The sequence below is a fragment of the Salvelinus alpinus genome, chromosome 32, assembly GCF_045679555.1.
Source record: "Salvelinus alpinus chromosome 32, SLU_Salpinus.1, whole genome shotgun sequence".
NCBI lineage: Eukaryota > Metazoa > Chordata > Actinopteri > Salmoniformes > Salmonidae > Salvelinus > Salvelinus alpinus.
The window spans coordinates 5,098,801-5,242,979 of NC_092117.1; the positions used below are offsets into that span (position 1 = coordinate 5,098,801).

Consider the following 144,179-nt stretch of genomic DNA (forward strand, 5'->3'; position numbering starts at 1 on the left):
TTGAGTAGCCTGGATAAAATGTGCCCAATTTAAACGGCCTCGTACTCAATTCTTGCTCGTACAATATGCATATTATTATTACTATTGGATAGAAAACACTCTCTAGTTTCTAAAACCGTTTGAATTTTGTCTGTGGGTAAAACACAACTTCTCTTCCTGGGGTCCAGCAAAATCAAGTGAATATGCAAGTGAGGTGAAAAATCCTGTGAAATTACTATTAAAACTATTGTTTGCTTTTACACTTTTTACAACCAGGACAAGACAAAAGGGGGTAGACATGAGACAGCAATATACAATACTAAGAGGCAGCAGAAGAGGGCCGAGAAGTGAGACAGCAATAGACAACACAGAGAAAGTGATGGAGAGAGGTTGGAGAATGCCCCAGACTCCCCTACTGGCTTTGGGCTGAACCCCCAATGTCAAGTAAGCAGGTTGTTGGGCGGCTGGACATCACTAGTCGCAGGATTTCATCTGCAGAGAGAAAGGGAAAAGAGGTCAAGGCGTAGGGTAGTTCTGTGTGACTGGGATCAGTGGGCTCAGTAGCCTGAATGAATGAGGAGCAGATGTTGTCAACCTTTTTTTCAAAGTCGTCTGCAGAGAGGGAGGAGCGAGGTGGAGGAGGTGGATTAAGGAGGGAGGACAAAGTAGAAAAGAGTTTCCCAGGGTTGAAGGCAGAAGCTTGAAATTTAGAGTGATAGAAAGCGGATTTAGCGGCAGACACAGAGAAAGAGACGGTAGAGAGGATGAAGTGGAAGAATCCTCCGGTAGTTTAGTTTTCCTCCATTTCCGCTCAGATGCCCGCAGCCAAGTTCTGTTAGCACTCAGTGAGCCACTCAGCCATGGAGCGTGATGGGAAGGTCGAGACGGCTGGGAGGGAAAGGGACAGTGAGAGTGAAAGGATAAAGAAAGGGAGGAGAGAAGGGTCGAAGAGGCAGTCAGGAGACAGGAGGGAGATGGATTTAGCAGAAAGGAGAGAGGATAGCATAGAACAGGAGAGAGCAGTGGGAGAGAGAGAGCGAAAATTGCGGCGGCACATCTGAGAATGGGCTGAGTGGTATAGGGTTGGAGGAGAGATGGAGAGAAAAGGAAACAATATAGTGATCAGAAGCATGGAGGGGGTTACACTGAGATTAGTAGGCGAACAGCCTCTAGTGAAGATGAGGTCAAGCATATTGCCTTGTGATTGGGAGGTGAGGTCAAAAGAGGAATGGAGAATATAGAAAGAGGTGGAAAGAAATGAATTGAAGTCAGGCGTCTGGAGGTTAAAGTCACCCACTACAATGAGTAGTGAGCCATCGTCTGAAAATGAGCTTATCAAGGAGTCAAGCTCATTACGGAACTCTAACGGCACCTGGTAGGCGATTGATGACAACAATGTTAAACTTGACTGGAAAAGTGAGTGACTGCATTCAAATAATGAGATAGACAGGTGAGAGAGTGGACAGAGAAAATGTCCACTTCGGAGAAATGAGTAGCCCTGTGCCACCACCGCGACAACACACAGTGTGAGATCCCGTTTGAAAATGTCTCATTTCACTCATCCAATGACCTCATCCCTACCTGTCAGGTGGTTGACAGAGATTGGTGAGAGTGATGTCATATCATGTAACGTCATGGAAACGGATGACATACTTGGCTGTCATGTCAACAGGTTTCAATTTGGCCTCATGATCTAACCCCTCCGTCTCTCTGTTTCACCAGTTATACTACTGGCTGTGACGTTTAAAGTCACAGTCAGGTAGACTGTTCACTGAGTGGGTCTGACTGTAGCCTACTGTTCTCTATAAGAACGTTTGGAAGTAGGCAGCCATTCGATTGATTTCAAAACGACTAACTGTAATGTCTTTCTGTCTCTCCCCCCTCTCTTTCCCTTGGCTCTCTTTAAAATGGGGTCAGATTCTGTTCTTACCACCACCTCCAGTCTCTCTCCCTCGCTAGTAGAACCAGCTATATTGCATCATGGTTGTAGTTCAAAGCAGTAGCAGTCTCCTTGGTCTATAACCTCAGCGAGTCAAATACTAGCTAAACAAACACACGGACAGCTATGTGTGTGTGTGTGTTTGCATCACATCAAATGTATGTGTCACATACAGAGTTCAGAGCTGGTATAAAAGGTGCAGTGAAATGCTTGTGTGCTAGCTCCCTCAACAATGCAGTATATCAGTCGATCAATATCAATCAAGAATAATTAAAGACTAAAGTAAAAATGAAAATAAAGGCAATAGGAGAGGTAGGACGCATAGTAAAAGTGGACTGTATTCACACTGTATTACACTGTACAAATATAAAGTGGGTAGTGACTAGGTCATGCAGTAGAATTAAAAGTATATACAGTGCCTTTGGAAAGTATTCAGACCCCTTGACTCTTTCCACATTTGGTTAGGTTACAGCCTTATTTAAAAAAATAAAATAAAATAAAATATGTTTTTAGTTTTTTCCCCCTCATCAATCTACACACAATAATACCTCATAATGACAAAGCAAAAACAGTTTGTAGAATTTTTTGCAAATGTATTAAAAATAAAAAACTGAAATGTTACATTTACATAAGTATTCCGACCCTTTAATCAGTACTTTGTTGAATTATCTTTGGCAGCGATTACAGCCTCGAGTCTTCTTGCGTATGACGCTACATCCTTGGCACTCCTGTATTTGGGGAGTTTCTCCCATTCTTCTCTGCAGATCCTCTCAAGCTCTGTCAGGTTGGATGGGGAGCGTTGCTGCACAGCTATTTTCAGGTCACACACACACACACACAACAGTTGACTGTGTGTGTGTGTTTATGGGTTTTTGTGTGTGTGTGTGTGTGTGTTTGTGTGTAGGTTTGTGTGTAAGGTTTGGATGTGTATGTAGTTATAATCACTAAATTGTAGATAATCTCTGAGGTGCAAATAGTCTCTAAGGTGCAGGTCTGTGCAGGGAGACAGCTGGGTCATTCCGATTGTTCGGTGCCTTTTGGACCTCATAACTTTTTTGGGGGAAAAGTATATATATATACAGTACCAGTCAAAAGTTTGGACACACCTACTCATTCAAGGGTTTTTCTTAATTTTTACTATTTTCCAAATTGCAGAATAATAGTGGAGACATCAAAACTAAGAAATAACATATATGGAATCATGTAGTAACCTATTTATTTAAAAAAAATCTAAATGCATTTTATATTGAGATTCTTCAAAGTAGCCACCCTTTGCCTTGATGACAGCTTTGCACACTCTTGGCATTCTCTCAACCAGCTTCATGAGGTAGTCACCTGGAATGCATTTCAATTAACAGGTGTGCCTTGTTAAAAGTTCATTTGTGGAATTTCTTTCCTTCTTAATGCATTTGAGCCAATCAGTTGTGTTGTGACAAGGTAAGCGTGGTATACAGAACATATCACCTATTTGGTAAAAGACCAAGTCCATATTATGGCAAGAACAGCTAAAATAAGTAAAGGGAAATGCCAGTCCATCATTACTTTAAGACATGAAGGTCAGTGAATCCGGAACATTTCAAGAACTTTGAAAGATCTTCAAGTGCAGTCGCAAAATCCATCAAGCGCTATGATGGAACTGGCTCTCATGAGGACCGCCACAGGAAAGGAAGATCCAGAGTTACCTCTGCTGCAGAGGATAAGTTCATTAGAGCTAACTGCACCTCAGATTGCAGCCCAAATATATGCTTCACAGAGTTCAAGTAACAGACACATCTCAACATCAACTGAATCAGGCCTTCATGGTCAAATTGCTGCAACGAAACCACTACTAAAGGACACCAATAATAATACAAAAATAATAATAATAACTTCTTGGGCCAAAAAACACAAGCAATGGACATTAGACCGGTGGAAATCTGTCCTTTGGTCTGATGAGTCCAAATTTGTGATTTTTGGTTCCAACCGCCGTGTCTTTGTGAGACGCAGAGTAGGTGAACGGATGATCTCCGCATGTGTGGTTTGAAAAATGGAAGAGGAGGTGTGAGGGTGTGAGGGTGCTTTGCTGGTGACACTGTTGGTGATTTAATTAGAATTCAAGGCACACTTAACCAGCATGGCTACCACAGCGTTCTGCAGTGATACGCCATCCCATCTGGTTTGCACTTAGTTGGACTATCATCTGTTTTTCAACAGGACAATGACCCAACACACCTCCAGGCTGTGTAAGGGCTATTTAAAACCCTTGTATGAGTATGTGTGTCCAAACATTTGACTTGTACTGCATATACATATATATTACTTTTTTTTTTAAATTCTTTCAGAAAAATAACATGTTTGACATGTAAGCTCATTCACTTAAATCCCCATTTCCACCCCTGTTAGGTGCATAGTCCTATAGGGTGGAACCCAAAGAAGTAGATTAGCCATAGCTCTGTAGGTGATTGAGATTGAGCTAGCATAACTGTAAACACTTGAAGATGATTTTAACTTCTATATCAAACATTTAAATTTAAATATAACATAATATATAATGAAGCTTAACAGGGTGGAAATGTATGAGTGAGGCAGGCAGACTAACATCATTAAACATATTTATTTAGCTTTGCACCGTTGTTTTCCCACGCAAAACATTGTGGGAAGGGGTGGCTTTCTTAAAAGATAATTACTACAAACTAACACAGTGGGAAGTGATTTCAGGGACACAGAAAATGTTAAATACAATAATAATAAATACATCCTCCCCCTGTTTCCTGTAGGCTTAGTCCACGATCAGCTCCTTGGTTTTGCTGATGTTGAGGGAAAGGCTGTTTTCCTGGCACCATTTTGCCAGGGCTCTAACCTCCTCTTGAACTGCCTCATCGCCACTGGTGATCAGGCCCACCACCGCCGTGTCGTCTGCAAACGTAATGATCGCGTTGGAGTCATGCGTGGCCACGCAGTTCTGGGTGTACAGGGAGTACAGGAGGGGGCTGAGCACACACCCCTGGGTGGCCCCCTTGTTGAGGGTCAGCGTGGCAGAGGTGTTGTTGCCTAACCTCACCATCTGAGGTCTGCTGGTCAGGAAGTCCTGGATCTAGTTGCAGAGGGAGGTGTTCTTTCCCAGGGCCTTAAGTTTAGTGTCGAACTTAGAGGGGACTATGGTGTAGTTGATTCTCACATAGGTGTTTCTCTTGTATAGGTGGGATAGGGCAGTGTGTAGAGCAATAGCAATTGCATCAACCGTGGAGCTGTTGGGGCGGTATTCAAATTGGAGTAGCTCCAGGGTGTCAGGTAAGGTGGAGCTGATGTGGTCACTTGAGTGTGTGCTTATTTGTGTGTGCCCCAGATACAGGGCTCCTTCAGAAAGCTTCAGATCAAACACCTGTAGAGCAAAACTTAGCAAAAGCACAGTTGTTTTTCTTTACTCTCCTTGTATTTAATGTCATAACATAATTCATGTATAACTACCCACTGTTTGTCTTAGTCCAAGACAAGCACAAACTAGCAATTAATTGTGTGTGTGTGTGTGTGTGTGTGGTGTGTGTGTGTTTGTGCGGTGCGAAGGTGTAGGAATAAACTAGATGTCGAGGAAAGCCCTATGAGGTGTCTGCACACATGGAATCCCCCTACAACTGCTGCCAACTCGTTAGATTTTCCAGCGGTGTAAAATAAACACTGTTTTTGCTCGAGTCTGTACAAAACTGTCAGCGGGATTTAAAATAGATGGCAGCCTGTGTCTAAGGGACTACAGTAGAGATACTGAAATCAGAGGAAAAAAATGGCAACTTCATCAATCATAAATGAGAGAGAACGAGAGAGCGAGAGAGCGAGACAAACAGAAGTGCACAGACAATAGGTCAGAGGTGAATCCCTCCATGAGGAATGAAGAGAATTCAGAGACTCTGAAAGCTCCAATGTGACTGAGAGTAAATGAAAGACCCCTGCGCGTTCTTTACTGCTCCTTTATAAGGTAACAGGGCCTGTGTGTTTTATAAGGCGCTATGGTCAAGGCTGAGTTACGATTCGTGTGTCACGGTTGAGTTCTCCCCCCTCCTCACAAAGAGTAAGTCACGTTTGTGAGACCCAGAGACTGAGGTCTATGTTCTCCTAGATTGAATAACCTGGGGTTGAATGAGTAATATCAAACAATATAGGTGATAGGAATGCTTTAGGTCAGTGGTTCTGAACTTTGTACTTGGCCTACCCTCAGGGGGTACTCGGGAAGACTCATAAGCACATACAGTAAATGTCACATTTCAGCGTTGTCGTGCTGCTGTGCTGTTTGTTGCAACTTGACTACCTGCCAAACTTTTCGTTTTTTACTTTGAATAACTCTGCATTTTACACATTTACCAACATCTTAGTTTTTTCCTCGCTTAACTTTTTTCATTCAACTTTTTCACCCCGGAAGCTTCAGTACCTGTATATCGACAACCGAGCCAGGCTACAAAGTGCTCAACTCATACAACACTCTCTATAGAACTACTAAAGACACTGGGGACACACCCAACACAGCTCTGAGAGGCTACACCAAACGCTAACACACAGCTGGGCCGGTGCGTAGCAAGGAACAGCCGGCAACCTGCCACTGACAACCGACCCAGCCATCACCAACCGGCCATGTGCTTCTCTCTCGCTCTTCACATTCAACTAGAGGCAGACAACAACACAGTTGTGCAGGGCTTCAGCGGACATGGATGGAGCATCTAAGGGAAATGTTTGTTCCCTTGGACTGTCAGCGTTCAACAGTGAAAACTGCTTCGAATCTGCTGGGGACTCGCCTGCTATTAAGTGTATAATATGAGATATGTTCCTAGTTGTCACGGAGAAAGGTACGATGGATACCTTCATTTGTGAAAAATGTATTGAGCTTGATGAGGCTAAAGAAAGGATTATTACTCTTGATGAAGAAATAAAAAATTTGACCAGGCGCCTTGAACTGAATAAGGATTAAATGCTTCCTATCAAAAGATCCAAGAGGATTATAATGGGACCTTCCTGGACTATGATCAATTTCCACCACTGCACCCCTCTATTAGTGGAACCAGAAAATGACTGCTCATTGTTCGACTCCAGATGAGCGTAAATTAACGCGTGTAGGAACCAGAAAGAAAGAGAAGAATCGTACTTTCTTCCCCCGAGTCCGGACTTAAGACGTTCAAATTGCTTGGAGACCATTTACCAGCTGTCTTCTGCGGGGGACTTGGGTGTTCCCTCCATTGCTGTGGATGCCCCTCCAGCTACCTCTCTCTGTCCTAGTCAATCAACTGCCTGGACCACCGCGGCCCCAGTCCGCTGGGCCGTGCTCTCTGGATCAGAGCTCTGTCTGTGGCCTGCACGCAGCCAGCATCTCAGCACCCCTCTTCTCAGGTGAGTTCTGTGGATCTGGCCTCGCAATCTGCTTCGAGACACGGCAGAGACCGGATCATTGAGGCGATTGTGATAGGGAGTTCGATGGTGAGGCATATATCTGTACCTGGGGCAAAGACTTTGTGTTTTTCTGAGGCAAAAGTTCAGGATATCAACAGGTTGCTTCCCGAGGCTGTGCGTCAGTCACCGGGGGCTGATAATGTCGTGGTTCATTTGGGCTCGAATGACATGAAGGGCAGCTCAGAAAAGCTGAAGATGGATTTTAAAGAACTGATTGGGTCACTACTTGACACCAACAAACACCCCATAATATCTGTCCCTCTGCCCTCCCTAAATCGTGGTAGACTTGTAGCCCTCCATAACTGGCTACGAGACTATTGCAGCTCTGTGGGTGTAAATTTTTTTGACAATTTTGATATCTTCTGGGAAAAAAAGCTTGAATTATAAGGAGGATGGGATCCACCCAAATCATTTATGTTCCTGGATCCTTTTACAGCATTATACGGCTGTGTTGAGACAATGACTTATCAATGACCCAAGTCCAGCTCATTTAATCCCTACCATTGTGACGCTGAGTTGTCATAATGCTTCAGCAAATGTACATTATCACAGGGGCATTGGTAGACACAATGCAAGTCATCTAATTTACTGCCCTGAATGCCTTTGCTGATCCTACAACTATTCTATGCAGTAATCATATGCCAATGAACCAGAGTTATACTGTTAGCACTGAGGTAGTGTGCCCTAGCAGGAAGTCCACTGTGTGAAGGTCACCCAGCACTAACATAAATAACCTGAGCATGTCTACATCTGCTAAGCTTCCCAATAAAGCAAGAAAAACAATCAAGCATCCCAGAAAAGGCTTAAAAATAGCCCACATTAACATTTGTAGTTTCAGAAACAAGGTTCATGAAATCAATCATTTGCTAGTAACAGATGACATTCAAATTCTGGCAATCTCTGAAACTCACTTAGATAATACCTTTGGTGATACAGTGGAAGCAATACATTGTCTACAGAAAATACAGAAACGCCAAAGGTGGAGGTGTGGCAGTTTATATTCAGAACCACATTCCTCTTAACCTTTTGTCAATAGGGGGCGCTGTTAGCACTTTTATTTTTTTGACATTGCCAAATTAAACTGCCTAGTAGTCAATTCTTGCTCGTACAATATGCATATTATTGTTATTATTGGATAGAAAACACTCTCTAGTTTCTATAACCGTTGGAATTATGTCTCTGAGTGGAACAGAACTCTATCTACAGCACTTTTCCTGACAGGGAGTGAGATTTCAGAAATCTTGGCCTCTGGTCCCAGGTCAGTTTTAATGTCCCTGTGAATGCTATGAGGATACAAACACTGCCTACACCTTCCTCTAGATGTCAGTAAGTGGTGACAATTTGAATGGAGTCGAATCAGGGCCCGTATAAAACACAAAAGACCGGAAGTAGCTTTCTTTTGGATCCTGCGCTGGACGCATGAAGGGCGTCGGACCGACCCCTTTCCAAGCCTTGGTTTAGCCAGTAATATATCGCCGGTCATGTTTTTACTTGTTATAGGTGTTAAAAACATCATAAGGTAGTTAATTTAAACCGTTTTATAGCAATTTATATCCGTTTAGTGCGATTTTGAGGCATTTATTTGTGACGCCCTTCCATGAGCTGGGCACGTTTCCTGTACATACCGAACGTTATTGGCCATTTCGACGGGACAAGAGGACATCTTTCGACCAAAAGACGATTAGACCGGAGAAAGGATACATTGCCCAAGATTCTGATGGAAGAACAGCTCATAGTAAGAACTATTTATGATGATAAATCGCTGTTCTGTTGAAAAATTTTAAACGCATATATCGCCATTTTGTTATGTGTAGCTTCGCTTTGGCGGACCCGGTATTGCACAGTAAGGATAATTTTAGAAATGTAAGTCAGCGATTGCATTAAGAACTAATTTGTCTTTCGATTCCTGTCAACCCTGTATTTTTTTGTCAAGTTTATGATTAGCTATCGATTAGACTAGATCACTCTCAAAGATAGCGCCCGACATTTTCAGGCCAGTTTTGCTACTATTCTCATTGTATAACCACGTTTTTTTGTGGCTAAATATGCACATTTTCGAACAAACTCTATATGTATGTTGTAATATGATGTTACAGGAGTGTCATCGGAAGAATTCTGAGAAGGTTAGTGAAAAAATTAATATATTTTGGTGATCATAACGTTATCGCTCCCGTTGCCTTGAATTCATGCTGGGGTAACGTTTGCACATGTGGTATGCTAATATAACGATTTATTGTGTTTTCGCTGTAAAACGCTTAGAAAATCTGAAATATTGTCTGAATTCACAAGATCTGTGTCTTTCCATTGCTATGCTTTGTCTATTTTTATGAAATGTTTTATGATGAGTAAATTGGTAATACACGTTGCTCTCTGTATTTATTCTAGTCGAGTTGTGATGGTGGGTGCAATTGTAAACTATGATTTCTACCTGAAATATGCACATTTTTCTAACAAAAACTATCCTATACAATAAATATGTTATCAGACTGTCATCTGATGAGGTTTTTTCTTGGTTAGTGCCTATCAATATCTTTATTTGGCCGAATTGGTGATAGCTACTGGTGGAGAGAAAGAATGGTGGACAAAGAAAAATGGTGTCTTATGCTAACGTGGTTAGCTAATAGATTTACATATTGTGTCTTCCCTGTAAAACATTTTAAAAATCAGAAATGATTGCTGGATTCACAAGAAGTGGATCTTTCATCTGGTATCTTGGACTTGTGATTGAATGATATTTAGATGCTACTATTTACTTGTGACGCTATGCTAGCTATGCTATTCAGCTTTTTTACTGGTGAGGGGGTGGGGGGTGCTCCCGGATCCGGGTTTCTGACGCGGTAGAAGTCTTAAGCCTGGAGAGAAGTTCCTGTTAAATACTGTTGAAGTAATATGGTTAGTTTCATCTGCCTCACCTGAAGCCCATTCTGGTGGGAAACTGCTATAGACCACCAAGTGCTAACAGTCAGTATCTGGATAACATGTGAAATGCTTGATCATGTATGTGATATCAACAGAGGTGTATTTTCTGGGTGATTTAAGTATTGCCTGGCTTTCATCAGGCTGCCCACTCAAGAAAAAGTTTCAAACTGTAACTAGTGCCTGCAACCTGGTTTAGGTTATCAATCAACCTACCAGAGTAGTTACAAACAGCATGGCAATGAAATCATCAACATGTGTAGATAACATCTTTACTAATGCTGCAGAATTCTTTTGAAAGCAGTATCCAAATCCATCAGATGTAGTGATCACATACAGTACCAGTCAAAAGTTTTGACACACCTACTCAATCCATTTTTTTTTTTACTATTTTCTACATTGTATAATAATAGTGAAGACATCCAAACTATGAAATAACACATATGGATTCATGTAGTAACCAAAAAAGTGTTAAACAAATCAATATTTTATATTTGAGATTCTTCAAAGTAGCCACCCTTTGCCTTGATGACACCTTTGCACACTCTTGGCATTCTCTCAACCAGCTTCATGAGATAGTCACCTGGAATGCATTTCAATTAACAGGTGTGCCTTGTTAAAAGTTAATTTGTGGAATTTCTTTCCTTCTTAATGCGTTTGAGCCAATCAGTTGTGTTGTGACAAGGTAGGGGGGGGGGGGGGGGGAAGACCAAGTCCAAAGAGAAATGCCAGTCCATCATTACTTTAAGACATGAAGATCAGTCAATCTGGAAAATTTCAAGAACTTTTCAAGTTTTCAAACTTTTCAAGTTCAAGAACTTTCCATCAAGCTCTATAATAAAACTGTCTCTCATGAGGACCACCACAGGAAAAGAAGACCCAGAGTTACCTCTGCTGCATATGTTCCTTAGATTTAACTGCACCTCAGATTGCAACCCAAATAAATGCTAAGTAACACATTTTAACATCAACTGTTCAGAGGAGACTGCGTGCATCAGGCCTTCATGGTCAAATTGCTGCAAAGAAACCACTACTAAAGGACACCAATAATAAGAAGAGACTTGCTTGGGCCAAGAAACTTTTACCATCCCAGTGTCAGAATTTATTTTGTGTGTTTTCCCAAACCCAAGCTATACTCGCTGAACACTCCATTGCATGCTGTTAGGCTGTCAGGGAATTGACAAGGACTTTGGTGGACCTCGCATATTGGGATTTCAGTTGGTTAATCTTGTTTGTTCTCACCTCTGTGTTCAGGGGATACATCTGATCGAAAGTACTATGCCTGGTGTCATAATGGCGCTTAACATTGGCAGTTTTCACGAGAGCTACAGACTCGCTGCATATCAGGCACCTTGGTTTTGTGCTAGTTGCGAGGAGAATGAATAAACTGTTCGGTCCACTCGTCTTTGAATATACGGCTTTTAGAGTCAACTTTTCTTATTTTTTGAACAAGCCATATTAACAAAGATACTGGCAACTAAAGTCTTTCTATGTGTGATATTAACAGTTGATCCGCGGTCAAATATTTCTGTTTCTTTCTGCCTGTTGTCCCAAGGTTCCGCAGAAGATATTGACATCGATGTGATTGGGTAAGACGTGGCCCCTTCATTTGCATATAACCACGTGATTGGATTAGATGGGGCACTAGCAGAGTTGGGCGTTGCTTCGAGAGAGAGCGAGAAAGAGAGGTTGCTGAGTTAAGGAGGCCGCTGCGCCTGGTTGATTTCTTAAAGCTGTCTAAAAATTATTGATGGCCTTTTATATAACAAAATGCGATGTTGTCCGGTCCGGATTGACCCTTCTCTGGGTCCGGACCAGGACCGCGGTCCACCAGCTGAGTTTGGCTGGCTTAGACTCTTATGGGTTAAAATCAACATGGAAAAGTATCTGCCTTTGATCCCACCACAACAAATCCGAAATTAGCCCCTGGAAGTAATGACTAGACTGACTGCTGGTGAGAACAGCCTCTGTGATAAGGTCACATGGTGGTACACACAGACATATGTGCGTAGATATTTGGACTAAACAAAAGCAGACTTTAGTAGAGAAAAACAACCAGAAAGTTGAGACAAAAACACTTCTGGCAGTGACTGAACTGCGCTTCATCAAGACTTCCCCAAAAGTGCTTTAGGAGTGACTGTAGGCAGGTTTCCATTGACCCAGGTTTATTCAAGGCAATGTCGCAACAAAAAAAACATTACGACTTGTAATGGAAAGCGCAGGAGAAATGTTCTCAAGATCGACAACATTTTTATCCGTTTGACAGGGGTGGATTTTTGTTTCGTCTTACTTTCTCTACTAAGAAAACTTATCATGGAAACACTGTTTTTCGAATAATTTTGAAGGTATGCAGGGCATGTGATGTCATCACGCAACTATAAAGCTCCACTACATATTTTATTCTAAATGCCTACTTGCAGGATAAGGATTGTCTTGACTTTCAAGAAATGTAAGAATTGCTTCCCCTTGCTTTTCTGGTTGGCTGGATGCAAGTTTCACCATCCAATTATTTCAGATTTACAGGAGTGCAAGTCTCACCATGGCACGGACCGTGGCGATAGGGTTGCAAAATATTTGTCAATTCTTGCATTCTATCCATGCTTGCTTTTGCAGGCTGAGACATGAAACAGATAGGTGGGAGGGCATACAGGCCGTCGCCAATTTGTTAATGCGCAACTTGCCTAAATGGATCATGGAAACACTTCAACCATTTCATTTATATTGGACACTAGGTTTTTGCGAAAAATAAATAAATGTTTTGTAGGTATTACGTCCAGCTGTTTTTATCGACACAAGAAGTTAAATGGAAACACACCGTAGCAGTCGCATCTATTTTCCAATGCAAACTTTCTAAACTTTCTAAATAAAAAAATCACTGGACAAGTTAACGGAAACATAGCTTACGATAAGGATGATGGGCGCCACAACAATGGCTGTCCCTCTCCCTGCCGTGTCCTCCAGAAGCCTAAACTACTAATGGACTCCTGATGTATACTCTGCATTAGTTGCATGCACACACACACAGCCAGGGCCTATAGAGAGGGCATTCGTCACAGTGTCAGCCCTGGCTGTCGATTGGTAGGCAATGGAGGAGTAAGGGCAGAGACTCAAGGTCTAAATTCCCTTTCAGTAACAATACATGTCAGAAAGCTCTATTTGGGGCCATTCTCCAGGGGGTTGGACACATTGTTGAAAGAACAAAGTGGTCAAATAGAGAGATGGTGCTTGAGACTGGTAAGGATAGAGACACGAATGGGTTTGGTGTAACACTAAGCTCTGTGTGTGTTTGTTATGTGTGTGGGGTGTAACATTGGGTTAGGAGTCCTTTGAAGCTCATTCTATTGGGGTGGATGGGGCTAGAGTATGATGGCTAAAGACAGACGATATAATAGCATTATCGGTCATGTTTGTATTGTCAATACGGAAATGAAATATATAGAAATTGAACCGGGAAGTTGTTGGGTGTCCGCAGAGCTAAAAGCAGAGGGGGACAAAGGCCTCATCTTCACACTTCCACTGACAGCTAGCTAAACATCTTCATTCTCGTACTAGGGATGATTTGGCTATGTGCGGTAATGAATTACCATCTTGTTATCTGCTTTTAAATAATTGCAGTAAACGATTGTTATTGCCTATTTAAAGCGTCATTAACCAGATTCACGTGATGTCTAAACCATTGAGGGAGGGAGTGAGGGAGTGAAGGGAGGGAGGGAGCGAAGCGAGGGAGCGAAGGAGGGCAGTATAAGAGGAGAGAAAGGTAGTTATGAAAGGTCTGCATCAATGTGATCTACAGTAAGTGGTTGAGTTAGGGCTAAGCAATTAATGCTTTTTAAGGTCTATTCAATTATATATAAAAACAAATGTATTTGACATGAAATGCACTATACATTATGTGGGTTGAGGGCTGTAACAACTTATTAACCATCATTTATTCACAATACTTTACTTTAATAACATTTTTCAGTTGTTGTGTAGCTACATTACATTTATTTTAGGCCCATTTGATAACTTTATTATTTAATTGCAAGTCATCATCTCATCTCTATAGAGCTGCTGCCTATGCTGTCTGACAAAATCGCTATTTTAGTAGTTCTTCAAAGTAAATCAGGCATATTTTTTATGACTGCTGAATACCAACTCTCAATCACTTAGATCGTGTATTTTCAGGTAGAGATACCTCACTAAGCAACTGCTCTCTATCCCCCTCAATCGTGCATTCTTCTGTCTCTTCTCTCCGTCTCAGTGTCTGCACCACACAGACTGGACAAGGAGGCGCACAATAGATTATGGTAATTGTAGTTAATTACCACATTTTCTGCGCTAAATTACGCTTTCCAACCCTGTTCCTGGAGCGCTACCGTCCAGTAGGTTTTTGCTCCAACCCTAATTTAGTACACACAATTCTATTATTTAGCTGATTGATAAGCTGAATCAGGTTATAACTGGGGTTGAAGTGGGTAGAGTAGCTCTCCAGGAACAGGGTTGAAGTGCCCTGATGTAGAATATTGGCCTGTTGGAAATTACAACTCCCAACAGTTCGGGCTTGATCTGATTTACAGTATATATACACAAGTATGTGGACACCCCTTTAAATTAGTGGATTCATCTATTTCAGCCACAGCCGTTGCTGACAGGTGTATAAAATTGAGCACACAGCCATGCGTTCTCCACAGAGATACATTGGCAGTAGAATGGCCTTACCGAAGAGCTCAGTAACTTTCTATGTGGCACCGTCATAGGATGCCACCTTTCCAACAAGTCAGTTGGTCAAATTTCTGACCTTCTAGAGCTGCTCAGCACTGTAAGTGCTGTTATTGTAAGTGCTGCTAAGTGGAAACATCTAGGAGCAACAACGGCTCAGCCACGAAGTTGTAGGCCACACAAGCTCACAGAACGGGACTGCCGAGGGCTGAAATGCATAGCGCATAGAAAATTGCCTGTCCTCGGTTGCAACACTTACTACCAAGTTCCAAACTGCCTCTGGAAGCAAAGCCAACACAATACCTGTTCGTCGGGAGCTTCATCAAATGGGTTTACATGGCCGAGTAGCCGCACACAAGCCTAAGATCACCATGCGCAATGCGAAGCGTCGGCTGGAGTGGTGTAAAGCTCCCAGCCATTGGACACCGGAGCAGTGGAAACACTTTCTCCGGAGTGATGAATCATGCGTCACCATCTGGACGAGTCTGGGTTTGGCGGATGCCAGGAGAACACTACAACCCCAATGCATAGTGCCAACCGTAAAGTTTGGCGGCGGAGGAATAATGGTTTGGGGCTGTGTTTCATGGTTCGGGCTAGGCCCCTTAGTTCCAGTAAAGGGAAATCTTAATGCTACAGCATACAATGACAATCTAGACGATTCTGTGCTTCCAACTTTGTGGCAACAGTTTGGGTAAGGCCCGTTCCTGTTTCAGCATGACAATGCCCCCGTGGCCAAAGCAGGGTCCATACAGAAATGGTTTGTCGAGATTGGTGTGGAAGAACGTAAATAACATGCGCAGAGCCCTTAGCTCAACCCCATCAAACACCTTTGAGATGAATTGGAACACCGACTGCGAGCCAGGCCTAATCGCACAACATTAGTTCCCGATCTCATTAATGCTCTTGTGGCTGAATGGAAACAGGTCCCTGCAGCAATGTTCCAACATCTAGTGGAAAGCCTTCCCAGAAGAGTGGAGGCTGTTATAGCAGCAAGGGAGGACCAACTCCATATTAATGCCCATGATTTTTTTTTGAGATGTTCGATGAGCAGGTGACCACATACTTTTGGTCATGTATTGTATCTAGAAAACAGAAAACTTTCAAATAGTTTAACCAGCGTTTAAAAAATGAAAAATAACTGACATTTCCCCAAATAACTGACATTTTGCTCATCACTAGGTTGTGTGTGTGTGACTACGTGAGAAGTTGTTACGAAAGGTGTAAAAATACCTCGCTGCTCCAAGATAAACCCTGGAACGGACATTTACACTGGCCTGGAGAGGTGTATGGGCGAGAGGGTTGTCCTGTGTGTGTGTGTGTGTGTGTGTGTACACAGGGAGTTGCCCTCTACCTAGGAGAAAGTCCCATTGATGTTGGCCGCTGGTCTCCTGTTTGAAGAAGCTAGCAGCAGGTCAGAAGGAAATTATGGGATTTTCCACAGTTGACCGAACATAGGCGTGCGAGTGTGTGCCCACGCACGTGTTTGTGTGTTCATGTGTGTGTATGGTTACGCGCATCTGTGTGTGTGCCCGCATGTGTGTGTGTGTGTGTGTGAGAGAGGGGCTACACATGTTTGCTCAGGGATGTGTGAAGTTTAAAGTGTGCGATTCATACGTAATTGAGAGGGGAACTCTGTTTTTAAATGCGGAGGTGGAGGGTGGAGGTGGAGTGTTGACCTAGGGAATGCACACAGAGCCTGTGTAACCTAGAGGTAATAGAGCATGTGTTAGCATAGTTGCTGTAGGCAGTTAATGCAGAGGCCTTTTTAAAAAGCGATTCACCAAAAGATTCAAGGAGAACGATAGAAACCAAAATGTTAAAAAGAGGTTACAATTTGTTTTTCTTTCTCCAAAGTGCATTGTTGTAGGCTATTATAGCATACAGTAAAACAAAGGAGTCTCATGTATTTGGAAGATCAAACCAAGACAATATGAAAAGTTGGAGTGCAGTCACAATTCAAATACATCTAGAAGCCACTGGGGTAGAGCTCTGTATCTGAACCATAGAGAATGATAGAGGCCTCTAGTGGCCAAAAGGCGCATCGCCTTTTGAGGGCTTCCACCATTTTAATGTAGTCAAATGGGTGGGACTTCCAACTTCATTGGCTGATCCTTGCTGGTGATCCTGTTGGAGTTACGTCCAACCGGGTCCATCAGGAGGGATCAGCCAATCGTGAAGAAGAACATTGACTACTTCAAGATGGAGATTGCCTCAATGGTGTTGCCAATGCTGTCACAGACGCTATAATGGCACAGATACAAAGATGAGTCCTCTATCTCTTTGATCTGAACCAACAGTCTTGCTCTTCTGCCAAAGGTAGTTGATAGTAGATGTTGACCCAGCAGATACATGTGCTTTAGAGAAGTTTACTCTGGGAAAAAGCTGTTACTTGACATTAGAGATGGTGATATCAGTCAGGGCTTTTAGGACTATCTATTGGTTGGCTCCACTGACTGGCTCATGGTCCCTCAGTATCCCTCCACGTCCCCAATCTACACACCGTCTCCCCTCACAACCCTGTACGTCGCTCTACCCCCCCTCTTATCTTTGTCTCTCCCTGCACAACAACCACTGACTCACCACCACAGGCCTTCCCCTCCTTCCTTGCCTATTCACACCCTCTCTCTCCCCCTTTACTCCCACCTACCCCCTCATCCCTCTACTTGGGCCCTATAAAATCTGCAATACGGAGAACGCAGACATTAAAGCGGAACTCAACAGTATAAAAACATTTATTGAACTTACATGCTGACCAGACCGCTCACGTCGCGTGCGTGAGCGTTAGCAAAATAAATGTACACATACATGTTATTCAATCATTGCACCCACACTGCTCACGGGCGTCAGCGAGCATCTGCGTGGCCAGGCGCTAAAATAGAAATTTGTTCTATTTGTGATGCTCAACACACTGCAAGTCCGGGCCTCTCCCATCTCCTCATTTGTTTTTAAGAGCATATACCCACGTGCCTTCTCCTCATTGGTTTTTAGGAGCATATACCCACGTGCGTTCTCCTCATTGGTTTTTAGGAGCATATACCCACGTGGTTGAAAGATGAACTTAGGTCCACACTCCGATAGGTTGTAGTAATGCTGTAAGGTTGGTTGCCAACCGCCATATAAAGTCCAAAGAAGAAAAAGAAGCCTTAAGGAAGGAGGAGAGATGACGAGAAGCAAATTCGGTTTACCATTTTATCTGTGGATTAATTGTCGGACCTTGTGCATTTCAGGTAAAATAACAACCCAAAGTTTATATACCAGGACAAATTAGCTAGCAACAGCAAGCTAGCAAGTTAAATTGCCATAAAGGTTTAATGCTTTTTGACCTGTCCCCAAATTAATATAATTGGTTCAGAGTTTTTTGGGGTAATTCAACCTGCGTGTCCTGATCGCTTCTGGTGTGGGTGAACAAAATCAAAGTGTGCGCGATGGTGCACGCGGACGCACGCAGACGCACGTGCGCGTCCAGTTTGGTCCGAATGTTAGTGGTGAATTAATTGAAAATGTATTCATTTGTCCAAGTTCATTATAATAAATTAACAGAATGAATCAGTAATTCATATTTCCTGCAACTTTCTGAAGAGGCAACGTGAATTCCTCCATCTGTGTTTGTGCGGTGCGCACATCTACCACTTTGTGTAGCCGTTAGCGACTCTACCATCCTATGTGCCCTAAAAAAGCATAGCTAAACAGCCTCTCACTAGGTGCACATTGGAATTAAAGGGTAACTACACCAAAAAAAAAATCGACATTTCAAAAAAAGATCCACGACCTCAAAGGTGGTCTCCTGATCTGGTTGAACCTTTTCACGTGTGAATTCTAAACATGTCTAACAAACCCCCAGTGTGAGTTTTTTTGTGCACGATGTCAGAATGAACTCACTGTTCCAAAATGTGCTTTTTATGCAACAGGACAGTTAATCTTTAAGAGTCTTTTGATGCACCTGTGCGTTAATCTACAGTGCATTCGGAGAGTATTCAGACCCTTTGACTTTTTCCACATTTTGTTACGTTACAGCCTTATTCAAAAGAAGTACTCATCAGTCTACTCACAATACCCCATAATGGCAAAGCAAAAACTGTTTTTAGCAAAATGTTAGTAAATGTATAAAAATGTAAAACTGAAATATCACATTTACATAGGTTTTCAGACCTTTTACTCAGTACTTTGTTGAAGTACCTTTGGCAGCAATTACAGCCTCGAGTCTTCTTGGGTATAATGCTACAAGCTTGGCACACCTGTATTTGGGGAGTTTCTCCCATTCTTAACTGCAGATCCTCTCAAGCAGTCAGGTTGGATGGGGAGCATCGCTGCACAGCTATTTTCAGATCTCTCCAGAAATGTTAAATGTGGTTCAAATCCGGGCTCTGGCAGTGCCACTCAAGAACTTTCATAGACTTGTCTAGAAGCCACTCCTGCGTTGTCTTGGCTATGTGCTTAGGGTTATTGTCCGGTTGGAATGTGAACCTTCGCCCCAGTCCGAGGTCCTGAGCACTCTGGAGCTGGTTTTCCTCAATGATCTCTCTGTACTTTGCTAATGTTCATCTTTCCTTCGATCCTGACTAGTCTCCCAGTCCCTGCCACTGAAAAGGTCAAGTCGCAGTTGCTAGGTCGCAGTTGTAAATCAGAACTTGTTCTCATGCACTGTCAACTGTGGGACCTTATATAGACTGATGCGTGCCTTTTACATACACCTTAGCCAAATACATTTAAACTCAGTTTATCACAATTCCTAACATTTAGTCCGAGTAAAAATGCCCTGTTTTAGGTCAGTTAGGATCACCACTTTATTTTATGAATGTGAAATGTCAGAATAATAGCAGAGAGAATGATTTATTTCAGCTTTTATTCCTTTCATCACATTCCCAGTGGGTCAGAAGTTTACATACATTTGATTAGTATTTGGTAGCATTGCATTTAAATTGTTTAACTTGGGTCAAACGTTTTGGGTAGCCTTCCACAAGCTTCCCACAATGAATTGTGTGAATTTTGGCCCATTCCTCCTGACAGAGCTGGTGCAACTGAGTCAGGTTTGTAGGCCTCCTTGCTCGCACACGCTTTCAGTTCTGCCCACAAATTTTCTTTAGGATTGAGGTCAGGGCTTTGTGATGGCCACTCCGATACCTTGACTTTGTCCTTAAGCCATTTTGCCACAACTTTGGAAGTATGCTTGGGGTCATTGTCCATTTGGAAGACCCATTTGCGACCAAGCTTTAACTTCCTGACTGATGTCTTGACATGTTGCTTCAATATATCCACATAATTTTCCATCCTCTTGATGCCATCTATTTTGTGAAGTGCAGTCCTTCCTGCAGCAAAGCACCACCACAACATGATGCTGCCACCCTCGTGCTTCACGGTTGGGATGGTGTTCTTCGGGTTGCAAGCCTCCCCCTTTTTCCTCCAAACATTACGATGGTCATTATGGCCAAACAGTTTTTTTGTTTCATCAGACCAGAGGACATTTCTCCAAAAAGTACGATCTTTGTCCCCATATGCAGTTGCAAACCGAAGTCTGGCTTTTTTATGGCGGTTATGAAGAAGTGGTTTCTTCCTTGATGAGCGGCCTTTCAGGTTATGTCGATATAGGACTCGTTTTACTGTGGATATAGATATTTTTATACCTGTTTCCTCCAGCATCTTCACAAGGTCCTTTGATGTTGTTCTGGGATTGATTTGCACTTTTCGCACTCATCTCTAGGAGACAGAACGCGTCTCCTTCCTGAGCGGTATGACGGCTGCGTTGTCCCATGGTGTTTATACTTGCATACTATTGTTTGTACAGATGAACGTGGTACTTTCAGGCGTTTGAAAATTGCTCCCAAGGATGAACCAGACTCTTGAAGGTCTACCATTTTTTTTCTGAGGTCTTGGCTGATTTCCTTTGATTTTCCCATTATGTCAAGCATAGAGGCACTGAGTTTGAAGGTAGGCATTGAAATACATCCACAGGTACACCTCTAATTGACTCAAATGATGTCAATTAGCCTTTCAGAAGCTTCTAAAGCCATGACATTTTCTGGAATTGTCCAAGCTGTTTAAAGGCGTAGTCAACTTAGTGTATGTAAACCCACTGGAATTGTGATACAGTGAATTATAAGTGAAATAATCTGTCTGTAAACAATTGTTGGAAAAATTACTTGTGTCATGCACAAAGTAGATGTCCTAACCGACTTGTCAAAACTATAGTTTGTTAACAAGAAATTTGTGGAGTGGTTGAAAAACTAGTTTTAATGACTCCAACCTAAGTGTATGTAAACTTCCGACTTCAACTGTAGTAGGTTGGGTTAATTAACGTGGCAGATTATGAGAATGAATGCTGCAGGTTAGGTGAAATAACGTAAATAAGAGAATGAGGTTAAGTTTAGTCAAAAGGTTAGTGTTAGGCCTAGCTACAGTTGTCAACAACAGTTGCCCCGATCGTGACTACTAAACTCAGCAAAAAAAGAAACGTCCTCTCTCTGTCAACTGCATTTATTTTCTGCAAACATAACAAGATTCAACAACTGAGACAAACTGAACAAGTTCCACAGACATGTGACTAACAGAAATGGAATAATGTGTCCCTGAACAAAGGGGGGTCCAAATCAAAAGTAATAGTCAGTATCTGGTATGGCCACTAACGGTTTTCCTCCTCCTCTTCATCCGAAGAGGAGGAGCAGGGATTGAACCAAGATGCAGCGTTGTGATAAGACATGATAATTTATTAAACAAAACAGACGAAGACGAAAACGAACTATACTTGATATAACTAACAAAACAACAAACGATGTAGACAGACCTGGATGTAAGAACTTACATGTAACACGAAGAACGCACGAACAGGGAAATGACTACATAAAAACCGAACGAACAAAATGAACAAACAAACCGAAACAGTCCCGTATGGTGCAACATAGACAGACACTGACACAGGAGACAACCACCCACAAACAAACACTGTGAAACTACCTACCTTAATATGATTCTCAATCAGAGGAGATGAAAACCACCTGCCTTCTAATTGAGAACCATATTAGGTACCCATTCACCAACATAGAAACAGAAAACATAGACTGCCCACCCAAACTCACGTCCTGACCAACTAACACATACAAAACTAACAGAAAACAGGTCAGGAACGTGACAGCCACCAGCTGCATTTGATTTGGATCTCTTTTAGTCCTCATTTGGACTAATCTTCCAAGAGTCCTTAAACATTAAAATACAATTTATAATACAAACACATTTTCACATATAACACACTGTTACAAACAGACATAATACACTAACATATAAAATATATGTTGATTCTTCATCTACCATAGTCAAGCAGAACCTTCCTATGTATTATATTTAAATGGTTTTAAAGTATTTTAAACATTTATTTATTGAAAGGTTTCTGGTTTGCTCAGTTAAATTATTACATTTCTTTATTGCTCTAAATCGAAATGTTATTTTGCCTATTTCTCTTTTCTATCTGGATAACACATCTGGACAATCTATTCCTAGTATTTACTGAATGTCTGTCTCTTACCAACTGAATACCATTGTGAATAGAGTTTGGCCATTTTAAATTATGTATATTATGAAATAAAATAAGCATGTTTTTTTCAATTATCTTGTTGATTGATGACCAACCAAGATCTTGCGTATGACTACAACAGAATAACCATATCTTAAAACAATCCTTAATGCTTTGTTCTGTGAAATCTGCAACCTCCTAATTTCACTTGTATTAAGTACTGCAGTGCATCTTCCTCATGGACTGCACCAGATTTGCCAGTTCTTGCTGTGAGATGTTACCCCACTCCACTCTTCCACCAAGGCACCTGCAAGTTCCCGGACATTTCTATGGGGAATGGCCCTCACCCTCACCCTCTGATCCAACAGGTCTCAGATGTGCTCAATGTGATTGAGATCCAGGCTCTTCCATGGCCATGGCAGAACACTGACATTCCTGTCTTGCAGGAAATCACCCACAGAATGAGCAGTATGGCTGGTGGCATTGTCATGCTGGAGGGTCATGTCAGGATGAGCCTGCAGGAAGAGTACCACATGAGGGAGGAGGGTGTCTTCCCTGTAACGCACAGCGTTGAGATTGCCTGCAATGACAACAAGCTCAGTCCAATGATGCTGTGACACACCGCCCCAGATAATGACGGACCATCCTCCTCTGAACCGATCCCACTCCAGAGTACAGGCCTCGGTGTAACACTCATTCCTTTGACGATAAATGCGAATCCGACCATCACCCCTGGTGAGACAAAACCACGACTCGTCAGTGAAGAGCACTTTTTGCCAGTCCTGTCTGGTCCAGCGACGGTGGATTTGTGCCCATAGGTGACATTGTTGCCAGTGATGTCTGGTGAGGACCTGCCTTACAACAGGCCTACAAGCCCTCAGTCCAGCCTCTCTCAGCCTATTGCTGACAGTCTGAGCACTGATGGAGGGATTGTGCGTTCCTGGTGTAACTCGGGAAGTTGTTATTGCCATCCTGTACCTGTCCCACAGGTGTGATGTTCGGATGTACTGATCCTGTGCAGGTGTTGTTACACGTGGTCTGCCACTGCGAGGATGATCAGCTGTCCGTGCTGTCTCCCTGTAGCGCTGTCTTAGGTGTCTCACAGTACAGACATTGCAATTTATTGCCCTGGCCACATCTGCAGTCCTCATGCCTCCTTGCATCATGCCTAAGGCACGTTCACACAGATGAGTAGGGACCCTGGGCATCTTTCTTTTGGTGTTTTTCAGAGTCAGTAGAAATGCCTCTTTAGTGTCCTAAGTTTTCATAACTGTGACCTTAATTGCCTACCATCTGTAAGCTGTTTGTGTCTTAACGACCGTTCCACAGGTGCATGCTCATTAATTGTTTATGATTCATTGAACAAGCATGGGAATCAGTGTTTAAACCCTTTACAATGAGGATCTGTGAGGTTATATGGATTTTTACGAATTATCTTTGAAAGACAGGGTCCTGAAAAAAAAAATCTTTTTTTTGCTGAGTTTAGATGGAGTAGCTAGGCTACAACAGCTCTATCTAGCCACAACAGTAGAAACGTAAACAAACCTTCTGTGGTGACAAAACGTAAACGTTTTCTCACCACATAAAGATAAAGATGTTATAGCAAAACAAGGTGAAGGGATGGTTCACTCATCTTTCCAGTAAACTTCCGGAAGTGAAGGGTGGGAAATGAATGGTGGTAGACAACACCCTTTTGCCTTCAACATGCATACTGCAAACAGACCCAAGTCATCTTGACAGCGAAACATACCTGGCGGTGAGCACAAACGGATTTCTTTCGACTTTTAGAAAGTGTTTACTTAATTATTTCTATCACCCGTGATGTGATAAATTGTAAATAGTAGTTGCTATTACCCAATTCATATTATGCTTTCTATCAGTCGAGAGTTAGCTAAATATGACCGCTTGTGTTAGCTCACTATTTACTCAGTTAGCGCTAGGACTAATGTAGGCTTCATTTTCCGATTTGGATGAAAATATTGTTATGCTGTTGCTACTTTTGTGAATGTCTGAACATGGCGTCCAAATATAAACTACTCACATTGGAGACCTAACGTTGTAAAGACTGTGTTTGTGCAAAATGTTTCTGTGAAAAAAACGTTGCGGCCAGCTCAAACGCTAACTGTTGCGTCAATCGTAACTAGACGTACTAATGAAGTTTTCTAATCACACCGGTTTGAGTGTACGCTGCAGGGACAATTGTAGAATGAGCACACCTGTGTGTTCGTACACATCCAGATGTTAAGCATGGTTGTGGACTAAGATAAACAACTCAATTGGATGTTCTATGAAAAATGTTAGATTTTGAGAGCGAAAACCTGAAAAAAACTGGGGAAACCGTAAACCAGGAGAAAAACAAAACAAAAACAGAATCAGGCAACAAAAAAAAGATTTTATAGGTCCCTACTCTACCCTCCCCTATTTCCCATAACCTTCTACCCGCCCCTTCCCCCCCCCTCCCTCCCGCCTCACATCGTAGTCCACACAGACAGGGACCTGTCTGTCGCATATCAGTCCGGTGACAGATGACCTTTGGCATGGCACATTTAATAAAGTTCCTCTCCCACCCACCGTGACAGGGCGCTGCGTTATTCCGTAGCGACAGCATGCATTAGCAGTAACCTACGGCGCTCCGCCACTCCCTAACGGAGCACTCAATAAGCCGTTCTGCCTACCCATTTAGTGACAGGCTGCCAAGTGGAGGAGCGGTACAGCCAGTGACACGCCGTGTCTGATGTGTATCACTGTGACCTACTTATTGTCCCCTCCACTGGGATGTCAAACACGTCACAGTGTCAGCACGTCTGGGGATGGACGGTGCTTGGTCATCGTTATCTGCACACGCTTATTTAAAGGGGAACTGTAGGAGCTGATTTTGGCCTCATTTTTTGGCTTGCTCCTCAAGAAATGTTGGCGGCCATGACAGAAGCCAACTGTGAGTTGGCTTGGGGGTGTGGTTTGATGTTGGCTTGGGGGTGTGGTTTCCCCTCACTCAATCACAACAAACACACCTCCTGCAGGTTGACTTCAATAACTACAGGGAGATGTATGGTGAGATGCCGGAGGAAGCAGTAGGTCAGTAGCATACAGAGTAATATGAGAAGAATGCAATTGCTGAATATATGTAAATATGCCAAACTAAGTTTTTTGATAACTTTCAAATGTAATAACAGGTCCATGTAGTATAATCAACAATTTACATAATACCATAGAAGCAGCGTTCTGTTAATATAACAATGTGCATCTTTCATTGTCATTCCCAGCCGATACGGATACTTTGCCTATCGGCATTTTGCCTGGTGGTAATGGGGTTACCTTGGCAAACATGTCAGAGTAGTCATACCTTTCTGTGTGGTATTTAGTATTTATTTAGTATTTATTGGGATCCCCAATTAGCCGATGCCTCCTGGGGTCCAAACAGGAAACACAACAAATCAAATACATAATATACATAAATATACAGTACATAAGACTACATTTACATTACAATTTAGCCATTGAGCAGACACTCCAATCCAACCTACAGCTAGTGCATTCATATTAAGATAGCCAGGCGAGACAACCACATATCACAGTCGTATCACACACATAATGCAAAGCAAAATATAATGAAAATGTCTGTGTCTCTTCACAGTCCCCCGTCGTGCCGTAAACTGTTCTTTTATCATTTTTTTGTATATATTTTTATTTCTAGCTTGAGGTAATTGGGATGGCAGAGAGTTAGTCATGGCTCTATTTAATACTGTGTGTTTCCCAGCCTCTGTTCTGGACCTGGGGACTGTGAAGAGACCTTTGGTTGCATGTCTTGTGTGAAACCGATGAGTGTCCGAATTGTACCAACTGCTTGAATAGGCAGTGATATCAACAGAGAGGTATCTAATATTGACTGGCTTTCATCAAGCTGTCCACTCAAGAAAAAGCATCAAACTGTAACCAGTGCCTGCAAACTGGTTCAGGTTATCAATCAACCTACCAGGGTATTTACAAACAGAACAGGAATTAAATCATTCACTTGCACAGAGACGAGAGTGCTCTGAAATTGGAGTAGATAGCCAGAGCGAATTTAACAGCTATGTCTATCGACAGTTGTCGCAGTGACATCATGAACATTCAATTGAAATGGTTACTTGCATAGTAGTGGAGTCATTTGCTTGGACATGTAGCTAGCTAGCTAAACAATGAACCATAATCCCAACTCACACATTTACTACACTGCATGAATCTGCAGGTAGCTAACCAACCAGTTTCAATGTTAGCTAGCTAACATTAGGCTATAACTAGCAATGCAAATGACTCAGATACGAATAATATAACTACACACAGATCATACACGTAGCTAGCGAGCCAGCCAGCTAACAGTGCACTAACTTGAAATGAAAACGACTTTCTGACTTTTCCCATCCAGTCAAAGATTGGGCATGTCCGGTTAGAACTCTCGTGCCTGTCTGTTGTATACGGTGTCCCGTATACAACAGGAGTTTCCTGATCCTAGTGCAGAATACACAGGGTTTCTCCCTCCCGATATTGACTGATACCACTCAATTCAATAATAAAAAAGACAATACAAGTAAAAGTTGTGTCTAGTAAAAATGTTATACTGAGTTCCAGGTCTCTCTCCATTCCCGAGACATCAGTATCAAGGCTGTCTGTCAGTCATCTTGCAAGTCTCCATCTGCTGGCTCCATACATGTTTTTGTGAACACATAGTCACTGTTCTATTATCAATGGCAGTTAGGGATGGATCGAAAGGTATATAATGAGTACCTGGAGGAAAATGTGGGACAGTCATGCTTTTTCAATTTCAGTGAATGCTCAGATTCCTAATGACTTCTCAGATTTATTGTAATTATTTGCAAACTGGGATAGTTTCATTGCAAACAAGACACACTGATTTGGATAAATATGATAAAATGAACACATAGGCATATCTCTTTGACCATTCTTACCCTGTAATTTTGGTAATTTGTGTGGTAATAAAAAATATTATGCTAATATGTAAAATGGGCCCTATTTCTATGCTTCCAATTCTTAAGTTTTGTTTAGGTTTTGTACACCGGTTTCAAACAGGTGAAAACACAATATTTTTGGTTTCATTCAAATATAGTACCAGTCAAAGGTTTGGACTCATTCAAGAGTTTTTCTTTATTTTTACTATTTTTCTACAATGTAGAATATTAATGAAGACATCAAAACCACCTGGAAGGCATTTCAATTAATAGTTGTGCCTTGTTAAAAGTTAATTTGTAGAATTTCTTTCCTTCTTAATGTATTTCAGCCAATCAGTTGTGTTGAGACAAGGTAGGGGTGGTATACAGAAGATGTGGTAAAAGACCAAGTCCATATTATGGCAAGAAAAGCTCAAATAAGCAAAGAGAAACAACAGTTCATCATTACTTTAAGACATGAAGGTCAGTCAATGTGGAAAATTTCAATTGCAGTCGCAAAAACCATCAAGCGCAATGATGAAACTGGCTCTCATGAGGACCGCCACAGGAAAGGAAGACCCAGAGTTCATTAGAGTTACCAGCCTCAGAAATTGCTGCCCAAATAAATGCTTCACAGAGTTCAAGTAACAGACACATCTCAACATCAACTGTTCAGAGGACTGTGTGATCAGGCCTTCATGGTCGAATTGCTGCAAAGAAATCACTACTAAAGGACACCAATAAGAAGAGACTTGCTTGTGCCAAGAAACACAAGCAATGGATTTTAGAACTGTGGAAATCTGTCCTTTGGTCTGATGAGTCCAAATTTGAGATTTTTGGTTTCAACCGCAGTGTCTTTGTGAGATGCAGAGTAGGTGAACGGATTATCTCTGCATGTGTGGTTCCCACCGAGAAGCATGGAGGTGGTCTGGGGGTGCTCTGCTGGTGACACTTTCTGTGATTTATTTAGAATTCAAGGCACACTTAACCAGCATGGCTAACACAGTGTTCTGCAGCGATAGTGGGAGTATATATATTTTTTCAACAGGATAATGACCCAATACACCTCCAGGTTGTGTAAGGGCTATTTGACCAAATGAGAGTAATGGAGTGCTGCATCAGATGACCTGGCCTCCACAATCACCCCGACCTCAACCCAATTGAGATGGTTTGGGATGAGTTGGACCGCAGAGTGAAGAAAAAGCAGCCAACAAGTCCTCAGTGTATGTGGGAACTCCTTCAAGACTATTGGAAAAGCATTCCAGGTGAAGCTGGTTGAGATAATGCCAAGAGTGTGCAAAGCTGTCATCAAGGCAAAGAGTGACTACTATGAAGAATCTCAAATATAAAACATTGATTTGTTTAACACTTTTTTGGTTAGTACATGATTCCATGTGTTACTTCATAGTTTTGATGTCTTCACTATTATTCTACAATGTAGAAAATAGGAAATATTATGAAAAACCCTTTAATGAGTAGGTGTGTCCAAACTTGACTGGTACTGTATATTTTCACAGTGGTTAAGATGGTACAATGATTCTCTACACTATCCATTTCTTTTTTTGTCACATAAACTCAACTATTAGAATTTTAGCAACCAGGAAATGGCGCAGCGATTTCTATATATTGTATGTTTAAGATAGAGATATGTTTTTTTTGCATGGGTGGCATCTCAATCCACTGCCGAGCTACAGCAGTGTTGGTCAGACCACGAAAAATCAGTCTTCTCACAAAAACATCTGTAGCGTCTGAACGGTTTGGCCTACATAAACTAATATGACCACTGTATGTAAAGTAAAATGAATGAAAATATATTATAGAAGTAGTTTGGTGAAAAAAAGGGGTTAAATATGTGTACAAATAAATGAGTTTCCTGATCTTTCCTATATCTCTCAGATATAGGACAGACACCTCAAAACAAACTTCCTTTAGATTTTTTGGGAACCATCTTTTTTTCCCATGTATGAATCTGTTATTCATTACGTGTCTATGGGCTAATAGCAGTAAGGCCAGCATTTTTTACATATTTTTGGGATACCTAAAGGGGTCTCAAAATTCAAAATCAAACAGCTAAATGATCCTTGGTATGATCATCTTAAAATGAGTAGGCAACACTCACCAATAAGCCACCCATCTTCAACAGCTCCCTCCTGTAGGCGTATAGGTCAACATTGCTGTTCTGCAGAATGAACAAGTCTTACGTTCCACCGGACCACCTTGCCACCACATTCAGCAGCGTGTTTTGTGCATTACATAACCTATCACCTGCACATTAAGAGTGAAAGCCTTTTCTGTTCACATAGTCGAAATAATTTTTATGGTGATGTGGGTGCCGTCTATTGCTCCGTTCGTACTTTGGAACCCATTGATGGCATCGTGGCAAAGAAACCCCTTTTGACTTCATCCTGTTGTGCGATTGTGTATGGAAATTGTATGTGTTACTGTTCATTTTGCTGATGATTGTATCCAAAACATTGGCTCATCTAGGGCTGTGAGATGTCGATCGACAAGCTCCCGCTGAAAAGTGCCTGTTTCCAAAAACCCGGGGGTGGATAGCAGTTGGACGTGCACCGGAATGGCATGCGTTTGTCTTAATTAAACCTCGCAAGGCATTCTGTACTTTCTGCAGAAAAAAGTCCCACCTGTCTCTAAAAACGGTCTTTCTGCAAAATGTAGCATTGGTCAAATCTTCAAACAGAGCAAGATTAGCCATCTCTCATTCAATTTCCCATTATCTCAGTCGTTTATAGTATTTCAAAAATGGTATCACTTTCACACGTATCTCTCATTTAACAATTACTGTACTTTATATAGATTATTATAGTAACAAATGCACTGAATTGTAAAACAAACAATTAACACTTTTGTCCTCTGAAGAGGGGTGGTGGTGGATGGACCAATAAAAATAAAAGATATGTTGCTTTAATTCACAGTGGAAATACAACGAAATAATGTTATTATTTAATTATGAATTACATTTTCAACATATATTTCACACATTTCCAACATATATCTTCCCCATTCTATACTTGACAAGAAGTTCCCTTATTAAACTACTTGGCACTGTGCTTACGCATGGTCATGGCTGTGTGTAAATTTAACCACACTCAAGCAAACATTCATATTGATAAATCTCACACTGCGCGTGGAAATGATCCCCCTGTATGGTTTACACAAAGATTTGTGATATACAAGGTTGAGAATGAGGCCCCAGGTCTCTGCATCTGTGGACACATACACACAGTCACTCAGAGTATGCGCGGACTAGCTGGCTGGTGTGTTTACGGCCATATTCAATCTTTCCCTAACCCAGTCTGCTGTCCCCACATGCTTCAAGATGGCCACCATTGTTCTTGTACTTAAAAGGCAAAGGTACCTGAACTAACTGACTATTGCCCTGTAGCACTCACTTCTGTCATCATGAAGTGCTTTGAGAGACTAGTCAAGGATCATATCACCTCCACCTTAGCCATCACCCTAGACCCACTTCAGTTTGCTTATCGCCCCAATAGGTCCACAGACGATGCAATCGCCATCACACTGCACACTGCTCTATCCCATCTGGACATAAGGAATATCGATGTAAGAATGCTGTTCATGAAGAAATTTGGCTTGTCACCTAAAACCCTCACAAACTTTTACAGATGCACAATTGAGAGCATCCTGCCGGGCTGTATCACTGCCTGGTACGGCAACTGCACCGCCCACAACCGTAAAGGCTCTCCAGAGGGTTGTGCGGTCTGCACAATACATCACCGGGGGTTAACTACCTGCCCTCCAGGACACCTACAGCACCCGATCCCACAGCAAGGTCAAAAAGATCCTCAAAGACAACAACCACCCGAGCCACTGCATGTTCACCCCGCTACCATCCAGAAGGCGAGGTCAGTACAGGTGCATCAAAGCTGGGACCGAGAGACTGAAAACCAGCTTCTATCTCAAGGCCATCAGACTGTTAAACAGCCATCACTAACACAGAGGCTGCTGCCTACATACAGACTTGAAATCATTGGCCACTTTAATAAATGGATCACTTGTCACTTTAAGCCATATCTTTTTCTTTGCAACTCTCCCGAGAAGACTTGCAATAAAAAATAAAATATTAAGATGGGCAAAAGAACACAGACACTGGACAGAGAAACTCTGCCTCGAAGGCCAGCATCCCGGAACAGGTGAAATCTGACAAACAAATATATACTTTGGTGAAGTCAGTCTATACGTCCTAATTCTGTTCTCCCCATTGACGACCGTTGAAGAGCAGGCAAGAGGTGAGGCTGGAGGTGAGGTCTTTACCAGAACCCCATTGATGGACATAGCAGCATAGATCAGCTCCTGGACCCTCATAAAAGATACTGGTTGGTCACACACAAACACACAAGATTACTTGCCAACATGTGTCTGACTGTTCCATTAATTGGAATGCTCACAGCGAGTGCATGTCTGCATGATGCCGATGAGAGCCCCCTTGCTAGGTCTGTGAAGTGTGAATTTTTGGGCCCACGTTTAAAAAATGGCCACTCTAAAATGTGCAGTTTTGTCACACAAAACAACACCACAGATGTCTGAAGTTTTGAGGGAGCATGCAATTGGCATGTTGACTGCAGGATTGTCCACCAGAGCTGTTGTCAGAGAATTTCATGTTAATTTCTCTACCATAAGCCACCCCCAACGTTATTTTAGAGAATTTGGCAGTACGTCCAACCGGCCTCACAACTACAGACCACGTGTAACCACGCCAGCCCAGGACCTCCACATCCGACTTCTTCACCTGTGGGATCATCTGAGACCAGCCACCTGGACAGCTGATGAAACTGCAGACTATTTCTCTGTAATAAAGCCCTTTTGTGGGGGAAAACTCATTCTGATTGGCTGGGCCTGGCTTCCCTGTGGGTGAGCCTGGCTTCCAAGTGGGTGGGCCTATGTCCTCCCATGACTGCGCCCCTGCCCAGTCATGTGAAATCCATAGATCAGGGCCTAATACATTTTTTTTCAGTTAACCGATTTCCATATATGAACAGTAAACTGAGTAAAATTGTTGAAATTGTTGCATTTATATTTTTGTCCAGTATATATGCTGCATGTTCGGCTGCAAACTGGACATCTCTTAAAACAACTGCAGCAGGCAATCTTATGTGTTGGTGTAGACTGGAAGGGCATGTGACAGGGTGATATAATAGACAGCCAAGTGGTAAATTGCATTTTGTTCTAAAAATGACTCGAGTTGTATCTGCTTGGCTGGGGAATTAGCCTGTTAGTTTATCAAGCCAGGTATTTTTTAATACAACTATTCACATTGCCTGTCGTTGTTGATGAAGCCGTCTGTGTCATCAGGACAGTAGCTCGGGTCACTATCAGAGGCCTCATGATGGGGTGTCCTTTTCATAGGAGTCGAGGGAGACTGGCAACAATGGAGGAGGTGTCACAAGGGTACTTGTGTAGCATTACAATTTTATTCTGAGGTCTTACCTGACAAGCTGTGAAAATAGCAGGTGAAGAGTACATTAAATAATTGTGGGAGGTCGTTAAACCATTGCAATCACATTGCTGGACATGTTATAATACCCACCTTTGCTCCTTCTGGTAGGTCGTCCATTCATAACCAGGGGATACGTCTGGCAGCCAACTGTGCACTTTGTCTTACAGAAAAACAGGGTCAACGATTGTCGTCTTCCCTGAATAATGAACATTGCTTTAGAAATAACGTAATCTTGTTTGGAAGCTAATTATATGCTTTACAATGTAGACTGACTGGCTTCAGATTGGATTAGATACAGGCCGGTGATGACATGTTTTGCTATGGCCCTGGATTGGTTTGACTTTATTGCTGCTAGTTAGTACATGGTTGTAGTCAGACATGAGTTAGCTAGTAACACCATAGCTGCAGCCAATGTTTATTTGTGCCCTAGACATGGGTTGCACCTCAGAGGCTAATGTGACTGTTTAGTCTAAATTACACTCATTTATAGTGGCATAGAAATACAATGACAATGCTAAAGTATGCAAATAATTTGTAGCAAACAACTTTGCCATATTATGACGTCGTCAAATCTACTTGAAATATACTTTAGAGAGATGGGACTGTTGCCATTACTGTTACTAGCAAGTTTGTCAAAAATAGCAAGCAATGCTAATGTTAGCTAGCTAAAACACAGCGGTCCCCTCAATCGTAATTAGCTGGATAAAGTTATAATGCATCTAAAGTCAATCTGGCAACATCACAATCATGACAAAAGGTTTTCCTACTAATTATTTTCATTCTTCTTAAATGTTATCGTGTTTCCAAGCCAAATCCAAGTTGTATTGAGGTAGGTTAATGTTAGCGAGTTAGCTAGCTGGCTAATGTCAGCTATACTAGCGATGATAGTTGATCATGATTATCAAAATAAACATAACCAGATACAGTACATACCCAGAAGTTTATGGTCTAGCTACCGGTATATTCACCAACACTGGGGACCAACAAACTCCAACCACCTATTCCGCAGGGTCCTTTGGCAGAACATGCAACCATAGTTGTTGGCTGTGCACCCTGCTGGATGGATTGCATGGTCAATCGGTATAGGGCTTTTCAGTGTTAAATGGCCATGAAACAACAGAGCCCTCAATAAAGGGAAGCAAAGTGGGCGGGGGGCGATTTGCAGGTGGAGCTTGGCAAAAGGGTTCATGATTTGATGACATAATTCTAATCCAAACCCAACCTTAATTTCCTCGTTGTGACGCACTGAAGTTCCAAACTCTGTTTTAGACGAGATTGACTTTATAATTAAAATGAACCTATTTACACCTTGTGGTAAATTTGTCACTGGAATAAATGTTTGACTCGTATTGATGCCGCATGGTTTTTAGGTGCAGTCGCTCTTTAATTAATGGATTAATAAGACTACTCTTCAATGTATAACTATCAGGAAAGAGACTGGTATTATTATTAGTGCGAAGTGAAGATGATTTCTAACTAGTCTTTTGGAACGTTGCACAGTGACTTTTATTAAGTATGTTTTGTCTCTCCCGGAATGTGTGTATGTGTGCTCATGTGCACATGCATGTAGGTATATTGGCCAATGACACGTGTAGGCATGCATGTGGTTATTTAATTGCTTACCCGGAGCACTCTCCCTATCTCTCCTTTACGCAAATGCAGTGTCCATCAGAGCGGATGTCTCAACTGGAAGTAGACACAGATTGATGGCGCTAGCCGGCAGTGAGGACTGTCGTCCTCCTCATCCATGGCACTACTGGTTAAGGGCAAATCTCTGAGCCAGTGACCCGAACCAGAGGTCTCATCAGCGGCTGTCTCCGCACCCGGCACCCCGCTGCCTGTTACAGTCACATTTTAATCACAAACCCTAATTAGAATTTACACTAATGAATACAAACGACTCCCAGGACTCCACAAGCTGAGAGTCATCAATTATCATCGCCGCTAAATAACATGGATTCGAAGCTCCGAAGCTGTTTTTCAATTACTTGCTCCTGCCGGAGCCGCTCAAGGATGGTCTGCCATAGATGAAGATAAACGACGTTCCTAACCATGGAGTGTGTGTGTGCAATATCGTTTTCTCATTTGGGGAACATCTTCGATGTGGCGAGCCGCAGTTATTTTTTTCAAACAACAGCTTGTCGAAGAGGGTTGGCTAATTGGCAGCAGGTGTTAATCACGATATTCTGACGCGGCTGTTGAGGGGTGGGGGAGTTCGGGAGGTGCGTGTGTGTGTGTGACAGAGAGAAGACTGTCCTTGACACTCACGTGACGTGTTGTAGTTGTGAGAACAGAAAGTCCTTGAAGTCTCTGTAAGAGAGTAAAGAAAGTGGATAAAAGCCGTCTAAAAAGGCTGCTAAATCTCAGACGATCATGACCCAACTGATTTTGGATAAATGTCTTTCTGATATGATTTATGATACATCTTTTAATTCGTGACCTATAGGAGTTTAAAGGGACATTACACCGCAAAATCTAAGTTTGACAGATGTTTTCATACCTTAAAATTGGTCTTCTGTTGATATACGTTCACATTACAGGCCATTGAATGGAAAAGATAAGCACCATGTAATATCCAGATTTGCAGTGCTGATGATTTCCATTCATTTGGGTCGGGACGTGTAGCTGGATCTACACCACCGACGGCATGGAATGTTGACTCATCTTGATATAAGAATACTTTGAGGTCTGAAAACAGCTGACAAAATTTGATTTTTTGAAGTGTAATGTCCCTTTACCGAGGGACATTTTACTCAGTAAAGTTGTTTCCATTCCCAGAGTTGTGGTGGTGAAACCCTCAGTACTGTTGGTGACCGATGCCCATTCACATGTAGTCTGCTTCTCTCCCTGCAGGGAGAGGTAATTACAGAAATGGAGTGGAAACAGTGCGTGTGTGTGTGCTTGCGTGCGTGTCAGTGTTTCCAGAGCTCTGAAGATGGGCCCTGTCCAGGCTCTGTCCCCAAACACCTTTTGATTTACTCTCTCCAGACCAAACCTCTTTACAATGCTTCCCACTTTTGAAGAAAGAGCTGTGTGTGTGTGTGTAATTATAACGGCCTTGTGTATGTAACAGGAGGATCATAGGATGTGATGTGACTGAGGAGCACTGGAAGTGGAGGTGTGTGTCTATTTGATTGATGTGTGTTGTGGTTTGTGGTTTGGGAGAGGCTTGTTGTGCTGGAGGGGGGTGCATCTCTCCCTCTCTCTCTCTTGATCGGATGTTGGCAATCGGATCGAATTCATTCTTAGAATTTTTGTATTTCAAAATGTATAATGAGATTCTCATCATTCGGATTGGGATTCAGATTTGGTAATCCAATCCAATTTTTAATCAGGATTATATGTTCTTGAATGACTGATTTAATTATGGGATTGGGATTGTGTTGGTGCTGAAAATCTGGATGATCTGGATGATCTGGATTCAGGGTGGATTCCGAGAGTTGAAAAGCACCACAACCAATACATTTCAATGTAACTAAAATGGGAAGGTTTAAAACGTGTTTAATCTTACGTCTGAAAACCAAAGGTTCAATACTTTAAATTGACTGCGGTAAAGGTATGTGGTCAGTTGTTATAAGAGATGTGTGTACTTATTTAAAAGTGGAATGCAGGATATATTCTTTTTAATCATAGTTACCTTTATTCATGTATGTACATAGTTTACCCATCTCTGTTTCACTATGACAGTGTAGACGTTGTAACATAACCTGTCCAGTAGATGGCAAGGTGTAGGCCTAGTCAAAGCACTGGAAATCTGTATTGTGTGATCTTGATATTGTGATATCTGGATCAGAATGATCCTATGCAATTATTTTCAGAAAGACTGGCTAAGAATCAGCCAGATTGATCTGATCCTGGATTGCAGAAAAGTTTTTGAAAAACTGGGCCCAGAGCTGGCATCAGTAGGCTAATCTGAATTCATTGAGCTCGAGTCAAGAGAAAGAGCGAGTTTCCTGTAGAAGACAGACAAAGTCATATCAAATCAAATCAAATGTTATTCATCACAAACACCTGATTAGCAGATGTTATTGCGGATGTAGCAAAATGCTTGTGCTTCTAGCTCCGGCGGTGCAGTAATAGCTAACATATGGACGAGCGATGTCAGAGCGGAACGAACTAAGATACCATAGAATATTATAGAATACAGTATATACATATGAGATGAGCAATGCCAAATATGTAAACATTATTAAAGGGACTAGTGTTCCATTCCTTAAAGAGGCCAGTGATTTCTAGTCTATGCCTATAGGCAACAACCTCTAATGTGCTGCTGATGGCTGTTTAACATTCTGATGGCATTGAGATAGAAGCTGTTTTTCAGTCTCTCGGTCCCAGATTTGATGCACCTGTACTGACCTCGCTTCTGGATGATAGCGGGGTGAACAGGTAGTGGATCAGGTGGTTGATGGCCTTCCTGTGACATCGGGTGCTGTAGGTGTCCTGGAGGGCGGGTAGTTTGCTCCCGGTAATGCGTTGGGTAAACCGCATGACCCGCTGGAGAGCCTTGCGGTTGCGGGCGGTGCAGTTGCCGTACCAGGCGGTGATATAGCCCGGCAGAATGCTCTCAATTGTGCATCTGTAAAAGTTTGTGAGGGTTTTAGGTGATAAGCCTAATTTCTTCAGCCTCCTGAGGTTGAAGAGGCTCTGTTGCGCCTTCTTCACCACACTGTTTGTGTGGGTGGTCCATTTCAGTTGGGCAGTGATGTGTATGCCAAGGAACTTGAAGCTTTCCACCTTCTTCACTGCAGTCCCGTCAATGTAGATAGGTGGGTGACCCTCTGGTGTTTCCTGAAGTCCATGATCATCTCTTTTGTTTTGTTGACGTTGAGTGAGAGGTTGTTTTCCAGGCACCACACTCCACGTGCCCTCACCTCCTCCTTGTAGGCTGTCTCATCATCGTCGGTAATCAAGTCTACCACTGTTGTGTCGTCTGCAAACTTGATGATTGAGTTGGAGGTGTGCTCGGCCACACAGTCATGAGTGGGGGCTGAGCACGCACCCTTGTGGGGCTCCAGTGTTGAGGATCAGCGGACTGGAGGTGATGTTTCCTACCTTCACCACCTTGGGGCGGCCCATCAGGAAGTCCAGGACCCAGTAGCACAGGGTGGGGTTCAGGCCCAGGGCCTCGAGCTTAATGATGAGCTTGGAGGGTACTATGGTGTTGAATGCTGAGCTATAGTCAATAAACAGCATTCTTACATCGGTATTCCTCTTGTCCAGATGGGATAGGGCAGTGGGCAGAGTGATGGCGATTGCATCGTCTGTTGATCTATTGGGGCGGTAAGCAAATTGAAGTGGGTCTAGGGTGGCAGGCAAGGTAGAGGTGCTATGATCCTTAACTAGTCTCTCCAAGCACTTCATAATGACAGAAGTGAGTGCTAAGGGGTGATAGTCATTCAGTTCAGTTACCTTTGCCTTCTTCGGTACAGGAACAATGGTCGCCATCTAGAAGCATGTGAGGACAGCAGACTGGGATAGGGAGAGATTGAATATGCCCATAAACACACCAGCCAGCTGGTCTGCGCATGCTCTGAGGACGCGGCTAGGCCGTCTGGGCCTTGCGAGGGTTAACACGTTTAAATGTTTTACTCATGCCGGCCACGGTCCTTGGTAGCGGGCTACGTCAGTGGCACAGTTCTGTCAGGCAGAAATACTAAACAGAAAACACGATCCCACAACCTAATGGTGGGAAAAAGGGCTGCCTAAGTATGATCCCCAATCAGAGACAACGATAGACAGCTGCCTCCGATTGGGAACCACAATCGGCCAAAAACAAAGAAACAGAAAACATAGAATGCCCACCCAAATCACACCCTGACCTAACCAAATAGAGAAATAAAAAGGCTCTCTAAGGTCAGGGCGTGACAGGAAGTTTGAATAGCAATGGTCGAGAGTCTTACTAGCATGAGTAGTGCAGTCGATATGTTGATAGAACTTCGCCAGCCTTGTCCTCAGATTTTCTTTGTTGAAATCTCCAGCTACAATAAATGCAGCCTCAGGATGTGTGGTTTCCAGTTTGCATAAAGTCCAATGAAGTTCTTTTGAGGGCCGTTGAGGGTTCGGCTTGAGGTGGGATGTAAACGGCTGTGGAGATGACGGAGGAGAATTATTTTGGGATATAATGTTTGGCATTAAATTGTGAGGTATTCTAGGTCGGTTGAACAAAAGGACTTGAGTTCCTGTATATTCCTAGAATTACACCATGAGTCGTTAATCATGAAACACACCCCTCCGCCCCTTCTGTTTCCCGGAGAGATATTTATTCCTATCTGCGCGATGTACTCAGAATCCTGCTGGCTTTATCGACTCTGACGGAGTATCCCGAGAGAGCCATGTTTCCGTGAAACAAAGTATGTTACAGGCCCCGATGTCTCTCTGGAAAGAAGTCCTTGCTCTAACCTCATCAACTTTCTTATCCAAAGACTGAACATTAGTGAGTAATACACTCGGAAGCTGTGGGTGGTGTGGGCGCCTCCTAAGTCGAACCAGCAGGCCACCTCAAGTGCCTCTCCTCCACCGGCGATGTTTTGAGTTGGCCTCTGGAATAAGTTAAATTGCTCTGGGGAGAGTGAACAAAGGATCTGCTCCAGGGAAGTCATATTCTTGTTCGTAATGCTGGTAGTTCTGGTGAGTTACCGCCGCTCTAATATCCAATAGTTCTTCCCGGCTGTATGTATTGACACAAAACATTTCCTGAGCTAATAATGTAAAAAATAGTACATAAAAAAACAAAATACTGCAACGTTTCCTAAGAGCTAGTTGCGACGCTGCCATCTCCGTCGGCGCCATCTTGGGAAGTAGTATGGTTATCCCATCTATTTAACTGAGATGGGACCTCTGAGATCCGTAATAGAACTAGCAGTCTAATTGAACAGAGACTGACATAGAGTTTACAGTAAAGTTAACCCATCCATGGAGATACTCAGTGCTCCTTAATTAGGACACATCGAAGACCTGGAGGACAGATGTTGGATTCAGTCTGCTGTGCAATTACACACACACAGATGCACATGCATGCGCGCACGCTCACACACACACACACACACACACACACACACACACACACACACACACACACACACACACACACACACACACACACACACACACACACACACACACACACACACACACACACACACACACACACACACACACACACACACACACACACACACACACAAATGTCTAGACCATCCTTATACCACCCCTGTCATTACACGGATAGATGGTCTCTGTGCGTTAGGGTTACTGGAAGAAGACTGACTGATGAGGGGAATAGCCAGATTCATGGGAAATATAATTCTTATTCTACGGAGGAATAGGGATTGATGATCATGAATAACCCTATGGGCGGGAAGATATTAGATGAATCAGTGTCTGTGAAGAGACCGTGGTAAGGAGAGGTGCATTGCGGAGAATGAGATGAAATTGAATAGTGAACGAGCTCAATTGATCTTTTCATCGGCTCAATATTAAGAGTGCAGACCTTTCTCTACATTTTCTCATCATTGACTAGTATTTTATTGCAGGGTCAATGCACCACATGTTAACCCAATGAGTGTTTCTACCTCATCAGTGTCCGTCATCATCAGTATCCCTGTCCGCTTCAGATATCAGCTATCTAATTATAATCAAGCAGATAGAGAAGAGCCAATCAGTGGGGCTGGGAAAGCTGAGTCCTGCCTAGACCCAGTATGGTTTGTGTAGAAGCATTTCAGGAGCATGTAGCAATGCTAGTGGAAATGAATTGCTAGTGGTGTATTTAACCCAGCTAGTGGTGTATTCAGATCCAGTATCTTTAGTGTAGATGTAAGCAGATCCTACCTGTATGCCTGACCCGGGATTATATCCCTAGGAAAATAGCAGCTTTGGTAGACAGGAAATGACACACTACTTCAAGTTCCAGGGGAAATGACGTCACAGCATGATGGGCTAGCCAACCCTACCCTAGCTACTTCACATCTGCTTCTTAGACCTTTCCTTCAAAAGACCCAGGGCTGCATCTCAATAGTCTACTTGTTTCATCTCCTTTATCTGCACTGATCTGGAAACATAATATAGGTGAAAGCAATTGAGTGAAGGCCCACTGGTGTAATGCTTTCACCTGTCCATTTCTTTCAACGTTGTCTTTTTGAAGAATTTATTCACTTACATCAATCTCACAGTAGATCTCAAAGACAGCAATTGTCCTTTGCTAATATAGAAACTCCTGCTTTCACCACTCAATGAGAAAATGCTCTTGCGAAAAACACCAACTGACAGCCTCAAAACACTCACCAACTCAAACATAGAGGAGCATGCACAGAGAGCAGGAGAGAATGGCGCTGGGATGTATTGCAGCCGCTGATCAATTTAGCTATTGTGTGTTTTTTTTGCGCTGATGTTAACTTTCGTTGTACATAATGCCATTGTTTCCTATGACCGAAAACGGCTTCTGGACATCAGAACAGCGATTACTAACCTCGATTTGGATGAAGAATTCTACTTCAATGACTCGGCTGCGCAGGTTCCAAACCAGGCTCTAATCCCCGACACTCGGAAGAGGAAAAGACGGCATTATAGAGGCCGACGTGGGGCACCCTGATGAAACGGCGGCGGCGAGTAAATAAACTGCCACTACCTTCTGTTTTATTGGCACATGTATAATCGCTGGTGAAGAAACTAGACAAGCTCCGTTCGAGATGATCCTATCAACGGGACCTGAAGAACTGTAATATCCTATACTTCCTGGAGTCGTGGCTGAACGAGGACATGGTTAATTTAAATCGAGCTGTTTTTTCTATGCATCGGAAGGACAGAACGGCAGTGTGTCATAAACCCAAGTGCAGGGGTGTGTGTCACTTTGTTAACAACAGCTGGTGCGCAATCTCTAATATTAAGGAAGTCTCAAGGTTGTGCTCGCCTGAGTTAGAATATCTCGTGATAAGCTGTAAACCATGCCATTTACCAACTGAGTTTTCATCTATATTTTTCGTAGCTGTCTATTTACCACCACACACCAATGCTGGCACTAAGACCACGCTCAACGAGCTATATAGGGCCATAAGCCAATAAGAAAATGCTCAGCAAGAGGCAGCACTCATAGGTGATTTTAATGCAGGATATCTGCAACTAGAGGGATAAAAACTTCTTTACTCCAGACACAGACAAATACAAAGCTCTCCCTCATCCCTCCATTTGGCAAATCTGACCAAAACTCTATCCTCCTGATTGCAAGCAAAAACTCACAGGAAGCACCAGTGATGTGCTCAATACTGAGATGCTAAGTGGATGCTAAGCTACTTGATTGTTCCGCTAGCACCGACAGGAACATGTTCCGGGATTCATCCGATGGCATTGAGAAGTTTACCACATCAGTCACCGGTATCGACGACGTTGTCCCCACAATGACCGTACGTACATATCCTAACCAGAATCCATGGATTACAGGCAACATCCGCACCGAGCTAAAGGCTAGAGCTGCCGCTGTCAAGGATTGGGACACTACCCTTGATGCTTATAAGAAATCCCACTACTCCTTCCCGATGAACTATCAAACAGGCAAAGCATCAATACAGGACCAAGATCAAATCCTACTACACCGGTTCTGATGCTCATCTGATGTGGCAAGGGCTTGCAAATTATCACAGATTACAAATTGAAACCCAGCCACTAGCTGCCCAGTGACACGAGCCAAACAGATGAGCTAAAGGCCTTCTATGCTCGATTCGAGGCAAGCAACACTGAACCATGCTTGAGAGGACGACTGTGTGATCATGCTCTCCGTAGCGATGTGAGTAAGACCCTCAAGGAGTATAATGTTCACAAGGCCAGATGGTAGCCAGATGCAAGTGTCTTCACTGACATTTTCAACCTCTCCCTGACCCAGGCTGTAATACCTACATGTTTCAAACAGACCACCATAGTCCCTGTGCCCAAGAACGCCAATGTAACCTATCTAAATTACTACCGCCCGTAGTACTCACATCTGTAGTCATGAAATGCTTGAAAGGCTGGTCATGGCTCACATCAACACCACCATCACCCACTCCAATTTGCATACCGCCCCAACAGATCCACAGATGACGGAATCTCTATTGACTCCACACTAGCCTTTCCCACTTGGACAAAAGGAACACCTACGTGAAGATGCTGTTCATTGACTACAGCTCAGCGTTCAACGCCATAGTGCCCTTGAAGCTCCTCACTAAGCCAAGGACCCTGGGACTAAACACCTCCCTTTGTAACTGGATCCTGGACTACTTGACGGGCTGCCCCCAGGTGGAGAGGGTAGGCAAAAACACATCCGCCATGCTGACCCTCAACACGGGGGCCCGTCAGGGATGCGTGCTTAGTCCAATCCTGTTCTCTTTGTTCACCCATGGCTGAGTGGCCGCGCACAACTCCAACACCATCATTAAGTTTGCCAACGACACGACGGTGGTAGGCCTCATCACTGACGACGATGAGACAACCTATAGGAAGGAGGTCAGAGACTTGGCAGTGTGGCGCCAGGACAACAATCTCTCCCTCAACATCGGTAAGACAAAGGAGCAGATCGTAGACTACAGGAAACAGAATGCAGAGCACGCCCCCATTCACATCGACAGGGCTGTAGTGGAGCGGGTCGAGAGCTTCAAGTTCCTCATTGTCCACATCACTAAGGAGCTATCATGGTCCAAACATCACAAGACAGTCGTGAAGAGGGCACGACAACTCCTCTCCCCCCCAGGAGGCTGAAAAGATTTGGCATGGTCCCTCAGATCCTCAAAAAGTTCTACAGCTGCACTATCTAGAGCATCTTGACTGGCTGCATCACAGCTTGGTATGGCAACTGCTTGGCATCTGACCACAAGGTGCTACAGAGGGTAGTGCGTACACCCCAGTACATCACAGGGCCGAACTCCCAGCCATCCAGGACCTCTATACCAAGCCCCAAAATTTGTCAAAGACTCCATCCACCCAAGCCACAGACTGTTCTCTCTGTTACTGCACGGCAAGCGGTACCGATGCACCAAGTCTGGACGCAACAAGACCCTGAACAGCCATAAGACTTCTAATCAAATGGCTAGTAAATAACCTGCATTGACCCTTTTTTGCACTAACACACACACACACACACACACACACACACACACACACACACACACACACACACACACACACACACACACACACACACACACACACACACACACACACACACACACACACACACACACACAAGCTGCTGCTACTGTCTACTATCTATCCTGTTACCTAGTCACTTTACCCCTACCTATATGTACAGTACATAGCTACCTCAATTACCTCGTACCCCTGCACATTGACTCAGTACTGGTACTCCCTGTATATAGCCACGTTATTTTCTACTCCCTATATATAGCCATGATATTTTTACTCTATATTTGTATTCGTAATTCACCCTGTATTTATTCCTCGGGTCACTATTTGGACCTGTAAGTAAGCATTTCACTGTCAGTCTACACCTGTTGTCTACGAAGCATGTGACAAATAAAATGGTGTTTTATTTACTTCTGGCAGTAACTCAAAACCCCACAACATGACAGCAGCTACTCCCCCTTAAGTCAGTCCGAAGATAATTATAAGTCGACCTACAAGAGGGACTTCTCATAACTGGTTTTCCTTGACTTCCTTGTTCCTTTGAGTGTGTCTGTAAAACAAGTGGTTTTATTCAGTGTTGTCATGAATGGTTGTTCTCTGAGTGTCACTTTGTCACTCCAGAGATGACAAGGGGGTCTACACACACAAACACACGCACAAGGGATGTGAATAACACACACAAACACACATATGCCTGCACATCCACTTATGCGTGCATACACAAAAACAAATATGTGCACACACACACAGCCACCAACTACTTTGCTAAGTTGTGGTGGTGACAGTGAGGTATGTACTGACTCGTACTGTATGCTCCAAGACGATTGAGCCCCTATCATCACTAACCTTCGGCCCCCATTCAACAACAGGCTGGTGCCGACAACACACCTCCACCGAGACAAAAATACCCCCCCCCACGCTCCCCCTAATTGAAAATCCAGCTGCTTGCCTTCGAACCTCTAGCACCTTCTCTGTGTGTGTGTCAGTTACAGCTCTCTGGCCACCCAGGATATGTGGACGATGTGTTCTATCCTCCCTGAGTGTTTATGTTTGTCTGTTCTTCATATCACTCATTTAACTGTCCATGAGGAGTCCACAGTAGTCATGGGAAAATTCAAATTCCCAGTGTCCCCCAGGTGACGAATCCCAGACCAACCTTCCCATGGAACAGTTAGACACTCTTTAAAGCCCAACAAGATGTGTGCGCGACGAGTAATGCAGCAGCTCATGTGTGTGTTATAAAAAAAAAATAGATATATCTACTGAACAGAAAACATGGCGGCGTGTGTGTGCCAACCCAACATGGAGAGTGAGGATTTACTGGAAGTCGGTGAGTTCATTTCTACACATTCCCGCGTGGTCTATAAATTACTGTTCTCTCACTGAACACTCCACAACTAATTACTTCACCACCTCCCCATGTCCTCCACACTCCATCTCTATCCCCCCTGTACGTCCTCTCCTCCGCTCCATCACCACCGTCTGTCCTCTCCTCCACTCCTTCTCGTTCACCTCCGTCTGTCCTCTCCTCCCCTCCTTCTCTCTTCTCCTTACAGCTAAAGCAGTGTTTATCCTCTCCCGTGTGTCATATGGTTAGAAAAGAGAGTGCAGTATGCACAGTGGTGCTTTAGAATGGTGCCTGGTGACGGATAAGGAGGATGTGAGACTTGATCAGGGGGGGGGGATCACCTTAATTGAATTTCCTAAATTCCTTGCATCCTCTCTCCTTGTCTCCTTCTCAAAACCCATTTGAGGTCAGAGGTCGTGAGGAATCAAGGCAACACAATTGAGATTCTCCCAGAGAGGTTCCAGCTCTCACTCAGACCCTGCCCAGGGATTACAATCATTTATTCATTCACTCATTTCTTTATTCATTCATTCCAGCCAAGACTCCTGCAATCACCTTTTATAAAAAAGGAGATAACTATTTATACAAAACTATAAAAGGCTATTAGGATTTATATAACTCTATAAACCTAAAAGTGACTGGACCCTGAATAACCCATGCCATGCCTAGTATACAATAACGCACAGCTATAACAACATCTGAGGTAGAGAGTGAAGGAGGGAGAGAGTGTGAGAGAGGGGATGAGGAAGGGACTTAGTGAAGGAGTGAGGTATGGAGTCCTGACAGTGGGGGAGGGAGACATTGCTGCAGGGCTTTCCCCAGTCTCAGGTTTTAAGAAGTGTGTGTGTGTGTGTGGAAACAACGTTGATCCAACCAGTGTGTACCCAGTGGGGTTTCCATGCCGTCACAAAGGCCCGTGTGAGACACACTTATTTATCATGTAGTAAACCTGGAGAGAGAATTTACTCTGTACAAGAAAAGGGCTCCGTGTAGTCACAGTTAAGGTTCTGTCTCGTTCTTTCTTTTCCATGTTCTGTCAGTTAGCCCTGTAGGTAGACCTCTCTCTTTTCTTCTCTCCTTCTTTCTCTCTTTTCCATATTCTGTCAGTTTGTAAATAGTACTTGTCATATACAATACCTGTGACCTACCAAATGAAGAAAATCTGTTTCTAATCCTGATCCTGTCTCTTACCACGATGTGAAACAAATACGTATTTGAGAACAGCGTTTATATGACAGTCAGAGGTAATACATAGTGACCAGACCAAGGTTACACTGTACTGGTAGTGTATGTTACAGCGAGGTATATTATCATGCTACTGAAACTGCAGCTACAATAGTGATGTTACTGTACAATGATGAGAAATGCTTTCAGAAATACAATACGTTTTTTTGTGTGCATTTGACTGCCATTACATTTCAAACACTTAAGCACTTGTTCAGTGGTTGTAGACAGACTGCAAAATGAAGATAGTTTCACCACTAATTCACATACAGTGAATCCGAGCTGTGGGACAACACAACATGAACAACAAACGGTGAAAGTATCGGACAGAGATTCCTTACAGAATCACGTGTTCTCAGGGTCCTGTTCAATCAAACCTGGTTTTCAGGTTTCCGAAGGTGAAACAAAGTCTTTCCAAGGCACTTGATTCTATTCACTTCTGGTTTCAGTCATTGACAAAACTCATACAAGATTTACATGCACTTATTTCACAATATTTAAACACAATATTTCATTAACTCTATATATTAGCTACATATTTAAAGATATTCTAATATACATTTTGGTATAATACACCTCACCCTGTGCATTGCAATGAGCAGTGACATCGTTGATTAGTGATGTGCTGTGGTGCAATTAAATGTATTTAGGTTATAATTGATCATATGCAAAATATACACATTAACTTTTAAATAAAATGTGGAATGATTAAATAGAACAATTTAAATAGTAACACCCTTTAAAAGTCGCACAACCAAAACACTCCTAACTTAACACAGAAGACAAAGTCACTAAACCCCTAAAGGCTGTCAAATAATTGATCTAACTCAAACCAATACTGCAATCCCAGTATCTCTCCTTTCAATTAAGTGTTTAATCAGTCACTGCCATCTCGGGAAAAAAACACAAAAGAACCAACAGTAAAAATTTCTACCTCCATCAATAAATTCAGAACCCAAATATCAAAACCATGCAGAAACATATTGTGGCCTGGTCGTCCCATCTATATGTGCTTTAGCCAACTCTGAATAGTCATGTTTTGGCATGACATCAAACGAACAGAGGAATTGGCTAAAACACATACATATACAGTGTTCATAACAAAATCAACTAGCGGGCGGGGGCAAGAAACCTGGTCAAACAAATTGATTATCTTCATGGGGGCTCTCCGGTTGCCATCGGTTACTGTGTGTGCGAGGGCTCGCATTAAGTTCGCGGGGGCTCTCTGGTTGCCAATGCTTACCATGCAGCTGCAGGATGCGATGTAGAACCTCCAACCATACCTTGTAGCAGAACAGGTACTGCTCCTATAACCAGAGACAAAACAGAGATGTTACTACACACACACCCAAACGCTCATGCACTGTCGCACGTACACACACACACACACACGCACACACAGTGCAGTAAAGAGCTAACTGTAGTCAGATAATTATAGGATGTTATAATGACTTATGATGTGGTACATTAGTGGTTAGGGGGAACCAGCTTCTGGGTGGCAGCCTCTCTCTCTCTAGCTCTCTGGGGGTCCACTAACTCTATGAAGGCTTTGGGAAACCCACCCCAGGATAGTAGGACCAAAGAACCACTCAAACTGGGTGTGTGGAATATTTCATTTAATATTTGATTATGTAGGAAACAATAGTGGATAGGATTATGGAAGCCATAGACAAATAATCAATGGTAGCCTGATTGATGGTAGCCTGTTCAATCAAAAGTTTGACCTGTGACTCCTGACACTAACCTCATACAGGTGGGCCTACTGTACTGACCTTAGTCTGAATCATGCCATATCGCTGCAGTCTCATCTCCCTCACAATGTTACTGACGTTGATCTGTGGACAGAGAAGGACAAGGAGTTAGGTTCATGGAGGTTAGTACAGGTATCTCTCTGACATATATAAGGACTTTTAAGAACACCAAGTGAAGAGCATAGTTTGTATCCTTATTTGAGGTAAGGAGTGTGTGTAAGCGTGTGCATGCATGTGTTTGTGTCTTGGTGTGCACCAATTATGTATATAAACACTAGATAACTGACCAGAGGCACTGTTTCGAAAGCCATTGTGAAAAAAGTTTATTAACCTCTACGGGATCCGTGTCCCCCCCTGCAGGACTGTTGAGCTAACGTGAGCTAATGTGATTAGCATGACGTTGCAAGTAACAAGAACATTTCCTAGGACACAGAAATGTCTTATATGGGCAGAAAGCTTAAATTCTTGTTAATCTAACTGCACTGTCCAATTTACAGTAGCTATTACAGTGAGAAAATACCATGCTTTTTGTCTGAGGATAGTGCACAACAACAAAAAACGTTTATCACGGCAACTGATTTGATACATTCACCTCTGAAGGTAAATAATGTACTTACATTCAGTAATCTTGCTCTGATTTGTTATCCTGAGGGTCCCAGAAATAAAACGTAGCATAGTTTTGTTTGATAAAATCCATTTTGATATTAAAATGTGGGAACTGGGTTCTACAGTTTAAACCCCTGTTGTGCCCCCCCCCCCCCCCCCCCATCTAGATGTGTGACGGTTAGTGTCTTTTCTGCAAGGGAAGCCAATTATCCATAATTTATAACATTCCTGGAAGTGTGTAAACTTACAAAAAATTATATGGTAATAAAAAATGTATGTTCTCCATAGTTATGTACTTGATTGGGATTCTCTGCCTCTAACCCTATTACAGGGGCTGAGTCACTGGCTTACTTGTGCTCTTCCATGCCGTCCCTAGGAGGGGTGCGTCACTTGAGTGGGTTGAGTCGCTGACGTGGTCTTCCTGTCTGGGTTGGCGCCCCCCCTTTGGGTTGTGCCGTGGCGGAGATCTTTATGGGCTATACTCGGCCTTGTCTCAGGATGGTAAGTTGGTGTTTGAAGATATCCCTCTAGTGGTGTGGGGGCTGTGCTTTGGCAAAGTGGGTGGGGTTATATCCTTCCTGTTTGGCCCTGTCCGGTGGTATCATCGGATGGGGCCACAATGTCTCCTGACCCCTCCTGTCTCAGCCTCCAGTATTTATGCTGCAGTAGTTTGTGTCGGCGGGCTAGGGTCAGTTTGTTATATCTGGAGTATTTCTTCTGTCTTATCCGGTGTCCTGTGTGAATTTAAGTATGCGCTCTCTAATTCTATCTCTCTCTCTATCTCTCTCTCTATCTATCTCTCTCTCTCTCTCAGAGGACCTGAGCCCTAGGACCATGCCTCAGGCCTCAGGACTACCTGGCATGATGACTCCTTGCTGTCCCCAGTCCACCTAGCCGTGCTGCTGCTCCAGTTTCAACTGTTCTGCCTGCGGCTATGGAACCCTGACCTGTTCACCGGACGTGCTACCTGTCCCAGACCTGCTGTTTTTAACTCTCTAGAGACAGCAGGAGCGGTAGAGATACTCTCAATGATTGGGTATGAAAAGTCAACTGACATTTACTCCTGAGGTGCTGACTTGTTGCACCCTCGACAACTACTGTGATTATTATTATTTGACCATGCTGGTCATTTATGAACATTTGAACATCTTGGCCATGTTCTGTTATAATCTTCACCCGGCACAGACAGAAGAGGACTGGCCACCCCTCATAGCCTGGTTCCTCTCTAGGTTTCTTCCTAGGTTTTGGCGTTCTAGGGAGTTTTTCCTAGCCACCGTGCTTCTACACCTGCATTGCTTGCTGTTTGGGTTTTAGGCTGGGTTTCTGTACAGCACTTTGATATATCAGCTAATTGTAAGAAGGGATATATAAATACATTTGATTTTGATTTGAAAATGTATCAATTGACCATTTCGGCACATTTGGGCAGACTTGATACAACATTTTGAACAGTAATGCAATGGTTCATTGGATCAGTCTAAAACTGTGCAGATACACTGCTGCCATCTAGCGGCCAAAATATAAATTGCACCTAGACTCCTAAGCGATATAATGGCCTTTCTATTGCATTTCAAAGATGATAAAATAAAATAAAAAAACGCATGTTCTTTGTATTATCTTTTACCAGATCTAATGTGTTATAGTCTCCTACATTAATTTCACATTTCCACAAACTTCAAAGTGTTTCCTTTCAAATGGTATCAATAATATGCATATCCTTGCTCCAGGTCCTGAGCTACAGGCAGTTAGATTTGGGTATGCCATTTTAGGAGAGAAAAAAAAAAAGGGTCCGATCCTGTGACTACATAAATGTTTGCTAATATATTATATTACAGACATCTTAATGCATACTTTTAACGTCTCCACTACAACAAAGAAATACTTAAATATATTAAATTAAATTGAAACATTAAATTGAAATACTGTAGAATTCTATTAATTCCAATGGAGGACTGGCTCCTTCTGAGGAGTACCAATATGGTGGCTTCAAAGCCTCTCATTGGCCAATACATAGTATCAGCAATCTAGTGTTTATACATCATTAGTGCGCACCTGTGTGTTCGAACTCACCGGGAGATCGTTCTCTATGAGACTCAGGATGACATCGGTGCAGATCAGTACTCCTGTTCGTCCTATCCCAGCACTACAGTGTACAGTGACAGGTCCTTTATGGTGGACTGCTCGGAGGTAGCGGATAAATCTGACCAGCTGCTCTGAACACCGCGGCACACCGTGGTCAGGCCAACGCATAAACTTCAGGTGACGGACAAAGTGGGTCTCACCAGACTGGAACAGGAGGAGGGAACACATATCAATCAACTGATCAACCAATCAAATTCCAAATTGTACAATTTTACAAATGTGTTTTGTCATAAACGAGACCAGTGCCTAAACCCTCTAAGAGACAGCAGAGATGACAGTGGCTGACGACAAATGTAATTGATATGAGAGATAGTGTATCCTTCAAAATGACTTTCGCTGGATTTAGTAGACACGAAAAAACAGACACATTGTACTCATGCTAATTCATGCTTTACATTTTTCATTTCTCTTTTTAGTATCCTCTCCGTCACATCTATGAGTGGATTGTGTTTGAGCTGTCCCCTCTATCGTCCCTCCTTCCCCCCCACCTCTTTCTCCACCATGCGGATGATCTTGATGTGGAAGTATTCCTTGATCTGCTGGTTCTCCAGGCTGAGCTGGAAGCGCCCCGTGTCTAGGGGGCAGCTCACCCTCTCTGGCCAGTAGCGGTGACACTTCACCCGGCCTCGCTCCACCTCCTGGGTCATCATGGCTATCACATCAGACCTGGGGAGCGGGGAAGGAGGGTTGTTAACAATGTTGTACTATTCATGCCATAAGACTTTAGTTACAGGTCAGCACTGACACACCGGGCTCGTGTTCATTCGGCACCAAACGGAAGAACACGGACGGAAACAGGGAGGGACCACATGGGACAATAAGAATTTCTCATTTCCCCCTGCAAAACGTCTTCTGTCGAAACGATGCCTGGCAACGATTGTGTATACACTGACGTCATGCACTGTATGTGAACTTCACAACACAGTAATCAGCACAGACCTGTTCTCCCAGACCATCTGCCAGAAGTCGGGCACGGTGGAGGGCAGAGGACCCTGGCAGGAGATATAGATGAACTCCTCACTGCCAACCTCCATATGGATATAACTGGCATTAATATAGTCCTGGTTATCACCCACTGGAACACGCGTCTTATCATCTAGAGAGCAGGAGCAGAGAGAATCAAATCAAATCTTATTGGTCACATACACATGGTGAGCAGATGCTATTGCAAGTGTAGCGAAATGCTTGTGCTTCTGGTTTCCGACAGTACAGCAATATCTAACATGTAATCTAACAATTCCACAACAACTACCTAATACACACACATCTAAGAATTGGAATAAGAATATGTACATATAAATATATGGATGAGCAATGACAGAGAGGCATGAGCAAGATGCAATAGATGGTTTAAAATACAGTGTATACATATGAGATGAGTAATGCAAGATATGTGAACATTATTAAAGTGGCATTAATACAGTGATTAGTGATTACTTTAATAATGACAGAAAGGGTGTGAGGACAGACGCTGGAAAACGAGAAGCAAGTACAGGGTGAGACGCCTCCTGAGCGTTCGACCACGGGGCAGGGGTTTCCAGTACCTGATTGACTTATGGGTTATGGCCCGGACGATTTGGTGCTGGGTCCCCGCTAAAGACATCCTAGACCCGGCCCTCATCGCCGACTTTCACCTGCCGACACCCCTATCTGCACCCACCTGCGCTGTCTAGACTGCCTAATGAATTACTGTCGTTGAATTACGCAAGAGAACGTGACAACAACTATGTCAAGAGAATGACGCCCACAGATTTAAAATCTAAACACTTGGCTATAGACTACACTTATCTATACATACTTGACATTGTTTGTGAGATCAAACATAATATCACTGTAATCCAAGTGTGGATGCTTTCATTTCAGCACATCTAATTTGTAAACATTTCGACTGTATTAAATCATTACTTTTTCCAATTGCACAAAATAATCCACACCCACTAAAATAAAAGTTAACTTTCTTCTCTTTCTTGTGATGTAAGTGTCGAGACACTGAGTTAAATCCACAACGGAGGGTTGTTGAGAGGTCATTACGAACGTTTCCACGGTCGTTTCGTTGACAAGAAAGCAAATGGCACAAGCTAGAGTGGATAAGAGTCACCAGAGTAAATTACCACGGAAATCGGAGTGTGTGAGAGGAAAGAAATACACTAAATATGGGAACTCCTAAAATAAGTGATAAGACTTGAGTGACCACTGCCCAGCTAGCAAAACTGGTTGAAATGACAAAATTATGTCGTTATGTTCAGAGGTATATACTACAAAGCAGCATAAATTAGTTAACCAGCTAACTTGACAAAATATTCTGAAATACATTTACATTTTTTGGAAAGAAGGCCTTGAGCTTGAAATGGGCATGGTCTAATTGACTCAAAAACCCTAAACTCCTACATTTAGCTTTCTCATTGAAACAGAAAATAAATAGTTATTTCTGGTTGTTTATCAAATTTAAAGGAAAATTCCACCCCAAAACAATATTTAGGTATTTGTTTCATTAGTCCATTGTTGATATAGTCCCAAAATGATATAGTCCCAAACTATCTTTTGGTATTTGTTTCATTAGTCCATTGTTGATATAGTCCCGAAATGTTTTGCATGTCAGCAATAAAGTTTTCAAGATATATATCTTAAAAATACAGAAATAATGGCTAACTCATTGAATCTGCTTTGTAGTATACCCTTTAGGTTGTATACCGGTTGTATAAGGACGTCTTTTAGCCACCATAAAAATATGTCTTTATCTTTATTAACTATTATATGACCAGATAACAAACAAAATATGACGTTTTGATACCGTCATGAAAAATACGTCATTATCTGGCTGCAACAGGGACCATTAGGTTGTAATCTAACCGGAAAATTACGTAATTAACACGTCTTGTGTCAATTTTCCCGCAGCTGTCCTCTCCAGCCCAGATTAGATTAGGTTCCAGTGCAGACTACACAGAAGCATGAAAGGGACTGTAGTTCAACCGGTTTAACAGGGACTTACAGGGCAGGATGTCCCGGTAGCGGTTCTTCTCCCGGTTCTCCGGAGCTTTCCCCACTAGACAGTTATCAGACGGCTTTAGATGCTCCAAGGCCTGAAACGAACAACACCAACTGAAAATGTTTCCTGCTGCTATTGAAAAGGCAGACCAAGTTACATGACATGGTTAACATACTTCATAAGTGTGTGTGTTTGCATGCGTGTGTGTGTGTGTGTGTGTGTGTGTGTGTGTGCGCATGTGTATGAATGAGGAACACACAGTGTATACCCACCATGAACTCTCGGACCAGTTCTTGCTGGTCTAGTTGATGTTGTAGTATCTGTATGAGGGCTTTCACTCTGGACCCAGCGTATTGACTGGTCTTAGCTGGACTGATCATGGCTAGGCTGGCCAACTCTTCTTCTGATACTATAGGTGGACCTGGAAAGAGGAGAGGGAATAAGTTCTTCATGATTATAAATATGGGACCTATGCACTGTAGTTATAAGTGCTATAAAAAATAATAGCCCATGGTGCAGAGCTCTGGAGCAGTTTAGGGGTAAGTGCCTTGCTCAAAGGCACAACGGAAACACATTTTCCTGTCAGAGTAGGATTTGAACCGGCCACCCTCCCCTGACCCTGTACCTGGGAAGGGTGACATGGTCTCCTGACCTTTAGCTTCAAATGTCTCATCATCCTCATCCTCGCTGCTCCAGCCGTCTGATTGGCTGTTCTTGCTGCCCATCATGGTTTTGTCCAATGGCATCACAGGGATTTGGTTCCTGGGGGGGGGATCAGGGGATAGGGATGAGACCATTTCTACTCTTCTGTAGGGAGGCAGACCAGACCATTTATAGTGTTTCGTAGGGGGTTGAAATCATGCTGAGCCTATTTTCCATGCACGTTTTGCACCTAAGATACAATAGCAGCTTTTCTATACTGTATCTGATATCAAATTATTTATCAATAATTATATTATGATATATCATCACTGATATACTAACTATCAAGTCAACCTCTATTCAACCAGGAGATCCCATTATGATATGGTTATACAGTATCATCATAGGCAGCACAAGTTTGTGTTTCATCAGTGACTCTTTGCTGCCTCCTTGTGGTCAAAGTTAGTCTACACTCCCAAAAACATTGAGTAACAGTCTGTGGTATGACACTACAGATGTACACAGTGTACTCCGAGGACAACTGAGACACGACTTCAAGATGAACACACTGTGCTTACAGTGCAGTTACCGTATCATGGAAACATCTTCTATTTTGAGTCTATGGATGTACTGCTCATTCTGGACCAGGCCCTAATCCCTGGGGTTTGAAAGCGACGGTACAAGAGAGGCAAACGAGAGGGTTCCCTGACGAGTCTACGTCTGCGAGTAAATAAATCGCCTCGATCCTCCGTTCTAATGGTGAAAGTACACTAAACTTGACGAGCTTCGAACGAAGACGATCCAATCAATGGCACCTGAAGAACTGTAATATCCTATGTTTTTCAGAGTCGTGGCTGAACAACGACATGGATTATATACATCGCGCTGGTTTTCTATGCATCGTCAAGACCGAACGGCAGCTTCAGGTAAGGTTAAGGGGGAGGTGTGTGTCTCTTTTTTAAACAACAGCTAGTTCGCAATCTTTAATGTTAAGGAAGTATTTTGTCTTGCCTAAATTGGAATGCCTCATGATAAGCTGCAGACCAAACTATTTACCAAGGGCTTTCATCTATATTATTCTTAGCTTTCTATTTACCACCACAAACCGATGCTGGCACTAAGATCACACTCAGCGAACTGTATAGGGCCATAAACAAACAAGAAAATGCACATCCAGAGGTGGCGCTCCTAGTGGCCGGTGGTTTTAATGCAGGGAAACTGAAATCCGTTTGACCTAATTTTAACCAGCATTTCACTTGTGCAACTAAATGCAAAAAAACTCTAGACCACCTTTACTCCACACATAGAAATGCATACAAAGCTCTCCCTCGCCCTCCATTTGGCAAATCTGACCATTACTCTATCCACCGGATTCCTGCTTACAAGCAAAAACTCAAATAGGAAGTATCAGTCATTTTGATCGAGCTGTTGATGGGGCAGCATTGTTTTTAGCTAGCTGTCCCATAATGTATACTTTTGGTGGCAGTACTGTTTTCCTCCGGAATCACTATGTAAATTAACTCTAAGTACTTTTGCGGTTCCTCCATCGTTTTATTTGATAGAGGTAAGGTTTTTCAGTTTAGCCTTCTGGTCTACTCTACGCGACACACTCACACCTGTAGCAATGAAACGCAGGCTGGTTATGGCTCACATCAACATCATCATCCCGGACGCCCTAGACCCACTCCAATTCGCATACCGCCCCAACAGATCCACAGATGACGCAATCTCTATTGCACTCCACACTGCCCTCTCCAACCTGGACAAGAGGAACACCTACATGAGAATGCTGTTCATTGACGATATAACTCAGTGTTCAACACCATAGTGCCCTCCAAGCTCATCACTAAACTCCCTTTGCAACTGGATCCTGGACTTCCTGACAGGCCGCCCCCAGGGGGTGTGGGTAGGCAACAACACATCCGCCACACTGATCATCAACACGGGGGCCCCTCAGGGGTGCGTGCTTAGTCCCTTTCTGTACTCCCTTGTTCACCCACAACTGACACCATCATTAAGTTTTCTGACGACACAACGGTGGTTGGCCTGACCACTGACGACTTTGAGACAGTCTATAGGGAGGACCTGGCAGTGTGGTGCCAGGACAACCTCCTCTCAATCAACGTCAGCAAGACAAAGGAGCTGATCGTGGAGTGCAGCAAACGGAGGGCTGAGCATGTCCCCATCCACATTGACGGGGCTGTAGTGGAACAGGTCGAGAGCTTCAAATTCCTCAGTGGCCACATAACAAAGGAATTATCATGGTCCACACACACTAACACAGTCGTGAAGAAGGCACAACAATACCTCTTCCCCCTTAAGAGGCTGAAAAGATTTGACATGGGCCCTAAGATCCTCAAAACGTTTTACAGCTGCAACATTGGGAGCATCTTGACTGGCTGATTCACCGTTTGGTATGGCAACTGCTTGGCATCCGACCGCAAGGCGCTACAGAGGGTAGTGTGCATGGCCCAGTACATCCCTGGGTCTGAGCTCCCTGACATCCAGGACCTCTATACCAAGTGTCAGAGGAATGCCCTAAAAATTGTCAAAGCCACCCATGTCATGGACTATTCTCTGTGCTACTGCACAGCAAGCCATACAAATGCACCAAGTCTGGAACATTTTACATTACATTTTAGTAATTCAACAGACGTATCTATCCAGAGAGATTTACAAGAACAATTACGATTAAGTGCTTTGCTCAAGGTCACAGACATATTTTTCACCTAGTCGGCACAGGGATTCGAACCAGCAACCTTTTGGTTACTGGCCCAACACTCTTAAATGCTAGGCTACCTGCCGCCCAACAGGACCCTGAACATCTTCTACACCAAGCCGTAAGACTGCTATGTACACTGAACAAAAAATATAAACACAACATGCAACAATTTCTAAGATTTCACTAAGTTGCAGTTCATATAAGGAAATCAGTCAATTGAAATATACAGTATTCATTAGGCCCTACTGTACATTTTGAAAAAAATAATGGATGTGCATCAGAAAACCAGTCAGTATCTGGTGTGACCACCATTTCCCTCACTTAGAGTTGATCAGGCTGTTGATTGTGGCATGTGGAATGTTCCGACATGTCTTTGATGGCTGTGCAAAGCTGCTGGATATTGCTGGGAACTGGAACACACTGTCGTACACGTTGAACCAGAGCATCCCAAGCATCTCAATTCTCTGGCAACAGCTGAGGTGGGCATTCCTGTAATCAGCATGCCAATTGCACGCTCCCTCAAAACTTGAGACATCTGTGGCATTGTGCTGTGTGACAAAACTGCTGATTTTAGAGTGGCCTTTTATTTTCCCCAGCACAAGTTGCACCTGTGTAATGACCATGCTATTTTAATCAGCTTCTTGATATGCCACACCTATAAAATGGATGGATTACCTTGACAAAGCAGAAATGCTCACAAACCGGGATGTAAACACATTTGTGCACAAAATGTGTGAGAAATAAGCTTTTTGTGAGCATGGAACATTTCTGGGATCTTTTATTTCAGCTCATGAAACATGGGACAACACTTTACATGTTGCATTTATATACAGTATTTTATCAATATAGTTAGTCTGTGTAGCTATTGGTTAACTATTTAACTATCTGCATTGGCCCTTTTGCACTAACTCTGTTGACTCATCACATACAGTTGTCAAGTGCCTCGAACTGTTACGCTGATTTATTTAGAAGAAATGTTACGTAGCACCCAAACACACATGCTGTAATGTGATTTGTCAAATATGAGATGTTTCTGCTTCAAACCCAGTCATGCACGCAGTAAACAAGAGCCGGGTGTAAAATGAATGTTGTCCACCTGTTTAAAGGCACAGTCAACTTAGTGTATGTAAACTTCTGACCCACTGGAATTGTGATGCAGTGAATTATACGTGAAATAATCTGTCTGTAAACAATTGTTGGAAAAATGTCTTGTGTCATGCACAAAGTAGATGTCCTAACCGACTTGCCAAAGCTATAGTTTGTTAACAAGAAATTTGTGGAGTGGTTGAAAAACTAGTATAATTACTCCAACCTAAGTGTATTTAAACTTCCGACATCAACTGTACAGTTCATTCGGAAACTATTCAGACTCCTTGAAATTCCATTTTTACATAAGTATTCAGACCATTTTCTATGAGAATCCTTGAGATGTTTCTACATCTTGATTGGATTCCACCTGTTGTAAATTCAATTTATTGTACATGATTTTGGAAAGGGACACACCTGTCTGTATAAGGTCCCACAGTTGACACCGCATGTCAGAGCAAAAACCAAGCCACGAGGTCGAAGGAATTGTCCGTAGAGTTCAGAGACAAGATTGTGTCGAGGCACAGATCTGGGGAAGGGACTAAAACATGTCTGCAGCATTGAAGGTCCTCAAGAACACAGTGGACTCCATCAGTGGCCTCCATCAGTGGCCTCCATCAGTGGCCTCCATCAGTGGCCTCCATCGGACCCTTTTTTTCAATTTATGTCGCCTAAAATGACATACCCAAATCTAACTGCCTGTAGCTCAGGACCTGAAGCAAGGACATGCATATTCTTGATACCATCTGAAAGGAAACACTTTGCAGTTTGTGGAAATGTAAAAGTAATGTTGGATAATATTACACATTAGATCTGGTAAAAGACAATACAAAGAAAAAACATGCACCGATCTGTAGAGGTTAAATGGAAGAAGTTTGGAACCACCAAGACTCTTCCCAGAGCTGACTGCCCAGCCAAACTGAGCATTCGGGTCAGAAGGGCCTTGGTCAGGGAGGTGACCAAGAACCCAATAGTCACTGACAGGGCTCCAGAAATCGCCTGTGGAGAAGGTAGAACATTCCAGACGAACAACCATCTCTGCAGCACTCCACCAATCAGGCCTTTATGGTAGAGTGGCCAGACAGAAGCCACTCCACAGTAAAAGGCACATGACAGCCCACTTGGAGTTTGCCAAAAGGCACTTAAAAGACTCCCAGGCCACGAGTAACAAGATTCTCTGGTCTGATGAAACCACGATTGAACTCTTTGGCCTGAATGCCAAGTGTCACATCTGGAGAAAAACCTGGCACCATCCCTGCGGTAAAGCATGGTCATTGGGGTATGGGGTAAGTTGAGTTTCCTTGGGGTACGTGGGCGATGCTGTCCAGTGACAGTTCGTGAAGGTGCATGGAATGGGGGTGTGGTATATGGACACCTGCTCGCCGAACATCTCATTCCAAAATCATGGGCATTAATATGGAGTTGGTCCCCTCTTTGCTACTATAACAGCCTCCACTAGATGTAGAAACATTGCTGCGGGGACTTGCTTCCATTCAGCCACAAGAGCATTAGTTAGGTCGGGCACTGATATTGGGCGATTAAGCCTGGCTCGCAGTCGGCGTTCCAAGTCATCCCAAAGGTTTTCGATGGGTTTGAGGTCAGGGCTCTGTGCAGGCCAGTCAAGTTCTTCCACACAGATCTCAACAAACCATTTCTGTATGGACCTCGCTTTGTGGAGGGGGGCATTGTCATTTTGAAACAGGAAAGGGCCTTCCCCAAAATGTTGCCACAAAGTTGGAAGCACAAAATCGTCTAGAATGTCATTGTGTGCTGTAGTGTTAAGATTTCCCTTCACTAGGGCGCCTAGCCTAAACCATGAAAAACAGCCCCAGACAATTATTCCTCCTCCACCAAACTTTACAATTGTCACTATGCATTTGGGAAGGTAGCGTTCTCCTGGAATCCGCCGAACCCAGATTCGTTCGTCGGACTGCCAGATGGTAAAGTGTGATTCATCACTCCAGAGGACTTGTTTCCACTGCTCCAGAGTCCAAACGCGGCGAGCTTAACACCACACCAGCCGATGCATGGCATTGCGCTTGGTGATCTTAGGCTTGTGTGCGGCTGCTCGGCCATGGAAACCAATTTCATGAAGCTCCCAAAGAACAGTTTTTATGCTGACGTTGCTTCCAGAGGCAGTTTGGAAATCAATAGTGAGTGTTGCAACCGAGAACAGACGATTTATAAGTGCTACGCGCTTCAGCAGTTAGCGGTCCCTGTGAGCTTGTGTGGCCTACCTCTTCGTGGCTGAGCTGTTGTTTCCACGTCACAATAACAACACTTACAGTTGACCGGGGCAGCTCTCATTACGGGGTATTGAGTGTAGATTGATGATGGGAACAAACTATTGAATCTGGTTAAGAATAAGGTTGTAACGTAACAAAATGTGGAAAAAGTCAAGGGTTATGAATACTTTCCGAAGGCACTGTATATATATATATTTTTTATTTATTTATTTTGGCTCCACTTACCCCGCTCTCCCCTACTGGCAACAATGTGTGATTGTTAATGAGAGACAAATGGAGAGGAGGAAGAGAGGAGAGGAGGATAAGATCAGTCTTACCTGTTCGAGGCTTCATGGAGCAAGTTAGTCATACTCTTGCTGGACAGGCAGCAAGCCGGATGAGAGGGTTTACTGTTACAGCTCTCCTACACACGCACACACACCAGAGAGAGAATGGGACAGAAAGAGAGAGGTGACAGGTGAGTGTGGGGGCTCCTATTTTCATGATAGACTGCAATGCTACAGTGTTGTGTGTATGTGTGTTACCTGTCCAGCCATGTCCTCTTCTGTGAGGGCCCGCAGGCGGAGTGAGGGGTGATAGGAGGGGTCGGGGGGTAAACGGGGGGTAATGTCCTCCTCTACATCAGGTACTGGATCTGAAGTCCCCTCTGTAATCAAATACACAGGCAATATTACATACAGTATGACTCAATTATTTAGAAGGCCCAGTGCAGTCAAAACATTTATTTTCCTGGGTTTTATACATATATTTCCACAGTATGAGGTTGGAATAATACTGTGAAATTGTGCAAATGTAATGCCCTTCTTTCTTTTTTTCTTTTTTTACATGAAAATTAATTTTGTGAAGCCAGCATATAAATACAAATACAAAATATAATACACTATAATACATTCAATATGGAAAACACTGGAAAGATAATTATTCCGTCTCTGCAGTGTACTGCCTGACCATGTATTGGGCCTACATCTGTCCTATGTTCCACTGTTCAACATCCTACATCTGTCCTATGTTCCACTGTTCAACATCCTACATCTGTCCTATGTTCCACTGTTCAACATCCTACATTTGTCCTATGTCCCACTGTTCAACATCCTACATCTGTCCTATGTCCCACTGTTCAACATCCTACATCTGTCCTATGTTCCACTGTTCAACATCCTACATCTGTCCTATGTTCCACTGTTCAACATCCTACATCTGTCCTATGTTCCACTGTTCAACATCCTACATATGTCCTATGTCCCACTGTTCAACATCCTACATCTGTCCTATGTCCCACTGTTCAACATCCTACATCTGTCCTATGTTCCACTGTTCAACATCCTACATCTGTCCTATGTTCCACTGTTCAACATCCTACATCTGTCCTATGTTCCACTGTTCAACATCCTACATTTGTCCTATGTCCCACTGTTCAACATCCTACATCTGTCCTATGTCCCACTGTTCAACATCCTACATCTGTCCTATGTTCCACTGTTCAACATCCTACATCTGTCCTATGTTCCACTGTTCAACATCCTACATCTGTCCTATGTTCCACTGTTCAACATCCTACATATGTCCTATGTCCCACTGTTCAACATCCTACATCTGTCCTATGTCCCACTGTTCAACATCCTACATCTGTCCTATGTTCCACTGTTCAACATCCTACATCTGTCCTATGTTCCACTGTTCAACATCCTACATCTGTCCTATGTCCCACTGTTCAACATCCTACATCTGTCCTATGTTCCACTGTTCAACATCCTACATCTGTCCTATGTTCCACTGTTCAACATCCTACATCTGTCCTATGTTCCACTGTTCAACATCCTACATCTGTCCTATGTTCCACTGTTCAACATCCTACATCTGTCCTATGTCCCACTGTTCAACATCCTACATCTGTCCTATGTTCCACTGTTCAGCATCCTACATCTGTCCTATGTCCCACTGTTCAACATCCTACATCTGTCCTATGTTCCACTGTTCAGCAGCCTAAAGGCCATTGGAATAAAATTTACCCTGCTCATATTCTTTATTTATTAAAAAATAATAATAATTAACCCACCCACCACCACCCCTCTTCGGAGGACACATATCTTTATAGTTTTTTAATGCCCTTTTAGTGTAAGAGCCGTTTGAAAAGACAGAAATTTCAGCCTGAAATTTCAGCCTGAAATTTCAGCCTGTTTTGGTGGGATAGAGTTTTGGCCTGCCTGGTGACATCAGCAGACGGTAAATTCGTTAATATATTAGAGGCCGCTGCCCTATATACATAGACTTGAAATTAATGGCCACTTTAATCATTTGTAACACTAGTCACTTTAATAATGTTTACATATTTTGCACTACTCATACTGTATTCTACTGTATTTTAGTCTATGCCGCTCCGACATTGCTCGACCAAATATTTGTATTTTCTTAATTCCATTCCTTTACATTTTTGTGTATTGTTGTGAAATCGTTAGATATTACTTGTTAGATATTACTGCACTGTTGAAGCTAGAAACACAAGCATTTCGCTACACGTGCAATAATATCCGCTAAACATGTGTATGTGACCAATAAGATTTGATTTAATAAGAAAGAGTTACAAACCTATCTGCCAACAACTAGTTTCCAGTTTTCCCCTCCCCACTCAGACCCTGAAAGTCCGAGCAATTTTAGCTTGAGAAATTGTTCTTGTTAAGAAGCTATTTTTGTTTGTTTTCAATTAAAATGGTCAAAAAGAATCATAGTAAGGTACTTAATTGTTACCCAGAAATGATTTGATATTGAGATAAAAAAACGGCTGCATTGGGCCTTTAAGTACATTCTGTTTAGGATTTAGGCCCGCGGATTGAAATATTTACTTCGCTAAAAATAGCTAAAAGTAACACTTTTTAAGTATGAAACCCCACAACAGATATTACTTTTGGATTAACTATCCCTTTGATCTCACCAGGGGGAAGGTCCTCCTGCTGGACATCAGGTGAGGAACATGCAGAAGGGTTGGAGTATGGTTCGGCTTCGATGAAGACTGACACATTTGATCCAGTGCAGGATGCCATGTTGGATCCGTTGCTGGTAGCCATGTTGACTTCAGGGCAGGAGGCCATGTTTGATCCAGGATAAGAGGACATATTTGATCCAGGATAAGAGGCCATATTTGATCCAGGATAAGAGGCCATATTTGATCCAGGACAGGAAGTCATATTGGATGCTGATCCAGGACAGGAGGCCATATTGGATCCAGGACAGACGGCCATGCTGTCTCCAGGGAAGCCCATAGAGAAGAATGCATCAGTGCAGGGTGCTGTGCTGGCCCGTGGTATGTCTCTACAGATTGTGAGTTGGATGTTTCCCTCAGCCTGACGGAGGATATCCACCACCTTACAGTGGCTCAGACCTGATACTATTATACCATTCACCTAGAACACATTTGAATACAACAATGACACATATTTAGTACAAATATAGAGTTGAAGTCGGAAGTTTACATACATTTAGGTTGGAGTCATTAAAACTCGTTTTTCAACCACTCCAAAAATGTCTTGTTAAAACAAACTATAGTTTTGGCAAGTCGGTTATGACATCTACTTTGTGCATGACACAAGTCATTTTTCCAAGAATTGTTTACAGAGAGATTATTTCACTTATAATTCACTGTATCACAATTCCAGTGGGTCAGAATCTTGCATACACTAAGTTGACTGTGCCTTTAAACAGCTTGGAAAATTCCAGAAAATGATGTCATGGCTTTAGAAGCTTCTGATAGGCTAATTGACATAATTTGAGTCAATTGGAGGTGTACCTGTGGATGTATTTCAAGGCCTTCCTTCAAACTCAGTGCCTCTTTGCTTAACATCATGGGAAAATCAAAAGAAATCAGCCAAGACCTCAGGAAAAAAATTGTAGACCTCCACAAGTCTGGTTAACCCTTGGGAGCAATTTCCAAATGCCTGAAGGTTCCATGTTCATCTGTACAAACAACAGCACGCAAGTATAAACACCATGGGACTACGCAGCCGTCATACCGCTCGGGAAGGAGACGCGTTCTGTCTCCTAGAGATGAACGTACTTTGGTGCGAAAAGTGCAAATCATTCACAGAACAACAGTAAAGGACCTTGTGAAGATGCTGGAGGAGACGGGTACAAAAGTATCCATATCCACAGTAAAACGAGTCCTATATCGACATAACCTGAAAGGCCGCTCAGCAAGGAAGAAGCCACTGCTCCAAAACTGCCATAAAAAAGCCAGACTATGGTTTGCAACTACACATGGGGACAAAGTTCGTATTTTCTGGAGAAATACCCTCTGGTCTGATGAACAAAAATAGAACTGATTGGCCATAATGACCATCGTTATGTTTGGAGGAAAAAGGGGGAGGCTTGCAAGCCGAAGAACACATCCCAACCGTGAAGCACGGGGGTGGCAGCATCATGTTGTGGGGGTGGACAACGACCCCAAGCATTCTTCCAAAGTTGTGGCAAAACGGCTTAAGGACAACAAAGTCAAGGTATTTGAGTGGCCATCACAAAGCCCTGACCTCAATCCTATAGAAAATGTGTGGGCAAGGCTGCCTACAAACCTAACTCAGATACACCAGCTCTGTCAGGGGAATGGGCCAAAATTCACCCAACTTATTGTGGGAAGCTTGTGGAAGGCTACCCGGAACGTTTGACCCAAGTTAAACAATTTAAAGGCAATGCTACCAAATACTAATTGAGTGTATGTAAACTTCTGACCCACTGGGAGTGTGATGAAAGAAATAAAAGCTGAAATAAATCATTCTCTCTACTCATTCTCTCTATGGTCCCGTGTGGCTCAGTTGGTAGAGCATGGCACTTGCAACGCCAGGGTTGTGGGTTCAATTCCCACGGGGGGACCAGGATGAATATGTATGAACTTTCCAATGTGTAATGTGTAAGTCGCTCTGGATAAGAGCGTCTGCTAAATGACTTAAATGTAAATGTATTATTCTGACATTTCACATTCTTCAAATTAAGTGGTGATCCTAACTGACCTAAGACAGGGAATTTTACTAGGATTAAATATCAGGAATTGTGAAAAACTGAGTTTAAATGTATTTGGCTAAGGTTTATGTAAAACTTCTGACTTCAACTGTATTAAAAGTCATGTTTGGACGCATCATCAGTCATGGACGGATCAGTCCTTGATAAGTCACATGTGTGCGTTAGAGCTCTGCTCACCCGACCCGAGCCCGACGGGCCCCAACATTATACATCAGGATAGGGTCAGGTAGGGCCTGTTTTCCCATGAATAACTAGGGTACAGGCAGCGCTCGTGTATCACTAATATTTTGAAGCTGAACCTCTTGTTTGTGCTCTGCTGCACAATACAGTCATATCTGACTAAGATCATAACGAAGTGCTTCAACCTCGTCAAATATAAGACGGGAGAGATTATTTCACAGAAAATGTTTAGAGTGACAAAAAAGAGCTTAACAGCTAAATGTTCTCTTGTGTCTCTTCATTGAGCAGGGCAGCCCAGGTGGAGCCGTTGCTATGGATACTCACAGACTCAAAGCAGCCATGAGTAGAGCGCATGCAGAGCGAGCTGTGCGCAGGGCGCGAGTGACAGACAGAGAGGAGCAACTCATGGATTCACTGTACTAACGGAGGAAGTTATTTCTGATTTAGAGTTTCTGAATGTCGCAGGCATGGGTAGACCTTAGCGTGTGCATACCTCAAGCAGTATGTCTCCCACTCTGAGCTGTCCATCCTGCTGCGCCACGCCTCCAGCGCAGATCTCCTTCACTCTGAGCGTGCTTCCGTTGCATCCACCAATCAGAGCAAAGCCCAGACCCCCTCTCTCTGGCTTACACACATATATTTGCAAGATACAGCTCTGAGAGAGGGAGAGGTAGAAGTTACAAATCCAGTCTTAGGGGTGAATGCTAACTTCCACTTGAGTCAAATTACTGTGACAATTCTAGTTAGGAAGCCCTTATCCCGCGATACTTGCAATTACAATTTATCCACTAAGTAGACACTTTTATCCAGACTGCTATAAGAGCATTCCCAATTCTCTGCCACAGGCTGAGGTAAGCAGTGTTTGAGCAGTAAAATATTAATGCATGAATCAGGTGAGAATGCCCACACAGGCCCCAAGCCGAGAGAACAGATGACTCTAGTTTCAACCTGTGTCATCAGAGAGAGAGAGAGAGAAATAGATAGAGAAAGAAAAGTTGGAGAAAGAGACAGAGAGGAAAGATAGAGAAAGAGAGACAGCAAAAGAGAGAGAGGGATAGGTAGATAGAGAGACGGAGAGAGTGAGAGCTAACACTTACGTCTTGATCGGAGGTGACAGAGAGAAGTGGTCTGAATTTCCCAGTGGCCTCGGGCATGGCTTTAGCTACAGAACAAACAGAGAGACAGAACAAAATAGTTCCATTTCAATGGACAAGAAAGTTTGCTATATTATGTAAGTCCTATGGTCAACCCAAAGGCCAGTGTGGCAGGTAAGGTAAATGATAGCACCTGCTCAATGTTCCTGAATCGTGCTCAATGTAACTTAATCTACTGAGAGATAAAAACAACTTGCAAGTATTAGAAACATACATCATCGATAATTCATAAGCGAAGGTACCACAACCAATACAGGCGTATGATCAAACAAGATCAATCGGACACATATTCATTCCCGTTTTGACCTCGGATAACGTTCCATCCCTCCAGTCACAAAACAAAGCCTCTGCAGAAGCTGTCCACGTCAAACAAAAGTAAAACATTCCCCTGGCGATGATATATTCCCGAAGAGGACAGAAACTCACGTTGACCTCCCTCCTCTGTGGCCATTTTGGTGCGCAGGTGTCCTCTCGAACAGGTAGACAACACTGGCCTTTTAGACTGCCCCTCTCTTGTCCCTCTACCTCACCCCTCACTGTCAACAAACAACTAGTGTGTGTGTGTGTGTGTGTGTGGTCTAATACCCCAGTGGAGGTTTAGATGCTCTGTAATAATTAATCCTGCAGTGGCAGCACAGGCCCTGTCTGTCAACAAACACACACACACTGTCTGTCAGCACCGGGCTACGGCTACAAACACAGACAAAGAGATGACAGAGGAGAGAGACCAATAAAAAAAATGTAGCGAGAGAAAGGTCCCACTGAAATAGTCCATTTCCTTCTCCTTCTTCCACTCTCTCAGGTCACTGAGACCTGGACACAGACAGACAGGACACAGGATCACACACCGTAATGTTGAAAGACCAAACCATGAAGCTTCTGTCTCAGGTAATGTGGTTATCTACCCTGGTAATGATTGATCTGAGAATAGCATCTACTTCGTCAATGAGGCATCAACCTGCCTGGTTACAAACGACTCATGACATCAACTTAACCCATTGCAACACTTAGCCAGCATTCCAGTGTTTCAGTTCGTGTCTGTTTCTATGGGAACCAGCGGTCATATACACCGAGATGAGTCCTGAACGGAACATAGTGGTCACCGGGAGGTTAAAGCATCTCCCTATGTAACGGATGTGAAATGGCTAGCTAGTTAGCGGGTACGCGCTAGTAGCATTTCAATCAGTTACGTCACTTGCTCTGAGACTTTAAGTAGGGTTTCCCCTTGCTGTGCAAGGGCCGCGGCTTTTGTGGAGCAATGGGTAACGACGCTTCGTGGGTGTCAGTTGTTGATGTGTGCAGAGGGTCCCTGGTTCGCGCCCGTGTTGGGGCGAGGGGACGGTTTAAAGTTATACTGTTACATTGGTGCCGTGACCCGGATCACTGGTTGCTGCGGAAAAGGAGGAGGTTGAAAGGGGGGTGAGTGTAACGGATGTGAAATGGCTAGCTAGTTAGCGGGTACGCGCTAGTAGCATTTCAATCAGTTACGTCACTTGCTCTGAGACTTTAAGTAGGGTTTCCCCTTCCTGTGCAAGGGCCGCGGCTTTTGTGGAGCAATGGGTAACGACGCTTCGTGGGTGTCAGTTGTTGATGTGTGCAGAGGGTCCCTGGTTCGCGCCCGTGTTGGGGCGAGGGGACGGTTTAAAGTTATACTGTTACACCTACATGATCTTATACGCACCATTACTCTTGGCTTTGGGAGTCACGGGCTGGTCATCTCTACAACAAGAAAGAAAAGAAACAGACGGATCATTTAACAAAAGAAACGCATGCGTGCCAACAAAACACACACACACACACACACTCAGGCAACCCCACACACCTGGTGGCCTTGAGTTTCACTCTGCGCGGAGCGTTCTCGCAGGCCTTGACAGCGTCCTCCAGAGTCATTCCCATGGTGCATCGGCCACAGATGTACAGGATCCTGTCGTTTGGTTGGACACTGCCCTCCTCACAGGCAGGTGAACCAGGAACCACCTCCAGACAGTAGATCCCCTGCCATTTGCTGCCTATACCACCCGTCAGCTTGATACCTGAGAGATGTGTTCATTAGGAACAAAACAGAAGAAAAAAGAGTGACACGAGGATATACGACCTAAACAACTGAATGTTTTCCGTTGCAAAGTGTTTTGCTATGGTGTGCCCTAATGAACACCATCCAGATATTAGAAATACATACAGACAGAAAGGTTGGAATTGTAACAGAGCACCTTTGTCCTGCATCTGTGACGCACAGCAGGTGTGTCTTCTTAGGTACGTGCCTCCTTACTGAGATTGTACAGCACTGACGAAGGCATAGAAGCCGAAACGTATGCTCCTTTTTTTGTTCAGCACTTTTTAGCACTCTGCACGAGGACCTTTTAATATCCTTTTGAGCATGGACTAAATTAAGTATATTTTTGCATCTCGACCTCCTTGTTTTTTTCCCTTTTCATGGTTTGAGTGCCTACGTAGTTCTACAAATATTTTTTCTCCCACGCACCGGCCGCCATACATTGCAGCCTGAGCGCAGACCCTCACACCGGCTTTCTATAATAGAGTTCCCCTATCTGATAAATACTAATAGTCACGCTCCCATTCAGTGTTTTACCAAGCTGTCCAGTTGGTGTCTTGTGCAGGATGATGTCTTGCAGGTGGTCTGGAAAAGGTGGAGCGATCAGGTTGGTCACCGCCCTCCCCAGGATCAAACTCAGTCTCCTAGGAGACGACCTCAGGATCGACATGGCAACCTCATCTGTTACATTCGTCATATCCTGGCCGTTGACCTGGGAGTGGGGAATATCGGGGAGACGGGTAAAGATAATGTGTGCCTATGTGTATGTGTGTGTTCCTGTGTGTGTGTCCATGTGTGTGTGCATACCGTGACTAGTCTGTCCCCTGGTCTGAGCCGTCCGTCAGTCTTAGCAGGGTTGTCCAGTATGTCCTGAATGTAGTAGCAGGCATCCAGTTTGCTGCGTGTGATGGTGAACCCAAAACTACCGCTCCACGACTTGGTCAGAACCACACACATCTCAAATTCCTTCATCATGCCCTGGATGGAAAACACAAAGACAGAAAATAGAACAAAGGCCTGGACACTATCTCTGCTGTTTTCTTCAGGGTTTAGACTTGGGTTTTTGTGAACGCACTTGTGAAAAGTGCTACTTAACTTTTTTGGTAATTGCTTTTATATATTTTTTTATTAAAATGAAACTTTATTTAACTAGTTAATAGTTAAATAAAGTCAATAAAAAAGTATTATTTACAATGACGGCCTACAATGGCGACGCTGGGCCAATTGTGATTCCCTATGGGACACCTAATCACAGCCAGCTGTGATGCAACCTGGTTTAGAACCAAGGGCTGTAGTGACGTCTCTACAGCCCCTGGTTCAAGATTCAGTTCCTTAGACCGCTGCGCCACTCGGGATCCCTATGAATAAAGTTCAATCAAATGTCATTAGAACAAAAAATTTATCTGCACACTGGTATATCCTCCCAAAGTGTTGTTTAATAGGACAACATTTCAACCCCAAACTATGGCTGCATCAGGAAAATAATACTGACAGATGTATTTTTTGTTCTACATTATCCTCTTTAATCCAGCACCTAGGAAAGTGATTTTATGGATGTGATACAAAAAAAAAAATATATAATTAAATGTAATGTCATAGACATTAAGTCTCACTTTTCTGGGATCCTCCTCATTCTCATCCTCATCTTCGTCCTCCTCCCCTTCTGTCTCCTGTCTCCAGGTAGGGTGTGTATGTGGGAGAGGTGCAGCCTGAATGGGGGGAGAGAGTGAGGACAAGGGAGGCTGGGGAGAGGGGTGGCGTGCGGGGGGTTGCGAGGGGGGCAATGTGTCAGGGGGCTGGGGATTGTATTGGATGACTGAACGAGTGATGTTGGAGGCATTGGTAGTCTTGAATGTGATGCTGTGTTTACGATCGGAGGTGATGCTGTATTTACGATCGGAGGGGATGCTGTGTTTACGATCGGAGGTGATGCTGTGTTTACGATCGGAGGTGATGCTTTGTTTGCGATCAGAGGTCCTGGATTTGGGGTTGGAGGTATGGGAAGAGAGGCTGAGAACAGGAGGTGTAGCATGCTGGGGCTGAAAAGGATGCACCGAGTGGCTGATGTTGAGGTCAGACATCCTAGAGGAAAGGCTGGATGTAGGCCTAGAGGAGGGCTGAGATGGTGTCTGCTGGACAGAGGTTGTTTGCGATGACAAATTGGGGTTTGTTGAGCTTGTGGTTTGCGAGAACAAGCTGTGGGGGATGGAAGTACTTTTGGGGGTGGTGGATCGGACCCTAGTAGGGGGGGTGGATCTGGTCCTGGGGGTATGAGAGGTAGTGTGTGGAGCCACACTGGGGGTACATGAGGTGTTTAAGGTGAGGCTAGAGGGACTGTCCGAAGTCGAACTGATGGTCAAGTATTCTTTATCAGCCAGAATGGTTATTCCATCACCCATAAGGCAGTATGTTAAACTGCCGTCCGCCTCTTCTCTGATGCCACTGGAAGTACATACAGGGTTCATTCACAGTTGTGTGTGTGTGTGTGTGTGTGTTTGTCTGTGTATTTATTTTCATTTAATTGATCCTTTAATTACACAGGTAAATCGCATTGAAAATAAAAATGTATTTTACAAGAGCGACCTGTTTCCAAAAGGCAGCAATCAATCATTTGTTCTGTACTTAAAATGTTACATCAACGTTACCTGGTGTACACAGGACTAGTACTGGTCTTGGCCCTGACAGATGCCGAGCTCATTTCTTCGGAAACTTCCTCGTCCTCGTCCACAACCGACAACTCTTCACTGTCTCCTGCGTCACTTCTGCTGGCGAGGGAGATGGGGGAAGGGGGTGAGGGAGGGGTGGGAGAGGGTGAGGAGGGCTGGTTCTCGGCTGCGTCCATCTCACGGTCTTGACTATCCCGACTCTGTTGAGTCTTCGGACCTCCAGAGGGCTCAGGGTATTTGTCTGTTTGGCTGGCCTGCATGGAAGCCTGGTCCTGGGCTTGTGATGTCTGCATTGGCTCCTTCTGGGCCTGGTTTTCTTGGTTGTACTGATGGTTCTGGTATGCCTGTAGCTTGAGCAGCTGGCTATAATCTTCCTCTAGCCTGATGTCTAGAGACTTGGACCTCACCCCACGGGTTGGAAACAAGAAAGGAACCTATTTAAAGAGAGAGATACAACTCAGTGCTCAATGTGTGTGTGTGTGTGTGTGTCTATTTATCTGTGAGCCTGTTTTTCTCTGTGTGTGTCAGTGTGTGTGTGTGTGTGTGTGTGTGTGTGTGTGTGTGTGTGTGTGTGTGTGTGTGTGTGTGTGTGTGTGTGTGTGTGTGTGTGTACTCACCAGTGTGTCAGCATCCAGTTGAGACAGTACTCCAAGAGCAGGTCTGCAGAGAGTCAGGTGGACCTCAGACGGAGGCCCACGGAGCAGGAACAACACCCTCTGTGGATGAGAGGTCAAGGGTCAGTACAAGGAATTTTTTGGTATGTGTGTGGGTCAGTCTGCTGGGGAGGGCTGGGGCATATAGGTCAGGAGTGCTCTGTATCTGCTGCATTTATTTGCCACTGTACTTTGTGCACTAATGTAAAAATGTATGGTTATTTTGGTGGGCCACAGATACATGCAGTACCCCTTTGCCACCAAGCAAACAACTCATTTGCATGTCAACTACACTGCCGTCTCAGTCCGACCGCTGTGTAATCCATAGTTCAGAGCCATAGGTGAGACATACAGAGTTAATTTCTGTTAGATCAGATTAGGGGATTAACTGTGATGTGGCACAGAGAGCAAAGGAGGTAGAGAGAGAGGGCTTAATAAAGCACAGAGCTGACATACAGAGAGATGCACTGCATTCGAACACTAAATTAAACCTCTTTCCAGAAACTAGAACCAAATATTGCATGCACTAGCTAGCTAGCTAGATGACACTAATAGAACTACCTAAACTTTCTGGTTAAAATCTTCGCCTCCTCTTAAGCACCACCTCCAGAAAATCATCACTCGTCAAAATAATCTGTGATGCTGACGCACCAAATCATGATTCGCTAAAAGAACATACAAAAAGACAAAGAACGTCATTAGTGACGCTCTTGCGCCTCATCGGTAGACCACCCCCCTCCCCCCTCTCAGATTCAGCAAGGTACGCCAACATATGAAAATATTTAACGCCGAACCCTAACATACCCTAACATACTATTCTTAACACAACGCTAACTCTAACCACCTCATTCACACTCACCGACAGGACACAATTCTTCATATCTGGCTTGAGGGACCATGAGAAAGAGATTTGTACAAGAAAGACATTGTGTACCTGGTAGCTGAGGCCTTTAACCCATTGTCCATTAACAGCCAATATGACGTCTCCTTCTCTGATCTGTCCTGACTCCTGGGCTGGTTGACCCTGGAAAAGGGTTTTGATCCGCACCACACTGCTGCCCTGGTCACAACCACTGTTCAGCTCACTGATGTAGAAGCTGAAGCCCAAACCGCACAGGCTCTTCTTCAACAGCACCTTCAGAGTGTTGTCTGAGAAGAGCGCAAACAGTCATCATTATTTTAGGAGTGTTTGAGAGAGGGGGAGGGCGATTCCGCTTCACATCATTATTTACATGCACCAACAAGCATTTTCTGCTGTTAAACTCATTTCATTTCATTGTACCCCTCCACCAGACTGGAATGTGTGTAAACAGTAAAACCAAGACCAAGACCGAGTTCTGTACATATGTACGGACGCATGCACACGCACACGCTGACACACACGCACGTGCAGGCACACATTGAGCTATAAGGCTGCTCTCAGGGGACTGGGGGTGTGTCGGGGCTGTCTGTGTCTGTGACAGCCAACACAATGTAGCTGTCAGATAAGTCACAGCCACCTCGGGGGAGTCTGAGTGTGTGTCTGCCTGGTTGTGTGCCTATATGTTTGTGTGTGTGTGAGAGTGTGTGTATGTGTGCCCTCTCCTCTCACCATCAGTGACAAAGCTGTAGTCCTTGGTCTTGCCACTCAAGGTCATCTCCATGGAGCTGTCTCTCCTGAGACTTCCTGATTGGCTCTGTGAAGCTGAGCGGGGGCGATTCGCTCCCGCCTCCAACACCACCTGGGGCTCCCTCTCTAAAAGCAGACTCACCACCTAACACACACACACACACACACACACACACACACACACACACACACACACACACACACACACACACACACACACACACACACACACACACACACACACACACACACACACACACACACACACACACACACACACGCAGGCAGACACACACACACACAGACACACAGTGAACATACACACAGCGTCCACACACACACAACGATCATGCACACAGAAAAAACAAAACAGCTAAAATCACAGAATTATGTCCGACAATAGGGAAACAGTGCTGTTTAGAGACTCATTATGCTAGTGAAGTCATGTGAGAAAATAGCTAGATTTGTTATGTTATTTGTTTTTGACCTGGAATCATGGGATTTACATAACCCAGTGATTGGACAGGGGGTGACTGGGCTAAGCTAAGCTGTCTGTTAACACTATGTTAGAGATGTGGCCCGGGTGTCAGCATGCTAACGTCAGCAAGCCTAAAGGCCGAGGCTAAAGCTCATTAGCAAGGGCTAAAATAACAACAACTGAAAACATATGGTTTGCCCTGCCACTCTCAGAGAGAAAGAGAGAGAAGGAAAGAGAGGCGAGGATAACGAGCGAGAGAAAGATGGAGTGTGTGTGCGTCGTACCTCTCCAGTCTTCTTCAGGCACTCCACGGCCTGTTTGTGTGTTACACCTCGTAGGTTGGACCCATCAACTTCCAGCAGTCGGTCACCTGTCATACATACGCACGTGATTGATTAGTGATGTCTGGTTACCTATTTGAATGTGTGAAGCTAGTCTGGTATTGGTTGATTAGTGATGTTTGGTTACCTATCTGAATGTTGACGCTAGTCTGGTATTGGTTGATTAGTGATGTTTGGTTACCTATCTGAATGCGCCCGTCCTGCTCAGCAGCGGCCCCTGGCACCAGACTCTTGATGTATATCCCCTCGTACCGAACACAGCTGTTCATTCCACCCTGTAGGGCACAACACATACTGTATCTCATATTGTACTGTATATATCATAGCTTCTACCCTTGGCCCTGGCCCTAGCCTCAACACTAACACTGGTGTTGACTCCCCTATAGAGAACATATAACATACTGCATTAAGTATAGGAGACTGCGAGTAGGGGCTATTCAAAGGCACTAGGGATTGTTTTGATCATGACACCTAAACCCTAGCCTGACCTCTAACCTCCACCCTATAGAAGAATGTGTACTGTAGATTGGTGTGACTGAGACAGTAGAAGTATTGTAGGTGGAAATGAGGAATATAATTGCTAGAAGCGACAAAGCAATTTGACTGGAACACTCATGGGTACACATTCTAGTTATTCTGTTTCTATGGCATGGCCAAGGTGTGGAGTTGGGAAGCACTACTGTAACATATATAGATTTACTCACAGCTACACTTATGCCCAGGCTGCCATTGGCCTTATGCAGCTCCACCACAAGCTGTTTCCTGGCTGTCAGACTGCAGATAGAGGGAGACCTGGAACACACCTCCTGGAGGGGGAGGGGGAGGGAGAGGGAGAAAGGAGGGAAAGAGGGGGAGAAAGTGAGAGGGACAGAGAGAGAGATAGGGGAGGTGGTAAGAGGTAGGGGAGTGTGTGAGAGAAAGAGAGAGAACATGAACGAATGCTATCACGTCGTGAATTCTACAGCTCTTGTTTACAATAACGTCATACAAATAAACGTATTCCACATTTCCTGAACTCGAGCCTTAATCAAGTTATCCATTAGCCACGAACATGACCGGCTAACCTATTATCCCATTAAGTCGCCATTCCCGAGTCTCTTGAACAAGTAGAATTTTCCAAGAAAATCACATCCTATCCTATACCACACAACCATTCTGTTAAGGTTGTCAATAGCGTGAAACACACACAATTCATATGAACAACACAACCCTTCACTTGACCTCCTCACACAAGGGTTTCCAGCATACACAGCTTTCGACAGCTGCTATGCTATAGCTATATCATTGACTTAATGAGCCATTCGCAGTTTCTCTGTACTTAAGGGTGTTTCTCATACAACCGTGCTCTACACGTTCACGCTCAGAGTTCGTTCTCCATGAGCGTTCTATTGAGTACGTTCTTGTGGGGGACGAGAGTGTGGAGAACGCATCAAATATTACAGTTGATATTGCACTCGCACGCCGTTGCTACCGTATTCCCTCACGCTGCACATTCCCATTCACTGAACCTGCTTCCAGCCAGGACAATGGCAAAAGAGATGAAACAAGATATACATAAAGCAAACTTTTTACTTCATAATTACCAGCTAGCTATATGTGAATCGTATTAATCTAGCTAGAAACTGTGTCATGGCAACAGTAAAGCATCCTGAGACCATTCATGTGTGGGGTTGCTTCTCAGCCAAGGGAGTGGGCTCACTCACAATTTTGCCTAAGAACACAGCCATGAATAAAGAATGGTACCAACACATCCTCCGAGAGCAACTTCTTCCAACCATCCAGGAACAGTTTGGTGACGAACAATACCTTTTCCAGCATAATGGACCACCTTGCCATAAGGCAAAAGTGATAACTAAGTGGCTCGGGGAACAAAACATCGATATTTTGGGACCATGGCCAGGAAACTCCACAGACCTTTAATCCCATTGAGAACTTGTAGTCAATCCTCAAGAGGCGGATGGACAAACAAAAACCCACAAACTCCAAGCATTGATTATGCAAGAATGGGCTGCCATCAGTCAGGATGTGGCCCAGAAGTTAATTGACAGCGTGCTGGGGCGGATTACAGAGGGCTTGAAATAGAAGGGTCAACACTGCAAATATTGACTCTCTGCATCAACATCATGTAATTGTCAATAAAAGCCTTCGACACTTATGAAATGCTTGTAATTATACTTTAGTATTCCATAGTAACATCTGACAAAAATATCTAAAGACACTGAAGCAGCAAACTTTGTGGAAATTAATATTTGTGTCATTCTCAAAACTTTTGGCCACGACTGTAGAGTAAAATCCATGTGCAACACAGCAAAATAAGCTGACCGAAAGAACTTTAAAAAAAAGTTTCCTGGAATCCATCGCCAGCACTTGTCGGCAATCGCAAACGCCATCAACACAAAGTTTGTCAAGATGTCCTAGTCATTTCCACTCCACAAACATTCAGCTGTCTCCTTTCCTGCCAGCCCCCTCACTGCCCACCATTTCATTGGGGGATCTGTATAGTAGACTGGCCTCCATCAACTGTCACAAATCCCCTCATCCTAGACATGATACCTCCAAGAATATTGAAGGACTTTGCATGTGAGATCAGCGTTCCTCTCTGTGACATCATTAACAGGTCCTTCACATAAGTTATCATCCCTGGACAATGGAAAGAGACCACTGTTGTCCCCATACCGAAATCTACCCCACAAAACATTGAAGAACTGAGGCCGATCTCATTAACATCTCAACTGTGAACAGTTTGCTGCACACTGGATCCTGAGGGACATCACGCCAAAACAAGATCCTATGCAGTTTGGCAGCCGACAGAACTGCTCCATGGCACACTGTCTGGTCAGTATGATGAACTTTGTAACACTTTACTTTAGGTGTCCTTATGAATGCATATCAATCAATCAAATGTATTCATAAAGCCCTTTTTACATCAGCCGATGTCACAAAGTGCTGTACAGAAACCCAGCCAAAACCCCAAACAGCAAGCAATGCAGATGTAGAAGCACGGTGGCTAGGAAAAACTCCCTAGAAAAGCCAGAACCTAGGAAGGAACCTAGAGAGGAACCAGTAATAAAGCCTTTATAACAGCTACATAACACATTATATCATTTGTCATAAGCAGTTTTGAATTGTTATGAGTAACAGCACAAGATGATATAAAACTAGTCGTAATGGGTGTTCTAGACGACTGTTCATCCTGTTGTCATTTGCTTGAATGTCAACTGCTAATAACAACTGCTATTACACAGTCTGCATGACAAATATGTGATTACATGCTACATAAGAGTCTACATACCAGGTGTTATAACAGGTGTTATGTCATTTACCAACCTCTGTGTCACAATATTACATTTAAATGAAATTATTGGCATCATAACCATGTCAAATGCCATTAAAGTGTGTACAGACTCTTTAACCTCAAACTCTGACGCCCTCTGGTGGCATTTTCTAAACAACACATAACATTGTATACTACCCTCATTAAGTACATTTCAGTTTCAAAATTATCCTACAAACACATGCTTAAAAAAGTCCTACAAACACATGCTTAATACTGTTAGAAAGTGCAGAACTGTGAGAACACAGAGGCCAGTGCACTTCAGAGCTAAAACCAAGCTATGAGGTCGAGGGAATTGTCCGTAGAGCTCCGAGACAGGATTGTGTCGAGGCACAGATCTGGGAAAGGGTATGAGAACATTTCTGCAGCATTGAAGATCCCCAAGAACACAGTGGCCACCATTCTTAAATGGTAGAAGTTTAGAACCACCTAGAGCTTGCAGCCCGGCCAAACTGACCAATCATGGGAGAATGGCCTTGGTCGGGAGGTAACCAAGAACCTGATGGTCACTCTGACAGAGCTCCAGAGTTCCTCTGTGGAGATGGGAGGACATTCCAGAAGGACAACCATCTCTGCATGGTAGAGTGGCCATACGGAAGCCACTCCTCAGGAAGAGGCACAAGACAGCCCGCTTGGAGTTTGCAAAAGGCACCTAAAGGACTCAGACCATGAGAAACAAGATTCTCTGGTCTGATGAAACCATGACTGAACTCTTTGGCCTGAATGCCAAGCGTCACGTCTGCAGAGCATCTGGCACCATCCCTACGCTGAAGCATTATGGTGGCAACATCATGCCGTGGGGATGTTTTTCAGCGGCAGGGATTGGGAGACTAGTCAGGATCTAGGGAAAGATGAACAGAGAAAGGTACAGAGCGATCCTTGATGAAAAGCGCTCTGGAGCAGGTTAGGACCTCAGACTGGGGCGAAGGTTCACCTTTCAACAGGACAACGACCCTAAGCACACAGCCAAGACAACGCTGGAGTGGCTTCGGGACAAGTCTCTGAATGTCCTAGACTGGCCCAGCCAGAGCCCGGACATGAACCCGATCTAACATCTCTGGAGATCTGAAAATAGCTTTGTAGCAACACACCCCATTCAACCTGACAAAGCTTGAGAGGATCTGCAGAGTAAAATGGGAGAAACTACCCAAATACAGGTGTGCCAAGTTTGTAGTGTCATACCCAAGAAGAATCGAGGCTGTAATCGCTGCCAAAGATGCTTCAACAAAGAACTCAGTAAAGGGTCTGAATACTTATGTAAATTTGATATCAGTTTCAATTTTTAATACATTTGCAAACATTTCTAAAAACCTGTTTTTGCTTTGTCATTATGGAGCATTGTGTGTAGATTGATGAGGGGGAAAAACAATTTATTCCATTTTAGATTAAGGCTGTAATGTAACAAAATGTGGAAAAAGTGAAGGGGTGTGAATACTTACCGAATGCACTGTAAGTACAGTGCCTTCAGAAAGTATTCACACCCCTTGACTTTTTCCAGATTTTGTTGTGTTACAGACTGACTATAAAATGGATTAACTTTAGATTTTTTGGGTCACTGGCCTACACCCAGAATACCCCATAATGTCAAAGTGTAATTATGCTTTTGGAAATTGACAAATTAATTAGAATGAAAAGCTAAAAGTCAATAAGTATTCAGTCACTACAAAGATACAGGCATCCCTCCTAACTCAGTTGCCAGAGAGGAAGGAAACCACTTAGGGATTTCACCATGAGGCCAATGATGTCTTTAAAACAGTTAGAGTTTAATGGCTGTGACAGGAGAAAGAACTGAGGATGGATCAACAATATTATACTTACGAGACGGAAGCCTGAACAGAGTAAAAATATTCCAATAAAGGTACTAAAGTAAAACTGCAAAAAATGTCCTGAATGTCCTGAATACAAAGAGTTATATTTGGGCAAAATCCAACAACACATCACTTCATCATGTTATGGGTATTCTTGTCAGCAGCAAGGGCTAGGGAATTTGTTGAGGATAAAAAAAAAAAACGAAATAGAGCTAAGCACAGAGAAAATTCTAGAGGAAAACCAGGTTCCGTCTGTTTTCCAACAGACACTGGGAGACAAATTCACCTTTCAGCAGGACAATAACCTAAAACACAAGGCCAAATATACACGGCAGTTGCTTACCAAGATGACATTGAATTTTCCTGAGTGGCCAAGTTACAATTTTGACTTAAATTAGCTAGAGAATCTATGGGAAGACTTGAAAGTGGCTGGCTAGCAATGATCAACAACCAACTTGACAGAGCTTGAAGAATTTGAAAAATAATACATGTGCAAATATTGCACATTTCCAGGTGTGCAAAGCTCTTAAAGACTTACCCAGAAAAACTCACAGCTGTAATCGCTGCCAAAGGTGATTCTAACATGTATTGACTCAGGGGTGTGAATACTTATGTAAATAAGATACACTACATGACCAAAAGTATGTGGACACCTGCTTTTTGAACATCCCCTTCCAAAATCATGGGCATTAATATGGAGTTGGTCCCCCTTCTCTGCTACTGTGTAACAGCCTCCACTCTTCTGGGAAGGCTTTCTACTAAAAGTTGAAAATTGCTGCGGGGACTTGCTTCCATTCAGCCACAAGAGCATTAGTGAGGTCGGGAACTGATTAGGCCTGGCTCGCAGTTGGCATTCCAATTCATCCCAAAGGTGTTCGATATAGTTGTGGTCAGGCCAGTCAAGTTCTTCCACACCGATCTTGACAAACCATTTCTGTATGGACCTCGCTTTGTGCACTTGGGCATTGTCTAACAGAAACAGTAAAGGGCCTTTCCTAAACTGTTGCCACCAAGTTGGAAGCCTAGAATCCTTTAGAATGTAATTTTATGCAATAGCGTTAAGATTTCACTTCACTGGAACTAAATCCCAGACCATTATTCCTCCTACACCAAACTTTACAGTTGGCACTACGCATTCGGGCAGGTAGCTTTCTTCTGGCATCTGCCGAACACAGATTTGTCCATTGGACTACCAGATGGTGAAGCGTGATTCATCACTCCAGAGAACGCATTTCCACTACTCCAGAGTCCAATGAAGCCAGTCTTTACACCACTCCAGCTGACGCTTGACATTGTGATCTTAGGCTTGTTTGCGGCTACTCGACCATGGAAACCCATTTCATTAAGTTCTTGTGCTGACGTTGCTTCCAGAGGCAATTTGTAATTGGGTATTGACTGTTGCAACCGAGGAAAGATGATTTTTACGTGCTACACCACTCGAGGGGCCAGTTCTGTGAGCTTGTGGTCTTCAGTAAGGCAATTCTACAGCCAATGTTTTCCTATATGGAGATTGCATGGCTGTGTCCTCAGTTGTATACACCTGCCAGCAACATTATGGCTGAAATAGCTGAATCCACTAATTTGAAGGGGTGTCCACATACACTACTGTTCAAAAGTTTGGGGTCACTTAGAAATGCCCTTGTTTTTGAAAGAAAAGCACATTTGTTGTCCATTAAAATAACACCAAATTGATCAGAAATACAGTGTAGACATTTTTAATGTTGTAAATGACTATTGTAGCTGGATTTTGTAGCAGATGTAGCAGATTTTTTATGGAATATCTACATTGTGTACAGAGGCCCATTAACAGCAACCATCACTCCTGTGTTCCAATGGCACATTGTATTAGCTAATCCAAGTTTATCATTAAAAGGCTAATTGATCATTAGAAAACCCTTCTGCAATTACGTTAGCACAGCTGAAAACTTGTGCTGATTAAAGAAGCAATGAAACTGGCATTCTTTAGTGTAATGAATACGCAGGGAGAAAAAGGTATAGATTCCCGCACAGAGCGCGCAGATGTTTATTAACTTCTTGAGGATAGGGTGCAGAGTTTTCACTTAGGGAAAAATAGCGTGCGCAATTTCAACTTCGTGCTACTCATCCCCAGAATATAAGATATGCATATTATTAGTAGATTTGGATGGGAAACACTCTGAAGTTTCTAAAACTGTTTGAATCATCTGTAAGTATAACAGAACTTATATAGCAGTCAAAACCCTGAGGACTAACTTTTTTCTTTTTAAGTTCCTGTATGTTCAATGGTTTGTTATGGGCAAACCAGAATTCTAATCAGTATACACGTAGTTCCTACTGCTTCCACTGGATGTCGCCATTGTATGGAAAAAGGTTAAGGTTTTTCCTTAGTTAACAGAGAAAGATATTGACCCGGAAGTGGAGTGACGTCGTTTGTTTATGTTTGAGAGTTGAGCAAGACTTGAAAAGTACCGTGAGTTTGTTGATATCCTGTATTGAAAACAGATTGACCAGTCTTCAATTTGATCGATTATTAACGTTTACAAATAACTTAAGTTGTATTACAAAAGTACTTTGAAATGTTTTGGCAAAGTTTAGAGGTAATTTTTTTTATATTTTGTCGTGATTTTGCGCAAATTGAACGCTGTTTTTCCTGGTACAACGGCGCCAAATAAATGGACAATTTGGATATATATGGACGGAATTAATCGAACTAAAGGACCATTTGTGATGTTTATGGGACATATTGGAGTGCCAACAAAAGAATCTCGTCAAAGGTAATGCATGTTTTATATTTTATTTCTGCGTTTTGAGTAGCGCCGGCATGGTTGAAATATGCTACACTCTCTTTGTTGACATTGTGCTATCATCAGATAATAGCATCTTATGCTTTCGCCGAAAAGCCTTTTTGAAATCTGACATGTTGGCTGGATTCACAACGAGTGTAGCTTTAATTTGGTATCTTATATGTGTAATTTAATAAAGTTTGATTTTATAGATTTTTTTTTGAATCTGGCGCTCTACATTTTAACAGGCTGTTGGGACGCAAGCGTCCCGCGATCCCAGAGAGGTTAAGCCTTTGCAGAAGGCAGGAATCATGGTCACAGGCAGTCAAAAAACAAACAATACCTCAACCCTACAAACAGAAAAAAAATTTACTAAAAAGGGAGCTGATGAGAAACGAACACAATGAAAGACAGAGCTACGTTCCAGAACACAAAGAAACAGGGCTACAAGGAAGACTCCTGATGACCCAACGGCACAGGAGGGTGGAGCGGGAGGGGGAGCAGAGGCGGACGCCTACCTCGGGGGCGAGGTCCGGCAGGCTGGTTCGACGAGGTCGTGGACTGACCCGACATTCTGCGTCGAGGCTGATGTCCAATGGGTCTGTTCGGGGGTTGACCCCGAGGTTAGGGAGCGAGACGATCATGGTGAAATGCCTGAATCATATCTGGGTCGAGGATGTCTTGGTCGGGGACCCAGGACTGGTCTTCAGGGCCATAACTTTCCCAGTCCACTAAGTAGTGGACTGGATGCGACCTCAGGCGTTTGGAATCAAGGGTGACCCGTATGGCGTAGGTAGGTTCCCCTTTGACGTCCAACGGTGGGGGCGCACTGCGGGTAGAGACTGGAGGATGAAGAGGACTGTAGGGGACCGGTTTTAAAAGAGACATATGGAAGGACGAGGATATTTGGTACTAACAGAGGTAACTGGAGGCGGCACGTGACAGGGTTGATGCGATGGGTTATCTTGAAGGGATCAATGATGAGAGGACATAACTTTTTGCAGGGGAGGCTTAGCCGGATGTCTCTGGTAGAGAGTCACATGCTGTCCGGGGTGAAAGAGTGGCGTAGGTCGGCAGAGTCTGTCGGCAAAGCATTTCTGGGTATTAGAGGCTTCCTGCAGATGCCGGTGAGGGGTCTCCCATACCCTCTCACTACGCTGAAACCAGTCGTCGAAAGCTGGGACAGTACCAGGCTCCGCCTCCCAGGGAAACATGGACGGTTGGTAACCAAGAACACACTGAAACGGAGTAAGGCGGAGGGATGAGTGCATGAGTGAGTTCGGAGCGTATTCGGCCATATACCGACTCCAGTCGTGTGGAGAGGTAGAACATTGTTGGCGGTGGTACTTCCCTATTTCTTGGTTTAGGCGTTCCGTCTGCCCGTTGGTCTGGGGGTTGTACCCGGAGGAGAGGCTGAGGGCGACCCCTAGTCGGTCACAAAAGGCTCGCCACACCCGGAAGACAAACTGGGGCCTGCGGTCAGAGACGATGTCCTCTGGAATCCCATACAGACGGAACACCTGCTGGAGCATACACTCTAACTCCATGGCGTTAGGTAGATGAGGAAGAGGATCCAAACAACACATTTTTGAAAAACGGTCTACTAGGACAAGGATGGTGGTGTTACCAGAGGATTCAGGAATGTCTGTGATGAAGTCAACAGCTATGTGGGACCAAGGTCTGTGAGGGATTGGCAAAGGTTGAAGCTTCCCGGAAGGGAGATGACAAGGGCTTTCGGTTTGGGCGCAGACTGGACAGGAGAGTACGTAATCCCTTATGTCAGATGCCAGTGAGTACCACCAGAACTTCCGGGCTAAAAGTTTGGTGGATCGTGCAATGTCCGGATGTCCTGACCCCAAGGACGTGTGACACCATTGCATCAGTTGGGGTCTAACAGCTACTGGTACGTAACTCTTCCCAGCTGGTGTCTCAGGAGGAGCCGGGTCTGAGGTTAGGGCTTCTTGTATGGCAGAGTGAACCTCCCACTGTACTGGTCCCATAATGCAAGAAGAATGAAGAATGGGTGTAGGGTCGGAGTTACTGGTCGGAAGGTCAAACTGGCGGGAGAGAGCATCAGCTTTTACGTTTTTCTTACCAGGGATGTAAGTAACATGAACATGGAAGCGTGTGAAGAGAGCCCTGCGGGCTTCTCTGGAGTTTAACCTCTTGGCCCCTCTGATATATTCCAGTTTACGATGATCTGTTAGGACGAGAAAGGGATGTTGTGCGCCATCCAACCAGTGGCGCCACTCCTCGAGGGCCAGCTTGATGGCGAGGAGTTCTGTTCAACACATCGTAATTCTTCTCAGCGGGGGATAACTTCAGAAGGCACATGGATGTGATTTGGGAGGTGTACTCCTACTTCGGAAGCATCCACCTCCAGGGTGACAGGAAGGGTCGGATCAGGTTGGCGAAGGACAGGAGCTGAGGTGAAGAGACGTTTCAAGTTGTTGCACGCAGTCAGGGCAGTATCAATCCATTGAAGGGTTCCGGGTATTTTGGCTGGTAAGGGCAGTGAGGGGAGCTGCCGTAGAACTGAAGTTCCGAATGAACCGGCGATAGAAGTTGGAGAATCCAATGAAACGTTGGAGTTCCTTAACGGTGGTGGGTTTGGGCCAGTTACTGACTGCGGTGACTTTGTTCTCATCCATGCTGACCCCTCCAGGTGTCAGTACGAAGCCGAATAAGTTTACAGAGGTTACATGGAAGGCACTCTTTTCAGTCTTCACATAAAGGTTATGGTCAAGGAGCCGTTGAAGAACCTTTTGCACATGCTGTATGTGTTCCTTCAGGGAGGAATACATCAGGATGTCATCAATGTAGACGATGAGAAAGCGGTTGATCATATCCTGGAAAACCTTGTTCATAAAGGATTGGAAGATGGCAGGGGAGTTCGTAAGGCCGTAGGGCATGACCAGGTATTCGTAATGCCCTCGAGCGGTGATAAAGGCCGTCTTCCATTCGTCTCCTTCACGTATACGGACAAGGTTATATGCACTTCGCAGTCGAGTTTAGTAAAGATGTTGGCTCGGCCCACTTACTCAGGGGTCGCTGGGATCAGAGGGAAACCGTTCTTGACGTCATTCAGGGAACGATAATCAATACATGGACGGAGACCACCGTCCTTTTTTCCAACGAAGAAGCTCAACGCAGCCGGGGAAGAAGGACGAATGAAACCGTTTGAGTGATTCAAGAGGACCACAATGAAAAAAGTCCCAGACTTTATTGTGTGTTATCCTCAATGATTTTATTCATGTGTATGTATGGCTTTTAAGTTGTATGTGTGCTTGTTTTTTTTAAATGGTCGAAGTAATAAACTAAACTAAACTCAATGTAGGTCTCCATTGCCTCATTTTCCGGGATAAATAGGGGGTAAACATGGCCCTTCGGTGGGGACACTCCAGGGAGTAAGTCAATAGCACAGTCTCCTGGGCGATGTGTTGGTAGAGTGGAGGCCTTGGTTTTGCTGAAGACATTTCTGTACTGGGCGTATTCATATGGTATGGTGGGTGCCACTGTCGAGGCAGAGTCCTCAATGGTGGTGGGTAGGCTGAGACAACTGGAGAAGCAGGTAGAAGACCAGGACAGTAGTTCACCTTGTTGCCACGAGATGGCAAGGTCGTGACGACAAAGCCAGGGGTGTCAGAGAATGAGTGGCTGTTTGGGGGATGAGTTGAGCGGTTTCGGTGTGGAAGACTCCAATCTGGAGGGTGAAGCTCTGTGTCAGGTGCGTGATGAAGCCCGTGCCCATTGGCTGCCTGTCCAGGGTGTTAATCCTTAAGGGAAGGGTGACAGGTGTTAGATCGATGTCAAGCTCTTGTACTAGCTGATGATCGATAAAATGACCCGCTGCTCCCAAATCTATCAAGCCTTCTAGGTACTTGGTAACCCCCTTCACGGTTATCAATACTGGGACAGAGAATTGATTCTGGGAGATATTTAGAAATAAGGACATGCCTACCTGCATGACAGCAGGGGGACCCTTCTCATCGCTCCGTGGGGGGGTGAACAGGGCAAGGGCTGAGTAGATGATCTTTCCCTCCACAGTATAGGCAGAGCCCTTCTTGGATCCGCTTTTGACGTTCAATACACGAGAGAGGAGCATGGCCCAACTGCATGGGCTCTGGAAGACTGCATGGGATGACAAAATCGTGGAAAGAGAAGGTTTCGTGTTCCTGGGTGGCAGAGTTCTTCGGCGGTCGGCGATGAGGTGGTCGATGGAGATGGACATAAGAAAGTATTGATTTAAATCCTGAAGGTCACATCTACAGGCCAGCTCTGCCTGAAGTTCCCTGTTGCGCCCTCTTTGGTAGACGGTAAGTAAAGCAGCCTCATTCCATCCACTCCCTGCAGCCATGGTGCGGAAAACAAGGGCATACTCGGCAGCTGAATTGCGTCCTTGTTGAATGAGGAGGTCTCTTATTGGACGGCCGGAGGGAGCGTGATCGAATACCTCTTTGAAGAGGGTGTGGAAATGGGTCTTGGATGGTTGGCAGTCCATATGGTGGCCCAATCCAGGGCTTTGCCTGTGAGTAGAGACACAACAAAATCCACCCTGCTCTTGTCGGTGGTGAAGTTAGTGGGGTTGTACTCAATGTATTTGCTGCGTTGCATCAGAAATCCCTGACATTTCCCAGGTGAACCGTCATATTTTCCAGGCATGGGTATGAACGAAGGAGTGCTATGGGTTACAATACCTGGCATCGGAGGAGTAGGGATAGGCTGGCGGAGAAGATGGCAAATTTCCTCCATAAGCTCCTCTTGCTGGGTTAGGCGCCACTGTAGCTCGGCTGAATCCATTCCATTTTTAGGTGAGGTATTCTGTAATGAATACTCAGGGAGAAAAAGGTGTAAAAACAAACAATGCCTCACAACCATTCAAACAGAAAGAACTGAACTAAATAGGGAGTTGATGAGACCAGGTGAGAAACGAACACAGGTGAAATCAAAGAACAAAAATGAAAGACAGGGCTAAGTTCCAGAACACAAAGAAACAGGGCTATGTTCAAGAACACAAAGAAAAAGAACTAAGAAAAGAAAAGAAAAGCAGAACCTTACATTTAGACTAGTTGAGTATCTGGAGCATCAGCATTTGTGGTTTGATTACAGGCTCAAAATGGCCAGAAACAAATAACTTTCTTCTGAAACTCATCAGTCTATTCTTGTTCTGAGAAATTAAGGCTATTCCATACGAGAAGTTGCCAAGAAACTGAAGATCTCGTACAACGCTGTGTACTACTCCATACACAAAATAGTGCAAACTGGCTCTAACCAGAATAGAAAGAGGAGTGGGAGGCCCCGTTGCACAACTGAGCAAGAGGACAAGTACATTAGAGTGTCTGGTTTGAGAAACAGACACCTCACAAGTCCTCAACTGGCAGCTTCATTAAATTGTACCCGCAAAACACCAGCCTCAACGTCAACAGTGAAGAGGCGACTCCGGGATGCTGACGTTCTAGGCAGAGTTGCAAAGATAAAGCCATATCTCAGACTGGCAAAATTACACAGACACTGGACAGAGATATGGCTTTTTCTTTGCAACTCTGCCTAGAAGGCCAGCATCCCGGAGTCGCCTGTATGCCTATGTAGATATTCTAATATACACCTATATAGATATTCCATTAAAAATCATCCGTTTCCAGCTCAATAGTCATTTACAACATAAAGCTGCGATCGGTCGTAATACAATGGGATTACTGAATAAGCTCAGGCTTTCTAGGTCCGTATCCTATAAATGGTTCAGCCAACGACTCTCATCTCCCCAAGATGTCAGAATGAGTGATAACAGGTGTAGGAACTGTGCCTACCTTGTTTTTGGTGTCGGCTCCTGTTTCACTGATTCTGAATATCTAGTTTGCCTGTAAATCGTGGTGAACCCTGCTCGCAGCGCCAACTGTTAGGTTCTAAATTAAACGAGTAAAAACTCACAATCGATTATTAAAGCTCAAAACAAGTTTATTCACCCAATGCATCAGACAGCTCAACAGACAAAGACATGTTCCCACCAGCACAAGTGTATACATACCCCAATTTAGGTGAAGTCTCCTCCTTCCCTCTAAACATTACATCTTTATTGCTAGGCAGGAAGTACAGTGATCTGGGTAATAAACTGTACCTTCTCCCTTAATGTGACCTGACGTCGGCCCCCATTCCTCACTAATCCACAGCTCTCCACCCTTATCAGTGACCGCAACCATGTGATTGCCTTTCCGTTACCCAGTAACATTCCAAGCCCCTGGCTCATATCCAACCTTAATTGCCTCTACCATATGCATTCCTCCTACAGATAACCATTCACTTTTGGTGTAGCACCCAGACTGTGGCCATTCTCCTTTCCATAGGATACCTGATGTCTAACAATAACGTGTTCTGACAGAATGTAAACATTCTACATTCCCCTCTCTCCCTCAGTGACATGAATAAGGATATTTCATATTTTCAAGTTTAGAAGTCTGTCACGCCCTGGCCTTAGTATTCTTTGTTTCCTTTATTATTTTAGTTAGGTCAGGGTGTGACATGGGGAATGTATGTGTTTTTGTATTGTCTAGGGTGGTTGTATGGTTTAGGGCAGGGGTGTCAAACTCATTCCATGGAGGGCCTAGTGTCTGCTGGTTTTTGTTTTTTCCTTTCAGTTAAGACCTAGACAACCAGGTGATGGGAGTTCCTTACTAATCAGTGACCTGAATTCATCAATCAAGTACAAGGGTGGAGCGAAAACCCACAGACACTCGGCCCTCCGTGGAATGAGTTTGACAGCTGTGGTTTAGGGGGTTAAGTAGAGTAGATGGGTTTGTGTTTAGTGTAGGTGTCTAGCTGTGTCTATGGTTGCCTGAATGGTTCTCAATCAGAGACAGATGTCATTAATTGTCTCTGATTGGGAGCCATATTTAAGACAGCCATAGGCACTAGGTTAATGTGGGTAATTGTCTATGTTGTACGTTTGTAGCTTGTGTGTGCACTTACGTCTTTAGCTTCAGTTTGTTAAAGTGTTCGTTGCGTGTTTTTCCTTTTCTCTAAAATAAAAGAGAATGTATTTTGCACACGCTGCGCCATGGTCCACTCTCTCTCAGCAAGACGATCGTGACAAAGTCAGAACCCATCAGTTCCATCTCTGTATTTGTCAGTTAACAATGTCTACACTGTATTTCTGATCAATTTGATGTTATTTTAATGGACAAAAAATTTGCTTTTCTTTCAAAAAACAAGGACATTTCCAAGTGACCCTAACCTTTTGAACGGTAGTGTACCTTTGTATATATAGCGTATATCTGTATTTCATTTTCAATAAATTTGCAAAAATTTCTAAAAACATGTTTTCACTGTCATTATGGGGTATTGTGTGTAGATGGGTAAAAATGTTTTAAATTAATTTAGAATCAGGCTATAACACAACAAAATGTGGAATAAATCAACCTTTCTGAAGGCACTGTACATAGACCAATAACAAAAAAAGATCAAAATCTCTCAGCCAATAACAGCTAGTTTTCAGATTACATATCCCTCCTATTAGGTCCCTCCCCACTCAGACCACTCCCAGACAGTCCTAGCTAAATTACTGCCTGAGAAACATTGTTTTGCCGAAAAGCATGAAAAAATGACAATTTTTATGAAAATAAAAATAAATATTACAATAAAGTACTTAATTGTTACCAATAAATTATTTTATACTGAGATAAAAATGGCTGAATTGGGCCTTTAACACCATAACAAAAATGTATTAATATACCAGCATTACCTGAGCATCCAGGATCCGGACCACAGGGATGTGGAGTCTCTTGCCTTGTTTAGGTGTGGCCAAGTTGGACAGAGCCAGTGCTTCCTCCAGCTCCTCCATGGCTGGTTGGAATTCTGTTCCACTCAGGCTGGTCTGGCACCCAATGCCCCTGTCCAACATCAGACTCAGGGTACTGGTTGCCAAAGAAGTCTTACTGTCTCTCAGAGAATCTGCATGGGAGAGAAGGGACAAAGGGGTGCTTTTTACACTAATGAGCAGTAGCGAGCCATGCCAAACCAAGCCGTACTGAGCTGGCCTGGTTGCTGGAAACGTGTGAAAAAGACGATGTTGTCATGACTCTCTCGGTTAGGATCACAGGACGACAGATAGCCCAAACCCCCTCCTTCCCACAGGAGAGGGGAAGTTTGGCCGGTTTTATGACTTAATGACCGGTCGTAAACTTTCTCTCTCTTGCACTGCAGTATAGAGAAGTTAAAAATAGAGAGAGAGAGACTGTGCCGCCAAAACTCCAACATGGAAAGTCTGAGCCATTACTGCAGTAATCAAATAATAAAGTTTACTTGTTTTGAAGAAATTTAAAAGTCTCTCCTTTTGATTACAATAATAATAATTCCACGACATTCTCTCAAATAGAGAATTTGTGAACATAACATTTCAATCAGGAGAAACGACAGTCCATTTGAATGACCTGAAACATGACATTTCTACCTTTAGATTTTGTGGCATAGCAAAAGTTAAGATATCAGACAGGGGAGGTGATATAAAAAATACTCTAAGCAAAAGAGAATGTTTTGGGATTTTCACCCTCCAGACATTATTTCCTAGAGGTCTTAATGATGAAATGCCTATGTATGTTAAGTTGTAAATGTGAATATGAATAACGCCCCCATTTCAGATTACTCTGACGTTTTTCTTGCGCTGCACCCAAAGATTTTTGAAAACTTGCTTGGTAGGTCGATGTCCTCATTGTGGTTTTACAGATGTGTTTAATACGTTTTATGTACACAGTTTATTTGAATGTTTATGAAATGCACATTGTTTTATTTGGTAGCACTTTTCTTTTTTTCCCCTCGACACCAACCCCATTTGTATGCGTGGTGGTAATATAAAAACTCACAAAAGCTCTGACGAAGGCCGTGGAATATTTATTAGCTTATTATTAGCTTATTATTAAAGAGCAGTGTTACTACCAAGGGCAGTGTGCTGGTTTCTTCTTCTTTCTCACTTAATTCAACTGCTACCATTCACCTGCAAAAAAGATAGCTCAGATGTGCGAGTGCCATTTGAATTTGACATTCTTCAAAGTAGCCACCCTTTTCCTTGATGACAGCTTTGCACACTCTTGGCATTCTCTCAATAAGCTTCATTAGGAATGATTTTCCAACAGTCTTTAAGGAGTTCCCACATGTCACGCCCTGACCTTAGAGATCCTTTTTACTCTCTATTTTGGTTAGGTCAGGGTGTGACTAGGGTGGGTACTCTAGTTTTTGCATTTCTATGTTGGCCTGGTATGGTTCCCAATCAGAGGCAGCTGTCTATCGTTGTCTCTGATTGGGGATCATATTTAGGCAGCCTTTTCCACCTGTTTTGTGTGGGATCTTGTTTTTGTATTGTTGCTTTTGCCCTACAAAGCTGAACGTTTCGTTTGTTACTCTTTCTTGTTTTTTGCCAGTTATCCTAAATAAAAATGATTAACCTACCCCATGCTGCATCTTGGTCCGACCATCCTTCCAACAACGATCGTTACAGAAGATCCCACCACCCACTGACCAAGCAGCGTGTCCAGGAGGAGCAGGGATCCTGGGCCTGGGAGGAAAGCCAGGAGTGGAGGACATCCTGGACGTGGGACGAAATCATGGCAGGAGACAGAAGCCTGCCATGGAAGCAGGCGGAGGCAGCGAGGGAGCAACAACGACGACACCGGGGTTTGCGGCCACGACGGAAGCCCGAGAGGCAGCCTCAAAAACAAAATTGGGGGGTGGCACACGGGGTGGTCGGTGTGAACCACAGCCAGTCTGGGAGATGAAGGTGAACTTGGAGGGGAGTGAAGGGAGTGAATCAGAGACAGTTAATAAGGAGTTGATGGAGAAATTGGAAGGAGAGAGTTATGAGAGAGCTGTTGTGTTGGTGCATGAGGCACAACATTCGCCCTAAGGAGCGTGCTAGCCGTCTGGTGAAGACTGGGCCGGCCCCACGCACCAGGTCTCCAGTACGCCTCCCCAGCTCTGCACGTCCTGTGCCAGCTCTCCGCACTCGCTTTGAGGAGCGTGTTATCGTTCCGGTACAATGTGTGCCGGTTCTACGCACCATGTCTCCGGTGCGCCCCCACAGCCCGGTACGTCCTGTGCCAGCTCCCCGCACTTGCCGTGCGAAGGTTGTCATCTGTCCAGGACACGTTGTGCCAGCTCAACGCTCCAGACCTCCAGTGCGCCTCCACAGTCCGGTATGTCCTGTGCCGGCCCCACGCTCCAGGCCTCCTGTGCGTCTCCCCAGCCCGGTATGTCCTGTGCCTCCAGCGAAGATTGGCAGTCCAGAGCCTCCAGCGACGGTCGGCAGTCCAGAGCCTCCAGCGACGGTAGGCAGTCCAAAGCTTGCAGCGACGGTCGGCAGTCCAAAGCCTCCAGCGACGGTAGGCAGTCCGGAGCCTCCAGCGACGGTCCGCAGTTCGGAGCCTCCAGCGACGGTCCGCAGTCCGGAGCCTCCAGCGACGGTCTGCAGTCCGGAGCCTTCAGCCTCCAGCGACGATTCCCAGTCCGGAGCCTCCAGCGACGGTTCCCAGTCCGGAGCATCCAGCGACGGTTCCCAGTCCGGAGCATCCAGCGATGGTTCCCAGTCCGGAGCATCCAGCGATGGTTCCCAGTCCGGAGCCTCCAGCAACGATCCATGGCCAGGAGCCTCCAGCGACGATCCATGGCCCAGAGCCTCCAGTGACGATCCATGGCCCGGAGCCTCCAGTGATGACCCATGGCCCGGAGCCTCCAGTGATGATCCATGGCCCGGAGCCTCCAGTGATGATCCATGGTCCGGAGCCTCCAGGGAGGGTTCCGAGTCCGGAGCCTCCTGCGAGGGTTCCCAGTCCAGAGCCTCCTGTGAGGGTTCCGAGTCCGGAGCCTTCTGCGAGGGTTCCCAGTCCGGAGCCTCCTGCGAGGATTCCCAGTCCGGAGCCTCCTGCGAGGGTTCCCAGTCCGGAGCCTCCTGCGAGGGTTCTCAGTCCGGCGCATCCGGCGACGATCTATGGTCCGGAGTCCACGGCGATGATCCACGGTCCGGAGTCCCCGGCGACGATTCACGGTCCGGTTCCTCCGGCGACGATCCACGGTCCGGAGTCCCTGGCGACGATCCACGGTCCGGATCCACGGTCCGGATCCGAGGCTAGATGCCCACCGGGACCCTCCCCCATAGAGTCAGGTTTTGCAGCCGGAGTCCGCACCTTTTGGGGGGGGGGGGTTTCGTTTGTTAGTCTTTCTTGTTTTTTGCCGGTTATTATAAATAAAAATTATTAACCTACCCCAAGCTGCATCTTGGTCCGACCATCCTTCCAACAACGATCGTTACACCACATATGCTGAGCACTTACTTTTCCTTCACTCTGTGGTCCAACTCATCCCAAACCATCTCAAATGGGTTGAGGTCGGGTGATTGTGAAAACCAGGTCATCTGATCATCCCTCTCCTTCTTGGTCAAATAGCCCTTACACAGCCTGGAGGTGTGTTGGGTCATTGTCCTGTTGAAAAACAAATGATAATCCCACTAAACACAAACCAGATAGGATGGCGTATCGCTGCAGAATGCTGTGGTAGCCATGCTGGTTAAGTGTGCCTTGAATTCTGACAGTGTCACCAGTAAAGCACCCCCACATCATCACACCTCCTCCTCCATGCATCATGGTCGGAACCACACATGCGGAGATCATCCGTTCACCTACTATGCACCTCACTAAGACACTGCGGTTAGAACCAAAAATCTCAAATTTGGACTCATCAGACCAAAGGACAGATTTCCACCAGTCTAATGTCCATTGCTAATGTTTCTTGGTCCAAGCAAGTCTCTTCTTCTTATTGGTGTCCTTTAGTAGTGGTTTCTTTGCATCAATTCAACCATGAAGGCCTGATTCACACAGTCTTCTCTGAACAGTTGATGTTGAGATGTGTCTGTTACTTAAATTCTGTGAAGGATTTATTTGCGCTGAAATTTCTGAGGCTGGTAACTCTAATGAACTAATCCTCTGCAGCAGGGGTAACTCTGGGTCTTCCTTTCCTGTGGCGGTCCTCATGAGAGTCAGTTTCATCATAGCGCTTGATGGTTTTTCTGACTGCACTTGAAGAAACTTTCAAAGTTCTTGAAATGTTCTGTACTGACTGACCGATCTTCACGTCTTAAAGTAATGATGGACTGTCGTTTATCTTTGATTATTTGAGCTGTTCTTGCCATAATATGGACTTGGTCTTATACCAAATAGGGATATCTTCTGTATACCACCCCTACCTTGTCACAACACCACTGATTGGCTCAAATGCATTAAGAAGGAAATAAATTCCACACATGAACTTTTAACAAGGCACACCTGTTAATTGAAATGCATTCCAGGTGACTACCTCATGAAGCTGGTTGAGAGAATGCCAAGAGTGTGCAATGCTGTCATCAAGGCAAAGGGTGGCTACTCTAAAGAATCTCAAATATAAAATCTATTTTGTTTTGTGTAACACTTTTTTGGTTACTACATGATTCCATATGTGTTATTTCATAGTCTTGATGTCTTCACTATTATTCTACAATGTAGAAAATAGTTTTAAAAAATTTATAAAAATGAGTACATTTACATTTACATTTGGTAAACTGGTTACTGTATAAAGAAAGAAAGAGAGAAAGAAAGAAACAAACCAGGGGCCTCATTTATAAATCATACCTAGGCAGAAATCTGAGCGTGAACCATGCGTGGGATAATTTTAATGTACGATTGAGAGTGTGCGTAAATGTACGCACAGCCTTGACCATGTATATGCACAGTGTCAACTGGTGGAATAAGGGAACTGCTTGTCAAGCATAGAATGGGGAAAATATACTATATGTTGAAAATGTCAAATTGTGGGAGTAATAATTAAATAATTTCGATTTCATTGTATTTCCATCATGAATTCATGCAACATATCTTGACAGCCATATCATTTCACCACAGCAGTACATTTGTTATGATAAAAATCCATATAAAGTACAGTCCTTTGTTAAATTATATGTACCGTGAAAGTGAATATAGGTTGGGATTTTTTTGCAAAAAGTACAGATTGGTTCATCAGACATTGTTTCCCAAATTATAGGAGTTTTGTGAGGATTTAAGACTTACTTTAAAAAGGCATACGCATGCCATTCCTGTGCACATCCAAGTGCTATCCACAAAGGGCACTTTTCAAGCGAAGCTTGCCGATCGGCATCACCCAGCCCTTGATGAACCAATGTTTTGGATGCAATTATCAGCAAAATAAACGGTAACATTCCATTTCCATACACCATCGCACAACAGGTTGAAGTCAAGAGGGGTTTCTTTGCCATCAATGGTTTCCCAAATACGAGGGGTTTCTTTTTTGCCATCAATGGTTTCCCAAATACGAACGGAGCAATAGACGGCACCCACATCGCCATATCAATGATGTCGCTCTTGCTGCGGGTGATTCTTTGATCTACCTCTACGCAGACGACACCATTCTGTATACATCTGGCCCTTCTTTGGACACTGTGTTAACAAACCTCCAAACGAGCTTCAATGCCATACAACACTCCTTCCGTGGCCTCCAACTGCTCTTAAACGCTAGTAAAACTAAATGCATGCTCTTCAGCCGACCGCTGCCCACACATGCCCGCCCGACTAGCATCACTACTCTGGACGGTTCTGAATTAGAATATGTGGACATCTACAAATACCTAGGTGTCTGGCTAGACAGTAAACTATCCTTCCAGACTCCTATTAAGCACCTCCAATCCAAAATTAAATCTAGAATCGGCTTCCTATTTCGCAACAAAGCCTCCTTCACTCATGATGCCAAATATACCCTCGTAAAACTGACCATCCTGCCGATCCTTGGCTTTGGCGATGTCATTTACAAAATAGCCTCCAAAACTCTACTCAGCAAATTGGATGTAGTCTATCACAGTGCCATCCGTTTTGTCACCAAAGCATTCTGAATTCTGTTCATTAGTAGTATTTTGGAATAGTTTCTATGCTGATAAATGAGGCCACAGGTTTCCATCCAACCTTTTAATGTCAAATAAAAAATGACAGGCCTGATGGAAACAGCAAATTTGTCTGTGAACTTTCCAAATGTCTACAAAACAAAATAGGCTAGACAAGATGGGGTCTTTTTATGTCAGTAAAATTTAATATGTGAGAAATGGCGGTGGAATTGCCTTTATGCACAAATATTAATATAATAACTGTCACGGCCCCTCTGCATTGCAGGGGCGGTTCCTCCTGCAGGCAGAGGAGGGTCGTTAGTGTTTGGAGGCACCTGGGCTCAGGGTATTTAAACTGCTTCACTAATCACTTTTGTCTCTCTCTCTCTCCCTGCTCCTCCAGGTATGATCCTGTTTTGTTTGTTCCTTTGTAGTTTTACATAGTTTTCACTCAGTCATATTCACACACACAGATTCACGCATCCCTGCACTTTACATACACCCTACATTATGATACTTCCACACCTCATTCCTTTTTCTTTGTTTAAAGTTAATAATTTTGGTTTAGAATAAAGAACCTTTTTAATTGGCCTATACCTGTTGTTCGTGTCCCCTCATTTTTGTCCCAGGCTATGAGCCGGCCTGTGACATAACCATCGTATCGAAGTAAACTTGAAGTCGTGATGATATGTTGTCTGGTCCTCCCACTACGACTCAGGACAGCATGCAGTTTATTAGGCTACAGATGAAATAAAAGATGATGAACTTCACTGGGTGGTGAAAGTGCACGGTGAGGAGCTTGATGCTCCTTTGAGCGCCTGCAACACCAGGGTTGTGGGTTTGGTTCCCATAGGGGACCGGGTTAGGAAAAAAAAGTATGACAATGTATGCACTCACTACTGTAATAATCTCTGGATAAAAGTGTCTGCTAAATGACAAAAATGTTAAAACATTTTAAATGTATCTGCGAGCAATTGGCTACAGTGCACGTGCCAAGACCAGATTGGGCACATTCGCTATATAACGCAACATTATTTCGTGACAAAACCATTAGTACAGTTGAAAATGCGATGGAAACCCATTTAACTTGTATCAATTTGATGGTGGGAAAATGCACTTTGTTTATATGCAGATTTTAGAATAGTGCAATGAAAATTTGTCGCCAATTAGATGGAAACCTAGCTTCAGGCACATTCAGAGGGGTTAATTAAATGCGGAAGACACATTTCAGTTGAATGCATTCCGTTGTACAACTGACTAGGTATCCCCCTTACCCTTTCCCAGAAATACACACATAGACAAATGGAAAAGTGAAAAAAGCTAATCAAGCAAATAAAATAATATATAGTTATGCTGAGTACCATAAAAGACGAGTGAGGAAAGCAGCAATCTTCCAGATAAGGTCTAGAAATAGAAATAAATGACGAAGAGAGCTGTGAAGAGGGCACGACAAAACCTAATTCCCCCTCAGGAGACTGAAAAGATTTGGCATGGGTCCTCAGATCCTCAAAAGGTTATACAGCTGCACCATCGAGAGCATCCTGACTGGTTGCATCACTGCCTGGTATGGCAACTGCTCGGCCTCCGACTGCAAGGCACTACAGAGGGTAGTGCCTACGGACCAGTACATCACTGGGGCCAAGCTTCATGCCATCCAGGACCAAGCCATAAGACTCCTGAACATCTTATCAAATGGCTACCCAGACTACTTGCATTGCTGCCCCCCCCCCGTTTTTTTTACACCGCTGCTACTCTCTGTTGTTATCATCTCACTTTAATAACTCGACCTACATGTACATATTACATCAACTAACCGGTGCTCCAGCACATTGACTCTGTACCGGTACCCCCTGTGTATAGTCTTGTTATTTTACAGCTGCTCTTTAATTACTTGTTACTTTTATTTCTTATTCTTACTCATATTTTTTTTTAACTGCATTGTTGATCAGGGTCTCTTAATAAGTAAGCATTTCACTGTAAGGTCTACACCTGTTGTATTTGGCGCATGTGACTAATTCAATTTGATTTGATGTGAACATTTGATTTGACAATGAAAGAGTATGAAGAGTATATTTGGGTGGGGTTGTATAAGGGTCGTAATAGGTTCTACGTACACTTGGGTTGGGAGACGATGAGCTCGACCTCATCAGGGCTGTTCTGGAGGATGACTGCTGCGTCAGTGAACGTCACGCCCTCCAGACTGATCGTATTTAGAGAAATCAGACGACCACCTGCATAATCAACCAATCAAAGCACAATATCAGTCTGACCATCAACCAAAGATAAAAGAAAAGACTAGTATGATATGTACAGTGCCTTCAGAAACTATTCACACCCCAAAGATTCTTTCCATATTTTGTTGTGTTACAGTCTGTATCTGGAGTGTGGCAAAGCAATTCACCTTTTATCCTGAACACAAAGTGTTACTGTATGTTTGGGCCAAATCCAATACAACACATTACTGAGTACCACTCATATTTTCAAGCATAGTGGTGGCTGCATCATGTTATGGGTATGTTTGTAATTGTTAAGGACTGGGGAGGTTTTCAGGATAAAAAATTAATGGAATGGAGCTAAGCACAGGCAAAATCCTAGAGGAAAACCTGGTCCAGTCTGCTTTCCACCAGACACTGTGAGTTGTTTACCAAGAAGACAGTGAATGTTCCTGAGTGGCCGAATTACAGTATAGACTTAAATCTGCTTGAAAATCTATGGCAAGACCAGAAAATGGTTGTCTAGCAATGATCAACAACTAATTTGACAGCACTTGAAGTATTTGGTTAAGAATAATGGGCAAATGTTGCACAATCCAGGTGTGAAAAGCTCTTAAGGGCATTATCCAGAAAAACTCACAGCTGTAATCGCAACCAAAGGTGATTCTAACATGTATTGACTCAGGGGGTTGAATACTTATCTAATCAAGATATATTAGTGTTTTATTTTTCATGACTTTTCAACAAATGTTCTCGTTTTTCTTCCACTTTAACATTACAGAATATTTAGTGTAGATCGTCGATAAAATCTCAATAAAATGCTTTCTGAAAGCAGTGTAGGTGTGTGTGTGTTTGAACTATGTTCACTTGATACGTAATCTTGTCTGACACCTGAAGACTTGTTTTAGCTCCCTGTTCAGTACCTGGTCTGATTCTGCCGTCTCTGTCTGCTGGTCCGTCAGGGACGATGGAGGCTATGAAGATTCCCAGGTCCAGTTTCCCTGTGTTGTTCTCCCCCACTATCACAAACCCTGAGAAAGAGAGATAGAGATACAAAATAGAGAGAGAGAGAGAGAGACAAGAGAGAGACAGAGGACCAGAGTCATTGTATTTCTATGACAAAAAAAACGAATCTACAAATGCATCCTTAAAACCCCATTACTCACCAAAGCCCAGTTTAGGGTCTTTCCTTAGGACCAGACTGATGATCTCTCTCTCTGGAGAACCCCTGATTGGAGTGTCTACTGTAAAATAACCCACAGGTCAGGGGTTAAACATAATACCAAGTGCATTCATAAAAAAAGCTAAGATTAGAGTTAAGTTAAGACTTAAGTTACTGCCGAGAGTTAAGCATATGCAGTGTTATAGTAAATTCTTCAGATAAGAGCACATAGCGTGCTCAGTCCTCACCTTGTACAGAGGAGGTTGTGGAGTCACGTTTCTGTAGCATGGGATTGGACATGATTCTGGGGATGGACTCTGGAGTACTGGAACACAACAGTCATGGGTTTGCATAGTTTATCATTATACTAACACTGTACTGTTACTGTTGGAAATAATTTTAGAGTACTAGAACACAACGACACATAGTTTGTCACCATAACGATTGTCATCATTGTCAAAGGATAAAGTCAACGTAAATAAGCAGAGGGTCTCTCCCTTTGTGGATGAATAAACAAATTGTAGTGGACGAGGTGAGTTACCCCCATGGAATGTAGGACCCTTTGAGCTCAAGTGAAAATCATGTTATTGATGATGAGGTTGATTGTTATGTAGTTATGTAGATGGAGTATGTAGCGTATGCAGTGTTATGTAGGGTTACATAGTGTTATGTACTGTTTTGTAGTGTTACCTCCAGGCCTGCTGTTCCTTCATCTCTGACAGTGGGCATGGCTCGGGCAGATCTCTGTTCATTTCCCTCAACTCTCTCTGCTGCCTTAGACGCGCCTCCACCTTCGCCGTGATGTCCTCACACGACTTACTTAATGACTCGCGGTGGCCGAGGTTGGGTGGTAACTCTACGCTGTTCAGGACAACCTCAGAACATGAACGACGCTTCATACGGGAGTCACTGGTGCGACAAATAGACTGGTACTTGTCAATGTTCTCATCTGGAAAGACAACAAATAATCATAATGAATAAGCAATTGTGTGTGTGTGTGTGTGTGTGTGTGTGTGTGTGTGTGTGTGTGTGTGTGTGTGTGTGTGTGTGTGTGTGTGTGTGTGTGTGTGTGTGTGTGTGTGTGTGCGTGTGTGTATGTGTGCCTGCCTGTGTGTGCTCTAAGAGCCCCGTACCTTGAGCGATGCTGTGGCTGAGTTGCCTGGAACTCATCTCGCTGTGGAACTTGTGCTGCCCGGAGCAGAGACTAAGGAGGTACTGCGCAATCTTAGAACTCTCTGCTACAAAGCTGTGCTTCTTACCACTGGGACCACCACACTCTATGGTCAGCTTACGATGCTGGGGGAGGAGAGACAACTGTCAGGGGGTTGTCTTTTAAACCAAGAGCATTGGAGCTGTTAATGGCAAACCCTTCTGAAAGCACAGTCCACTCTTACAAAAAAAGGTGCTAAGTAGAACCAAGTAGGGTTTTTGGGGTTTGTCCCCATGGGGGAACCCTTTTTAATGCTAGGTAGAACCCTTTGCAGAGGGTTCTACATAGAACCCTCTATGTTGGTTTCTTCTTAGAACCCCTGTAATTGGTTCTTTCTAGAACCCTCCTCGAAGGGTTCTACAGAGAACTCTTTTATCTTGAAAGGGTTCTTCCTAGAACCGTCTAAAAAAGGTTGAACCAGGCTTTAAAACTAAACTCTTTATGACAATAGACACATTCACTGAATGTACAAAACATTAAGAACACCTTTACACCTTTACAGGCCACACCATTCCTTCTAGTCACGTTATGCTGGCTTGCAAAATGATGTGTAATTCTTATTGGCATCCAGCCAGAGTGAGGATATCCAACAATTGAAACTTTTAATCACCTGCAACCTGCATTCAGAATGACTGCCAGGGTGGGGAAGATTGATAAATGAGACTACCTAAACCATCTTAACTGGAGCAAACATTTCAGTAATGAGGGCAATAAGTCAACTATTAACAGATTCAATTAGTTTAGAAAAATGTATGCTATTTATCTTTGCATCAGATCAATCAATCAACCAATGCACATGCAAAAACACAGATATTGAAACAAACTTTAGAGCATGCTGGGAAATATGATAATGATGGGTGTGGCTGAGTGTTTTACTCAAAAAATTACACAAATCACACTCACCTCTGGTTTTCACACCAACACTGGGGTTCTTTTACACCACCGAGTGTTAATTTATCTCTTTGTTACACTGAAATGTTACACTGAAAAATCAACACTAGGTAATACTGGCCAATTTGCTGTGTACAAATGTTCTCATATTAGGTACAGTTTAAAACATTCTCACATCTTTTTAAACTCTAGAAGGCTAAAGTTGAACCTTTTACTGCAGTGGGCTAAATCAGGGTCATACAGAGTGTTCTTGGTAGTCTTAAACAAATCTACGTTAAAACAAAAGTATTCACCTTACACACATGGTTATGGTCCTAAAAAAATTAAAAAAATAACACCTGTACCATGTCAGATATAGTTGAAATGTATTACATTTTGAGTTTGCATTCCCATATTACACTTTATATACATCACAGAAGACTGAAAAATAACACTTTTATTTTATTTTAAACAATGTTTATTAATTATGAAATTATGAAAAAACAGTTCTTAGGATGATAAAGGTTCTAAGTAGAACCCTTTGACTTTCCAAAGAACCCTTGTCTTCCAAAAATGGTTCTTCAGATGAAAATGATTCTTGGTAGACCCAATCCCTCTGCAACGAACCCTTTTTTCTTAGAGTGTGTGGAAAATCTGCTATCTGGTCTACAGTGGAACTAGTAAAAGTACTATAGGAGCTGTAGTACAACCCTCGTATTCCAGTAGTACTCACGTTGGCGGAGATGGTATCGGTCTCCCTCCAGAGGAATCGCCGTGTGACAGTGCGGAGGTGGTTCTTCAGCTCATAGACGATGATTCCTGTGGCACAGACTCCCAGCACCAGCTCCCTCACCACCGGCTTCTTCTCCCGGCCTACCCGATGGAACACCATCCCATACTCTGGAAGCTGCTGAGCGATCTGAAGAGGAGATAGAACAAGTATGTTGCAAGGTCGATCGTAGTAAAGGAGAAGAATGTGCTCAACTCAAAATATTATTGTGTAGACAAGTAAACAGAGTGCTTTACACCAAAATAGATCAAATAAAAAAAAAGGCCAGCACTCACTTGATTCTGATTTGCAATAATACAAGCTTGATTTTAATTGCCTTTAATTTACAAAGCTTATATCATTGCAAATAATAATCAAGTGTGAGAGCGGGCCATTTTTTTATGTTGCAGGGCTGAACGAGGTTTGAAAGATGTTAAACAAGGTTAAAATGAAGATGTTCGACACCTATAAGTCAAATAAAAGTTATATAAAAAAGTGTTTATTTCAATTCAGTAAATTTACTGAGTGTGTGTGTGTGTGTGTGTGTGTGCAAATGCATGCGTACAGTACTGTATACTGTATTTATGTGTGTTGTCTCTCCTCTTGCCTACTTTTAGGTACTCGGTTTCTGCCTCCTCTGGCAGCATCTGGGCATTGTTGGCATGTAACCGTGGCAAGTCCTCCTTTAGACTGGGCAGAGCCATCTTCTCCAGCATCCTCTTAGACACAAACTGCTCCAGCTGGTAGTAGTTCCTGCCATACAACTGAACAGAGAGATAACAGGCCTGTCAATGACATATACTGCCACTAGTGTAGTAGTTCTTACAATAGATATAACAGGATTGCGTTCCATAGGTACCAAACGGAAGAAAAGTAACTGAAACAAGGAAGGGACTACCTTGACTTGTCCAATAAGAAATGCTCATTTTTGTCATGCGGAGACCAAGGTCTCTTTTACAGATGAGCCCTGTATTAACATCAATATACACTACACACATCACTATTCACATCAATACACGAAAAGCAAAACACAATCATAAAAACAAACACATTCTCCAGTAAAAAGCTCCTCAACCTGCCTTTTGAATTACTCTAGACCAATTAATTAAATTTTAGAGAGCCTAGGAGATTATTCCACAAGTAAGGTGCATGGACCCAGTTCCGCGAGTTTGGAAAAGGGGGCATAGACCCCTCAGTTGAAACTTGTGCCACCTCAGTTTTTATGCCCCTATATAAAATTAACTAAAAAGTTCAAATGATTGAGTGACAGGTTGGCGTGAAATCTGTATCTCCACTGCGCTGTATCAGCACCACGGACAGAGCGCGCCTCGGAGTGTGTGTGTGTGTTTGTGTGTATCAAATCAAATCAAAATCGGTCACATACACGTGATTAGCAGATGTTATTGCGGGTGTAGCGAAATGCTTGTGCTTCTAGCTCCGACAGTGCAGTAATACCTAACAAGTAATATCTAACAAATTACACAACATATACCCAATACACAGAAATCTAAGTAGGAATGAATTAAGACTATATACATATGATCGGAATGGACTAAGATACAGTAGAATAGTATAGAATACAGTATACACATATGAGATGAGTAATGCAAGACATGTAAACATTATTAAGTGACTAAGATACCGTAGAATAGTATAGCATACAGTATATACACATAATTAAAGTGACTAGTGTTCCATTCCTTAAAGTGGCCAGTGATTTGTAGTCTATGCCTATAGGCAGCAGCCATTAATGTGCTAGTGATGGCTGTTTTTCAGTCTCTCGGTCCCAGCTTTGCTGCACCTGTACTGACCTCGCCTTCTGGATGATAGCGGGGTGAACAGGCAGTGGCTCGGGAGGTTGATGTCCTTGATTATCTTTTTGGCCTTCCTGTGACATCGGGTGCTGTAGGTGTCCTGGAGGGCAGGTAGTTTTCCCCCTGTAATGCGTTGGGCAGACCACACCACCCTCTGGAGAGCTTTGCGGTTGCGGGCGGTGCAGTTTCCGTACCAGGCGGTAATACAGCCCGACAGGATGCTTTCAATTGCACATCTGTAAAAGTTTGTGAGGGTTTTAGGTGACAAACCAAATTTCTTCAGTCTCCTGAGGTTGAAGAGGCTCTGTTGCGCCTTCTTCACCACACTGTCTGTGTGGGTGGTCCATTTCAGTTTGTCAGTGATGTGTACGCCAAGGAATTGAAGCTTCTCCACTGCGGTCCCGTCGATGTAGATAGGGGGGTGTACCGTCTGCTGTTTCCTGAAGTCCACGATCACCTGCTTTGTTTTGTTGACGTTGAGTGAGAGGTTGTTTTCCAGGCACCACACTCCCAGAGCCCTCGCCTTCTCCCTGTAGGCTGTCTCATCATCATTGGTAACCAAGCTTACTACTGTTGTGTCATCTGCAAACTTGATGATTGAGTTGTATCTCACTGTAGTAGGCTGTAGGCTGTTTTGGTAGGCGTAGGCGTTCACCTTTTGTTTACTGTGTTTGTTTACTGTTAATATAACTAGCCTAAATATAGATTGTGTCATGCCTTTATTGATCTGATATTTTGCTTATAGGCATATTAGTAGGCCTCCCGCTATTTTGTTCTGTTCGCTTTCATTCGTTCGCATTTGTCTGTATTCTAAGCTAAACTGCTATTCCTTATTTTTGTTAGGCATGAATAACTAGGCTACTACTTTCAGCATTTAGTTTGTATCATTTTGGTAAGACAGCTGTGTGTACGGCTGCATTCACATAGGCGGTTTGTAATAGGTGAATTATCTTATCTATAGTATCTTGTATCCTATGTTCATTGCCAAATAGGCCTTGCTTTAGGATGTAGGGCGCTGCCCATTGTGTTGATACAGCGAAGTGGAGATGGGCTACAGATTTCACACCAACCTGTCACTTCAAAAGCACTCAATGGTCTCGCACTCTCTGCATTTTAACTTTATGTTCATTGTTGAACAGAGTTGAATGGCGGGAACCCGGTTACCAAGATTTACCGCCCAAAACCACTCCCTTTTCCAGGGATAAATCACTGCAAGAAACCGATTAAATTATAATAAATCATTTATATGAACAGCATGGAGTGAAATAGAACTGTTAAATTATATGCGGTGTCTAAATCTGGCTTCTCTACGGTCTCTGCATGATGAATCAACGCTCAGGGTGAGGACAGACAGCCCATCTCAGTATGGAGCGCAGTTCACAATACATGTAGACCAATCATCTCTTGCAGTCTTCTCCCTCTCCATCAACTCCATTGAGTTGCATCCATTGAGTTGCAATTGCATCCAAAATAGATAATCCTATTATAGATCGATATATGCCCTATATATATAGATGCCTGCCTCTTTCAGGCAATACATTCAATGCAGTATTAGCCTTATATTTTGCTAATTAATGATGGGTTATGCATAATAAGCTTCTAACTTATTGCCTCTGTCTCTTGCGCAATATGCAAGCACCTGTGCTCCGCTGGCCTATCCTTAAAAAACACTCCTTAGGTAGACTAGAATAGCTTGTTGGACATAATTTTTTTAGCATGTCATATACCAATAGACTATTCGAAGAGGAAAGCAAGCTCTTTTTGCCGAATGTTAAATACAGCAGCCAATAGAACTCACAGATACAAGAGCAATTATTTATTCAGACCAATAACCAATAACCATTCAATCTTCGTGAAGAGAAGTGAAAGCCTTCTGCATCTAATTCTAGTCATAAACTAGTCAAGGATGCCATTAGAATGATGACGATAAGGACAACGAAACATATTTCATTTAACTGTTGAAAACGAGGACGGAATGAAGCAACATTAGAAAGAAAGAGGTAGGCTAATAACATTAGGGGAAATATTATGAAAGGTATACATGCGTCAGCCTACTAATTAGCCTATACAAATAGGCCCTACTATATTTCAAAATGAATTAGGCCCTACTATATTTCAAACTCGCAAGCCTATAGCCTACTTGTAACTTTGTAGGACGCATGTGCTGCACCAGAATCTCATGTTCTCTTCTGCTTTATCATGGTTTGAACAATGTGCGTAATTCCATATAATACAGTATAATACAATACAGTAATAGAGTTCACACTCAAAAAGATTAGCCTACTGGAGCTAGTTTCATTTTTTTTTTACCAATGGGAACATATAGCTAGCTACATCTATGAGCTTTTATGTTTTTCTGTCGTGTGTAATGTGCAGTACAATCGTTTGGGCATTTTTGGGTTTGGGCTCATTAAATGTCATTAATGTAGGGCTCGTGAAACATATTTAATATATAGCTCATCAGGCTCAGGTAGCATCAGGTTTGAAGTTTCATGCTGATTAAAGCTCTATTCAAATCCGGACATATTTATATGCTTTATAATGCTTTTGAATGACACTTCCGGTTTTGTCAGGAAATATCGGGTTACCCGGGAGAAAAGTGCTGTATTCTCGGGATGAAACATTTGTAAAATACCAGAAAATATTTAACCCTAGTATAGCTTGATATAAGCAGAATTCAATATAATTCCAATGGAAGAACCCCCCCCCCCAAAATTGTGCCCCCTCACCGATTTCAACTGCCCCCTTAGTCACTGGGTCTAAAGGTGCAAAAGAAAACTAAAAACAGATTTACCTAACTCAGTGGAGATCGAAGGGATCTCCAGAGTTAGCCAGTCCTGAGACGGTCTGGTATCTTGTACATCTGTATAAAGTAAGGCACGGCAGAAGTTTATGCAGCAGGGCCTTAAACAAAAAGAGTGAAATGAGGGGCCAACCTATTTTCTGATACAAAATGCAGTGATGTGTACTGAACCTATTGTCAGTAATAAAGCTTAATGCACTTTGATAAACTGTGTCCAATGGCTTCAATACAGTGGCAGTTTCATTCATAAGGACAATATCGCAAAAGTCTATAACCGGTATGAATGTCGACCGATTGATTTGTTTTCTATCATTTAATGAAAGGCATGACCTATTCCTATAAAATAAGCCCATTTTACTATGTATAAGCGGGGAAACGATCAATGAGGGAACCATCGAATTTACATATGCATATATCATCAGATACATTTTTACTTGATTTTACCTGCATTAAGTACCAAATTCAGTTCAACAAAGGCTTTCTGTAAAGCAATGTAGGCAGATTGAAGCTCTGAAAGAACCTGCTCAACCCGCGAGGGCAATAGCATACACAACAGTGTCATCTGCATACAGGTGTATGTTAACATTTTCTGTAGATAAACCAATATAGTTCATCTAGACAGTAAAAAGTACAGGACCTTGAATGTATCCTAGTAGGACACCTTTCGTAATATCAAGGAAATCTGACGTAATACCATCAGAAAAAAACCAATTGTCGAACCAATTACATGACACCTGAAGAAATATACCAATTGCAGTCAATCTTTGAATAAATAAAGAGTGGTCAACAGTATCGAAAGCCTTCAATAGGTCAATAGAGGAGAGCTTAGTGCTTCATCCTATCAATACCCTTTACCACATAATTTAACACCAAGGTTGCAGGTCTGTCAATGAGATGTACTACCTACTCATAAACCTACTGCTCTGGCTGGAAGACTGATTAAGAGCCATACAATCTCTCAGGGTTTCATAGAGAACGTAATCCATTATGTACATCATAAAATAAAATATTTAAAAATAAAAGTTTCTTAGCTGAGAGTGCTTCACTCAGTTTTTACCTCAGACATGTAGTCCCCAAACTCAGCCTGTAGAGCGAGAGCCGCCAGGAACATGCCTGTCTCCTCGTTGCAGTACAACCTGTCCTCTAGGATGTCCTTCCGCAGCTGCAAGTAGTACTGGTGAAGCGTCACCCTGTGTCTGGAGCACCACAACAATGTACAGTTCTTTAAAGGAAAAAACTGATAACTGCATTTCACTAACAGTTCATGACACCAAATCTCCAGATACTTTAAATTTTAAAAAAAGTATCGCAGACTCACAAGATGAAGGAGATGTCATCAACAAAAAACTTGATCCTTAGAAAAACAAGAAAAGAGGTCGACACTACTTTCTTCCAACTGTCAGGAGCAACTTTAGAGATTTTCGTCTCGTGGTCCAAGAAGAAATATTCATCATCTAAAAGAAAGGAAAGATATAGGACGTTATAAAATCAACTTTACAGATGTAGCATCTTAATTTGAGCCAGCTTGCTACAGCAGGAAAATAATACTGCCGCAACAGGAAATGTGAATTATAATGAATTTACATTTTCTTGTAGGGGTTGATACATTTTTAGTTAGGGAAAAATCAAGTCTGACATTTTAAAGTAGAAATTACAAACTTTAGATGCCTTTTTAAACCTTAAATACACTACAAGTTTGCATCTCCTGCAAACTTCTCAGCAACAAAAGAGTGATCAAATTAAGATCCTACATCTGTATGTTTATGAGACACAAAGTTGTTGTCAGTTTCTTACCGTCGATGTAGGCCAGTCCGAAGTAGAAGTGCTCCACCAGGTTAGCGTGAGCCACCACCATGTCGAACACGTCCCTCCCTCTGGACTTTATGTCACATCTGACCAATACAGACTGACCACTGGGCAACACCACAATAACCTCTCTCTGGGACGAACAAGACCTGCCCTTCTTAGACTGGTGGAAAGAGAGGGATGAGGTGCAGGAGTGAGAGAAAAAGAGAGAGAGCGCAAGAGAGAGAGAGGGAGAAAGAGACAGAAACAGACACACACACAGAAAGGAGGGTAAATAAAGATAATCAATCAATCTGTAGTCAACAAAAATATGCACTCAAGAACAAAAATCATGAATATTGTGATAAATGTTCTTACCACTATGGATCCGGGTAACTCCAGAACTACCTGGGGTTCGTCAGCCATTCTGATAAACTCGGGACCAAGAGCCTGACAAGACACAACACGATGTAAACACAGCAATGCGGATACACAATCACACCATGGTAACATTGCTACACACAGAAACAATACTAACACAATACACAGACACACACACACTCACTCACTCATACACGTCCGTACACTCTCCAGCCTGTGTGTAGGATGCACCAACCCTGGTTGTGACCTTCACTATGCTCCAGCAGCACTGCAGTCTGAAGTCAAGACTGATAAACCAGAACTGAATCGGAGGTGACAGCTACCTCAATCTCACTGGGGCCGTGACGTCACAGGCTAAGCTGACCGAACCTAGTTTATTGTATCTTCGTTTCATCCCCACACACACTTTCCTGCATGTACATATCCTAGTTTTCGTAGAAAAACTATTTTTCCTGTAAAAAACCTTGAATGTACTTTGAGTAACATACAAATCAATCAAATGATCTAAGAAACTGGGATTCTAGCTTAAACTGTGTAGGAGTACAAACTATGAGAATAATAAGAAGTACACAGTATATAGAATCTATGATTTAGAGTCATGAATGCTTTTGTGTATTATCACCCCCACAGCCCAGCGGATAACTCCATGGGTCTCAGCCAACATAACAGGGTGTCATAGAAAGATCATAGACGGACGGACGTAGGTACGGATGGACAGACAGACTTACCTGGGCTTTCCTCTGGGTGAGGCTGGCTGAGGAGTCGCTGAAAGTGATGGAGGGGCTGGGGGGTTGGGGTGCGCCCTTTGAGGGGACGTCAATGTAGGGGCTCTGGCACAGCCAGCTACTACTACTTTCTCTGTGTCTGAGACCCTGTGGCAGTCTTGAAGGACAGGGGAGGAAGAGTCAGAGAGAGAAGATGGAGAGATTCAAAGAAAGAGAGATAGTCAGAGAGGGAAGGAGAGAGAGAGAGAGAGCGAGAGAAATAAACAAGGACAACATGCAGAAGGGGACAGGGGAGATGAGTGACACACTCAGACAGTGTCAATGTTGCTCAGAGTCAAAGACAACAAGTAGTGAGAGAGAAATATAGAAAGTTCAGAAAGAGCGTGTGAAGGAAATTTCACTTTGTGAAGAAACAGTCTTGAAATGTTAATCTTGTCTTTGGTGTCAGAAACAATCCTTGGTTTCTGCCTGTGACTGGTAAAGATATGAGGGGTTGGGGGGGGCGTCATGACCTCCTCCTGAGGACTATCTGGCAGAATGCCCAGAATATGTTTGTTAAGTTATGATAGGAGACGGTGCCAGACACATGCCAGAACCAACCCTATGAACTATGCCTATTTAACATGTCTGTAACCAGTATATAAGGGGACTAACGGGACTGCCCCATTAGAGCTCCTGATCAACATGTGTCATTGGTGCGTTGAGTTGGAACCTTTCCAGCGCGCTGATAATAAACAATGATTCATTTAAGATTGACTTCGTGTCCCTGTGTAAGAAACACCACTTGGTGCTGCGAGCAGGGGCTCCCTTCTTACCCCATGTGCATCTTTAATGATTCTCTTGTCGTTACTTGCTTTGATTCTGCCTGTGGAGATTTACAGTGGGAATCTGCGAGAAAAACCGGCGGCGCATTTTATGAAGCGTGAGGGAAAGACAAGATGAATATTTTCAAGACTGTTTCTTCACAAAGTAAAATTTCCTACACAACAGGCTTTAATCTTGTGCCTTATTCCAAAACAATCAGAACACTTAAAAAAAAAACATTTTCCAATACTTTTACAGCATTAGTTGCTCATTATCAAGTTCGTTGTAGACAACATAAAATGATTTATTTTTGTCTTTTTTTGTGTATACTCTTAGCAAAAAGGGTTCTTCAAACATTTCTCCAATGGAGTCAGCAGAGATCCCTTTTAGGTTCTAGATAGCACTTTTTTTCCGAAGACTGTAGGATGCAGTAATGGATGAGGGCGTGCATATTTCCCAGAGTCTATATGGTTGTTTAAAGTCTGAGGGTACACACAGGTCAGTCCCACAGGTAGGTGTGTTTGTGTGTGTGTGTGTATGTGTGTGTGTGCTCATCTGCTTTGTTAGCCATGTACGCAACATTTCCAGGTATATATACCGGTCTATGTTCGGTGGGTATGCAGGGGTGGGCGAGCTCCTGGATTTCTGTCTCCAGGGTTTGTGAAGTAAACTTTCTGTAACACAAACACCAAACGACACTGATAGAACAGATACTTTAGGAATAAATAGGCCTAGTACAAACATTTGTTCAGTTCAAAGATACTTAAATATTTTAAACATGCCACACATTATACTGTTATACCTATTGCAAGCAACGGTTTGCACATATTACACTAAGGAACCTTTCCCTCTGGATGCATGTCAGCAGCTTCCACATTCCACAGCAACATTTATCTCATTAACTGTAAAGAGCAAATTAACCATTAAGAGTGCTTAAGATCATCTATTCTTCAACAAATGAAAACACGGAAATCTCCTTTTTTGTAAAGTATTAACAAATGTCATGTTTGAAAAACACAGAGCTGTCTAGCTACTCCTCTGCAAATCCAGAATGAAGTCACACAAATAACATCCGTTTTTTTCTCCAAGAGTCACTAAACGTGAAAAACCAAAACTGTAGCGCTTCAGTTTACAGTGCTGAAATAACGGTAACGTCCAGAAAGTAATAGTAAACAGTAAATAACACTGCAACGACCAGGTAAGAACGCAGTGATAACCTGTTAAAGATAAACTACATCACCAAAAGTACTCCTGCTCATCGAACATCTCATTCTAAAATGATGGCCATTAATATGGAGTTGGTTCCCCCTTTGCTGCTAGAACAGCCTCCACTATGCTGGGAAGGCTTTACACTAGACGTTGGAACACACTAGATGTTGGAGTGCTCAGGACCTCAGACTGGGGCGAAGGTTCACCTTCCAACAGGACAACGACCCTAAGCACAGAGCCAAGATAACAGAGGAGTGACTTCGGGACAAGTCTCTGAATGTTCTTGAGTTGCCCGGCCAGAGCCCGGACTTGAACCCGATCAAACATCTCTGGAGACCTGAAAATAGCTATGCAGCAATGCTCCCCATCCAACCTGACCAAGCTTGAGAGGATCTGCAGAGAAGAATGGGAGAAACTCCCCAAATAAAGGTGTGCCAAGCTTGTAGCGTCATACCCAAGACGTCTCAAGGCTGTAATCGCTTTCAAAGGTGCTTCCACAAAGTACTGAGTAAAGGGCCTGAATACTAATGTCAATAAGGTCATCTTTTCTTGTTGGGCAAACATTTCTATAAACCTGTTTTCACTTTGTCATTATGGGGTATTGTGTGTAGGTTGATGAGGATTCTTTTTTTTAATCCATTTTAGAAATAAGGCTGTAACGTAACAAAATGTGGAAAAAGTCAAGGGGTCTGAATACATTCCGAATGCACTATATGTGCGAAATTTGTTTGGATTTAGAATGGACCACTATCATGCAACAGTCTCAAAACAGGGGCAGGGGAAAAAATATACATGTCATCTATGCACTTAAATAGCGAATGAAGGACGCCTTTCCCATGGTTTATTTTCATACCAGCCAGGTAGGCTTTACTCCTGTTGTAAAGAGAAGCAATGTGCTTAATATTAGGAAAGTTGAGAAATAAATACAGTGAGCCTAGCCTATAGAGAGCTGATGGGATCCTTCCCTTTTTTAATACGGGCCATCAAAACTATGTTTTCTCACGCAATTGTATAGCCAATAGAAATGTTGCGCAGCATGAGTTCTGGGGCTCTCACGAAGTGTTTGTTTCGATTTTCGATACATTTGCATTGTTGTCGGGGTGATTAGAGGGACAATAGAGTGCTGAGTACCAGGCAGTCAGCAAGTTTGGTAGGCTACTAATGACCATCAGCAGCATCCGAGCACGGAGATGCCTAATTACTGTGACGGTCACGTGGAATTTGACTGCTGAGACTCCACATACAGAATTAGTACGTCGTTTCTCAAACACTTCTGTTAAATAAACAATCTTTCTACGACAGTTCCAAGTACATTCTTCCAATTGTTTTTGATTTTTTTTAAATCAAACAATACAAACCATACATAGACAAAAGACAACGCATGCTCAGACCCACGTTTCCACCCAGTCAATTTCTAATGGTTGTAAGACTATGCCAGTGATCTACAACTGGTCGACAAGGCATTCCTAGTTGATCAACAAACATTTCTGTAAAAAATCCAACGACAAAGCTTTGCATTTCTATTTTATATTTCTTTTTTGCTGTTGGCGGTAGGTGCATTTGATTCAGGAGCCCTAGCGCCGGAAGGACAAAGTGTTCCCATTTGAACCATTTCATGTGTCTGAAGGTAGAGCTCCGCCTACTCGGCAGGCCCAAGGAGCAAATCAAGTGCACTTATAGGCCTACTGTTGGCCAATCAGTTGGCTCAGATCACCGCGTCTGCACAGTTTCCTCGCACCATAGACTAAAAATAAGCCTTGAATGCACAGCAAAGTTCTTAATGTGAGATTAAAACTTTTAAAACCATGACTAAAGAGACTCAGCGAATACAGGAAAGAGCTGCTGTTTTTATGAGTGAGTTCATGTTTAAGTTGTTATTCAGCACTGTCAACACTTTGTTCAACACTTTTATAAGATATAAAATGCGCGTTCTCCCTACTTCCACTCACACTACAACCAGCACTGCAGCTGCTACGAGTGAGTATAGCAAAATGTTTCGTTAAACTTTCGGTATTATTAGCGGCTTGTGTCTTTTCTAATATCGAGGAATATTTAACATTCTCTAGTCATAGGAGTAACATGAATTGGTGCATGAGGCAGAAATAGTGCAGCTTAAGTTTCGCCATCAGCTGGAAGACTGTGTCCCCTTTTCTCAGCGGAGGGAGGGAGAGAGGAGGGTCTGTGAGTTGGGTGAGAGGCAATCTCACCTCTGCTCCCTCCCTCCCCTTAGACTGACCATCAGCTGCAGGCCATCAGTCCAGTAAATGTGCCTCACGAGTAATACAACAAACTATATATAACCAGTGTGATCATATCCCTAAAATGTTGAAATATAATTTCAGAATGTTCTGGGAAGAACAACATTGGCAGGGTAATTTAAGCACAGCGATTATGCAGTGATCATTTCTTGTGCCTATAGCCCACTGCACAAACCTCATTGCTACAGAACTGGTTTTTAATTGGTTAATGTTGCAAACAACTTGTGTTTTTTAAGTCATGTATAAAAAATAATCTGAGCGATAGATCCTAGTTTGCATTTTGACTCAGAAAGTGATCTTGACTCAGGAACGGTTGGTGACCACTTCTCTTAGCCATATGATATCCAGTTGCACTATTCTTTTTCTCGCTGTAGCCCATATTTTGAAAATATTTAAATAATAATGCATTTGATTCATCCACTGTCTTAATGATGGAGGGTCAATTGATTTCTAGTTTTTAAGCAAATTTTTTTAATGATTGACGAGAAAAGTACAGACCAACCCATTGGGTATCTCACCGTCCCCTCATTTGACAAGTCTTGAAAAATGCAAGTAGACAGATTAAAAGTACATTTATATTGTAAAACTTCTGACAGCAAACTTTCTAATTCCGCCCATAACTTTTGAACTTTATAGCAATCCCAGAAAGCATGAATCATTGAGTCCTGTTAGCTTTACACTTAAAGACATTACTCTGCCTTGTGCTATAGAATTTGTGAATTTTGTCTCCTGTATAATATTCATTAGTTATGTTCGAATAATCCTTCCATCTTATGCCAATATCAGTTCTATTTAGGTCTTGGTTAGAATAGTTTATTTATATTTTTTAAGAGATTGTCAGTTGGATAGGCTTTCTGCATGGTTTTGTATATCTTATCTTCATACCGTTATCTTTTGCTGACTCAAATACAATTACCTCAACATTGCTCTGTCCAAAAGATATCATGGATTTGGAGATAAAATTGTATATATTGTTGGAGATAAAAATGTATTCCATTTTAAATAGCTTTTCTAACTTTGAGAAAAAAGAGGCAGTCTTTTGTAGTTGGAAATAGTCCATCTCTAGGTGTCCTGTAAAATATTTGTAGAGATTACATTTTTCAGCCTCTTTGGAGGCTCCTTGAATTAGCCTTTTTTATTGCTATGTCTGTCTAACTTGCTGAATGTATGATTTAGGTCACCTGCTAAAATATTAGTGCCAGTCTGTGTTTGATCTTATATAGTGTCACGCCCTGGCCTTAGTTATCTTTGTTTTCTTTATTATTTTGGTTAGGTCAGGGTGTGACATGGGGGTTTTATGTGTTTGTCTTGTCTAGGGATTTTGTATGTTTATGGGGTGTTTTCTAGGTCTAGGTGTTTGTATGTCTATGGTTGCCTAGATTGGTTCTCAATTAGAGGCAGCTGTTTATCATTGTCTCTGATTGGGAACCATATTTAGGCAGCCATAATCTTTAGGGATTTCGTGGGTTATTGTCTATATGTAAATTGCCTGTGTCTGCACTTGTTTAATATATAGCTTCACGTTCGTTTGTTGTTTTGCATAGTTTGTTTGTGTTCTTCGTTTCGTTAAATTAAATAGAAGAATGTATTCTTATCACGCTGCGCCTTGGTCCTCCTCTCTTCATCCAAACGACGAACGTGACATATAGCTTGAATTCTATCTAAAAACACTAGAGGATGGGGGGATATACAATGAAATCAATGTGTATTTTTCACCATGTAAAGGTACAATAAAAAATGTGAAAATGTCCTTCTTGGTCCGTGTGCTGGGATATAAGGGAAAAGGGTGTATTATTTACCAGACTGCCTACACCTCTACAGTTACTACAGTACTGTAGGTGGCAGCATAGGCCTCTCCAACCAAGCTCCTCTTTAAATATTACATTTCTCCTTTTCGGGAAGTAACTCTAGCAGGAAAACCACACCTGCTGACAATCTCTTTAAATGTTGAATAACCTTATTCCATGTAATGAACTGGATTTTGTTGACCTTTATTGTATAGAATCAAAGTTAACCTTGTCTGTTCAGTCTGTCATGGAAGAACCAGATAAAAAACAGTTTAGCAGACGTCATATGAGGGCGGTGGACATCCGATGTATATGGAAGAGTCATAGTATGAATACATAGTCGTTGTACACGTTACATACAGTTGAAGTCGGAAGTTTACATACACCTTAGCCAAATACATTTAAACTCAGTTTTTCACAATTCCTGACATTTCATCCTAGTAAAAATTCCCTGTCTTAGGTCAGTTAGGGTCACCACTTTATTTTAAGAATGTGAAATGTCAGAATAATAGTACAGAGAATGATTTATTTCAGCTTTAATCACATTCCCAGTGGGTCAGAAGTTTACATACACTCAATTAGTATTTGGTAGCATTGCCTTTAAATTGTTTACCTTGGGTCAAACGTTTCGGGTAGCCTTCCACAAGTTTCCCACAATAAGTTGGGTGAATTTTGGCCCATTCCTCCTGACAGAGCTGGTGTAACTGAGTCATGTTTGTAGGCCTCCTTGCTCGCACACGCTTTTTCAGTTCTGCCCACAAATTTTCTATAGGATTGAGGTCAAAGCTTTGCGACCAAGCATTAACTTCCTGACTGATGTCGTGAGATGTTGCTTTAATATATCCACATAATTTTCCTTCTCATGATGCCATCTATTTTGTTTAGTGCACCAGTCCCTCCTGCAGCAAAGCACCCCCACAACATGATGCTAACACCCCCATGCTTCACGGTTAGGATGGTGTTCTTCGGCTTGCAAACCTCCCCCTTTTTCCTCCAAACATAACGATGGTCATTAAGGCCAAACAGTTCTATTTTTGTTTCATCACACCAGAGGACATTTCTCCAAAAAGTACAATCTTTGTCCCCATGTGCAGTTGCAAACAGTAGTCTGGCTTTTTATGGCGGTTTTGGAGCAGTGGCTTCTTCCTTGCTGAATGGCCTTTCAGGTTATGTTGATATAGGACTCTATAGGACTCCTTGGGAAATTGCTCCCAAGGATGAACCAGACTTGTGGAGGTCTACAATTTTTTTCTGAGGTCTTGGCTGATTCATTTTGAATTTCCCATGATGTCAAGTAAAGAGGCACTGAGTTTGAAGGTAGGCCTTGAAATACATCCACAGGTACACCTCCAATTGACTCAAATTATGTCAATTCGGCTGTCAGAAGCTTCTAAAGCCATGACATAATTTTCTGGAATTTTCCAAGCTGTATAAAGGCACAGTCAACTTAGTGTTTGTAAACTTCTGACTCATTGGAATTGTGATACAGTGAATTATAAGTGAAATAATCTGTCTGTTAACAATTGTTGGAAAAATTACTTGTGTCATGCACAAAGTAGATGTCCTAACCGGCTTGACAAAACTATAGTTTGTTAACAAGACATTTGTGGAGTTGTTGAAAAACGAGTTTTAATGACTCCAACCTAAGTGTATGTAAACCTCCGACTACAACTGTACAATCAAATAAATATATGTTATTTAAAAAAATTAACAGTAAACACTATGCTTTATAGCTATAATATAGCTAACGTTAGCTAGCTAATGAGCAGCTGAACTCTACTGGAAGTTTTCACATTTAGCTCGAACATCTGAACTTTCATGTGCCTTAATATCAAACCTGTATGTCATCTGTAAATACGAATAAAATTGTTAAATTACGAGCCAAGTTGGTTTAGCCACAGAAAAAGTCACCAACCTTCCCACTAGCCATGATTGGCTGAGATAATGAGTGGGCTGGACATGCCGAGAGATGAGTTTGGATTGGTCGATGTTGCATGTGTGTCTATAAAATGAGCTGCTCCCGTACTGCAGTATCTTTGGTTTAATTCAAATAGTACCAGTCGAAAGTTTGGACACACCTACTCATTCAAGAGTTTTTCTTTATTTTTACTATTTTCTACATTGTAGAATAATAGTGAAGACATCAAATCTATGAAATAACACATGGAATCATGTAGTAACCAACAAAGCGTTAAACAAATCAAAACATATTTTATATTTGAGATTCTTCAAAGTAGCCACCCTTTGCCTTGATGACAGCTTTGCACACTCTTGGCATTCTCTCAACCAGCTTCATGAGGTAGTCACCTGGAATGCATTTCAATTAACAGGTGTGCCTTTTTAAAAGTTCATGTGTGGAATTTCTTTCCTTCTTAATGCATTTGAGCCAATCAGTTGTGTTGTGACAAGGTAGGCGTGGTATACAGAACATATCCCTATTTGGTAAAAGACCAAGTGCATATTATGGTAAGAACAGCTCAAATAATCAAAGATAAACGACAGTCCATCATTACTTTAAGACATGAAGGTCAGTCAATACGGAAAATGTCAAGAACTTTTAACGTTTCTTTAGCTGCAGTCGCAAAAACCATCAAGCGCTATGATGAAACTGACTCTCATGAGGACCGCCACAGGAAAGGAAGACCCAGAGTTACCTCTGCTGCAGTGGATTAGTTCAGTAGTTACCAGCCTCAGAAATTGTAGCCCAAATAAATGCTTCACAGAGTTCAAGTAACAGACACATCTCAACATCAACTGTTCAGAGGAGACTGTGTGAATCAGGTCTTCATGGTCAAATTGCAGCAAAGAAACAACTACTAAAGGACACCAATAAGAAGAAGAGACTTGCTTGGGCCAAGAAACACAGGCAATGGACATTATACTGGTGGAAAGTCCAAATTCGAGATTATTAGTTCCAATCGCCGTGTCTTAGTTTTGATTTCTTCACTATTATTGTACAATGTAAAACATTGTAAAAATAAAGAAAAACCCTTGAATGAGTAGGTATGTCCAAACCTTTGACTGGTACTGTATAGAATGCGTGAACATGTAGGCTGAGCAAACATTTAACAAAGAACACACAAAAAACATAAAGCAAGTACTAGTTTGTACTTTGAAACACTTTTCCTTTTTATGGCTTTTAAGCGCAAACTCCTCTCCTAATGCACCGACATTTTGTGGATTATGTGATTGTAAATACATGAGAGAAAGACTGCCACTTAAATAGTGCGGTCAGTTTATAATACCTTGTGAATTAAATTAAAGTATAGTGGCTGGTGGGGCTCTACTTAGGGAGAGTGGATCCACCGAAAAACCAAAGTGAAATGAGTGGAGGCACCACACATACTTCACGGAATAAAGCCCATCTCCACTCTTACCAATAACCACCAATGGTTCTTAGCTATAATGACACAACAACCTCTCCTAATTTGGCCAGAACTTATTAATTTTACAGCAGGTTTGCAAAATAAATACAATTACGTTGTAGTATAGATAAATCCTTCCATCTTTCCCAAGCCAAGCTTGTCCTTCTCCACCTGCCCCTCCGCCCCCCCCTTTACACACCCCCACCCAAGCCAAAAGCCTGTCCCAACCTCCCCTCTTTTCAGAAACATTTGCATGCATTCATACATCGACTTACTCGTCCATTCTCATTAATTCACCTACAACATATACCTTATGCATCCACACACCCATTCTCTCCTGCCTTCACCCTCCCCCATACACCCCTTCATATACACGAGCACGCACGCAACACGGGCACACACACACCCATCCGTAGAACAGTTATTGACATGCACTGAGCATACCAAACATTAGAAACACCTATTGACATGCCCTCGGAACAGCGAGACTCTACAAGGCGTCGAAAGCGTTCCACAGGGGATGCTGGCCCGTGTTGACTCCAACGCTTCCTACAGTTGTTTCAAGTTGGCTGGATGTCCTTTGGGTGGTGGACCATTCTTGATACACATGGGAAACTGTTGAACCTGAAAAACCCAGCGGCGTTGCAGTTCTTCTTGACAAACCGGTGCGCCTGGCATCTACTTGAATACCCCTTCAAGTAGGCACCTACTAGTGTAACGGATGTGAAATGGCTAGCTAGTTAGCGGGTACGCGCTACTAGCATTTCAATCAGTTACGTCACTTGCTCTGAGACTTAAGTAGGGTTTCCCCTTGCTCTGCAAGGGCCGCGGCCTTTGTGGAGCGATGGGTAACGATGCTTCGTGGGCAACCGTTGTTGATGTGTGCAGAGGGTCCCTGGTTCGCGCCCGGGTCGGGGCGAGGGGACGCCATAAAGTTATACTGTTACATTGATGCTGTTGACCCGGATCACTGGTTGCTGCGGAAAAGGAGGAGGTTGAAAGGGGGGTGAGTGTAACGGATGTGAAATGGCTAGCTAGTTAGCGGGTACGCGCTAGTAGCATTTCAATCAGTTACGTCACTTGCTCTGAAACCAATATGTAGTGTTGCCCCTTGCTCTGCAAGGGCCGTGGCTTTTGTGGAGCGATGGGTAACGATGCTTCGTGGGCGACCGTTGTTGATGTGTGCAGAAGGTCCCTGGTTCGCGCCCGGGTCGGGGCGAGGGGACGGTTTAAAGTTATACTGTTACATTGATGCTGTTGACCCGGATCACTGGTTGCTGCGGAAAAGGAGGAGGTTGAAAGGGGGGTGAGTGTAACGGATGTGAAATGGCTAGCTAGTTAGAGGGTACGCGCTACTAGCATTTCAATCAGTTACGTCACTTGCTCTGAGACTTAAGTAGGGTTTCCCCTTGCTCTGCAAGGGCCGCGGCTTTTGTGGAGCGATGGATAACGACGCTTCGTGGGCGACTGTTGTTGATGTGTGCAGAGGGTCCCTGGTTCGCGCCCGTGTCGGGGCGAGGGGACGGTTTAAAGTTATACTGTTACACTAGCATATCCCGTTCAAAGGCACTTAAATATTTTATCTTGCCCATTCACCCTCTGAATGGCCCACATACACAATCTATGTCTCAATTGCCTCAAGACTTATTTAACCTGTCTCCTCCCCCTCATCTACACTGATTGAAGTGGATTTAACAGGTGACATCAATAAGGGATCATTGCTTTCCCCTGAATTCACCCGATCAGTCTATGTCATGCTATATTTCCCCCTTTGAATTTTCTTATCAGTGTCCATGTAGCCTGTTAGCATTGGCTACATCTATCATTACTTCATAGAGATGGCAGTTAGATTATAGATTGTGTTTGGGGAGGGGACAATAATACTGCACAATGTACGTTAAGCAGGGCTTAAGTTTCACTGTATGTATCCTGCGCATCGCTTCTCCCCACTCCATCTCAGCGCAGGGGCCTCCTCGTCTTCTGGTAAGGACAATATACTCTTGCTGTTATATCTCATTCTGTTGTCTTGCTGGTCCAATTCCTCTTCTGAAGTTTGCAATTTTGTTACCAAAAGGCTATTTATTTTTTATTGTGAATTCATGCGCACGTTTTTGCTTGTCTGATACGATAGCCTCTACTGTCTTATCGAGCAAATCTACTTTTTTTTTTTTTTTACAAAAGATTACAAAGCAGCTTGTTGGTTTGCGTCTCCAAGTAGCCCTTTGTCTTTTCCTTTTCTTTTGAAGGAGGCCATGGTCTGTTGGATTCGTGCGGCTGAGGTGTTTTACCAACTGTTTGCGTCACTGCTGCACAAACCTAATCGCTCACACTCTCCCAGTTGTTTCGGGATATATTGATTGATCACGTTTAGAGGCTTGATTTAGACTTTGTTGTCTAGTTTATACATATAAAGCACCGTTTTTGTCCGTCAAAACGGAGCTACTCCCTATGCATCCTATCGGTACACGCATGCCCCTCGTAATCGTTTCAAGTACATTCTTAATAAGTATGGATGGTGCTGGTAAGAAGAGGCGAAATGGCCACAAAATACTTCTACTTATTAGCCTCTTATTGATAGTTTTCAGTAACAAATAATTTTCTGCATAACAAGGAAAATGCATCACACTTTATATCAGTATTTAGCAGCTACATACTAACTATTAATGGGTTATTACTGCATTCTTACCTGGATGTTGCCATCCTATTTCCTTGATGTTTACTGTTACTTTCCGGACGTTATCCTGTTATTTCAGCACTGTAAACTAAAGTGCTACCAAAAAAACGATTTTGTTCCAACCAAACATGATTCAGCATTTAACACATGCATTTTACCTGACTTGGTGGAGTCGTTAGAGTACCGTCTGCTCTCCGCTCCAGCCGCGCTGCCCTCACTGTAGTCAGGATACCGATCACGGTTACCTGGTACAACACCAGGTGAAATACCAAGCAAAATACCAGGTGAAACCAGGTAGAACACCAGATGAAGACAGTTCATTAATGCACACGGTATTAAAACATAGCAAAAGGTTTTGCAACAGAAGACAAAAACAAGGGTTTCCGTTGGTGCCATGTGAATCAGAGGATGTGAGTGGAGCTGGAGTGGAGCGAGGAGCGGAATGTGCATCATTTGGCTGGAGCGTGGAGCGGATTGAAAAAATGTTGGAACGTCTGCTTTCTCTCTCGCTCCAGTCCCGCTCAGCCAAATGCTCTGAGCATGCTCTTCCCAGAATTTTTTCATTTCCTTCATCACTGTTCTTTTAATTAGGCATACAAGTGCATTCGGGAAGCATTCAGGCCCCTTGACTTGTTCCACATTGTGTTACATTACAGCCTTATTCTAAAATGTATTAAATACATTGTTTCCCTCATCAGCAACAAACAATACCCCATAATGGACGAAACGAAAACAGGTTTAGCTTTTTTTGCAAATTCATAAACTATATAAAAAACTGAAATATCTTAATTACATCATTATTCAGACCCTTTGCTATGAGACTCGAAATTGAGCTCAGGTGCATCCTGTTTCCATTGATAAACCTTGAGCTGTTTTTACAATTTGATTAGAGTCCTCCTGTGGTAAATTCAATTGATTGGACATGATTTGGAAAGGCACACACCTGTCTATATAAAGGTCACATGCAACCAAGATTGAACTCTTTGGCCTGAATGCCAAGCGTCACGTCTGGAGGAAACCTGGAAACCTAACTCTACGGTGAAGTATGGTGGTGGCAGCATCATGCTGTGGGGATGTTTTTCATTGGCAGGGACTGGGAGAAGATGAATGGAGCAAAGTACAGAGAGATCCTTGATGAAAACCTGCTCCAGAGCGCTCAGGACCTCAGACTGGGCCGAAGGTTCACCTTCCAACAGGACAACTTCCCTAAGCACACAACCAAGACAAAGCAGGAGTGGCTTCGGGACAAGTCTCTGAATGTCCTTGAGTGGCCTACCCAGAGCCCGGACTTGAACCGGATCTAACATCTCTGGAGAGATAGGAAAATAGCTGTGCAGCAATGCTCCCCAGCCAACCTGACAGAGCTTGAGAGGATCTGTAGAGAATAATGGGAGAAACGCCTCAAATACAGGTGTGCCAAGCTTGTAGCGTCATACCCAAGAAGACTCGAGGCGGTAAGTACTGAGTAAAGGGTCTGAATACTTATGTAAATGTGATATTTAAGTTTTTCATTTGCCAAAATTTGCAAAAATCCTGTTTTTGCTTCGTCATTATGGGGTATTGTGTGTAGATTGATGAGGGAAAAAAAAGATTTAATACATTTTAGTATAAAGCTGTAAACATACGTTTTTGGGGAAAAAGTCAAGGGGTCTGAATACTTTCGGGAATGCACTGTATTCTGTTGTATTTATTTAGCCTACCCCGTCACTGATGCACAGAGATGCCGACATGAGTCGACCAAGAAATTGGTCACACAGCCTGTGTAATTGACAGCAAGACAACGAATGAGCCCATGCAGCAACACCGGAGACCTTTTGATTTTTATAGGCTAATGTAAAAATTTGAAAAGAGTCCATGTTTGAAAAAGTGGAAAAGTTGTCTATCAACCGTAAAACATGAGCGCTACAGAGCCACAGTTACAACTGAAGTATCTGATCATCAATAGATTAGAGAAAAACCTAGTTGTTTTTCAACACAGTGGCCACATATCATCAGGTAGGTCCTTTTTTAATAGCCTACGACATGTTGGCAATGTTGAAGCTTCTTACAATAACCTTGCCTGATGACTTAAACTGAATTCTTCAGCTGCTCTATTGTTCGCTACATACTGTACTTAAATCTGAGACCGCCATCATTGAAGTAGTTTGAGGTGATGTCAAAATGAGTGGTGTTGAACAAAACAAAGTAATCAGCAATTGGATCATTTCTAACCAATGGAGTATCAAGGCCCATGACTAATTTTCAAAACACTGCTTTACCCACTGTGTTCTTGCTCAGGCCCAGCCCATCGGTTTCTGGGACAGACCAGAACAGTTAGAATGTCTTTGTATTCTAGAAATCATCGGGGAGGTGCTCAGATCCAGACTCAAAGGCCTATATCTCACAGCGAGGAGGGGGGGTCTAATTAGGGGGGATTTTATGAGATGTACTGTTTCCAGTTTTTCGCTAGTTATACAAAATCTTTGCATCAAAAGTAATTTAAAAGTATTTATCCTGTAAAAAATAAACATCTGTCTTCTAAACTAAGCTAGAGCTGTTTTTACCAGGGGCGCAACTTTCACTGGCAACGGGGAAACATGACCCCTTCCCCCCTACTTTCTGAAATTGCAGGTTTGTCCCCCCTCCAGTTTTATCTTTGCACTGTGATACAAATCGTGGCTCCAATGTGCTTTAGGACCATGCGAACGTCTCAGAGCGGTTGGGTAGGATTTTTTTTCTCCAGTTTTAGCCAGCTTGATTTAGGAGCACACAGACGTCACAGAGCGTGCGGACAGGCTGTGTGAAGGCAACGCTTCTGAAAAGCTGCGGTATAGGACCAGCACCGGAGAGATGAACAGATGCAGCTGCTGACTGTTGCGCTTCTTCTCCAAGTTGTAAAAACAAGCAGAGCAGAAACTGGCTATCCTTTAGTTGCACTGATCTGGCTGGCAATGTAACTGCTGTTTGACAGAAATAAAAGTGCTGAGCTAGTAGCGTAACTGAAATGTTACGTTATCTCATGTGTTATCCCCTCTCGACTGAAATGAATGAACTACTAGCAGCTTCTTAGCAAGCTACTAGCTACCACAGCCAGTTCAGCTCTAGCTAGCCTCTAGCTACAGTATCTGTCAGGTAGCAGTAGCAGCTGTTGTGTGTATGGAAATGCTTTGTTTAGTCCAATTTCAACAGACGTCAATTTGATGATGTACCATTAGCCGTTAGCTAACTTCAGCTATTATTTTTGCCTCAATCACACTAGACCTGAATCAAACGATGAAACCAGCAGCCAAACGATTGAAGACCAATATTCGGATTTTTTTTCAGCACAATGTGAGTTTTATTAGTCAGTATAGCAATGTATCGTTATTGAGCTGTCAGTTTCCCGAGCTAATTCCCTACTTTTCACACTGACATGGTATAAACAGCTCTACAGGCTTCACTGTCATGGTGCACAGTCAGTACACAACACTATGCTCATCAAGTCTTAGCTGGATCAGATGGTGACAGGTGTTCCTGCAGGTTCAGACAACCAGGGAAGACCAGTCTACAGAGCTCAGGTGAATTTTGCAGTAAATTATAACAATCAGTGAATGGATACAAAGTTCCATCTTGAGTTGATGGGTAGACTACAGTCTGGGATCTGGGAATCATGGTCATTTCAATTGTTGAACCATTGATTCTATTCATGGATAATATAATGTATAAATGTACACCGATGTAATTGTTTGTCATACCTCATCTGAGCAGGATCAGATGGTGACAAGGGTTTCATCAGGGTCAAGTAGCCAGGGAAGACCAGTCTGTGACGGAGCTGAGGTGATACAACCCTTTATTTTCTCTCTGCAGCAAACACTGGACAAGCAAGAAGCTTCTAAGATTTAAACTATTTCAAGGCAGTATGACAAACCTCTAAAGTTGATTTTCAAACTGTATCAAGGGTTGATAGAGGCTTTCCCGGTAACCGAAAATATGTCAAACAAAAATGACCTGGGGAGATATTTTCGCATTATTAGATGACGCTTACCCGACACACTTCATGTGAAGGAAATGTTATAACCACCCCCCAGCCACATCTAGCTAAGTGGATGGGTCACTATTGTGTATACATGTGCACATGTTCATGAAATACAATAGATGGCCGTAATCTCCCCCAGACACACCTGGCTAATTTGATGGGTCATTTCATAATCTGGCCTAAGTGGAGTCTTTTGTTTAGACATGTAGCTAGCTACGTAGCTAAATAATGAACCAGCATAATCCCAACTCATACTACTACCAATACAAACATTGTCATAGCTGTAGTATGATTCTGCAGGTAGCTAACGCTAACAAATTAGGTTAAATGTTAGCTAGATAACATTAGGCTATAACTAGCAATGCAAATGGCTTTCTGATTAGAATAATATTACCTCACAAATCATACACGTAACATTAGCTAGTGAGCCAGCAAGCTAACGTTTTCTAGCTAACTAACAGTACGCTTTAGCTTACAATAAAAAATACTTTCTGACTAAATGTGAAACTTAGAATTGAAAATGTAGCTATACTCTTACCCATATACATGGATGAACGCCTCACGGCAGACTGAAACCAATTAACTCCATGTTGTTGTTTGGCCAGCGTTGTGTCACTCCAGTTCACACTGACCGTGGCGTGTGCAGAGAGTAGCCGATCACTTTTCCAACTGATCTGTCAATAGAGCCTGCTAAATTCAGGGCATCAATGTTGTGGAGAAAAGGAGCAAAACTTTTGTTGTTCTCGATGGCTAACGTTAAATCTTTCAAAAAAGACGCGGTAGAAAGGACTGTCAACACATACTGAACAGCTCACGTTATAGACAGAAGCAAGCTACATGGCAGACCAATCCAAACTCATCTCCCGGGCATGTCCAGCCCAACCATTATCTCAGCCAATCATGGCTAGTGGGAAGGTTCCTGACTTTTTCTGTGGCTAAACCAACTAAGCTTGTAATTTAACAATTGGATTTGTATTTATGGATGGAAAACAAGTTTGTAATTAAGTCACATGAAAGTTCACATGTTCCAGAAGGCATTTCGAATGAATCATTTTCCCCATGATGTCAAGCAAAGAGGCACTGAGATTGAAGGTAGGCCTTGAAATACATCCACAGGTACACCTCCAATTGACTCAAATTATGTCAATTAGGCTGTCAGAAGCTTCTAAAGCCATGACATAATTTTCTGGAATTTTCCAAGCTGTATAAAGGCACAGTCAACATAGTGTAATGTAAACTTCTGACCCACTGGAATTGTGATACAGTGAATTATAAGTGAAATAATCTGTCTAAACAATTGTTGGAAAAATGACTTGTGTCATGCACAAAGTAGATGTCCTAACCGACTTGCCAAAACTATAGTTTGTTAACAAGACATTTGTGGAGTTGTTGAAAAACGAGTTTTAATCACTCCAACCTAAGGGTATGTAAACTTCTGAGTACAACTGTACAATCAAATAAATATATGTTATTTCAAAACATTAACAGTAAACATTATGCTTTTGAGCTATAATATAGCTAATGTTAGCTAGCTATTGAGTAGCTGATTTCTACTGGAAGTTTTTACATTTAGCTCATCTGGGTTTGTTGCTGTTAGGTAGCACATGGACAAGCCGTAGTCGGACATGACATGAATTACCAACATACTTGGATCCATTTATTTTTGCACTACACAAATGTGACCCGATTCAGGAAACTAGGTGTATGTCGCAAGTCACGACTTCACAGAAGATCCTTTTGAATATAAAAAAAGTATTTTTCATCAAAATGCGGTTTTTGGCAGAAATGCCTTCTCGAACTTCTGAACTTTCATGTGCCTTAATATCAAACTTGTATGTCATCTGTAAATACGAATAAAATTGTTAAATTACGAGCCTAGTTGGTTTAGCGACAGGAAAAAGTCACCAACCTTCCCACTAGCCATGATTGGCTGAGATAATGAGTGGGCTGGACATGCCAAGAGATGAGTTTGGATTGGTCGGTGTTGCATCTTATGTCTATAAAATGAGCTGCTCCCGTACTGCAGTTTTTTTCGAAAGATATTATGTTAGCCATGGAGAACTGCAAATATGTTGCTTCTCCTGTGAAACTTTCATCCATGTATACAGGTAAGAATCTAGCTACAGATTCATATATTATACGTTTCCAATTCTGTCCGAAAGTTGTTTTCATTGCAAGCTAAAGCTTGCTGTTAGCTAGCCAGCTGGAGTTCAATGGCTGGCTTGCTAACAATGAACTAACTAACAAAGAACATATGAACTGTGTGTAGTGATGTTCTTAGAATGCCATTTCGCATCTATTGTATAATAATGCTAAAATATTTGTATCTGGAATTTGTCTTTAAGCATTAATCAGTAGAACACACCTGACTCTAATCCACCAGTCATTTGAGTCATTCAAATGACTCAAATGACAGTCATCAAAAAGAGAGCAGGCCCAAGCAAGCAAAGGCAGCAGCACAGTTATCAACTACATACACCATTTCTTCAACTATGGATTTTTGAACACACCTGTGGACCTGAATAGTCATGACTGCAGTGGCCAGAATAAGGTTATGCTCTGATATTGTGCCTGGTGGACCATGCACAAGCTCCACCACAATCTGGACCTTCACTTCCTGATCACAGGCCACACCAGGTTTGCCCCTGACTTATGCTTCAGAAAGACCAGTGTGAACACTTTGTCTGAAATTGCTGGTGTTGTTAAGGACAGCACTGTGACAGGGGTCAACATCCCAGAGTTGGTTGGACTGGAGGAAAGTACGGTGCTGGTGGAAAGCTATGGCTGGCAAAAACACCTGACTCCGTACTTCAGGTCGCTGCCACAGATCAAACCAGTACCAGGACTTCAGGTACTACATTTTTTTTCTTTGTATGAGGTTATTCTTACCTACACTTCGGAGGTGAATTGATGTTGTGCAGGGTTGTAATGTCTTCAGATTTTCTTTTGTGTTATTCCCTGTTTTAAAGCTTCAATGCTCTGGAGCCTGGTGTTGTCGCCAAGGAGCGTTCGGACTGTCTGGCTTAGGTTTCAGCAGCTGCGCAACGCTGACATCCTTCCTCCCATAGATGGTCTGCCTGTAAAAGCACCACCTGGACTGGACACAGCTAGACACACTATCTTTTGACAAGATCAGGGAGTTTTGCGACGAAGAGGTGGACATCACATGCCCTGCACCAAAGTCAAGGGCAGGACAGAAACAGGCTCTCCAAATATAGATTCCCTTGTTCATGCGTGGTTCGGACGGACCAGTCATCAGCACTATCTGCAGTGCCTCTATTCAAATGACTCTCCTAACACACACGCCATACGTTGCTGCTACTATTATTTTTTTCTCCTGCTTTACCCCTGATTGTATGCGTTTAACTACCTCGTCTATCACTGATATCGTTATTGTTCTTGTACACACTATATTTTATTTATATTGACACTATTTATATTGATCTATTTCTGATATTGCTACTATGCAAGTAACCATTTGGCTGTACCGTTTACACATTCTGTAGAGTCCATCCACTTAGCAAGACTTAGCAAAATATTGATATAGAAAATTTATATTGATATGTGTGGTCGTAACATGAGTTTGTGATATACCATAATAATATCATGTGACCGTATCAAGTGTCCACCACTTAAATATATGGCGCATGCATCTGTTTATGTTCTGTACATGTGCACCTCACTCAGGTTTCAACTCAGGTTGCATGGCCTTAACTTATGTATGGAATACTATGTGATAAGTGCGTGTGTAACAGTATATAAAGTATGTTAATGTACTGGTGTGTCACGGATCCCTCCGGAACTTTCATTACGCACACTTGGCCCCTATTCCCAGTGATTAGTAATTGTATAAGTGTGTCCTTGGTTTACCATTGTCCTGTCGATTATTGTTACAAGGTTAGTGTGAGTACTTGTGCTGTGTGTTTTGGCTTTCGTGTCATTGTGGATTGCGCAGATGTTTACGGGTCTCATCCCATGTGGTAATCATTGTGCGCTTGTGTTATTTATTCAAGGTACTTCTCGCTCTCTTTTGTTTGGGGTTCAAACCTGTGTTTTGTATAGTGTTTGTTTGGTCCTCGTCCGCGTGCCTTTACACGGCATGCCGTAATTTGGGTGTAAAAAAAAAATATATTACGCATTCCTGTGCCTGTCTCCCGATCCCTTCATACCAACGTGACATGGTGTGAAGGCATTTTGGCAGTGATGTAAAAATACTTTAAAGTACTACTTAAGTAGTTTTTTGTGGTATCTGTACATTACTTTACTATTTATATTTTTGGTGACTTTTACTTCACTACATTCGTAAAGAAAATAATGTACTTTTTACTCCATACATTTTCCTTGACACCCAAAAGTACTTGTTACATTTTGACAGGAAAATTGTCCAATTCAAACACTTATCAAGAGCACATCGCTGGTCATCCATACTACATCTGATCTGGCAGACTCACTAAACACAAATGCTTTGTTTGTAAATGATGTCTGAGTGTTGGAGTGTGCCCCTGGCTATCCACCAATAGAAAATAATATAATTGTGCCGTCTGGTTTGCCTAATTTAAGAAAGTTGAAATGGTTTCTATTTTAACTTTTGATACTTAAATACATTGTTCCCCTGGCAATTATTATTTTTTTAATACAATTGTGCTGTCTGGTTTAATACATGGAATTTGAAATTATTTATACTTTTACTCAAGTATGACAATTTAGTACTTTTTCCACCACTGGATGTGGCTGAGGGTAATAACATTTCTTTCACATGACCCATCAATTTAGACAACTCTATCTATCTGGAATTTCTCCTTATTGTAGGCTACTACCACTTTTAGTCTTTAGCACATGACCTCATGTGAATCCTTAAAGAGATGGGTGGGGCTGGCTTAAGAGGGTGTGAACAATGCTGAATGAGTGTAGACAAAAGGAGAGATCTTTAGTAGGTACCAAAACATTCAATGGCCATTTTCTCAAAAGTGAGTTTACAAGTGTATCAACTTTAAAAGTAGAATTACTTTCCCATTGTTCCTCAAAAATGCCGTGGATGATATACAATTTTGTAGTTCTGAGTCTCTACTTTTATCCAATGTAAAAAACGGATTCAAATTTTGCTACATAAAGACCGAAGCCAGGTGGTCAGTCACAAATGTTTATGATAACAGTCAGCCCTCGAATGCTAGCAAATCAGAGTTGAAACAAGCTAGATAGCTGCATCCTATCAAACATGTTGTCTGGTTTGTTTGGTTAGCCTGCTAGGTAATAGCAAATACCAAGGCAAGCAAGATTAGGAATCAAGCTAGCGACAACGCTAACCATTTAGCTAGCAATCTAAACATTTCGCTAGCTGTGGTCATTGCAAGCAAGGTTAGGAATTAAGCTAGCTAGATAGATAGCCGAGTATGCTAGCGACAACACTGCCGTTAAGCTAGATAGCAAGGTAAACATTTGGCTAGCTGGCATCGAGAGTATAGGGTAACAGTTACAGAGTGGGGTGGGTGAATTAAATTGTTTTTTCAACATCTTGCAAACTAGCTAGTCCCTCAAAACATGAGACATATGTGGCATTCTGTTGTGTGACAAAACTGCACATTTTATTGTCCCCAACATAAGGGGCACCTATGTAATGATCATGCTGTTTAATCGGCTTCTTGATATGTCACACCTGTCAGGTGTTTGGATTATCTTGGCAAAGGAGAAATGCTCACTAACAGGGATGCAAACAAATGTGTGCACAACATTTGAGAGAAATACGTTTTTTGTGCGTATGAAACATGGGACCAACACTTTACATGTTGCGTTAATATTTTTTGTTCAGTGTATATCAATTTTACGGCACATTTCACATTTAGTTATCTTTTTTTGCCCCACCGTTCAGCTACCCTTAACCCCTCCCATCTACAGTGACATGGAAAAAGTATTTTTCCCCTTTCTAATTTTCTTTACTTATACATGTTGTTTTATACTGAATGTTATCAGATCTTCAACCAATGGTCTATGTTGCATCGATATTAGTCAGAAACTTGATATTAGTGTAAATATTGACTACAAAGTGTAGGGTCATAAAGTCAGTATTTTCCAAAATTGAGATTTGCGAGATTTTGGGAAGCTTGGATATTCTTGGATATTTGAGGGCTGGGTTGTGCTTTCAATAATGCACCCTTGCCTCAACTCAAGATGGTAACACCTAGGGAGAACTGCCATGCACAGAGAAACAAATGTGCTGACAATGAAACAGGCCTGCCCATTAGGCTACGCAGCGCGTAGTTTACAATAAGACAACACGTCACCGATGTTATGTTGAAAGAACACTTTTGTGGAGTGGCCACTTGCTGATGTGTTTGATAGTGATCACTCGAGTCTTTCACTGTTTTGGGTAAAATGCGAATTGATACAATCCGCACTTGCATCCCAAGTGCCACTTGTCATTATTCCAAAATTGACAACCCATTCGCTAGCATCTTGTGTCCCTCCGCGACCTGTTTTGTAACATGATTCACTATGAAACACTGCCAGACAGAACCACACTCCGGTAATAGATAGTGAGAAAGTTGTAAAAACAAAACGGCACTGAAGCACATACGTCGCCACTCGCCAGTGACTTGATAAGCTTATTTAGCTAACGTGGCCTGCCTGCTCAATGTGCCTGCTAGCTCCTAGCTACCTTAACTGACAAATACAGAGATGGAACTGATGGGTTCTGACTTCTAAACTTGAAAATATGAAATATTCTTATTCATGTCACTGAGGGAGAGAGGGGAATGTAGAATCTTTACAGTCTGTCAGAACACGTTATTGTTAGACATCAGATATCCTATGGAAAGGAGAAGGGCCACAGTCTGGGTGCTACACCAGAAGTGAATGGTTATCTGTAGGAGGAATGTATATGGTGGCAATTAAGGTTGGATATGAGCCAGGGGCTTGGAATGTTACTGGGTAACGGAAAGGCAATCACATGGTTGCGGTCACTGATAAGGGTGGAGAGCTGTGGATTAGTGAGGAATGGGGGCCGAGGTCAGGTCACATTAAGGGAGAAGGAACAGTTTATTACCCAGATCACTGTACTTCCTGCCTAGCAATAAAGATGTAATGTTTAGAGAGAAGGAGGAGACTTCACCTAAATTGGGGTATGTATACACTTGTGCTGGTGGGAACATGTCTTTGTCTGTTGAGCTGTCTGATGCATTGGGTGAATAAACTTGTTTTGAGCTTTAATAATCGATTGTGAGTTTTTACTCGTTTAATTTAGAACCTAACAGTTTGCGCTGCGAGCAGGGTTCACCACGATTTACAGTCAAACTCAATATTCAGAATCAGTGAAACAGGAGCCGACACCAAAAACAAGGTAGGCACAGTTCCGACATCACAAACAAGGTAGGCACAGTTCCTACACCTGTTATCACTCATTCTGACATCTTGGGGAGATGAGAGTCGTAGGCTGAACCATTTATAGGATACGGACCTAGAAAGCCTGAGCTTATTCAGTAGTCCCATTGTATTACGACCGATCGCAGCTTTATGGTAAGTCCCGGGAAGGTAAGCCCGAGCAGGCTGGTACCTGCAGAGGGTAAGTCCTAGAGGGTAAATCCAGAGTGGGTTTGGTTCCCTACTAGACCTGTAAAGGGGGGTAAAAGTCCCAGCCACGGTGGCCGTAAGGCCGTAGAGTGTGTGTGTATTTGGATAAATTGTTATGCTTGTGTACTAGTACATCAGGTTGTAAAGAAGTAGTCCATGGAGAAGGACAACAGGAGGGAATGTGGATGGTGATAAGAAGGTTGTCTATAAATTCTGGAGGAAAGCCACAAAAAAATATATTTGCATCACTTGAGTGGGTTGAGTCACTGACGTGATCTTCCTGTCTGGGTTGGCGAACCCCCCTTTGGGTTGTGCCGTGGCGGAGATCTTTGTGGGCTATACTCGGCCTTGTCTCAGGATGGTAAGTTGGTGGTTGAAGATATCCCTCTAGTGGTGTGAGGGCTGTGCTTTGGCAAAGTGGGTGGGGTCATATCCTGTCTGTTTGGCCCTGTCCGGGGGTATCGTTGGATGGGGCCACAGTGTCTCCCGACCCCTCCTGTCTCAGCCTCCAGTATTTATGCTTCAGTAGTTTATGTGTCAGTGGGCTAGGGTCAGTTTGTTATATCTGGAGTATTTCTCCTGTCATATCCGGTGTCCTGTGTGAATTTAAGTATGCTCTCTCTAATTCTCTTTCTCTCTCTCGGAGGACCATGCCTCAGGACTACCTGGCCTGATGACTCCTTGCTGTCCCCAGTCCACCTGGCCGTGCTCCTGCTCCAGTTTCAACTGTTCTGCCTGCGGCTATGGAACCCTGACCTGTTCACCGGACGTGCTACCTGTCCCAGACCTGCTGTTTTCAACTCTCTAGAGATAGCAGGAGCGGTAGAGATACTCTCAATGATCGGCTATGAAAAGCCAACTAACATATACTCCTGAGGTGCTGACCTGTTGCACCCTCGACATCCACTCTGATTATTATTATTTGACCCTGCTGGTCATCTATAAACATTTGAACATCTTGGCCATGTTCTGTTATAATCTCCACCCGGCACAGCCAAAAGAGGACTAGCCACCCCTCATAGCCTGGTTTCTTACTAGGTTCTGGCCTTTCATGGGAGTTTTTCCTAGCCACCGTGCTTCTACACCTGCATTGCTTGCTGTTCTGGGTTTCTGTACAGCACTTTGAGATATCAGCTGATGTAAGAAGGGCTTTACAAATAAATTTGATATTCAAACGTTGTGTGAACATGAGTTGTGTGCATTAACAGTAGAGCGGTTGGTTTTTTGCCCTATTGAGGCAGGGAACTGGGAAAGATTATGTGGAAATAGGAAGACAACTGAATCATTTTGGTAATGTGTGTTGTCAACAGTGATTTTTGAAGCGTAGCAATGGAATAAGACATTAGGTCACCCGTATTCTCCAGGAGTAAATTGGCAGAAGCTTCAGTATTGTTTCTAATACAAGATATTAGGTGCAGTGATCAAATTATTAGGTACCGATACCGTAACTACTCTCCGGGAAGTGGATATCACTACCTGAAAAATTGTTCAAATTGGCGTGTATTAGAGCCGTGGGTGAGGAGATCTAAACACCCTGGACACGTTTCCAGAGAGGCGTCGGTATAATAACTACTGAAATGGTGACCGACGGCCCCGATTCTCCTTGTAAAGGAGGACTAGAGGAAGAACAGTTTCATAAAGTCAGAGGCGCTGAAAGTGGTCCACAAGCATTCCACCAAATCATCTCGACAATGGGAAAAATTTAGCAAAATTGATAAAATTGGTCAGCCATTCCCTGCTGACGGAAAATTCCAATCTAATAAAGAATTCAGAGATGCAATTGTGACAATAACATAAAAGAAAAGCAAAAGCTCAATACAGCAGTGTTTTGATGTCAGCATTCTATCAACAAAAAAGACAAACCGATAAACCCAAAATTCGTAGATGTACTCCGCTGCAAAAAGACTGGGTACGTGAGTATATTAATAGAATGTGTACATCTGTTTTGATGGTAGGCGTGAAACCTGTTATCAAAACGGCAGTTGCGGGGGTTGTGGACCAACATTTTCATTGGGATGAAATAGAGCACAATGCTTTGAGAGTGAAATCGACTTCCGATTACTTTGCAGCTGTACAAGGGGTTAATGCCGCTACAGTGAATGTCACTAACAGTGGTTTTAATGGCCCAAGACAAAGAAACAGGGAGGAAAGGGCAAATCATCAAAGCCCTGTTAGATGTGGGGCCGTTGGTCAGATAAATGGTAATGGAGCCTACTGCACCCACTGCATTCGGAGAGAATGCCGCGATGTAAGCGTTTGCATTTTTGAAAACCCCCCAGCAGCAAACACTCTTGAGAGCAGCGGGGCAGGAAACTCTCACATAGCGTTGTATGGCCTCGGTTCGATCGATAGTGGTTCATATAGATGACCGTTTCTATGTGAAGGGAGACGTAGGAGGCCACGTCTCACTCAACTTTCTAATAGATGCCTGGGATCAAATATCACTGATTCCTTACAATGAGAAATGGGCTACATTTCCGACAGTGAAAAGTGTTACATTTAGCAAGGTAACAGGGGCAGCATCAAGAGGGATACGACTGCTACCTGTATTTAAACATAGGCCCAGTAACAATATCCAGATAATTTTACATGGCGATGTAAGTGGAGCCGATTTTGGGGTTGTAGAATCTATGCGAAATGCCAGGGGAATGGATTCTAAAACGTTTAAAATTACCAGGCCAAACACTTCTTGCAAACTCAGAAAACCTTGGGAGGGGGCGTTTAATCTTGTGAGACATTTCATATAGTCTTATTATTTACATTTTATGTTGTCTTATTCTGAAATAGATTTATAGAATTGATGAAAGGGAGGAGGGGTCACGAGAAATTAGATTGGAGTTAATATGGTGAGTAAGTGTTAGTGGAGTTTTAATTAAGCAATTCTGTCAAGCGACAGCATTGTGGTTACCAAACCAAAAATGTACTTATAACATTTTTGTTCATGAACATGATGGGCATTGAGGCGCGTTGGATACGGAAAATCATGGGGCAAAGAGAGACCAGTCATATACGTTAGCCTTGGTGGCAAGATAAATGTCTAAGGGTAGTACATGCTAAATAAAGGATACATAAATGTTTGCGTGGATTAAAATCAACGATTAATGATTGGAGGGAGGACAGTGGACCACACACACCAGCACGCACACACAACTCACCGGTTATGAATATGTGTTAGTGGTGTTAATACCGTGTTTGATTTATTGTGTGTTGGGTCTTTTTAATTTGGTTTTAAACTGGGTATGCCGATTTTATGGAAATGTTGTTAAATGGTTTCTGAAGTATAGGGAAAGAAAATACTTAATGGTGTTGAAGGACCTTTGTCTTGACTTTCTGGTGAGGCCTGATCAACCTCACTAGAAAGGATTGCGAGGTTAACTGAGATTTAAGTATAATATGAACAAGGGACACCTGTCTCTAGTCTATTTTACATTTACATTTACATTTAAGTCATTTAGCAGACGCTCTTATCCAGAGCGACTTACAAATTGGTGAGATTTTACCATTACCTTATGGGATACAATTATTTCCTTATGGAGTTATCAAGAGTTCTAATTCTAATTGGATGTGTTATTCTAATTAGTTTATTCTTGATTTAATAGGCAGTGTTGTTTGTTTTTGAATCATGATGTGAGTCATGTGTTCAAAGGGGAAATTACCAGTTCCCTGGGGCCCTGGCCTTGGTAAATATGCAAAGAGAACATAAAAGGAAAATATATGTGGATAATGGTTGACAGCTACTCCAAATGGTTTCCCCACCTTGGGTGATATGTGTACTGTTTTTGTTCTTGTTTTTGTGTTTGTTTCGATACAAATCTCACCAGATTGGGTTTGCTGTATTGCCGGGATTTCTCCCTAAGGGTTAGCGCTCTAACTCCCTGACCTGGTAACTCTGTGGTGAGGTGCCTAGTATGATAAAGGAGTATAAGCCAATTTGAAAAATGGTTTCAGCAGTGTGTTGTAATGCTTTTTGACATTTGTCTGAGAGAATTTGGTATTAAGAATATTGGGAATGTAATAAATTGTCATATGGTGAATAGATGGTCTGGATTTCCAGAATCAGAAATGTCTTAAACTGTTGTTTTGCTCTGTCCTCTCTCGAGTAATGCAAAGGTGAACACAGATGGTGTCTTGATGCATGGAAGGGATCATTTGACCAAGAACATGATGGTGGTGGCTCAGGTGAGAGGCTTGGGAAAGTGTGACTATTTCCCAGATATTGAAATCAGGACATTATCATGGGCTATCAACTGTGACAAGCATGAGTTACATATGTGCCGTTGGGAAGATGAACTGTAACGCTCTCTGAAGAAGAAAATGACGATACGGCAGAAGATGAGTGCTGGGAAGATGTGTGGGGGGGGGGTCAACTGTACCTGTACATTGATTTAGGGTTGCCCTAAACTGTTTATTTGGGGTATCAGGTTGATTTTGGAGGTCTACACACTGGGAAATGCATGGTAATATAGGTAAAAAAATGCATTGAGATACAGATCTGTCATTAACATGCCACTCGCAACAGTAAAACGGGGACAAATAAGAGCCGTATTGAGAACATTTAATACCGGTAAAATAAGGTCCCGTTTGTAAATGTACACTCTAACCGTGACAATGTGTTCCGAGTTGAGGGGCTTGAATTCGAGTGATAGACTCAACGTAAAGCACTAAGGACTGTCATTTCTAAATTTTGTTTGGATAATTCAAACGTTTTAATTATGATTCGGAAAGGAGAAAAAGAGAGAGAGCTGCTCCAATGCTGTGAGGAGAGCACAACGTGAGGGGGGGGGGGGGGGGGGGGGTGCACTGCTCAAATGTATTGGGTCTAGGGAGGGGTTAGAAACCTAGAAACCTTTATATTTTAGTGTCCTCCGAGAACCCACTAGATGATAGCTTGCGTTTCGTTTTACCATGTCATCAGAATCCTAATGTTAAAGCGCATTAATACATGGATAATGGATTGCTGGATGATACAGTACAATTAATTACATTCAAAACTCATAGTCTGTGTCTTGCGTTAACACCTGAGGATGAGGATGAAGGAGACTGGCATGGAGACTAGCATCCCATTGGCATCCCCAATCTCATTCGCATCAAGGGTGGTGTGAAATTATTAAACATGCATTTTCTCTCTTCCCTGTTCAAGTCAATATGTTTTCTAAGTGTCGTGGAACATAAGTGTGATCATTGTTCCAGAGGAGGGATTGGTGGAAATTGACTAATTGATTTGAGAATGTTTTAGTACGTTTATAACTATAGAAGTGGATTAGTGGTAGTGACTAACGTCATATGGGTTAGATGGAATGGAATGTGACTGGGGCTGAGATCTGTGTGGCTAATAGATTAAGGAAGTGGTAATAGAGTCTCTGGGGAATGATACCACTCATGTATGTTTATTGCTACAGGGGATTGCTCGTAGGAGAGGGAGTAGAGCTAATTGTGCACAATATAGGGACTACTATGAAGTTAAATTGAACGTCACACATACCCAGATCATGGCGAGTGGCAGAGATAGTGTCCACTCTCAGTGATGGGTTTGTCAAAGTAGGCACAACGTTTGAAAGAATAGCCACAGATCCCTGTATAAAGGAGGCCACGTCACCGGAAGGGAAGTCTGCTGTAATAATAGCATCACATCTACTGCAGAGAGTGATTAACCAACATGTGACTCAGAGTGTTATGTTGGATACTCTTTCAATGCCACTAATCTCTCCCCCATTTCTAACAGACAGAAAACACTTGACATATCTCCTAGAAGATTGGGAATAGTCGTCTGTGAGATTTTACTCGGTTCATTTAAAACCTAACAGGGACAATACCAGTATCGCAAAACATTTCTGCTAAAATGTTATGTGCTATAGCTTGGAAAATGAATAAATGCAACTCTGGATGACAACATAATGATACGGCTGTTTTCCTAAAGAAGTTAAATCCGCTTTGTGTTTTGTTTCCTAGCCACGATACTTACGAGTATCGTAATACTGGTATTGTCCTGGCCTTACTAGCTAGTGAATTTGAGCACTGATAAACAGCGTGTAGCTTGTGCTTTATTTACGATAGCAAAGATTATTTTAACTAACTCAAACTAGACCACAGCATGTCGTTTGCAATGGGAGAAAATTAATCAAACAAGCAAGGAGGAGGGCAGAGCCAAGCACGAGCTAGGGAGAACCTATTGGCACTTTCTAGCATACATTTCCATTAGGTAACGCCTATTCTGCAATAACAAAATTTTCCCTTGCACAATGTTTTTTTTTTTTTTTTACTTTGGCAAAGGGTAAAGTCTACAAAACTTGGAACACTCTGTAACTGATTCTAGTTTTGGGAACAGAAAACTGTATTGGGATCAAATGTTTCATAGATGAGAGAATTTGCAGAATATCGTCCAGAATCCATCTCGCTCCGTCTTCTCCCAATGCCGGGCACTGGGCTTCCTCTCATCACCATATTTGGTGGTGAGTGGAAATGTCAACCGGATGCATCTGATTTATACATCCGGTGAAACATCTGGCTCATTTTTCCATCTTTGATGATAGTTTGACAGCTTGCTGATGAAGTAGTAGACATGTTCTCAGAAATCATTCCTGAGCTCAGCAGCAGCTGACTCGACTGTCTGCAGTGCATGGACTAGTTTTCATGCACATTTTTTAACTTGCGCTATACTGCACAAAACACCTTAATTAGATGTAAAATTGCGGACTATGATCTTCTCTACAAATACTTCAAAATAGTTTTTGAGGGCAAAATGTTGCTACCGTGACTCAAGAGGGACAAAGAACAAATATAGCTGCAAGCAGCAATGAATGGGGTTCACAGCTTGACAGAAAGGACAAGATCAGTTGGATAACAAAGCAAGTACTATCATGTAGGAACTATCTTCCTTTATGTGCAAACAGTGTCAGGATTACCACGTTTATCTCTCAATACCACAAGGATGGCGCACGTGCAGTTTAGTCTAGTGCTGTAGGTTGGTTATCTTTGAATGCAGCAGGTAATCATTCAGTTAATAGTTTCCTTGTTTTTTAAAACCCTTGGTTCATCGACGTCCATGATAACAATGACGAGTTACAAGTTGATAGGCCATTGTGGAGTGGATTTACAGTGGTTTAAATGGATACGTAACATCAGATTTTTGTTAAGACTTGTATCATGGGCCAACATATTTTAGCATATTAGCGCATGTGCTAATATGCATCTACTGGTATAGTGTGGCCATCTTGGATTGCATCAATGTTGCTTTCTCAAACTCATTAGGGACTATTGTGATGAGTCAAAATAACACATTTGGAGTGAAATCGGACTTGTAGTCTATGAGAAGATGTGTTATGATTATTTTAAGCAATAGCGTTACATAGTCAACAAAGTGAATTGTTAATCATTTCCTTTTTTTAAAAGATATCGATGACAAACTTAATGTCATTGATGACCCTAAAAAGTTGCAAGTTGATAGGCTTTTGTGAAGTGGATTTATAAAGGATTTAAATGGACATGTAAAATCCTATTTCCTGATCAGTAACTCAGCCATCTCTTATGCAATCCCTTAGTTTTTCTCAAACTAAGTTAAAACATGTACCATGGGTCTACATACCGAAGTGTTATTTGGACTTGTGGTTCACAAGAATATGTTTTTGAAAGGTTTTTGAAAGGTCTACCTTATGGGTCCTTTAAAAACCTTTAAAACCATTTAAAAAATTCAAATCTCTAGGTCAAACGGGTGACGGATATGAGGTTTAAGTGAGACTGCTGATAACAGCACCCCCTTTAGGCCATTGATGCCATTCTTTTGGGCCAAGTTACTCATGCATCTAGTTTGTGTGCCAAATTAGAAAAAAAGTTACCAATACTTGACTTATTTGACCATGTTAAGGAAAGAAGAAATAATAATTCAGAAAATAACAATGGGTGAAAAAAATCACCCAGATAATAATTGATGTAATGATAGGCTTCCCTGTGCAGTTGTTTCTGAGTGCCTTAGAGAAAAAAGTTAGCACAGATTAGTTCAATCCAAAGCCTACATGTAAAGAATATTAAAGAATGCATCAGTGATTTGAATTTCTTGCAACTTTCTGAAGACGTAACTGTATGGGAATGCCTGTGTCTACCACTTTGTGTAGCCAGTTAGTTATGCTGAAACAGTCATTTCTAAAGGCTTTCCCATAAAATGTTCCAAATTTAAATGTTAATTGCAAAGTAGGCTTAACTGGCAGAATGATAGGATATCATGATGATTTGTATCAATCGGTTGGTATTTTGTTTCGCAAACTGCTATTGTGCATGCAGTACAGAAACACAGCCAGACAAACACCAGTCACTTGACATGCTCATTTCTCTTCCCCAAACCTCAAAAGTGGTCTCCTGATGTGCTTTAAGTATTGTTGAGGATTTAGAAGATCCAATTTTGTTGTTTTCCTATTACAAAAGTCTGAATAATAGTGAAAATCTGAGAAAACAACTGGGGGAAATCCGAAACCTGGAAAAACGATATATTTCTTAATGTGTGTTTCATTATGGCGAATACATGTATTGGCTGGTAAGAATTCTGAGTGGCTCGTATACTTTTTTCATCTACCCGCTACAGTGGCTGGTGGACCAAAAAGTATATTTTTATGCACTGTTAATAAACCATGTCGTGGGTCGTTCCAAAACCCCTCACAGCTATTTGTTTACACATTGTTCAGTCATGTTACATCACTAGCTAGCTAGCTAGCAACCTGGTTACTTTACCAGTATATCTAAATATTCAAAAAAAAATTGGGGGGGGGGGGGGGGAAGAAAGAAAGGAAAAGGGATACCTTATTTAGAAAATCAATGATCATATCGATGAATGAATGACTGATCTCTTGCATGATAGGCTTCACGGCCATCACTCACAAACTTGATGCTCTTAAAGAAACAGTGTAGCACTTTCAATGTAATGCATCTCAAAGGTAGTGCTTTTACACAATGTAGAAACCTATTATTCCACAAATGACTCATTTCAATGACAGATTTTTGTATCAACATTTTAGCTTTTTATAAATGAATACAAATGTTTTACAGGGTAAAATATTACTTTCTAGAGCACAACATGTGCTTAAAAAATGCTATATCTCAGTCAACGTAAAAATATATTTACTGTATCTTCTTGTGCTCCAAGATTTTATGTTGAGCTCCTTTAAGTCGGGCACACCAATGTTACCATAGATTTTTATTTTTTTATTTAGAGCCCTGGTTACTGGATCAATATTAGCAGAACATAAAGGCAATGTTTTCATAATTAATTCCATTATCTTTAAAGTGAGTTTTTAGAACATCATGTCATAACATTACAAAATAACTATAAGAGTCTTGCGGGAATGTTCCATGCATGTTGTTTCGGATGACGTCTCCATGAACATTAGCAGAACGTTCCTGTAATGTTTTCTCAGAACCAATTGAATTGAATCCAGATATATTTGCTGAAGCATGTTCTGGGAATGTTTTTTACATCATCATGTCATAACGTAACGCTCTAACTTTACGAGACCATTGAAGTAATATTCCCTGCTTGTTGTTATGGGTGTTTCCAATAACATATCCATCAACATTAGCAGAACTTTCGTGTAATGTTTCCTCAGAACCACTTCTATTGCTCCCATATTATGTTGTGGCAGAACATTACCGGAACATTGTGTTATTACATTCCATGGCATCCTAATAAGATTCTTAGGGCAACGTTCTGTGGCAGTTTTTTACAAATGTTGTGAACAACATTAGTAAATGTTACGAGAACATTCCAAGGATATTTAATTTCAAAAATTTCTTCCAAAAAATATTGGGTGATCAAAGCATTCTTTGAATGTTTGTGGGACGTTATTTATACTAATGATTTTTTTTTCATACTAACTACAACTTAAGGGGAATGTTGGCTAATGTCCTGGGAATGTTCCTGTTTTGCTATGAGGGATATAGAGGCCGTTTTAGATACTGTCCTTACCGTGAAGCCTCTCTCTGATCATCTGACTCCTCCCACTCAGCGGGGCAAAGGGCTCTGGCACAGAGCCATGGTCCACCTGAGAGAAAAGCATTCCACGGGTAAAATTGCAGCATTACACAGACAGACACCCCCACACGCTGACACCCCGCCATCCCAACACACACTCACAGCTTTGTGAAAGACATCCTCCACCAGTT

General features: G+C 42.8%; 3 protein-coding genes across 3 annotated transcripts in view; all 3 read right to left on the reverse strand.

The window, feature by feature from the left end:
* Window positions 1-46,509: 46,509 nt before the first annotated feature.
* LOC139562441 (tyrosine-protein phosphatase non-receptor type 13-like) lies at window positions 46,510-71,636 on the reverse strand. The gene is made up of 18 exons (XM_071380157.1): window positions 70,710-71,636; window positions 69,904-70,074; window positions 69,634-69,808; window positions 68,866-69,076; window positions 68,725-68,762; window positions 66,987-67,051; window positions 66,383-66,544; window positions 63,635-64,103; window positions 61,230-61,351; window positions 61,023-61,108; window positions 54,635-54,771; window positions 54,282-54,430; window positions 54,013-54,103; window positions 51,963-52,119; window positions 51,512-51,689; window positions 50,952-51,167; window positions 48,297-48,359; window positions 46,510-47,831 (listed from the first exon to the last, which is right to left on the reverse strand). Exons 1-18 carry the CDS (start codon window positions 71,559-71,561, stop codon window positions 47,661-47,663), a joined length of 3,513 nt encoding a protein of 1,170 aa, XP_071236258.1. The 5' UTR covers window positions 71,562-71,636; the 3' UTR covers window positions 46,510-47,660.
* A 98-nt stretch (window positions 71,637-71,734) lies between these two features.
* On the reverse strand, window positions 71,735-111,205 carry LOC139562162 (FERM and PDZ domain-containing protein 2-like). The gene is made up of 20 exons (XM_071379563.1): window positions 111,195-111,205; window positions 110,383-110,536; window positions 109,652-109,723; window positions 109,283-109,457; window positions 108,807-108,942; window positions 108,546-108,684; window positions 103,483-103,635; window positions 102,836-103,021; window positions 101,156-101,318; window positions 100,027-100,101; window positions 99,784-99,891; window positions 98,762-98,878; window positions 90,483-90,691; window positions 75,548-75,649; window positions 75,025-75,118; window positions 74,787-74,872; window positions 74,007-74,169; window positions 73,350-73,564; window positions 72,380-72,478; window positions 71,735-72,196 (listed from the first exon to the last, which is right to left on the reverse strand). Exons 1-20 carry the CDS (start codon window positions 111,203-111,205, stop codon window positions 71,738-71,740), a joined length of 2,916 nt encoding a protein of 971 aa, XP_071235664.1. The 3' UTR covers window positions 71,735-71,737.
* Window positions 111,206-143,965: 32,760 nt separating this feature from the next.
* Window positions 143,966-144,179, reverse strand: part of LOC139562163 (FERM and PDZ domain-containing protein 2-like) — a 3,501-nt gene continuing 3,287 nt past the window's right edge. The window contains exons 4-5 of the mRNA XM_071379564.1: window positions 144,151-144,179; window positions 143,966-144,058 (exon numbers count right to left, since the gene is read on the reverse strand). The exon at window positions 144,151-144,179 is cut by the window's right edge and continues 151 nt beyond it. Of these exons, the coding sequence (XP_071235665.1) occupies window positions 143,966-144,058; window positions 144,151-144,179 (122 nt within the window). The remainder of the gene's footprint in view (window positions 144,059-144,150) is intronic.

Coding starts and splice junctions, on each gene's coding strand:
- LOC139562441 (XM_071380157.1), bottom strand. CDS start 71,561: ATGAACCCTGTATGTACTTCCAGTGGCATCAGAGAAGAGGCGGACGGC. Junction 61,109..61,229: donor AAGAGGACATGGCTGGACAG/GTAACACACATA, acceptor GTGCGTGTGTAG/GAGAGCTGTAACAGTAAACC. Junction 54,104..54,281: donor AACTGGTCCGAGAGTTCATG/GTGGGTATACAC, acceptor TGTTCGTTTCAG/GCCTTGGAGCATCTAAAGCC.
- LOC139562162 (XM_071379563.1), bottom strand. Junction 109,724..110,382: donor TCACCCAGAGGAAAGCCCAG/GTAAGTCTGTCT, acceptor GTGTCTTGTCAG/GCTCTTGGTCCCGAGTTTAT. Junction 100,102..101,155: donor CAGCCACAGCATCGCTCAAG/GTACGGGGCTCT, acceptor ATTTTACAGTAG/ACACTCCAATCAGGGGTTCT.